Here is a 127,108-nt window from a genome sequence, read left to right as displayed (position 1 = left end):
TCTCAGATTAGGTTTAAGACTTCTTAATTATTTTTATTACATGCTTTCCAATTGCATTAAAGTGACTTGGACACGATTTTAGATCAAAATTTCATGTTCGATTTTTTATGTAAAAAATCATTAACTTGCACATTTTGAATGATTGACCAAAATTTGAATGTTAGAAGTCAAGTTTGAAAAGAGATACAAGGGTAAGAATTCATTATTATGTAAACAAAGCTCGAGTCTTATATTTGTTTACAAATAATGTAAAGTATGAAATTACCACTTTTTTTGCAAAATGACTCATAGAAAAAAAGGTAAACTGCTTCAATGGGATCATACATTGTAAATAATATCAACAGAAAAAGCAACATTTGAATGAAACCTACACTAATAAAACAAATATGTAAACATAAACAAGGCTCGAGCTTTGTTTACAAAACAAAGAATATTTCACTCTTTATCTTGCTTTTAACTCAATACCTGACTTTCAAATTTTGACAAAGCATTAAAAATACCCATATTAACCATTCTTAACATTGACAATGGAATTAATTTTTTGCATTTTAAGGCTCAAATCGTGTCTAAGTGCCTTTTACATGAAGCTGCTTAATGATAGCACATTCCGATCATTCCTTTAAATAGAAAAAAAAAATATTCCGCCCTGGATAGTGGTTAACTGCAGAACGGAAAACGGGATACATTGTATCAAGATATTCACTACATATGTACTAGACTCTGACCCGTGCGTGCACGGGTTGATATTGCATATGATATCGGACATTTATGAAATAGATACGTCGACACACCGTATTGTTGACATTTATATAATCAAGCTTTAAGACTACAATAATGTGATTAATTTCACTACACTCTGTTAAGTTAGAATAATCTAACCGTGTTTCGGGACAGACCTTCACCCAAATAAAATGCCTCCCATATACCCGTAATGTGGCAAAAAATGTATCTTCGCTCCGAAACGATATTGGAGGAAATTAATGGGGCTGCATTGAAAATAACAGTCAAAAAAAAAACTTAATTCATATTAATGAAGAATTCAATACTTCTTCACCAACGTTTTTACACGCATTGAATTTACACATCATGTTGAAATTCGGAACTCTCGGGATAGTTCATATTAAATGCACTGCGATAGAGTTATATCCCGTATTCCTTTAATAAACAGAATATAAGACAAAATTCAATAAAAATTTACACGTATTTGTAATATCGTTTCTGAATATATCCATGCAAATGTGATTTTGCGGAAACATAAACTAAAGAGCCTCCCGTGATTTACCATTAATGTAATGTGCATGTGCAAGATTGTAAAATCCAAAAGATCCAGATGATTTCCGGAATTTTTAAAGGAGTCTTCGTTGATTATTATTTGGCAAAGCTTGATTGAGAAGAATAAAAAAACTGGTTATCTTCAAATACCAATGGTTTTAAAAATATATAAAACAAAAGACAGTACTCTTCTGATTTTTCGGTATTAAAGCCCAAACATTGGAGTCTTTTATTTAATATAGTAGTATAGATATAAACGTAAGATTTAAAACAGGTCAGAAATAATACAGTTTGTATTAATTGTTAATTTCAAAATTGAAAGATTGTCATCATCAAATCATTTTCTTAAATGCATATCTGCAAGCGATGATTATTAATATGATTGAATGGAAGGGGAAAAACAAGATGTACAAGGCAACTATCAACGGTGAACCGTCGATCCGATCAAATGATGTCTTTTTCATGAAATTTAAAATAAAACGGTCATGGAACTAAATACATTCTTAATTTTCTTTCATATTCTTTAGAGTGGAATGCAGATACATTTATGACGTCAAAAAATATAATTATAAGATCGGGAAAAAGATTCTGTTAAATGGAATTTGATAATATATAAAAAGAAAAAATTAGATGTGTCATTTTATTTGGATGTAAACATTTATTTCTATTTTATTTGGATACTTGTATATCTTGTGTTTCTATATTTGCATGTGATAGAGGCAACTTTTCTAAACATATGGGTGGTCCTTAAAAGGACCAGGGTTTATTTTTTTAAAAGATTTATTCCTCTGTCTACTAATTACGCTCGTCCTTGGAATTGGGCTCTTCTTCAGCCAAGGGGGCCGTCGGTAATGCATGTATGCCCTCCCTTTTGAAAATACCGGACCCTTGTCAAATTGGACAGGAACACTGGAGTAGAGCTCCTTGGCTAAGGACTGGATACTGGAGACTCTGGGACTACTACCTTGCTGCTGGTGGTAAGGGTGGCTGCGGTGGAGGAGTTATCGGCGCGGGGTAAACGCTGTTGCTGGCGTAGGAGACGGCGGAGGCATTTGGGTCATTAAAGGGGCATGGTCACAATTTTGTTCAGATTCTATTTTTCTGTTTTTATTATTATACCCCCGCTCCGAAGGAGAGGGGGTATACTGTTTTACCCTTGTGTGTCTGTCCGTCCGTCTGTCTGTCCGTCCGTAACAAAAATTTCTGTCGCATTTATCTCAGCAACTATTTATTGCAGATGCTTGAAATTTTAACACAGTGTTTGTTAAGGCATGCCATATTGTGGGATATATTTTTGTACCAATCAGACGTCAACTTCCTGTTAAATGACGACTTTGTTTATTTTTAGCAAAACTTTTCAAACAAATTTCTGTCACAGAATTCTCAGCAACTGTTTATCGCAGATGCTTGAAATTTTTACACAGTATTTGTATAGGCAGTCTATATCGTGGGATATATTTTTGTACCAATCAGACGTCAACTTTCTGTTAAATGACTACTTTGTTTATTTTTTGCCCAAAATTTTCAAACAAATTTCCGTCAAAGAATTCTCAGCAACTATGTATCGCAGATGCTTGAAATTTTAACACACTATTTGTTTAGGCGTGCCATATTGTGGGATATATTTTTGTATCAATCGGACGTCAACTTCCTGTTAAATGACGACTTTGCTTATTTTTTAACCAAAATTTTCAAACAAATTTTTGTCAAAGATTTCTCAGCAACTGTTTATTGCAGATGCTTGAAATTTTTACACACTATTTTTATAGGCATGCCATATCGTGCGATATATTTTTGTACCAATCAGACGTCAACTTCCTGTTAAATGACGACTTTGTTTATTTTTAGCAAAACTTTTCAAACAAATTTCTGTCACAGAATTCTCAGCAACTGTTTATCGCAGATGCTTGAAATTTTTATTTGAAACAGTATTTGTATAGGCAGTCTATATCGTAGGATATATTTTTGTACCAATCGGGTGTCAACTTCCTGTTAAAATGATGACTTTGTTTATTTTTAGCCAAAATTTTCAAAAAAAATTTCCTCAAAGATTTCTCAGCAGCTATTTATCGCAGATGCTTGAAATTTTAACACACTATTTGTTTTGGCATGCCATATTGTGGGATATATTTTTGTATCAATCGGACGTCAACTTCCTATTAGATAATGACTTTGTTTTATTTTTGCCAAAATTTTCAAACAAATTTTGGCAAAGATTTCTCAGCAGCTATTTATCGGAGATGCTTGAATTTTTTACACAGTGTTTGTTTAGGCATGCCATATTGTGGGATATATTTTTGTACCAATTGGACGTCATCTTCCTGTTAAATGAGTATTTTATTTATTTTAGCCAAAATTTTCAAACAAATTTTCCTCAAAGATTTCTCAGCAGCTATTTATTGCAGATGCTTGAAATTTTTACACACTATTTGTTTAGGCATGCCATATTGTGGGATATATTTCTGTACCAATCGGATGCCAGTTTTCTGTTAAATGTCTACTTTGCTTATTTTGCATATTCACATCAGAGCAGGGGTATCACTAGTGACCATTGGCTCACAAATATCTTGTTTATTATGCTTTAGGAATGCATTTCTAGCTATCAAGTGAAATTTGAGGGCCATGTGTAGAGTTATAAGCAAGATACAGGGCTCACAATTCCTTGTCACCTTAAGAAGGCTCGTACCATGTTTTTGATTTCATAGGATCAATATACCAGTAAAAAACCTTTTTAAGTTGATTTGTCTGTCTACTAATCCTTTTTGAGCATAACTAAACAGTTCCTAACGTTTAACACATTCATTTTAGGTCTTAAACTGGAGCTTTCACTTCAACATTCAAAATGTAAACACAATCTTTGTTTAAATAGCAAAGAAATTCAAGCTCTGTAACTCGCTTATAACTCATAGAATGGCACTCAAATTTTAAATGAACATTAAAAATGCCTTAGTGAAGCATAATAAACATTAAGATCGGGAAAATAATTTTGACCAGAATCGTGGCCATGCCCCTTTAACAGGAAAATCTACGACATGCACATTGAATACTATTTTGAAAAAAAAAAATACATGAAAACTATGTCATTGGTGATGTTATGAGAAGCATGTCAGAATTACCCGAGAATCAAATATCTTGACTGAAGTTTAATTTTGAGTTAGGAGAATCAAGGTTCATTTAACCTAGCGGCCCTTTTCTCCTTTTCTTCGCATATTGCAGGGTTTTAATGTGTTAATAAACCAATTTAAAATCTAAATATCAATAGGTTTTTTAAAAAAAAAACAAACATTCTTTGTCTTGGCAAAATGTGAATGTACTGAAAAATGTACATGTATGTGCTAATAGTCGGCATTATCTTATTAATAAACAACTAACGATTATTAATATATACAACCAATGCATTGATTACAATAACAAACAGCAATCAAACTCACCATAAGAAATAAACTGTACAATTGGACTTTACGTATACTTTAGAATGCAGATCATTAATACAAAAACTATAGTAAGCAAGTGCTGAAGCCTACAAACTACATCAATGTGACCATGTATCAAATACTATAAAGCTTTGAACTAATGACAGCACGCTCTTCCCTGCCATTCGTAGTTTAGCACGACTGACACAATCTCACCTCTTCCACTAACCAATGGCTCTTCCGTTCCTCGAAATTGCCAAGCTAAACCTTTTCTAAGCTTGTGTTTTTGGTCAGATATATGGCTTGGGGAACAAAATACAGTAGTCTTATACAAACCAACAATGTTTAACGACTTATTCGAAACTCACATTATCGTAGAGTAGCGAAAGATGAAAAAAAATGAAAAAAAAAAAAATGAAATTATAATTTTATGAGTTATAATGAAACCCTAGTTACATGATTTATGTAGTTAATCAAAAAAAACTCCCAAGCCTCAAATTACAGCGTCGTTTCATATTGTGTGAAATAATCTGCTCTGCCATCTTCCATAATATTTTTACAATATATTGATTTTTTTACCTTTTTAGATTGATTTGCATTCAATATCTTAAACAAACAAGTTTACTTTTATAGGAAAAAACCCCCAACAAAAACATGTACATATCAGGCATCATAGTCTTTAAGTAACTCTAAAATATCTCTAACTGTATTTTGTCATTTACTGTTCAGAATGTATATTTGAAATAAGTTTCAATGGTATTTATGAAATTAATCGGTGTCTTTTTTATTTCGCACATCTATATTGGTTTATAAGTAAGAAGAAAGTAAGAAGCAAAATCCTTTTAATAGTTTTTTTTTTTTTACGTCTGATCAAAAATTCCTAAATCATTATAATGGGCTATAAAACTCTGATGAAAGGCTTTGATAACAGTTTGCGTAAATTGGCCCCAGACCAACTGTCTTTGTGTTTATGTTGTTTCAAAAAATGATTCATTTATCCATGAAATAGATTTGTGAAATTATAAATACCTCGTTTCAAAAAAAAAATATTTAACAGGAACTAATCCTAAGGCTTGTTTTCACATATATGCGTTTCTCTTTTATGGCATAAAGGAAACAACATAACTTTGTTTTAACTCGCATTGAACATCTGAGCGACCATCTCAAAAATGCATGCGTCAGTAGTGTCGGTGAACATATTTTGTTTTTCGGTGTTTTTTGTTATTTCAAATTCAAAGTTCTGTTCAAGGTAAGACATCGTAAATGTTTATCATTTTGACAGTGAACTATCAAATGTAATCTCATAAAAAAATGATGATTTAAGTTCATTTTAAAAGATGTTCATGAATTGCAATGTTATTTAGTATATAAGGAATAAGGAATCATTCTTTGAGTAATATGAGGTGATAATTTCGGTCGGGGTGTGATCAAATCCAATAAAGCCCGAAGGGCTTTATGATAGATTTTATCACACCCCTACCGAAATTATCATCTCATAATATTCAAAGAATGATTCCTTATTACTTATATTTATATAATTTTAAGCCATCGTACGATTATATATTTAAATATAAAATAAGCTCGATTTGGCGTCATTTGTATTATGAGTTATATAGTACAAAATCGATACGTAGTGTTATCACAGGCAAAGACACTGGAAAATGTAAATATATACATATATATTTCAGACCTGGAGGTGTCGTAGATTGTTGCGAAGGATATGTGTGGAACAAAATAGAGAATAGATGCATACTAGGTTAGTACAGTATAATTTTAATTCAAATATTCAAATTTATCACTCCTTGTTACCAATTTCTGCAAACATGCTATATTTATGCATTAAATTCTTATGTTTGTATATCGTTGGTCCTATAACACACCAGGCTGTGCAAACAAATTAAATATCCTGCGTTTACAAACAGTTGTTCATTTTTATGAGAAATACCGCTGAATTCATGTCGCATGCTTTTATGTACGAAGTATGGAAAAAATACAGCTAAAAATCTTGATATTTGACTCTCATGTTTTCCAAAACACATGTAAGCAGTATATTTTTTGTATCCTTGATTTAAAAATTTTGATTTAAACTAAGTTTTCAATGTGTGTATCAATTTTCTTGAATTGAGTGAACATCACAGTTTTGCACTTTAAGTCGACATCGTTTCTATTTGTTTACACTAACATAACGATTGCACTTTAAATCAAAGTACTGAAGAACTAGCGGGAGTTGATTTTGTCGATGTTTATTTATTTTAAAATCAATGATGTGTTATTTTGCATGACAAGTACATGTATACGTAGTTTCTAATTTGAATTACGCATATTTTTATGATATGAATTTTTGAACTTTTTCAACTAGAATGTCGAGAAACCTCCATATTAATCATGTTAAATAATATTTAAAGATAAAATTAATTCAATCAAACTATGTATCAGTGGTAGAACTATTTCTCGAAAATTGTATGGATCCAAGCAATATTGAACTCTAGTCTCGTTCAACCAAACGCTCGGCTGACACCGTAAATCTCCGACAAGGGTTTACGGAGACAGCCGAGCGTCGAGTTGAACGAGACTATATTGAACTCTGGCGTAGGAATACATACGACTACAAACATATTTAAATTGTTCGTACCATTTAAAATCTGACTATTTTTAATGTATTTGTAAATAAGTTTCCTTGAGAAACAATGCTTTAGCATACATTACATAGAATTCATCAATTATTTTCAAGAACTAACTTAAAGTCTTGTCAGGAGCAATGATTTGTGCTGAGGTCCAAACACTGTTTCACTTTCGGTTTGTCCGAGTGATTGCATAGGAGAGTTGATAAAAAATCAACTCCCAAAAATGTGTTTTTTAAATCCAAAATTTTTTTGAAGATTTAATTCAAATATACATTTGATCTTGAAAAGCAAGTGATTATCTGGGAGTTTATAGGTGAAAGTATACAACTTTTTGGAAAAATTTGTTAATATGTGTGAAAATAAAAATTTAAGGTAAAAATATAAGGTAAAACTGTATAAGTTCTTAAAACAAATCTGCTTTCATAATGCAGTAGCAATTCTATAACTTTGAAAAAAAAGCTTCTAAAATATCTGAATTTTAAAAAATAAAGCGATAAACTGAAATGAATAACACTTAACAAAGAACGTGTAATAGCCATTAAATATAAATGTGTTTATTTTATGGTCAATGGTGTTTTACTCAGTGCAGTGATTATTTTTGCTCTTAAACATTTATAACATAAAGAGTCTGGGTTTTTTCCTTAGAGATTGTGAAAGAAAACCTGAACATGTTTCGATCTGTCTGTCTGTCAGTCGGTCAGTTAATTTGTTTTATCGATCAGCGCATTTTTTCCAAAACCATGGAAAAGGATTTCAGGAAACGTTATAGGTTATATTACAAAATCCAATTCCTTTCGATCTTTGAATGTTTGCCCTTTTGAATATAAGAGTTTGTCCATTAATCTTAAATGTAATAGTATATACTAGTGGTGTGTCAACACAACTCCTCTTAAAATACTGTACACAATTTTGTGAAACTTTGTAGGTAAGAAGGATGCAACACAGTTGGACATCTACAATTAGTGACTTGAATTGTTAATTAAAAAACGAGTTTATTGCATTTTTCTTCTTGCGTTTTGTTACAAGTCTGGCTTAATAAGCGAGCACAATGTCATCTCAAGAAATTTTGCTGTTTGAAAATACCAATTTATAAGTGTAACAGATAAAATGACTGAATAGATAATCTCAATGTATGTTTGTGCATTTATATAACTATTCACGACACAAATTGTCCCAACAATATGTTTAGATCATCAACATTTTTATGACTGCCGGACTCGGACATAAACACTCGGACATACATTCTTTACTGGGCGTATTCATACATATACACGGTTACTTTCCCCTATCTTTTCTCCTCATATAACGTGAAGAAACGATAAAGGACTGAGAGCTACTGGACATGATTCTAATTTAATGGACTTATGTAACTCAATTTCAATGGACGAGGTAACGTATGCGATAGGTTTTTATAAGTTAAGATTTGAATCCGGTTGTTAATAAATGTTAAATGAATGGGTTTTCTTCCTTTTATGAACATTGTACATGCACGTGCCTGTCATAATATACCAAATGTTATTTTTATTTCAAAAGACAAGGGAAATACGAAAAAGGAAGTATATGGCAAGAAAGCGTGATTGCATTAATATTGTGAATTTTGACCATTGCAATGTATACGACCGTGCTATAGTGAATTTGAACCGGAAACTTTCTTTAAGTATGATGTTTAGAAAAATAGATTGATTTATAATATCTGAAAACGTTTCACTTCTTGCTTACAAGGAAAGAATAAAATTTAATTATTTGTTTCCGAGTTATCACATGTTATGTTAATTGACCTTGTCTTGTTCATGACGTTATAGGTATACTTTGGTTAATGGCTACTTTAGTTTTGTCAGTTTAAATATCAAATAAATTAAAACATGATTATAAATATGTGATGTTGTTCAAGTTGAAGATTCCACCATTATTATACCATGTCAAAGGTAATGATCATGAACAATAAAGAGATAAGCCACACTGAAATGATCAATTCAATTTAATTCAATACGATATATTTAAGGTCCATAAAGGAATACCGATCTTTTTGTCAAAAACCAAAAAAATATTTAAACCCTGAAAACATACATGTGTATAGAAAAAGGCCTGAATTTCTTGGTGATAAGCAATTGTACTATATTCGACTGGGTTTTGGAGAAACCTGTCCCAAACGTTAATTGATATCTTTCAACATTCGTTAGCTTGCTAGTACAGTGGTAGCAACGTTATTGTTGACAAACAACACGCACGATTCTGATACACGAACGATCACGCACGATACACGAACGATCACTCACGATACACGGACGATCACTAACTTACTGAATCTTCACGATACACTAACAAAAACGATTGAACACGCAATCGAACGATTCTACACCATTAAACACGCAAAATCAAAATTAATTTTTAAGATTCGAATTAAGAAAACGTATTACTTTAATTTGTATTGCTTTATGTTTGTGTGTTATTGAAAAGCGGCATGTACTTTAGTCATGCACTGTTTTGTATTTTACGAGTTAACACTTTTACACATCCATACACAAATATAAAGGATTCACACACAAATTATTCTGTTGTCTCTATAACGAATACTAACTTCTATCATAAGTTAAAGAAAATAACGTGTAATAGAAATGAAGATAATGCATAAACTACACAATTTTTTACGAACGAGTTGACTGTTTATGTAAATAATTCTCTTACGTACGATTTAATTATGCGGGATACAGGTAAATTTGTTACCTTGTTCCATAGAATTTCTATTTTTCACATCCAATATTTACATAATTTACAGTACATAATTGATTTATTTCTATTTATTCTAAATTTTAAAGCGTCTTAATAAATTTTATTTCAAACAAATGTGTATACAATCTATTAGATAATAATGCGTATCGTATTCTCATTTGAAAGAAAAACGTTGGGAGTAATCGTTTAGTTTAAAACGGGGAATGGGTAAGCCTGGCCGCTTTCATTCAACGTGTCGCTTTTGCTAATATGATTGAAATTATTTGTCAAGACACATTTGATGCTTGATATAGGCTGATTATAAAATTAAGCAAAACTAACTCGACCGAACAAAGGATTGAATGAGGTATGGAAATACAAAAATGTATTTAACGACGAAAGAGAGAATGAATGTTAACAACTGTCAATGTTCTTATATAAAAAAAAAGTTTGATTAAATTCACATTGTTTTACAAAAACCACTTGTCTTTGTTTTGAGAATAAATCCTGGCATTCCGTAAAAAAAGTTACAAAACGAAAAAACCGCACGATCACGCACGAACACGCACGATAACAAACGCAAGCCAATTTTCCTGATACACGCACGATCCCGCACGTTACACGAACGATCACCCACGTTACACGAACTATTTAACACGATTGGCTTGTCAACAATAACGTTGTTACCACTGTACTTGTATCTCGAAAAAAGAAGAATCAAGACGCAATAATCTTGAAAAAAGATGAATGATCTTTCTTCTTGTCGAGTCTGAGCCATATTTTTTGTCATTTAAATACAATATGTACAAACTGAATTTCAAAGACTTGTTTTGTACATAAATGCAAAATACTATATTCCAATGTATTCAAAATCAGTTCTAAAAAGATTTATTATATTTATAAATATGTAACTTTTTGTCATGTGCAAGATGTTTAATAATTGCTTAGGATAGTTCGATTTTATTTATAATGAATTATTTGTGAGAGATCTTAGAAACATTTTATTACTAATGTAAATAACGAAAATTAAAAAAGAAAATTACCCCCCCCCCCCCCAAAAAAAAACGGGGTTTCTTTACAGTGACTTTATGGATTCCATTCTTTTATATCACGCTTTAATAATTGATAAATAAAAAAAAAATGAAGTGAATGCAAGCATTTACATATAAAATATCATGGAGATTAAAACATATGAAACACTCATCTGAAACGTTACAATTGGATGGAAAAGGAAGTAATCCGTATATATTTCTGGGGTGTGCTTAATAAAAATCTGCAGTTATACGAGTATGAATCAGTTTACTATGGTAATAAAAATTAAGCTTTTTTTTATCATTGTATTTTGTTTATACTTATTCAGATATCTGCCCAAGGTAAGGGACTTGATTTTATTTATCTTTTCATTTTAATAATTAAGTTTAAGAGCTCGCAACAATATACCAAAACAATACTTATTTTTTAAAATGCATCAAATATGCATTAGTATATACACTGTAATAAAATGTCTCTGAATGGCATATACAATGTAATAATAAATGAATAGTTAGTGTCTTTTTTAACTATATCACAGTGCTAACTTTTCACTCGAGTGTTGTCCGGGATATGTATGGAACACCACAGAAAATAGATGCATAGGTTCGTATTCTTAGATGGATCATTCATTTTTGGTAGTAAGAATTGCAAGTATGTTATATTTAAGAGTTTGTTAAGTAGAGGATATATTTATATTTATATACCTGAACATTCCTCATTTGCCATATATCTGTTTACAGATGAAATATGTAATCGTCATAATAACGATCAGACATCGCGCATGACATGCTAATGCATGTAAATAATGATAACCGAGTGGTGCATCATTCGTAATTCGATAAAATACACTTTCCTTAAATGACAACAAATATTAGGATATATATTCCCTTTACTAATTATTTCTGTCTTTATTCTAATTCTTTTATGTTATATCAATGTTTCTATAAATCATTACAATATTAAGATCAAAAGAAGTTCAAATATCAACTATCGCTCAACATTTCAAAATCTAAAATCCTAAGAATTAAAAAAGAACTTGTAAATTAATATAATAGCTCGAAATTTCAAGCGTTAAAATCCTAAAAATTAAAAAAAAATAATTGTAAATTAATATGATAGATGATACATGTTTATTACCTTTACCCTTACTGCAAAATAACAGAATGTAATGCTGGTAGAATTGGACCTCATTGTGACAAAGTTTGTCCGTACCCAGGGTTTGGAATAAGATGTCTCTCAAAATGTAATTGCAGTTTGGATCAATGCAATACCGCTGACGGGTGCCTTGGTATACTGATCTTGGATATTTTTTTTATATAGCTTTAGGATATGTCGTTTTTCTTATAATAAGTATCAAGAAGTTCAAATATCAACTATCGCTCAAAATTTCAAAATCTAAAATCCTAAAAATTAAAAAAGAGGTTGTAAATTAATATAATAGCTCGAAATTTTAAGCGTTAAAATCCTAAAAATTAAAAAAAATAATTGTAAATTAATATGATAGATGATACATGTTTATTACCTTTACCCTTACTGCAAAATTACAGAATGTAATGCTGGTAGAATTGGACCTCATTGTGACAAAGTTTGTCCGTACCCAGGGTTTGGAATAAGATGTCTCTCAAAATGTAATTGCAGTTTGGATCAATGCGATCCCGCTGACGGGTGCCTTGGTATACTGATCTTGGATATATTTTTTTTATATAGCTTTAGGATATGTCGTTTTTCTTATAATAAGTATATATATATATATATATATATATATATATATATATATATATATATATATATATATATATATATATATATATATATATATATATATATATATATATATATATATATATATAAAGAATATATTTATTCTTTATTTATTTGATTATTGTAGAGTGGACCAGTGGGCCAACAACACAATCACTAATATTTCAGATAGAAAGGTTTACTACTTCATCGCAAAGAAAAAGACCGAAACGTGATTTTTTTTGTTTTACTTTCAATACTCAATAAAAGAATTGTACAATCACATAGGTACTTTAAAGCAGCAGCTACGTTTCATGTCTAAAAGATTACCATATCTAAATTACCACAGAAAACTGATAGCATGCTTAGAACATGATATTTTGATAGGATCTTGCCTTGAAATTGTTAAGCTTTTTTCTAAGACCACTGGAACTTTTGTGTTGTCTGTTGTCATAACATATTTTTACATCAGTTATTTGCAGCTGATATTTAAAAAAAAAAATACAAGGCATATATATATCACAATCATTATATGGGGAAGCAGATTAATGTGTACATTTCTGCACACTCTATTTTATTCTTCATACTAGACGTTTTATGTACGTTTAATTTTTTTTTAAATTGGGAAATTTATTCCTTATACCTGCCATGTGACAGAAAGATAGATCTAGATAAGATAATCTAGAAAAGATTTTAGATGGTATTATAGTCTTATCTTTAAATCACACAAACTACTAGACTAAGCTTTTGGTCGTTGCAGCTCCATTAGTCATCATATATGCAGGATTGGTATTATATTATACGATTTCCTAAGTCCAGCAACTTCAAGTCAGGATTAAGGCAAATGTAAGTGTAATTTTAGATTGTAATTTTTACGCAAATCCACGTATATCTTTTTGACTTTTTTAAAAACAAATTGTAATATATTGTTTTAATTAATAAAAAACTACTTTCCAGCATATCTTTAACAATTGTATATTATGAACTGTGATTACATTGCATTGGTTTGGAAGAAAATAATAAAATGTTTATTAGCACTGCATACAAATGTTTTGATATTTAACAAATGTTCTCTGTTTATACCAAAATCTTCAGAAAACACTTTGAATAAGCTTACTTCACCAATAAATCTTCAGTTTTAATATTTTGCAATAATGAATGATTCAAATCATCTTTATGAACGAGATTATAATTTTATACAATAAATACAATTTTATAATGTGAGAAACTTTTGTTTCGATGAAGTCTTTGGTAATAATTATATACATGTAGTAATATACCTATATCACTCTATCATTTTTAATGTGACAATTCACTAGTACCGATTTTTTAAAAATCAATATCCAGGGCTCTTTTTGTTTTGTTTACTTATATTATGTTACATATATATTGACTCATTGACTGTTTTCAGGGGTTTGATAGAAGGAAAATTTTGTGTGGAAAAAGTCTACTGAAAGGAAGAGATTTGACCTGTTTGAAAAGGACATCTGGCATGTGTATATGTTGTTACATTTCGAAAAGTTTGCAGCCATATAGAATAACTGTCTTATTTTTACTAAATTATGTTTTGAATTTTTTTCAATCACGTTTAGATTTCAAACGTTTTAAAAAAAATATCCATATGTAACGATTTAATAATATTTGTCAAAAGCCTTAAAGAAAAAAAATATATATGTATATATAATTTGTGAGGTTTGCATAGTTTGATCAATGAAAAACGATGTTAGGGTTATGAGTGCTTTTATTATGTTATTATCCATATAAAAGTATTATTTGACCCTGTCAAAACATTTATCAAGAGTAAATATTCGACATAGAATTATAGAACTTTGATGTTCATTTTCTCATTCAATCATGATATCGGAATTGAAGGTATAATAAATCAATTAATAGAGAACTAAGTAAATTGTAGGTCTAAATAAGTCTCAATAAGAATATAAATATATCAAATGAATGTATAAATGTAGTAAAGAAATTGCAGTTATTTAGGAAACATTCAATGAAATCAAAAGACATATTCAAACATTGACCAGCCTATATATAAAGCAATTACTTGTGATGACTCTTCTGAAAATAAGGCCCATTAGTGAATTCATACATAAAGACTAAACCAGCAAGTCATTTAGATACATGCCGTCCGAAAATTTATTTTAAAGAAATAAAGATAGTATACTTATATGTACAAACATTATAATACTAATAAAACTATATATTTTTAATCATAAAATATAAGACTGCTACATGTACATAGTTTTCAAGCCTATCAATGCGTTTCCTTCCTCAAAGGGGAGTTGAACAAGTTGCCTGTCTAATATTATATCAGTTATTTTTATAAATTAATATAGATACAAAACACAAATGGTGTAAAGTCGTGACAGGCTTAATTCGAATCACTTTTAGTTTTAATTAATTATTTTTTTAGCGGGATAAGTGCAATGCATTTCAATCATTACTGCTTAATGATTTTAGTGAATACATGGTTTAGTGTTCTTCACTTTCATTTTGATCCAATGATAATATATTTGATAGTTGTTTTACATGTATTGACCAGTTAGATTTTATTTAATCTGAATTTGAAATTAATGAATTTGTAAAATCATCAGAAAGGTACCATTCAACTTTCTTTGATATATTTCTTTGATTCATAGTTTCTTTGTTCAGGATTATCGAATAAACTTGTGTAACAAAGCAATAGTTTCTTGTCCTTTAAATTGATGACAAAGAGTTTTTGAAATATCTAACACAATTCTTTGGCGACTCTCTATTTTATTATTTAATTTCTTGTAATGTAAAACATTATTTTCGTTTTTTTGTTTTTTTTTGTTCAGTATGTTTTTGTAATATGAGTTTTGTCCTCATGATATCTGGTGACAGTAACATCATATAAGCTAGCATTCAAGCGATTAAGAAAGTGCGAAGCCAAACTTTTTTTGGTGAAAAATAAATGTAAAAGGAAAATCTTTTTAACAAAACGCAAAATAAAAGTGAATGAAAAAAAACTAAAATATCATGATCATTTCTTTTAGGCATTTTTTTTATTGCTATTACGACTTAGGACACACATTGTTTATTAATACATTAATTTAATATCATTCTAATAGCAGCAAAAAACTTCGTAAAGTGCAGATGAATTCTTATTTTTGTAGTAAGGGTTATTGTGGAGTTTAAACAATAAAACGCATTCATTGGTGTTTCGGGTTTGAAGTTAACTTATAAGCATGTCAGGAAAAATACACAACCCACTGACGCGTTTCGTTTATTTTTATTTAAAAACGCTTTATGTAGCTACTTTTACTGCCCGTATGAAACACCAAAGAAAGTATTATAGTGTTAAAATCTTAATTTTTTATGAGTCATCTTATTTAAATAATTATCCATAAAAAGTTAATGAAAAAAGTAAATCATCAACATTGTCAACCTGAACCACAAGAGGAACAGTCAATTGTCCATACATGTAAATATTACAAAGATAACTACAACTACTCGGATGTCTGGGGTTTGCCCGGGCAACTATAAATAAAGCCTTGAGGTTTGATCAATAAAGAAAGTCATGCCGTGCACGAAAAGTCAACACTAAAGCTAGAAAAGGACACCAATTTACGATGTGAACATTATTTATAATAACTTCTTGAATTAAAATTTGATATATAAGTAGCAAATGTAAAAAATGCATTTTAACACAGTTAAAATTTGTATGAATGTGTGGGCATCGTTTTAATCGATTACACATATTTGGCGTGCAAGTTTAGAATTGTAAAATTACAATACATTTTTATAAAATGTAGAGGAAAAATACTCCGTGGGTGTAAAAATAATTATATGTATCCTAATCATTGATTGTTGGTATTGAATAACTTTCATATTGCTTAACCATTAACACACCCCCCCCCCCCCAAAAAAAAAATATGAAAATTTCCTATATAAGAGGAACTAAATAACCCGCACAGTCAATTGTGTTACAGTTATTTGTGATCAAAGGAATTACAGTTATTTGTAATCACGGGAAAAATGTAGATGATATGTGAGGAGCGCCTAGTGAGTGCGTTGATGTGATCAAAACTTCCGTTTGAAAAATGAATACCTGGATAATTTTAATGAAAATTTTCTGTTTATCCACGTATGTCGTTATTTTAGCTGCAAAACTCTGCACACTGTAAGTAGTCACTTGTTAGACTGTCAATCTTAGATTGTTATCATAATCAGTTTTAAAAATAAGTTCATTAAAGAAACTACATGAACTGTAATGTTGCAAAAAAGTTATATGATATTGTTGTATATGCCTGGAAAATATTTCAGACCCGGAGGAGTCTTGATGTGCTGCCCAGGCTTTGTTTGGAACAGAATAGAAAATAGATGCCTAAGTATGATTTTTAATCAATAAAAATAACTGTATGCTTTACTCTTTTAAAAAGAAATCATATATTGTTTTTTAAAAGGTACATGTAAGCCTTTACGGTGTTAATTCTAAACATCCTATGAAAGGGATAGTCATATATGTATAGTTAGTAAGTCCTTATAGTGCTTTGTACTATATGATTTGAAACATTCTTTCCACACGAATAAAATTAAGCAATTCTATTCAGGGAATTGAATGTATAGTGAAAGGTCCTGAAAAGTGACTATATGACGAAGCCATGTCATTCAGTCAACATTCAGTTACATGCCATATTTAGTTTGATTTTAGTCGACTAAATAGTCCAGAATTTTATTCATTGACAGATAAGAGAATAGCTGCTTTTGTGGCAGCAAACCGGGTTTCTTTTGTGTGAACAGTATCTAAAATCCATTTGTCAACCCTGAATTTATAAAAATAGAGAAATGGGGAACTTCAACATTTTGCCAAATAATTACTTCAAGTTCATATCTGGTATTTTTTCATAAATGATCAAAAATGAAAATCAAATAATATTCACATCTCTGATCTTTGTACAATTGATCTTTGAAACAACAACCTATTTACAAAAATGAAGAACGAATTTTACGTACAATAGGGGTACCATATTTGCAATTTATGCAAAAAATAACTACTAATGACTAAATACAACAACTTGCATTTTTGAAATTTATTATCAAAGTTCAAAATCCAAATAATAACACCAACTTCCTATCTGGTAAGCCTGTTGGCAGCCGTCCGCCAGTTATTTTCACCATTTCAATAACCAAATTTTTTCTTTGGAAAACCAAGTTAAGAATTATGTTTTACGTTGATGTAACGGAATGTGAGGTATTACATGATAATAACACGACATAATTTTTTTCAAAGGAATTATAGATTTTATGTATTACATTTGAAAGGTAATGTTTACTCACTTACACCAAAATTGTTTTTATTTGGCGGCTATTGCATTCAACTTTCACGCTTTTGTAATTTTCGTAGAATGGAAAGGTAATGCTTTAATGCCTTCGGGTGATTCTCCAACCCTAAGGGAACAATCGACTTTTCCAAAGAGTATAAATGGTAAGACTTTGTGCTTCAATGTTTTAAGATATAGACATATATGTGTAAACCCTTTTAAATTCCATAGGAATGTGTAGTGCTCTACATGTTTGTATAAGGAGATGTACAAGTCATTTTCGTATAATTAGCACCCTACAGTTTAACAAGAAGTTAGATTTTAACGAGAATGTTGTTTCGGTTTTTTTTCATTTCATGTAATTTTTTTCATGTAGCCGTAACATAGAAATATAATGAATGTAAATGTCATATGAATGGAAGTACATTGGCTTTAAAGGCATATTCTATATTTAGCTATAATTATCAAACTAATAATTATATCATTATATATAATTGCATACTTTTTGAAAACTAGGAAGTGTTTTGTGGAAGTTTCCCTAATTACCAAGATGACGTCATGACTCGGACTAAAATCATATAATTAACAAACTGCCTTTAAATTTATCTTTTGCATTAATGTGCTTAACCTATACTATCAAACTCTGCTATTTCGTGAATTATTTACTTTTGTTTTTAATTCTCTAATACTCAACTAGTTTTCTTGATCAGTTGCATACTTTGCACCAATCATGAACAATAGTAACTAACTTTTTCAGGCATTCTGACGACAGTGTCTTTAGATTTACCTGACGATTTCACGGTCACCAGTAGTTATTTTTCGTACAAATGGATTTCTGTCACAATAGTACTACTCTGTTTTATCATTGTGATCATCAGTGGCACAGTTATTTTTAAACAGCTTAGACGCAGTCAAGAAACAGTGAGTACAGACGATGCAAATTATACACCCATGCAACAAGATGATATAGCTCATGATTACAATTTAATCGACGAAAATCTTCATCCCAATATCGAAAGTAGAAGAAACGGATCAAATCAAGTGGACAAGTTCCCATCTTATACCTAAGAAGACAGTTATAGTACTGTTTTGAACGAAAATGACGTTGAATGTTGTATAACTGTTCATCTGCTTAATGTTGCAAATGTATTTCTTTATTCTTGGACCTAGTTGTTACAAGTTTTTTTTCAGAAAGTGAAAGACTTTATATTAAATACATTAGCAAAATAATTGCATGTTATATTGATATCAACATGCTGGGTAATCATATTATTAAAACATGTTATATTAACTTATTTCTGATTTGATATTTGCTTTTTACTTCCATAAAAAAACATGCGTTTAACTGCAAATGTTATGAGAATTTAAGACAAACAACATGGCGTTATGGGATGGTGCAAAATGTACTAAGGTCCGCCTATTGTATATAGATTGAAAGGACAGGCTCACAGCCGAGAACTAATTTCATTGTTAAATTATTTGCAATTGCTCTATAAAAGCAACAATAATAGTATTTAAGCATTAACGCTAACACACATTTATTGAAGTGGAATTATTTTATTTTCCATCATTGGCTGAATATTTGACACCTAATGTTGTTTAGCGATTTCCGCTTATTATTCCCAAGATGTTTTGCATCGGGTCTTGTTATTAGTCACATCATAAAACGTCACCTCAGTTTTTCCAAAAATAAAATTCAGAACCTTGCCTGCAGCGAAAAGCTGTCGATAGGTTGGAGCGAAAACGGGTTTTCACACCAGCAGTGCCCCCCCCCCTCCGTGTTACTCCGTTTGACACAATACAGCTTAAGACATTGATTAAGTAATTAGAATTGCCATCTATTAAATAATATAATAAATGACAAAGTTCAAAATAAAACACAAGATGCCACAATGTAAACTACCAAAAACACAATACTGTTAATCAAAGGAAAAATTCTGTATATATAAAAGATAGATAAATAACACTGTATTGTTAGTAAAATAAACAGAGAATATAAGACAATAAAACATGGCAATTTCTATATGCAAAAAAGTATGATAGATGGGGTATCTTTCGCCACATATTAAAGCTGCAGAATTCTGCAGTTTTGATATCCCCAATCCACCAAGCCAGAGCATGGGATTCATTAACTCGCTGAAATATTATGAATATAAAGCACACGTCACATCTGTATCAAACATTTGGAGCATTGTTGACCAATAGGGTCTGTAAGTCTCGTTTGGTTTCACTTTCGTTTTACAACTTCCGGGTACATCAGCGTTCGTAGTAACACAATGGTATACTGCTTCGCGATAGGGTGCACTCATCGCACCGGCTCTAAACAGACTTTCCAAGATGGAAACAAGGAGTTGGGCCCTACTGTTTTTTCATACAGCAAGATTGTAGGTCATTTCCCAGAGATACTAACAACAAAAAGGTAGTTAAAAATCAAGTTTGTTAAAACCATCTCAATACAGTTTATGAAATGAATTAAATTGGTTTATCATTTTGTACGTTGAGACATATCTAAATTTTAAGATATTTGACACAACCAAAATAGTTTAAATTATATATATGTACTTGTAACATACTTTCAGGAAACGGTTAAGCAGTTCTTTAAACCCCCCTGAAACAACTACATGTACTCCCCTTGATCCAGTTCTAGATCACAGCTATTGTGACACAAGTGCTGACTGCCAAGCACACTCCAAGGATCAGTCTAAAGAAGGTAGTCAACATAAGTGTTTATCTTGTGACATTGTTTACATCATCTGTTACCAATTGAAATTGTTTTATAACATTATGGCTCAGTGTTTGTGGATTTCCTTTAACTACAAATATCTTCCTTAAAATAATGAGATTAAGTTTTTATACAATATACTGAATGCATTGAAATCCCACAAAAACACAAAAAAGTAATTAATACATAAAAACTGTTCTACATGAATTAATGACTTCACAGAACTTAGCCTTTAATACAATTTATCTTTAATACAATGAAATTTATTTAACATGTTCACATTCGATAATGAAACAACCGACAACACATGATTACAATTATATGTAGAAATTAAAATTACAGTATCAGTCTTGGAGAAGCAGATTGCTAAGCTACAAGAAGAAGTTACACGATTAAAGCTACAGAAGCCAAAAATGTCGATTAGCGACATAATAGATGATACTGAAAAGGTGAGTTACATAAATGTGGATATAGACTTTACAACATGTTCAATTAGTGGGCTGATAATGAAACATGTTATTATGCTTAATTAACACAATATCTCCTTGTACATAAATATTTGAACCTGAAGGGATACCAATACATTTAATCTTTGTTTTATATTAAATATAAAGATTTACAAATAAAGAAAGATAAAAACTCATATTTAGTGTTTTGTTTTTTGTCACATTTGTGGTGGAAATGACTGAACTAGTTTAATAACAATAGGTTTATCTTCTATATTGATCACAGTTTCCTACTAAGTACCAATTTATGTATTAACACACTGGTCAAATGGAATGGTCAAGAAGTGTCTGGAATGTTTTTCTGCTTTGACATATGTAACAGGAAATGAAAGCGAACACACCGAACATTTTCCTATGTGCTTTAATTCATTTGTAGATGTTGCTCTACACCTCCTTCCAAGCTGATGTTTTCAATGTCATTGTCGGTATGCTCAGTAGAATGGCGCCGTTTAATTATTATGCTGGTTGGGCCGTGACCTGCTTTTCTATTGAGGACCAGCTCCTGATAACACTTATGAAGCTGAGGCTGAATCACCGTGACATGGATTTGGCAGTGAGGTTTGGGACAAGCCGTGCTACTGTTTCAAACATTATAAACACATATTTGTCAGTACTTCATGAAATTTCTTTGACGGTGTTCTCAAAGAAGTAGGAATGCCTAGTCAGCTTAAATGTAAGGGGTCTTTGCCGAAGTCTTTTGAGGAGTTTGCTTCTGCCCGCATTGCTATGGATGCAACAGAGGTAATCCAGGACGTTCCCTCAGACATGAATTGCCAGTCGCTTTCATACAGCAGCTATAAGAAAAGACACACTGTGAAGGCTGTTACATGCGTGGCTCCAAATGGTGCTCTAGTGTTTTCCTCCGAGTTGTATCCAGGCTCAACATCTGACTCTGCTATTGTGGACCACTGTGGTGTGTTGAACCAGCTTCATGCAGGTGATTTGATATTAGCAGACAAAGGTTTTAATATCTTTGACAAGCTGCCGTCTGGTGTCTCCTTGAACATACCCCCATTCTTATCAAACAAGGCACATTTCACGAAGGAGGAGGCAAAGCTGTGCTACAAAATTGGAAAAGCAAGGATCCATGTAGAGAGGGCTAATGAGCGAATTAAAAACTATGACATACTAAATCACATTCCAGCTCAGTATAGACACTTGTCAACAAAATTTTTTCAGCTGTGTTGTTGTCTTATTAACCTTCAAGCACTTTTACTTAAAGAAATTGCAGATAAATATGAAATTTAAACTAATACATGTTAATAAAATCAACAGAAATTTTATTATTTACAGCAACTTTTACTTTGGAAAATGGATAAACAGAGAATGGAACTAAATAGTACCGGTAATTAATCTGACTCACTTTAGGGATTCTAGAAACTTTGTAAAGTAAAAGTCCAGCATGGTTGCAATGTTGCTGATCCAAGTCTTGTCCTTAAGGATTCTCATGATCTGAAGGTCCTTGGTGGTCCATACCACAAGATCACAGCACTCAGTTCCGGTGAGGAAAAGTTGACCCTGTATTTGGTGCCAGTAGTCATGTGTCATCTTTAAGGACAATCCTCCGACATCTTTTACTGAAAAATAATACCTAAGGGTTACACATCGGAGTTTCCACATGATATATTTCTTAATTTTAAAAAGTTATTAATTTTATTTCACATGCAAATAATGGCCTTTACAAGTTAATGCAAAAATATAAATTTGTTTGTCATATCTCTCTGAATTTACCATACCTAAGTAAAAGTCCTTAATAGATGAACAAGCCTCGGCAATTGTCAAGTCTTTTGCTGTGAAAGGACATTTCACCTCAATGATGGCTGGAAGTGTCGGGGGTTGATCCTTCTGCTGATGATGAACAATGGGAGATTTTAAAAAATCTCCCTGCACAAAACCATCAGGAGATGCTCCTAAGACACCAGATTCATGGAGCCATATACCTAATAATAGTAATAATATGTTTATAGATATACAGAAAACTTGATATAATAGCAATGATTTTTCTACACTTTCATATCGAACTATAAAAAGTAATAAGTATATAAATAACCAAAAGAAAGATCTATTTCTATATCACAAAAGTTATTTTCCAGTGTCATTAAGTGTTTAAAATAAGAAAGTTAACACATCAATGTAAATTTGATATACATGAACCTACATGTATTTGAATGTAGTACAAAAAATGCAAATAATACTGCCAAAAATAGCACCACTTGCCTGTTGGCAACACTGTTACTCCACCTGCTTTACAGTATTCACTCACACCAACTCTCTCATGTGTAATGCCCCATTGTATCGGCGCTCTTCTCTCTAAATTGTAGGTACTCAAAATTCTCTTCTTCAAAGACTCTGTCAATCTACAGAAATATTAAATTTATATAGTTTTATATGTAAAGATTGGATGTAATACTTTAATAGCACTGCATATTAAAAATTCCTGAAAAATTAAGTAAATGTCATTAAAAATTACAGAAAATTACTTTTTAGCCAGGTAAAAAGTCTTTGAATTTTTTCAGGTTTTTTTTTTAACAAGAAAGATGAAATTTTATATCTTAGTTAACACTTGAAATAATTTATTCAATATTTGGATATGGAAATACCTATTGCGTTTTGCAGCTCCAATAATCTGCCCAAAGTTGGATGCTGTAAACCTAAGTTTTCTAATGGCAGCCCACAAAGCATTTTCCCTCTGTCCAGAAGAGATAAACGCAGCTTCCAGTATCATTTCTGGAGAAAGAATGAGGTTCTTCCGCAGCCATGTGTTTGGGTCTTCACTTGAGATGTACTCTGTACTCATGAGCAAGTCCTCAATCAGAGGCACTGGACTAGTCTGTGCTTTCGGTTCTTCAGAGAGAATCCAATGTAAAGCTGTAATCAATAATAAATACATAATATATAGGGTCTCTCATGATTTGCGATGGTATATGATTTTCATCTAAAAAGTTGTGTGTTCTCTATCCCCGAGCCTTGGTGTGGGGATAGAAAACACACAAGTTGGATAAAAATCATATATTGAAGATAACAAATAACCAATTCATTTTCAAACATATTTTTATCAAATCATGAAAAATAATAAAACAGCACAAAATGCTTTACAATTACAACACCACACTTTTTAACTAAATTATATTTGTACTTTTTCATTCTACATCCATCAACAGCCTAAAACTAGGTAATGTTTAATTATGTTGTAATGTTGAATAACAATACACAGTGTAATATCAAAATTCTATTACATGAGTGATAATGACATCCACCGCATATTGAATTAACATGTGATCAATAACAAGAATGTTTGTTAACAACACTAATATTAATTATAAAATTTCTTAAGTAAATACTCTTGAACATGTAACAAGAAATGTTCAAATATAAACAACAACAATAATGCTCGGATCTAAGGGGGGGGGGGGTCTGGATCACCCCTGAAAATTAAAGCATTAGTTAAATTCATGAAATAGGCCTTGTACCACCCACCCCCCATCCTCCCACAGAAGACACAATTATGCGTCAGACACCAACCCCCTTAAAATATTTCTGGATCCTTGCATGACAACAAGATCAACATCTTGAATTTTGAAATTTAGAACATCAACAAAGAATCAGAGTTCAATCTCCAACAATATAATGCATATTGCAAACAACGCAGAACTGTTAAAAATAAACTCCACAGAAGAGCAACCTGTGAAGCGTCCTAATTGTCCCAGCTGGTTATATAAAAATGCACTGTCATCATCTGTTACTTTCCTTGTGAGTGCTCTAAACATGTTTATTCACTTTATATTATTAAAAAAAACCTACTGTCTACAGTAAAGAAATTTTCATCGAAATATAATGATGGGATGTCACTTTGAGAGACATACCTGTACGCCTGCTGTTTAGGAGGATAAAGATCAGACATTGTTACAGTTGATTTGGGGGGTGCTGACTTGGGGTGTTTCAGCCAAGAGCATTTGACATCCGTTTTACTTGCACGTTTGTACCTAGAATAAAACAATATACATGTTCGAGTTCATGTTTGTTGATTAATGTAGACAATAAGTATTATAATTTCTCAAACGACAAGTTTTTTTTCTTTACCCAAACAACAATGCTGCAGCCATATGGTGGCATCTAAACTGTCCCATAGGGCACTGACATGTGAAATCTTTCACAATGCCGTTGTCTTCAGCGTCAAAAAATATCTACAATAGTTACATCAAACAATGATACAAGCACTTGATAAAAATTTATTCCACAATCTTACCTCCAAGGGAAATAAACAAAATTCATATAAACAATCTTCACATCACATCCGAGAGGCATGTGTATACAACAATATGTACCTGTACTTTGTACGATGTATCTTTCATTGATGCCTGTACACACGCTGTTATGACACGTAATTCGTCCATAACAAACCGAAGCACTCGTCCGCTTTCTACCGCTGCCTCGCTTTTTCTAGTTAACTTCGTGTGTCCCTCCACAAACTTCGCCCAGTATACAATCGATAACGCCATTGTGAAGCGATGTACCCGGAAGTCGATTTTCACGCAATATCTCGGCAGTCACGTGACGAGACTTACAGACCCTATTAGGCTTTAATGGTCCTTACAACATTAAAATACAAATTGCTTATGATCAGTACGTCAATTTAGGCAAATTATTTCTGATCAGCTCAGACGATGCTCAATCATTGACAGTTAGTTATGAAACTGTCATGGTGTATCAACAGTCTAAGGCAATAACAGTAACTTCTATTCAAATGTAAGTAGATGTGTTTTTAATCTTTGTAAAGATTAAGAAACTGCCAACCAATTTTCCGCCGCCATTTTGAAGTTTATGTGCACTGTTCGCTTGGTGGCATCAGGGTCAACTAATTTTAAATAAGTTGATATAAGTGTTTTTAGCATCGAAGTACAGGATCGAATTAAGATTAACTGCCTCATCGTTGGGCAACATCCCCGCTCACCAAAAAAGGACCTTTTTATGGATAACTGATAAGGTGGTTATTTATTTAGTTATGACACTGTCTTGAAGTATCAACAGTCTAAGGCAATAAAAGTATCTTCTATTCAAATGTAAGTATATGCCTTTTTAATCTTCGCAAATAATAAAGAAACTACCTACCAAGAATTTGCCGCCGCCGTTTTGAAGTATATGTGCACTGTTCGCTTGGCGGAATCCATGTCAAACAATTTTAAGTGAGTTCATAAAGTATTTTTAACATCAAAGTACCCCAATTTGAAAAACAAATGAAACTTCCATCCGCTTCCCGGTTTTCAATACGTCACATGGAGGGGGTATCGAAAACCAGGGAGCGGATGTTGATCTAGTTTTAACTAAAATCCAAAGTACATGATTAAACAATAAGATAATTATAACGTGCTAATCAAATCGATTTATGTATTAAGTAATCTTGATCTCCAGGCTTTTTTATTTTCTAATTGATCTTAAAACAGATTCGTCTTAATCAGTGTAGTTATAATAAAAAAAGAGACTTTACACTGTTAAGTTAAGGTATGAACAAGTAACTTGTTAAAAAAACTAAGACATTTATAACAAGGATTTCAAAAGAACACACCACATATATATTTTATTTTATTGATACTTGTTTGGTCTGTACCATAAAAATATATGACATTGAGCTTAGCATTAGGGGGGGGGGGGTGTTTTGAACAATCAAAATAAAAATCACTGAAACAAATATTTAGAAAAGCAGGGTAAAAAACGAAAAAATGTTCGCAAAACATCATCTTCAACTGTACGTTCTATACAAGTTTGGCTTTATTTTCACATGCATGAATTAATCGATTCACCATTATATGATTGGCATTAACGTGCGTTGTTCGTCTTTTTTACCTTTGAGGGTAGTAAAAATATGTTACAATAATTCAAATTTTCTTTTTCACTCTTCATCAAACAAAAAAAATAAGTTGTTTTAGAAAATAGAATCTTCTCCAATACTTTGTCATGATATAATTTGGCATTCACCAATGTCCTGGTTTGTCAAACTTTGTGTGAGCTTTTAACTTTGCGAATTTTCAATCAGATTGAACTTGATAGAAAACATACAGGGAAGGAAGTAAATCGGTGACGTTTGTTAAAACGAGCTCAACATTATTTGTTTTAGAAATTATCAGTCATGATGATGAAAATAATACTGGTCTTATCATTATATGTTGTTATTCTAGATTCAAAACTATGTAAAAGGTAAGATTATAAGATTGTTTACACTCAATATATATTTTTGATATTTTGTTTGATATGCTAGACAAAATTAACAGAATCGAAATTCTCATGTTTCGAAAAATCTCTAATCATGGTGAACCGAGTTTTTCCCTGTTTATGGCAATATTTATATAAACAATCATAATAATTTTAAATATGTTATACAGTTCAAATGGAGTCCTTATTTGCTGTCAAGGTTATTTGTGGAACAAAACAGAAAACAGATGTACTAGTATTCGTAGGTATTTATTTAACTTACTGTATTTTTTTTTTTTAATTTATTATAAAGTTAATCAATATTCAACCTTATCCGTTTTATTTTTTAGTTTAGCATCTCAATAGCAGTGCTACTATTTTTGACATATTAAATGAAAAAGATCCTATTTTTATCTAGAGTGATATCTATTTCCTATATTAAAAAAACTTTGCATTGGTATCAAATGATTATTTTCGATCTACAATGTACAATTCCAAGAGAAATAAACATTGTCTGTACTAAGGAAATCTATTGAATATATACCCGCCTTAATATATACATGTAAATAGGTTATGTGGAGCATTTCCAAAGGGTAATTAGTAGGTTATATGATAAATACTTTTAGAGACAAAAGCTGTCTTTTGAATACGATTTGTTATCAATGGTTAACGTTTGATATGGTAATGTGGGTTGTTGTCATTTTAGAACAAGGTTTTAATCCGTCAACTCTATGGTGGACCATTTACAGTGGCTATTCGTCAACTTCTGTTGTTCACACCGAAAGATTAAATGGTAAATAGGATGAACTTTGTAATTTGTAATGTTAACCATGACTTCATGCTCCAGTTTAAATTATATTTTAATTGTATGCGTTAAACTATATAAATAGTGCTTACAAAATTAATTTAATAGTCAATCGAAGTTTGAATGTATTTAAGTAGTTTAATGCATATACAGAGGCCGCAATTCTTTAAAGAGTGCTACATTTCGTAATTTATAACCGCCTTAGTTTTTGTTTTTCAATGTAGAAGTAGATAATTAAATTTAACATTTTTTAAAAATGGAAAAAACCCCACTTAAAGTGCTTTACTGTGTCTTTAATTAACAAAAGATATATGACTTTATTAGATCTGAAAAAAACGTTCAAGCATATGTTATACAATAATGTACATGTTAATGTAAACAGAACCTTGTTGTAACATGAAAAAACAATTGTGAGGTAGTGTTACATGTAGGTATTTGACCCTGAATATACATGTCACTAGACAATTATCACTATTCTTTCTACAAAAAGTTAATAGTTTTTAAAAATAAATTGAAATAATAATGTGTGATAACAGTGGCAATGTCTTAAAGTACCATTTTGTATTAGTTACAGAAAGTACAGGACGGACAAACATCATCACAAGCGAACGTAATGCAAAGAAAAAGCATAATACTTCAACATATTTCAAGTTTATAATAAGTATTTTTGTTGTTGCAGCAGTATTATTTGTCATATTCATAGTAGTGATTATTCGCTACGCATAGCAATACAAATCAAAGATTTGTGAGGATGTATGCATACTTATTTTATTAAATTCAATCTTTCTTATGCTTACGTCCTTTCAATAACTTTATTCAAATCCAACAAAAATAAAATGGCAAAAGTGCTATAACTTTATGTTATATTTATTTTTGTTCTTTATTTTATTCTAAAATAGTTTTACATCTTTATCTATGATTGACTAAGTCATTTGTTTTTTTGACAAACCTGAGAACATTGCCACAACAAAATCGATTACCATTTTACAGGAAAGTTACAATTCTTTATAATTGAAATCCATTTGTATTAAATAGTATAGGTTCCTTATGTACTTGTGTTTTCCCCTCAATTTTATGATGATTATTGAGTGTATACGCTAATTTTGGTTTGATATGAACATGTGTTCTCTTTTTTTTTTATCTTAAGTTGATGTTTTATTGTTTTGAGTGTTCCTATACTGTTTTGTACTGATTCCCACAGTCGTACGTGTATCCTGTGTGACCACTGGATGAGGCATTTGTTTATATTAATATGTTTCTATGTATCTATCAATCGGTAACATAAAGTAGGTAGCTGTACATCAATTAATGTTTTTTATTAGAACTGAACTAAGAAAAATTTGTCAATTATTTCGAATATGGCAACTACTAAGTAAACATTCGCTGTAATTGCACGTTAGAAACGCCAATATTTTAAATTAACACATGTATCATTATGTGAACAAAAATATTGTCATCCAATGTCCTGAAAACTTCTATGGATTAGCTTTGATGTGAAATGTAGGTTAATTAAAATTGCTTTTATTTACCGTGTATCTAATATTGTAGGTTCAGTTTAAATATAATTAAACATAGCCCGAGAATATCTTTCAGGCCTAATCAAAAAAATGTCTATAATTAATTTTGTGATGGAAAACTGCTCATCTATTCTTCCTGGAAATTATCAGGAAAATCAAAAAAATAATCATACCATTAAAAGGGTAAATGATAAATATAGGAAAACTCTGCAGTATAATTAAATGGAACTTTAACTTCAAAATATTTTTTAACAAGCAGTGAAATTGTGTTCATCACCATTAAAAGTTTGGCTATATTATTCATGTAAAGATAAACATCAATCAATTGTTGTGCATTATTCGTTGAAGTTTTTCACATTCAATTATCTATTTTTTTTCTCTAATCATAACACCGAAAAAATACATTTTCAAGCATTTTAAAAAATGATTTTAACCAATTTAATGATAGGGACATTAATCGATTCTATTGACTTTTGTAAAATGTTGAGTCAACAAGGATGAAGAAAAAATATTAAATATATAGATGCACTTTTATAATGATACGTGAATAGTACATGAAACCATGCACTTCAAATGCACTCTCATTTATTCAATTTTTAATTTTACATCAGAGACTGTTTGCGTATTTATAAAACGTTGAATTAAATCATACTTTCTTTCTTTTAAAAGAATTTTTCTTCTAAGGGATAACATTGTCATAACTATCCAATTAATAATTTTATTCTATGAACATGTGTATAACCAAACATCGACAATATGTTCCGGAAGTATAAAGTAGAACTGAAAATATATTTTAAAGAGTTTTGTTTAATAAACTGAGAATTTTTTTTACTTTCATGTATACATGTAGTATATTGTAAATTGTCGTTTGTGTTTATATATACAATAATTTATAAATCTGGTGTAAATGTTAAGCTCGATTAAACTTACTTAATGTTCCGTGGTTTTAAGTTAAAGTTTAAAGAGGACTTCATATTTTTACTATATACCTGTGCTAGGTACCAGCTGGATAAACGTTCAAATGTCTATGTAATTTCTACTTTGTTGATAAATAAGTGTCAAAGTACACAAAACGAGGACATAGTTTTTCAAGCAACAATGTTCTTCAATTCAACAATAATAAGACACATTTTCACGTAGAACTACTGAAAATCAAGGTTAAAAAACACATATCAAGAACATTATGAGAGAATAAATTCTATTAAGTACGCTTATTTTTCAGTCAACTAATCGCATGTTATTATGATCTAACATCTTCCATGCATATAGACAATTTGTCTGTACAAACAAATATCAACAATACTGAACAGCTCTCTTTTACAATGATGCCATTTATTGTATACTAAATAGCATTGCTTATACATATGAGGGGGCTATAGTATATATTATACAGTCATTAAACATATAATTGCTAAGTAATTAAAAAATTAACCTACATGTTTAAAATAGCGTATATTCCCTTTAAACTTCATCCCTTTTAGATAGGTTTTCGATAAATATTTACAAATGTTATAAAAAAAGAACACAGCTCTGCAAAGAAAGGTAAGAACACCAATAACGTCACAGTACAATATCAGATATATCATATTGCTAATTCGTTACATGTTATGCTACAGGGAAATATCGAATCTGATTAATTGCATTATGGTGACTTCAAACGTCTGTCCCTTCCGTTTGGCCATTGATGTGCGCTGTAACATACGATAAGAATGATGTTACCATGCCATGAATTTCTTCATTTGAAGGGCCAGGTGTGGAATACCCAATATTGTGTCTAATCCTGCACAATTCTGTGATGGTTTCCATGACGACACATCCATTTTCTTGGTCTTGGATGTTTTGGAGAAATTGAATGACGTCTCCGCCTAACCAGTCTGCAAATTTCCTGGTTTTTTTCCTATCTAATTCAAATGCCTCATTTGGGTTTTCCAGGTCAATCCTTAACAAATTGGATTTAACAAACCTATTAAAAAGAAAAAATCGTTCCCTCACTCTATGAACATGTACATAAATTGGGTAGATGATAACTGAGAATTTCGAAATTTCCTTAAAAGCACAATTTGTCCGCTAATATTGAACGTTCTCGATTTATACTTTGACATCTGCTCTCAAATCATTATCTTTTTTAAGTTTATTGTGCCCCGCTTATCAAAAGAGTTGTATCAAGAATTTCTTGAGAAGCATATCAGACAATGTGTTTGAGTTATGGTACTTTTAATGTTACTTTTTTTGCACTTTTGCTCAATTTACATTTGTTTCCAGGATTTTTTATCAGCAAAAAATGAAACAAAAACATCAATAATCGTTTCAGATTATGTACAAGTATCCGATTAGACATGGAGATTTACATGTAAACAGTGCATGTCATATTTCAATGACCTTGTTTCACCAAAATCTGGATCATCTTTAAATCACACAAATGGTTTAAAATAAACATTTTTATCTTTTCTTGCGTATACTAGATGTGTCTTCAAAATTAAAATGGGTGTAAGGGATAGAATAAAAGGGATGTCAATTTTTCAACAAGAGGCCCACAGGCATTGACGGTCATCTGAGTACCGTAACTAATGCAAACTTTGTAACGGACAATGGACGACCAACGGCAGTAGGTAACCCGTGTGACTTGAAACAGACATGTTCACTATATGGCCATATTTTCCTACCCCCATCCCCCCACTTCCACAAAAGGCCCAAGCTTGTAAATTCCACAGTTTAAGAAGAGAACATAATAACAGACTCATACTAATATCTTTCTTTATGGCAATAATCCTCAAATGAAGGGGCAAATCGCAAATTATAATTCCTCACAGTTCCCCTAAGCTCATTAGCATACATGCAAATGAGTACAACAACGGAACGTTTTACAGTAAAATCGCCAAAGTACATAATGATAAATTTAAAGTTGAACATTTAATTGGTGCATTGGTGAAGATTTTGTATCAATTGGTTTGAATCTTTGATCCAGGTTTCATGAATTTTACAATTTACGCAATATTTTTTTTTTCATTTACTGGGTTACGGATTAAAAATTAAATACTTTGGTCAGTAGGCCGCAAAGAAATAAAAATGCTGTAAAAATGAAGGAACTCTGCAACTACCTCTATAAATAAATTTATCCCAACAGATACGTACACCTGACAGCATTAATACCCCTGACTAGTGACAATGATTTTGTCCTAATACGGAGATATACATGACATTTGAATTTATAAAAAAAAATATGAGTTGTTTGTTTTACATAGTACTCGTAAAAAATTATTTGATATGACATCAATTATTCAGGTATTAACTATGACCTTTTGAATAATTCATATTCAAAAGCTATTAATTCTTTTTCTGATATTTTATGTGTTATCTAAAACAATATCACAAATCTGTAAAACATATTTAGTGCATCGGCGCGCCCATCGCATCTCTTTTTTTCGGAGTAAAATCTTAGTAAAACACTCAAATTACGATTTTTTACCGTCCTTCTTGGAAGTTGAAATAATTTACGGTCTCAGGATTGTGCACTTCCTCTCCTTTATAATTAATAGATGATACATGATTTGAAAATTTACATTTATTTCATTGCTAGAATTTCTATTCGGCGCAAGGGATATTATTTTCTGATGATCGTTTTCACGTAAGATTTAAAAAATTTCTTAGATTTGAAATCTTAAAAGATGAAAAAACAAAAGAACAATAAAAATGGCTATAAATAAAATGAAGGCTTTAATTTCACAGTACAACTAGTTGAAAACAATATTCAATAATATCAATTGAAATATTTTTTTTCTTTTTTTTTTGTTTGTTTTGTTTTGATAAAGCAAATACAAAAGATGTGAAAATTGGATACGGTATGGCTAATATCGGTTAACAAGTTTGTATATTAGACACGGTAAAACTAATATCAGTAAAACAGAGTGATTCTATAAGCAGTTGTATTAACTTCGATTTTATTAAAATGATACAACCCTTCTGAAGATCTTGTTTTACGTACTAAAGCACGTGGTCCTTTTTGAAAGATTTTAGGGGTCGGATAGTCAGTACAGTATTTATTTATTTTTTTACTCCAGACTTAATTAAAACTTAATTCAAATGCATATATGAGATTCCTCGGGAGGTCTGTGTAAGGGCTATGATACTCAGGTGACTGTTAGGGCCTGTTTGCCTCTTGTTACATGTACTACTAGTATATGGCCATATTGACCCCGTCAACTGGCTTAAACTTGGATTCCTGACCCAAGGGCCATTGATTTCACTATTTTGGTAGAAGGGTGCATTGACATTGTAAACATGCATTTATTTTTCTCCTACATGTATACAGGAGAAGAGGAGAAGAACTTTGTAAACATTTTTTTATATACATGTATTTGGCCCCGTCTTTGCGGTTCAAAGATTGGTAAGGTAAACAATTTCTAAATTTTGATTTTTCATATCCCAGAGAAACTTCAAGCAAGAAATGATGACATTTGGACTTTTAATTTTTCATCAGAAGATAAAAATGTAAAATTAATTCACGATGATGGACAAAGACAAATTGCAACAGGTATCCTGAAACCTTCCTTGATAATGGATTTTCAATGAATTATCTTTGAATGTTGTGCAATAATTCTAATTTAAAAAGATATTTTTTTTATAATTGTCAACCTAGTTATTATATGCACAGAGACGACTGTTATACCTTATCAGGTTGTATCATGTATAAAATACTGCAGAAGTTATAAAATGCCCAAACAGTGTCTTCCAAAAAATACATGTAGCCCTTGTAGGATCGATGTTTCATACGTGTACCTGTTTTTTGTGTGTGGATTTTACCTATACTGATGTCAGGTTATGGTTAAACTTTGTTATGACCTCGCACAACTTGTTGCGAGGTGGATATAGCATCGCTGCTGTGCGTGTGTGTGTATGTATGTGTGTATGTATGTGTTCATTGTCAGCTCTTTTGCGAAATTCCAAGAAAACCCTCTCATAAATATTCATTAAACTTTGTACACTTCTTTGGCATGGTAAAAGGAAAAACCCTATCGATTCCCAAGTCAAGTGATTCAATATTTCTAAGTTATCGTAAAAAGCGAAGTTAAAACAGGAATTTTATGTTCGACTTGACAACAGACGTTTCCGGTAACTTTATGTTCGACTTGAAGTAAATCGCTACCGTATGCAGTTCAAATCAACAACTTGGCATTTTCGGGGATTAAATCTAGTAAAGGTAAAACAACAAACGTTTTGTGGTATTAGAGGGTTACAAGATTGCCCATAGTTAAAAGTTGAAGCGGGCAAGAGATTACAGTCATCCGACTTACATCGAAAGAATCGATCGACTTTCGGGAAACTTTTCCCGTATTACTTACAATAGAACTAGTCCAAAATATCGCACATTTATCAAACGAAAATTAGTTCATATTAATAATTGCATATCTACTACTATGGGTTGACATACGACAAACAACTAGAATTGTCCATCAGAGCAGATTACAGATTACTAGATCTTCAGCTATGTTTCATAATGTATACAGATCGTTTATGTATGCTTATATAAAAATGAATGTCACTAAAAGAATCTAAATTTTTAAACTTTAAAGCATATGTGTTCAGTTTCTGCTAGAAATAGGAAAATTGTGGAACCACATCAATGTAACCCCCCTCCCCCAATTTATACACCACAAAGCTTGGGGATTGGAATAAAAAAGACATTATGAATTTAAAGTGGATTTAAGAAATACTTATCATATTATTTTTATTACATGTATTTACTAAATAATGCATTTCCCCCTACAACAAGTCATGTCGCGAGGGGATGCTCCGTTTTGTATTTGATTTGTATTCCTAACGTAAGTACAATATAATTTACTTTACACTTCTGTTCACAAACACATCGGTATCGGAAATTCTTACCAACTCCTGGAATTCGGTCGAAGAGCTCCAAAAAAGTAGCAGAAGACATCGAATATAGTTAAAGCAATAAGGAAGGTCATCCACCACCAGATAATAACCATAATCTGCTCCAGATACGGATTAAAAGGGAGTATGCACTGTACGTTTTGTTTTTGAATACTTTGTACAGACACTTTGGCATAGGTACATATTATTTCTCTTGGGAATGCAGGTGAATTTTGGAAAAAATATGCATCACTCTCTCGGATGTTTTCAAGCACTTGTAATCCAAAACTGATATGATTTTCTTTTTTAAAGAAATGATCTAATAGTCCAAAATGAGTTGCAACACTCGCTAAATAAAGAAGTTTAATAAAGCAATGGAAAATTGTAAACGACCCAATGGATAAAATGTTTACGCTTCTGGCCTCGATCCATTGCATCAAGTGGACTGCAAGTCTTATTCCGACCGATTTACCATTGTCACCATATTTTCCGGACGTCACATCAAAATGTATGCCTAGTTTTCTCTCTCCAAATTTCCACAGGAAACACGGAATACGTAAGAACATTGCTTGTAATATCAGAATTAAAGGAACGTATTGATACAGGGTTCGTATGTAAGTTTTGTCTTCCTCAAAATCGCTAGAAACCGTCGGAATTGTAGAAAAAGCTTTAAATGAGCTTTCGCCAAGATAGGTTGCCGTAAAACATCTAAAATTGCCATACTTGACATCCGATTCTGAAAAATGTCCTGGGAAATTGCATGCAACTGGACCAATATAGATCTGTCCTATCATGGTAAAAATACCCAAGACAAGAAAAAGAACGGGTGTCCATCTACTGTTTAATTCGTCTACCCAACTCTCTGATGACAGAGCCATTTCACTGCAATTAAAAATAAACCAATCCAAAAATAGCTGAAAAAATAGAATGTAGTGATTTTGTATTAGCGTTTTTATTGTGTTTATTTCTAAGGAAAAGTGTAAAAATATGTGCCGTGCTGAGATTAATGTGTAACTAAAAAAAAAAGAAGAAGAAAAAAAACCCAAAACAAAACCAAAAAACCTGGCTTAATATTTGTTGATATCTGTTTCGTATAAATTGATGTTCACAGTACATTGTACATGTATTACGTAGTGATCATATATAGGAAAGATTCTATGTTAATATGATCCCTCACTATTGGCATTAATGGCTAAAAACTAAGCAAGAAATATTTTGTAATCACGTGATGCATTATTTATTTAAATAGTTCCCAAAGACACCGACACTTGATATGCAACAAAAGATGAAAGATACAGCGAGTGATTTTTAACTGGGTTTTCCAACGGAAAAATCCTGTTATTAAAATGGTGAAAATGGCGGGCGGGTGGGGGGCGGGCAGACGGCTGACAAAAGGGAACTCTCATTGTACAGAGAACTCTTCCTACAGTTTTTATGATAGGAAATTGTTCTTTGGAGATCAATTGTACATTTATCAGAGGTGTGCATATTATTAGGATTTTGAATTCCGATAATTTATGAAAGAAATACCAGCTTTTGAACTTGGTCATTTTTTGGCAAAATATTGCATATAGGGTACCCTCACTGTACGGATAACTCCTCCTACAGTTTTCAAGATAAGAAGCAGATTAATTGTACATATATCAGAGGTGTGTATATGGCTAGGATTTTGATTTCTGATTATTTATTAAAATACCAGCTTTTGAACTTAGTCTTTTTTGACAAAATACTGCATATAGGGTACTTCATTTCACTGGATACGGGTTGACATGGATTATGGATACAGTTCACATAAAAGAACACCCGGTTTGCTGTCACATTGACAGCTTTTCACTTGTTTTCCTGATAAAAAAGCTTATAATGTACTTGAAAAAAATGTCAAACTGCAACTGTGATTGTTCCAAGTGACCTTTGCACAAATATTTATGAGAAGTAAGATGGGGGGGGGGGGGGGGGTCTCACAGAATTGTAAAAATAAAAATACCCAATTGTCAAAACATATAGTTCATTTGTTAGAATTGTAGAACAATGTTTTTCCCACTATAAGACAATAAAAGCATGCGAACAATTGGCATGGTTAGTTTCAATTGAAATTGTGAAATGCATTGCACGTGTAGATAATGTTTTGATAATCGGGGTATTTACTATTAAAAGCAGAACTGTTAAAATGCTTTAAACGTTTTGCACTTTGTTTCTGTATAAAAATACCTGATATCTGATATAGACAAAATGTAAGCATTCTCCCCTATCAGCACAGGTAATTTCAAATGCTAAATACATGTAGGTCGGGAGAAAGAGTCGGTGAAATTTGTATCTAGGTTACCCCAGTGTTATTCATGGAATAGTCCTATTTTTATCTAGATTTCGAGGAATTCTTACACCACTCGGTAAAGAATATTTTAAAAAAGTTCTGCTGATAAAATGTATTAAAAGAGGATAATGTACACGGGTTTTTACCGTCTTATACGACTACAATTGGAACACTGACTGATCGTAACAATACGAGTGACATTTAAAAAAGCAACACCTTATGACAAAAAGCACATGAAACGGGAGTTAAACTACAACGTCAATCTGCAGATCATCAGTATGAAGTTACACAGCAAGTTTTAAATCAATTCAATAAACCATAACGAAAACAAAAACCATGGCTATAAAAACAAAGTATGAAAAGAGTGACTGATAGATCGCGTGAAGACAATAATCCCTATTCGATTTCACAAGTAGCGGACTAAAAAGAAAAACATTGCCTTGCGGGCTTATTAAGATTTTGTGAAATTAATCGGCGGATATTTATTTTTCTTATATATTTGCATTTCAAAGCAACAATTTCTATACAAAAGCGGGTAAACTTTTACGATAATAACCCAGAAATTCTTTCTGACTACACTAAAACTTTATTAGATTTTCATGATTTGCGTTTGAATTATTTAAAAACAAATTAGTTTTAACTTGGAATCAATTAGGATTTAAGTAGTTCCCCCTTTTAAACCACATTGTACATATTAATGCTTCATTTGTACACAGTACATATTAATGTTTCATTTTTATACAACCACTTACTTTATTAATGACTTATTGTGTTTTTTGCAGTATTATTTTTTTACCTTAAAAACTTCTTACAGTTCAAATATTAAAAAAAATTGAAAGCAATATTTTAACAGCACAAGTTTCATTTGATTATGTTTATCAAATCAATTTAATTTTAGATTATTTTAATAACAAATCTAAGAGCAGTTTTATTTTTACCCGTATTGGGCTGAATTCTAAACATCTACAAAAACATATAACAAGAAGACATTGTATAAAAAATCGCTTTTTACATACCAAATCACTGTGCCCTGTGCGGTCAACCAATTTTGAAACTTTTCAGAAATTATCCTTAATAAGAGAGCACCAACTTTGTAAACGAGAACTTCTCTTACTTTCGAATGGTTTTCCCGATTGTTCCGACAAGTCAAAAGCGGAAGTATTATTTTGAGGAAAAGTCCCAGATAAATCTTGTATTTTCCAGGTATACGATTTAAAAACTGCAGGTAAATATCAGTGTCTCTAATTTCACAGCTACCTTGCATTACAAAAGAACACGCATAATAAATATTGCGTTTAAGTTTTTTTTCCAGGAAAAACTGTCTTTATATATGATTTAATCTCTAAAATAGAAATGTCTTTCTCATGTATAACTAAACTCTTAAGATGAGTGCCTAAAACTACTGAGGAAATTAAACACCAACAAAACACAGATTCATCATGTATCATATCTACCTAATTTATTTTAATTGTTACAAACAAAGAAATTAAATATTCTTTGTTTGCGGAGCATAACTTTTTAAAGTGTTATATTGTTGTTGAACACTGTCAGCAAGACAGAACCATTTCTAATTTTTCGAAATCAAACCAAAGAAGGTATCTTCTTACTAGCCATTTGTCACTTTTTATTTCATATTTAAAACCGTTTTTAAATGTGTATATTTTTAGAAATTTTAGAAATTTACATTTATTGCTAGCATTTAAAGTTGTGTGCCCTACGAGATAACCTTGAACATATACATGTAGCACCAATTCTTTGGTCAAACAAAGTACATTGTTTGTGTGTTATTCTTAAGACTTACGTGGTTAAACATGAAAACATCAAAACCGATAACAGGTTAAAATCTAAGAAGAAATATAGGAATACGAAACTTAAAAAAACTGCAATGTTTGACTTTCCATTGATGTATTGTGTGTTTGTTTATGATAAGTTTTAAACACTCGTTGAAGAAAATGTGTTGCAAAATACGAAATTTTATCAAGAAAAGGATGTTGACTTTTGAAATTAAGGCACGGGCTCACATTGATAAAGTATCTAACTTATAATAAAAAAAAATAGGAAGCTTACGCTATTGGCTCTAAAGAATCACAAAAAGTTAAGGGACTAAACTTTTGTAACATTCTTCACTTATTTTCTATTCGTTACTTTCCTGGTTGCTATTCTATACGAAATAATATTCTAATATATATACCAACATAGTAAAACAAAAACATGGGCTCTATTTAAAATCATTGTTTACAACATGAAAAAAGCTTTATCAAAAATTATCTACATTTACGTATAATTGCCAATGTCCACATAATGGAGGGCGAAGTATAGTTTATGATAATAGTCAAGGGCCTAAATAATCAAATGATTTTGAATGACAATGTCAAATGATTACGTCAACGTCAACTTTGTAAATTCAAGCTGCTGATGCAAACTGAGAGGGAAAAGTTAGTGGGAAAAGACACAGAGCGAACATTGACAGCCATTATCATTTATTTTAAGAAGTTTGTTTTACATGCCATGGTTATTCTAAATATAGCAGACTGTGGTGAAAATTTTTCACATTGTGTTGGCGACCATTTTGCTTATCAAAACACATCTGAGTTTTCTAACCAGCGAGTATGATTGAAAAGTATCTGTGTAGTATGATTCTCAACTAATAACATTATACCAATTGATTTCATTAAGTCTAAGTATGATATAGTTGATTTACGTTGCAATAACTCCAATAATTATATGTCACTGTCAATTACCTTGAATTTCTATAATATCCATGCAAAGAGAGACGACTCAGATTGTATAATACGCAAAAAATGACGCGATTTTGCGAAAACGTTTGTCTGCATTATATAATGATATTACGGTACCAATTATGGGCATAATTGCACGTTAGATTGTTCCTGCAATAAAGATCGTCTCAATCCCGCTAACAGTTGTAGAGGTTGATAGCATGTTACAAAAGTATGTTGAATCCATTATTTACTATAATTTTGAAAACCGGTAATTCGACGGTGATACAATGTACAATTAGTTGACTTCTCTATGCAATGGTGTTTGGTAATTTTGACTGGAAGAATGCATGATGCAACAACATAGTTATTCAAGAATATTCACTTTCAAACATTTTCTTTCATCACAAAAAGCAATAAGAAATCGTTCTTCAATCGACCTAAAATACTTTTATTTCAAATCGCTGGCATAGCAATGTAACTTATGAATTAGGAAAGTAAAGTAGGTACCTAATTAACCTGGTCATTATCAAATTTAGTCATAACAAGAGGCCAATTGGCCTTAACGGTCACCTGGGTAGCATATAACCCATACACAAACTTGTCGAGGAGTCTCATATATGTATTTAATTAGGTTTCATTCTGGATTGAAAAAATTATAAATTTGTAATGACGACCACCTCCCTGCTTTAAATCTTTCAAAAGAATCGTGAAACCTATAATAAACAACAGATGTTTGTGATGCCCCCTCTCTTGGGAACATCCACAAAGAAAATGAACGTACACTCAAAATTTTTGGAAATTTTCTAAGACTAAGGAGCATAACTCTTTCGAAAATTGCTCTATCATACCCAATATTGAACTTGACCTAGATATTATTTAGATAAACCTGTATACCAAATTTCATTTAAATATGTTTATCCTCTGCAATGAAAATGAGCGGAAACTGCAAATAACTGGAATTTTTCTACGTCCGAGGGCCATAACTCTGTTTAAAATTGCTCGATGGAACCCAATATCGAACTTGACCTAAATATTTTCATGATAAACCAGTAAACTAAATTTCATTCCAATATGTTCATCCTCTGCAAAGAAAATGAGCGGAAACTGCAAATAACTGGGATTTTTCTACGTCCAAGGGCCATAACTCTGTCGAAAATTGCTCGATCGTACCCAATATCAAACTTGACCTATATATTATCATGATAAAACTGTAAACCAAATTTCATTCCAATATGTTCATCCTCTGTAAAGAAAATGAGCGGAAACTGCAAATAACTGGAATTTTTCTACGTCCAAGGGCCATAACTCTGTCGAACATTGCTCGATCCTACATGTACCTAATATCAAACTTGACCTAGATATTATTATGATAAAGCTGTATACCAATTTTCATTTCAATATGTTCATCCTCTGCGAAGAAAATGAACAGAAACTGTTGGTAGACCGACCGGCCGACCGACAGACAGCAGCAAAGCAATATGCCTATCCTTCTTCGAAAGGGGGGGGGGATAAATATATAAAAACTTAAAGATCTGGTCTACAAAATCATGAATTAAGTTTTCCTTTCAGGTGTGTGGGAGTAAAAAAGATAATTTTGTTTAACATTATATGCATTGACACCTATACATCCATTTTGGCCCTACCCTAGAGTTAAAACCCATACTCCAAGGGGCATGGAAACTAAAATGTTATAGCCATATTGCCCCCCCCCCCCCCTCTACCCAGGGGTCATGAGTTTCACAATTTAGGTAGATGAGTTAGTGGACATCATAGCCATGCATTCAGTTTTTTGGATAGCAATAGGTCACCTGAGTTTTGTTCTCTCAGGTGATCTAAAAAAAAATTAGAATCACATTGTTTTTTATGGCAAGTTTCCTGCGAAAGCAGCATGCTTTTTATTGCACACAGATAGAAATTGTCGTTTAAAACATTTTTTTTTAATAATAAACAGTTCTATATGAAGGCTTATTATTATTTACAGTTTTTGATATTGAATTTATTCTGTTGAAATTTTTATTTAATGAAGATGCATCACAATTGTTCTATAATGTTTTGAAGAAAATACATTGTTCGTTTAAAAAACTAATATTTCAATACGATTACAGTTATATGGAGATAATTTGTAATGCTTTATTAATAGAATGTTCCTATTTGTATTTTATTCATGAAAACATTTTGATTCAAATGCGTATTGTTAAATATATTGTGGAATCTTTTGATTTCGTGGTGGCTCAATATTTGTGACAGCCCTTCCCCACAATTATATACTCGACGAAAACAAACAAATTGTTATTCAGTTTTCTTACTAACACTACAAACCGACGCATCCATGAAATAAAATCCCAAGGAATAACTAAGAACCCACAATCCACGAAAATTGGTCCCCACGAATTTAAATAATCCCACAGTATGTCACAAACCAACACTACTTTGAGACTGGTAATCGTGTGCATGTTTGTGATCAAAAGAAACTTTAATTTAATGAATGTTATACAGTATAGAAAAATATGTATTTCGTGCAATGTTTATTGACTGGACGTACACCACCTGACATTTGTCATTTTTAGAATAAAGAAAACAAATGATTATTATGTAATGTACTACAATGTCTGACAATATGTTATGCTTTAAGTTATCACACTGACTGTTATTTTATTAATCTTAAAATTACATAAATACCCTTTAAAAGGCAAAAACAATAGTCTATTCATATATTTATTACAACACTACTTTATATACGAAACTACAAAACACATATTTAGATTAGTTGGTGTTACTCATTAATATCAAGTATATTATCCGAGTTTTATTATACATGTACATATAACCTAGAATGTATTATTTTATCCAATACTTAGAAAATCAAATAAACTTTGGATTGCATTTCTCAAAACAACGAATATATATTTCTAAAAGACAGTACTTTCATATTAAAGTTTTCATTATATCAGTTTTAACGATCATATTATAGGAGTTGCGTTTGTATAAAATCTGCCGTTAAAACATTTCTCTAAGGATCAAATATTGCTTTCTTTAACTAAAATTTGTTAGTTAAGGCATTTTTATTATTAATTAGATCTAGAATATATGAATTTTTGAATTTTAAAACAAAATGTCAAGGACAGAAAAGGAATCGGAATTTCCTGTAAATATGTACTCTTACACTGCACTTAAACAAAATATTATTTGAACCATGGGAGTTGCGGAAAAACACTTTTTCATAACTTTATTATACCCTTGCTCCAAAGGAGAAGTGGTCTACTGTTTTACCCTTATGTGCATGTCTGTGTATTTGCTCGTACTTCTGTCTGTCTGTCCGTACCAAATTTTGTCCAATTTTTCTCAGCAACTGTTTATTGCAGGTGCTTGGAATTTAAACTCACTGGTTGTTTAAGCATGTCATATATTGGGATTTATATAGTACTATTTAACGTCAACTTTCCGTTATATAATTTTCAAACTAACTTCATCAAAGATTTCTCAACAACTGTTCATCACAGGTGCTTCAAATTTAAACACACTCTTTGTTTAAGCATGGCGTATGTTGGGATCTATTTTTGTACCATTAAACGTCAACTTCCCGTTAAATAACGACAGTCACTTTGTTTATTATAAACATATATATATATATATATATATATATATATATATATATATATATATATATATATATATATATATATATATATATATATATATATATATATGCAAGGTATACATATACATTTATAAATTTTGTTAAAGATTTTTCAACAACTATTCATTGCAGATGCTCGAAATTTTTACACACTCTTTATTTAGGCATGTAATACATTTGATGTATTGTGTACTTATTGGACGTCAACTTCCTGTTAAATTTCGATTTTATTTATTCTTTATATTCACATCAGAGCAGATTTAATCCTAGTGAGCATTGCCTCACATATATCTTTTTTGTAACTATTCAACTTGTACATGTAAGTTCAAGTATAAAACACTGACCAAAATGTATTAGAAAAAAATAACGGAATCAAAATTATGCTCACCTACAATGAGTTTTAATACAGGAGGATTTGCGCTGACGAACCGTTAACCACTAATACCAAGAATTATAGAACTATTATCAGAAAGTTCCAGAAAAATTGTGAAATCAGACTTCCCTGCATATCTCCCCTTAATTAATATCCGTATAACCTTCGATGTTAAAAGACGGTACATGTAACTGTATTGATTTAAGGAGAATTGCAAAAAAGTAGAATTGACTGACCATCCGACTAACTGGCTGACTAACCGATGGTTGTTTCAAAAACGTATTATCCCTTGCAACTTGTTGCATATTTATCAACAAAGTTAAACAAGTATTGTTGCAGCTGACATGAGACATCTAACTATATGCATCTCTATCCTGCATAAAACTAATCTTAAATGAAAGTTTTTTTATTTGTTTTTCCATTGACTTATAGCAATGCGCATTGACAATGCAATTGACAATGCACTTGCTTGTCACCGCTGCGACCCAAGTTCGATCCACGTAATCGAAAGTGCCTGTATGTTATAAGGTATGGCGATCGCCCGCTTCGACACGTGGGTTTTCTTCGGGTACTCCAGCTTCTTCCCAAACCAATGACCCCCTCGCGCTAACATCCATGCCAACGTGAGATATTAATATAAGTTGTAGAACTTGCTTATCAATTGTTGTAAAATAAATAAAGTTCAATTAAAAAAAATACTTATAGCAAGAGAAATTTGGGTTGCCGTGGTTCATTTTTCCACTGTTTTAACTATGATATCTCACTTGAAGCATTTACCTGTTTCTATCTAGTACAAGGTAAATTTTCAGAGAAAAGAATCTAAACAGACGGATATAATCCTTCTTTTTAAATATTTAAAGGGGGCTTTACTTGGACAAAAAATTCTTTTCACTACATTTTTCATTTCGCATCCTCGCTAGCCCTCGCTAGGATAGGATGCATAGTTTATAGAAAGATAAACTTTGAATTCCCATACATGTTTGATTCCCAAGTTGACTATTGAAAGACACATCTGAAAAAAGCTATGAAACATGTATATGATTTGAATGCATTTATCATCCTTGTCAAATATCTCTATATCTTTGTCTAACATCACGTTGTCCTAGATTTAAATACGACCTTTTAATTAGAAAAGGAAGTAATAGGTAATTTTTTTATTCTAAAAATACTTCATAAAAAGTTATTGTTAACTTTTAATTTGTTGCAGTAGGATTACTTGTTTCACTCTTGTCATAGACAAAACTATGATTTTATCGGCTTTAGTACTCAGAGTAATTCATTTCCTTTACCTATGTATTGGTACTTTACATGCAGATTTTTGCCGAAGGTAAGATAGTATATGTTTTAAATTTTAACAAATATTATTAAGACATTACCAACAGAAAATGGTCATAAATAATTTTAAAAAAACCCCCAGCAACATGGTAATAGTACCGAATATAATGCATACAAAAAATGCTTAAACAATTATAATTTGTCAACGATATTTTTTGCTCTTTTACATGTGCATGTAACAGTTATGATGGAAGTCTTAAGTGTTGCCCTGGATATTACTGGAATAGAATAGAGAATAGATGTACAAGTACGTTTTTAAAAATTGCAGGTTTTACTACTTATTGTGGTTAAAATGAATAACTTACATGCATATTTCTTCTTGTGAATTCCAATTCTTTGCATTTTAGAATGTTCCTGCAGCAAAGATGACTGTAAACCCGCTGAAGGTTGTCCCGGTAAGTAAAATTAGCTACACAAGTTTGTTGATGACTTCAAAAACAGTTTTAATACCTTACATGTAGTGGTTATATAGTATAAAATCAGTGACGACTACATTTTGCATGAAATATTGATTGATTACTTTAGACTCGACCAGTAAATCGGCATCTTCTTCAGTAATGACCAGCACATTTATGTCATCAGTAAATAAACATGATGGTAAGCATTTATTTACCCCTTTTTGTCATTTCAAAATAAACTTCCTAAATTGCTTTGATTGCGCTATTGCTATTTCGATTTAGAATTATAATAATACTTTCCAATCCAATCAAAATTATATTCATATGAAACCAAAAAACCCTGACAATGTGACATTACTTTTTACATAATTATCAAGTCTCCTGTCAATTCAGTCGTACAATGTATTGCATACAAATAAATATTGGTCGGTCATAACAAAAACGATAACATAAGCAAACGAATTACTTGATTTTTAATTTTAATTTTTTTTTAAATCTTGATATTGAATTCTTTAATGGCAATTTAAATTGTATGCTGTAACATAATAAACCATCCAAATTTCTTTAAAAAATACTACCTTGTTAATGGAAAACACTTGTAATTAAAAGTAATGTTTTTCACTAATTTCCTCGTTAGTTATATGTGAACTTTTATCCAATGTCCTGTTAACAGTATATAACTACATGTCTCTATAATTTCCTTAAAGATTTTGATTCTATCACAAAGGATGCACCTACTTCTAACCCTAACCATATTGACGACACTTGTCGAGTGGAGGAAACCAAGGAGCATGTGGACTCTCCGCTTTCGCGGACCATGCGCGACGCGATTGTCAGTCTATTCTTTCTTGCAGTCTTCATGTTGATTATATACGTAGTATTAGTTCGTTACAAAACAAAGTACACAATTAGTGGTCCTTTATCAACAAATAACACTTATTGTATTACAGTTTGATTGTAGTCATTCTAAAGTTTTTTTTTTCAATTTGACACTGTTTATGATAATTAATTATATAAAATATATATATATGATTATGACTGTTATTTTTGTGTAATGTTAAGGTTTATACCACAAATTTGTCTTAAGGCAATAAACCTTTAAAACTAGCATTTAGCAGTCCTTCTGTATCAAGGAAAACATGTGCATTAAAAAGGAATGATGAGCTAACCCATTGTATGTTTTAAAAATAAATAAAAACACGGAAACGCATCGTAGATATTTTTTTGAATTATTTCCTGTTTGTGGATAACATTTACATGTTATTACATCATATCTACATGTAAATTATGAAGATAAAGAAAGAATAATCCATTTTTTTTTTGCTACACACGATGATTCTGTTATACTCAGTATTGTTTTCTTTTTGCGTTGTTCCAGCATATTCTAGATTATGCTCAGGGTAAGAAAGTTTTGATACGAATTATAACATTTGTATACTTTTTTGATATTATTCAGTTTGAGCAGATTTCATATTATACAACAATGAGTGGCATCTCTAGATTAGAACATATCTAATGAAACACGTACATGTAAACATATACATGCACAAATGTAATTTCATAGTAGAGGATTTAGCTTATGATATACTTTAAAGATATATCTAAATTAATGTTGGCCTTTTTTCAAGGTTGTTGATTATTTAAAAGGAGTGTTTGATAGTATATGTAATGAAATCGGCGCGGGAGCATGCATATACAAAGTATAAATGACGTTGTCTCCACGTTTATATATATATATATATATATATATATATATATATATATATATATATATATATATATATATATATATATATATATATATGTGATCAATCAAAGGCTTTCACCAATATCTCTGAAACAATCCAAATTATTAATGATAAAAACCCACTTTAATTGCCATTCATTAACAGAAAGCCGTTGTAAAAATTAATATTTTTATATTTAGACAAGACAAAACAACAACGTGTTGTCTGGGATATGTTTGGAATGAGACTCTTGGAAAATGTTCAGGTATTACATGTAACAAGTTTTTTTCAACCTTTGATGTAATCAACATTTTTCAAATTAAAGTTTTAGATAATGAGAATTTATTCTCCGTTTTATAAGCCTGCAATGCTGGTTATATAGGAAAACACTGTAGTACAAAGTGTCCTGAAATGTACTATGGTCAAGGATGTCTACTTAAATGCGATTGTACCCGAGATCAATGCAATCATATAGCTGGATGTTCAAAGTCTTCATCAGAAGGTATAGTTGTTATTCATTGTGTTTACCTTTTTATATTGGTACAAATAATATTTGATTTCTGTATTGGTAAAAACATATTGTCTTAACTGAACAGCTGTAGCGATTTAAATTGTTGGTACATCTTAAATATTCTCTTAAATATTAAAAAACTCGATGATTTTAACTGAGATTAGGATTTTTGGTGGGTTTAACAGTAACTGTTTTATTGGTTAAATTCCTTTTGTTTTGAAGTTTTTATGTTTTAGGCATGATGAGTGTACCTATTTCACCATCGAAAACGATTCGAGTTTTAACCATCAACTCGTCAACATCTAAAGTAATTGGTAAATATTGCTACAGGTTTTTGGTCTTAAGAAAAAAAAACCCTTCAAAGCTATAAATTAAATTGAATAATACAAATATAATCTTAAGTATATTATTTCAGGAATCAGTACGAAAGAAGATTAACGAGTTTTCTTTATATTTTACAGATAATACATCCAACGCTGTTTCCACAGAAAACAAATCAAAACAACTTGGTAATTCCTCATCACTACTTGCCATGTATTATGCTATTGTTAGTCTTGTGTTTGTTGCAGCTTTTCTTCTCGCATTGTACATAGTTTTGTTTTTATATTCTAAATGTAAAGATTAAACGTACATATGATTACATGTGTACATTGATTATTTTTACATGAAAATTAAAATTATAATTGTAATCAACTTTTGGTGGAAAACGAGATACTTCATTTTGTAAGTTTTAGACATAAGTATATTACATTTTTTTATATATAATTAACATGTTACACGTTACATACTTACATGTACTCAAAAAGTAATCATGATGCAAAAAAGGGAAAATCTTCCCTTTTATGTGAATTCTGCATGGTTTTAAAAATGCTTTAATATAAAGAAATACAATCTAACAAAATCTTCACAAACATTTTATTTTAATTTAATTTTTAGAAGAAAATGTTCATAATTTTACCACACGCTTCTCGGGGTAATAAGTCAAGACGATATCATAACGACAGCAGTACTATTCCATATACATGTAGATCCTCGAGATCTCTGTTCCACCATGCCCACTCCTGGCGGGTGCCCTAGCCAAAGTGTTTCCATAATGTCTCCTCTACATGGGGAGTAGCCCGTGTCCCAGTCTGTATAAAAGAATGAGGCAGAAAGACAGCTTCCGAATGACTACACTTTCATTTAGATATAACAATTTAATATGACATTTTAACAATAAATATCAATATTAATTACAATGACATTTATCAACATTAATATTTATTACAAAAAGCTCAGAAAATAAAGTTTTATTTGAACCCTTTAGATCTATTAAACTTACTTTTAAGAATGTGCGCAAGCGTTATAATTTATCTTACCCGTATAAAAAGAGGAGGCAGGAAGATAGCTTCCAGATGACTATCGGAGAGCTGTGTTTCCCGCACCCCAATTTTATGCGCACGGACACTGCGCTACAACATTTTCCTCCTAACTAGTAAATGCGATCAAGGGCATACTAATGATCTGACGCACCTTGGTCAGTAGTAGCATTTTACCTATACTTCTGACCCGGCGTCGACAGGCTCATCACTGGATTTAATAACACATTTCTCCATGAACATAAACACACGCTATCTACGAATATAACGCATGTATTTTAATCATTTTCTATAGAATTTCCGTTATGATACTGACCGAGACTTTCGTAATCAATGCCTCTACAGAAACGCACAGCTACTTTTTTTAACCGACCGCCATCTAGAGGCCGGTAATGAGCAAAATCAACAACCAGCTTTCATCTGTTTCCAAATTTTAAGCAAACCGCTGATATGTTTGACGAGCACACTGTAATTAGGAGCGATTAATTTGGTTAAATTTTATTGAAATACAAATATTTTACTTTACAATTAATCGCTTCCGAGCCGATATTTTTTATGGATTTTACGAACCTAGGCTCAGATGTTACACATTTTGTGCAAATATAAAATGTGACACTAGCATTATAAAACATCTCTTGTATACATTGTTTTAAGTTTGTTTTTCTTTTTTATTTCGAACAAGACACTTTGTGTTAAGCTGTCTTTTTTGAATTTATTCAAATTTGCCACATTGAGTCGACAGTCGATTACATGCATATCTGTTGCGATTAATGTCGAAATCACACTCATATAATTAGTATGTTTGAAATGTTTTACGTTTAGTTAGACCATGTAGAAAAGAAAGAACTTTGATCTACTAAACGACAGTAGAAAAACGATTTTACGAAATTTCGGAATTTTGCAGAGAAAAAGAAGTTAACTCCTTGTCACTTTCTTCGCTTTCCATATATAGTTTTAATGTGTGCTTAAGTTCCTGACTACTCTGATCAAGTTCTGCTTCAAACATGTCTGCTGTTACTTTACTTAACATGGTATGCTATTACTGCTCAGCAATATTCCTATTTGCTCAACTTTCATTCTGGTATACAACAGGAAAAAACGATTTTACCCACAAAAACAAATGGTTAGAAAACTTTTACAAAATGCAATATGTTTTGTTTTTCGTTATACAATGTAACTTCAAATTATGTAATATATCATATAAATGTTCAAGGTTTCAAATCGATTCGTTTAAATAAAGCGCTGGTTTCCTTCTAATGCGCTGAAGCGTTATGGAAATTTATTCAATTAATTGGAAAGGAATGGGAAGTATGCAACAACTTTGGGGAACTTAAAATGTACTTGTAATGGATAGGATCGTTTACTAATAAAACACTTTTCAGATTGAGTGATTTTGATCGACTCTGGCGTCAGTAATTTACATAATTTATTCCCCCAAATATGCTGTAAGCTGATTTCGGTATACAACTCAATATGTTCAAGAAATCGTATCATTGACATCTACTTTGACGATCTATGTAGAAAAGGAAGTGAACAGGACGTATGAACAACTTTGAAATAAATTATAGAAAGTTACTCACTTGATAATATGTTGCAGGGAATGAACTTATTTTATCTTGTCTTGAACGAAACTATGAAGTCGTCTGCATTGGTAGTGAAAGTAGCGCAGCTGGTACATTTGGACCACGTTGTGATATGTCATGTCCGTATCCACAATACGGACACAACTGCTCGTCAAAATGTTCCTGCAGGGATGATCATTGTGATCCCGCTGACGGTTGTCCCGGTAAGTCACGTGTATGATAAGTATAATGAGTATGTCAATGACTTTTTGAAATTTTAATAATATTACCCAGAATCATAAAACAGTATTAAACCAGCAAACTATAAATGAAATACTGCTCTATTATTTTTTAGATTTGACTAATAAGTCAACAACGTTTCCACAGAGCACACGCACTTTCATTCCATCTGTGAAGATGAAAGATGGTATGCAATTTTTGTAGTAAATAATAAAATTAACAGAAACATATGTCTTTTAAATTTAACATTATGAAGTTTGATTCATGATTCGTTTTGATTAAGTTTATATTTTAAACTAAAAATGATAAACATCCTTGTTTCTACATAAAATATATTCACCTACAGGAAGGCACCTGTGATCAACAGCAAAACATTTCCAGTTATTACATGTGTACAAATATCAAGTGTTTAGTTATCAGTGAAAATTGTATTCCTTTTTTTAATTCGTATCATAACCTATCACTGTGGTTTTTTTTTAAATTTCATTCAATTAATCGAAATATGATCCGCTTTTAAATATTGAATTTCCTGGGTAAATATAGCATGTATCATTTGAAATTGTTCATTTATTTTCTTATAGATCTTGATTCAATTACAAAAGATGTATCGACTCAATTCGTCCACCTTAATGACACTCACACTTGTCAAGGGATCAAAACACAGAAGCATTGGGGCACTCCTCTTTTCCGGAATATGCTAACGGCGATTGTCAGTCTCTTTTTTGTGGCTGTATTCATGCTTATTTTATACACAGGATAAGTTCGTTACAAATCACACACTTAATGGCCCATTATCAAAAAACATCATTTGTTATAATTCAGTATGATTGTAGTCATTGTTGATTAATCAATATTGATAAGATTGAAATTGTCTATATTTAATTTGTATATCCAATTTGAAGCTTTATGCCTCAAATAAACATTAGTACATGGATATCTTTTGTTCAAGAAAGCGGCGTTAATCAAATGAATTTGTGAAGTGAGAATAAGATATTTTTTTTCCTATTTTGTTTACACATGTTGTATGTGAATTTTTGTATCACATGCTTCTCTGAACATCATAAACACAGGAATAACTATACATGTACATGCACACAAGAACCATAAATATCGCTAAATTATCATATATACAGATTTTTTGAGAATGCAGTAAGATAATATAATAATGATTGCATAATCTTTTGAATATCCTAAAAATGTATAATCGCCTGCGCGCATTAAAACAGTCATGTATATTTGTACGCTCCTTCCGATTTAAATAATAAAATTGTTTTTAAACGATTTTAAACGTTTTTCATGTACGCTTAGCATTTGAACAACATGTGTTCATCGACATGATTTGTCTTGATATAAACTTTCATAACATTTTCATACATTTGGACCAAAATAAATTGATTGACTTGACAATTGACTTAAGTAAACATTACAAAAAATATAATTTTAAAGAGGATTAATTTTTATATTTACATTTTCTAGTGCCTTTGCCTTTGATAACACTTTGTATTGATTTTGTACTACATGTATTTTACCCAAAACTTCAATTGACGCCAAATTTAGGCGCCAGCCAAGTTTTTTTAATTCATGTTTAAATAGTTAATCGTACGATGGCTTAAAATTATCCAAATATAAGAAATGAGAAATTACTCTTTAAATATAATGAGGTGATAATTTCGGTCGGGGCGTGATCGCATCTATCATAGACCCCTTCGGGCTTTATTGGATTTGATCATGCCCCGACCAAAAATATCGCCTCATGTTACTATCTCAACGTTTGCCCTGTTGTGTTCATAGTGTACAACATTCGCTAATTTTCACAGCATTTTGAATAATTTTAGCTGTTTGTAGACAGTGTATACTGTACTTTTTTCGTGAAGTTCAAAGATTAGTGAACAATCATGTAATGCTTTAATAATAATGCTTATTTTGAAGAATAAAAGCAACCAACGCAATTGGTATGTTTAAGCGTAAGTTGTCAACTTTAGCTAAAACAAATGTCGACAGTGCATTAGTATTCCTTTGAAGATTTCAAAATTCAACAAAAAATATTTTCTCTAAAAAAAAAAATTATAACAAATCACGGAATACGTGAGGTATATAATTACACGGAAGTGAAAAAAAAAGCTTTTTATATATGTTGTAGATCAATTATGTTTTGAGTAGAGCAATTGTTGGGAATTATTAATTTTTAAAAAGTGTTGTTTTGTTGATATTTCGTGGATACGCTTGTACACATAATAACAACGGTGTGGTGTAGACTATACATTACAATGTTGCAATTGTTTTTTTGTTTTTTTTTGTGGTTTTTTTTTGTTTTGTTTTTTTTTTTTTTTTTTGGGGGGGGGGGGGGGGTTATTTCATGGATAATATGGGGCGCCCACGAAAACCCTTCAAATGTATGTAAGCCATTCATTAGCAATAAATGATTAAAAATCCCCTTGATTTGGAATTTTAAAAATCCCAAAAATAAGTAAAAAATTACCGTAAAACAATGTACTACTTTTGAGATAAAATACGATAAATTATTTACATAATTCATCGATTCAATTTCCTTACAAGTCATTATTTCCTAAATTTTTGTTTTTCTAAAAATTAAGTGAAAAACGATGGAAAATATCTTGTATTTCTGAAATTAATAGCCTTAAGTGTTTCCAGTTTGAACGTGCCATATACATGGTAGTGCACTAAATTTGAAATGTTACAATAAGGAAAGAATAAAACATTCTGAGTCAATTTTTGCAAACAATGATTCTGTTTTGTTCAATAATCTTTTTTTATTTTGGTGTTTCATCTTGTTCGGAGATATGTAAAGGGTAAGTAAGTTTTGATGTTAACTTTAATAACATTTCATACGTATGTGTAAAGACATATGATAACAATAATCGACCTAAGTAAGTTTAAACGCACAGTATTGATCAGACCCAACCTAACACCAGAGTAAACCCCAATTAAACTCCAGGTTTACTTTCAGGGTTTACTTGGGGTTCACTTTATGAAAATTTAAGTCCAGTTAGGGTCAACCTCGGGTTTGGTTCTACTCGCAGTTTGCTTTTGGGGTCCTCATTCAACATTGAAATGTGAAGTAGACCCGTCTTTTATCTAATTGTCTTACTGTGTGGCATTCCTATCCCTTTTATATTCCGTGCACATGTAGCGTCTACTTCAGGTGTTTACTTTTGATCGGGGTTTACTCTCTGGGTTTACTTGGGGTTTACTCTGGGTCCACTCTAGTAAATCCAGAGTAAAACCCGAAAGTGAACCCAAGGTTTGGTCTGAGTTTACTCAATATCTGTTAGGTTTGGTCTGTCCGGTACTGTAAAATTAGATACAATTTTAATATGACACAATTTTTCATCCCAACGGTTAAGGCTTGTTATTTATTTAATATTTGCAATACGGTGTACTTTATTCGTCATTTCTGAATTTTGCACTATTCGTGTAAGTACATGTTTAATTGATTGTGTACTTTCTATAACATGTAGTTCATATATTACTGACCACGTGGATGTAATGCCAATGAGAATCGTTGAACAGACTAAAAACAACCAACACAATTGGTATTCTTATGTCTTCAAATACAGCACAACATTACAACGAGATAATACTAAAATCCGAATTAATCCATTGATGAAGATTTCAAATATCAACAAAAAGTGATGCCCTTAAACTAGGCAATTGCATGAGAATCACGGAACAACATATGGCTATACGTACACGGAAGATTAGTTACTCTTCATTTATACCGTAGGAATTTTGTGCTGGATGATTTTTTATAAATTGTTAATTCTAAAATGGGCTGTTGGGATGTCATTTTGTAAAATCGCCACATATACGAAACACGGGGTCTTGAAAAATATACAATACAATGTTGCAATTTTCAGTGGAAATGTTATTTCGTAGACAATATATGACACCCAAGAAAATCCTTTAAATATCTGTAAAACATTCCACATAAAAGAAATGATAAAATTCACTAACATTTTTATTTTATTTTTAAAATTGTTACTTTATAGTAAAAGCATAATCTTATGATCGTGTTTAAGGATTACTTTTATAGTAAGACATTATCCCTAAAAAAATATATTTAGCATTCCCCATGTATGTAAATTTAAATTATAATTTTAATCAGTAGACTTCAACATTTATTGGGGATATTATATCGTAAATACTATAAGGAAATCCAATCCAATACTCCATCAAATCTCTGTTCGACGTTTCCAACCATATATGATACATTAAAACAGATTTTCATTTAATGAACATTTAATATAAACATTTAATATAAACAAATATTCTAAATTTAGACATGGCGAAACAACAAAATGTTGCCTGGGATATGTTTGGAATGAGACTCTTGGAGAATGCTTAGGTACTTACAAGCTTTCTGTTTACTTTTGACATAATTAACATTTTCATTTTTTTTTTAAAAACGAGCGTTTAATTCATTTTGTTTTAGCCTGCAAAGATGGTTATATTGGGGAAAACTGTAGTGCAACGTGTCCTGAACTGTACTATGGCCGGGAATGTCGGTTTAAATGCAATTGTACCAAAGATCAATGCAATCATATAGCTGGGTGTTCAAAGTCTGTATCAAAAGGTATATTTTATTTTATCAAAGCTGAACTTTATTATTTTGTTAGGAATGACATTAAATATAATATAGTAATAGTAAAAAAAGATAGACGACATAAAGGCTGAAATTGTATCGCAATCCGATTTTTTTCTTTTTGCAATCAGTTTTACATGTATATTGCTTTCAATAAAAACACTAATAGTATGACGGGTAGTATGTGATTTAAAAACGTTGTTAAATTGAATATAATATTCGGTGTTTTTGTATGTGTAGTATTACGCGATATATTTTTTCCCTTAAAAACTCGGTTTCTAGAGTAAAAAATCTTTATCAAACAGCTGGAGGGATAAAAACACTTTACATAACTTTTAAATTTTCACAACTTGTTGTATTTTAAGTTTCGGGTTTCTTTTATTGCTATTCTGTATAACTCATTTCGTTTTTTGGGTTATTATTTTATGTAGGGACGATGAGCAATGTCACTTCACCATCGAAAACAAGTCGAACTTTCAACATCAAATCATCAATATTTAAAGTGACAGGTAATATATCTACCACCATTTCCACAGAATTTAACCGTTGGACAGGAAAGAAAACTAAAGAACTTGGTTATTCATCACTATTACATGATATGTACTATGTTGTTATAAGTCTTGTGAGTGTTGCAGCTGTTTTTGTCGTGTTATATATAGCTTTGTTCTATTTAGCTAAACGTTGAAGTTAACTGTGCTGAAGTTTTTACATTGATCAATCAAAACCCAAGTTCTCAATTCAATCAAGAACTCCTCCCGGACAACGGATCCCATCTCTATCTTTTTAGAGGTCCGGATTTGCTCTGCCATAAATTTCTATTTTGCTATATAGATTTTTGAGACGGTTCACAGTTTGTTATTGTCATTTTTCATTGTAATAAATCATTTTTTTAAAAAGCAAGATACTCTTTTGCAATTGTTATTTAATAATCAATATAATTAATATCAGAATTGTTGCATTCAAATTTACACTAAGCAAGAGGTCAAAAGGTCACTTCATTTCAATTAAATCAGGGATTCTAAAGGTTTCAATAATAAAATGACGGTTTGTGTTTTAAATGACATTATTTAAAAATCAAAGTCAGACCCGCACATTTTGATAGCCAAATGACATCTGCGTTTCTATGATTTTAAAAAGTAAGTTTTATGAAACAACAAATATATTCAAACAACAAGTAAATGGACATACCGCTAACTACAAATTAAATCAGCCTTAAATAGTAGGTTTTCTACTGAATAAAGGTGTCTTAAAATACAAATGCATGCAAGTGCCAGTCTTTCGTAATATTCTGTGTACCTGAACGTGCAGATGTATCTACGACATCCATGGAAGCTACATACAGTACCGATTGGTGCCCTGTTTCGGCCGTGATAAAACGAAAATGGGTTCGGTGCATACTTTAAACTGAGAGTGAAGGAACAGTATTAGTAATGTACATGTAAGCTAGTAGAAAACTACAACATAGTGAGAAGTTATATGCAGTGAATTGTTAATCAGTAGTACATGTATTGGAAAACATAATTATTACTGTAGATTCCTAATTAAAAGCGAGGAATTAATTTCCGCGTAAAATCGAGAGTAGCAACTCTTACAGATTTTAAAAGTTCGCTTTCATTTTTCAGACAGTTTTGAACTATAGGAAATTATAACAAAAATGCTGATCGCGATTTCATATTCTCACGGTTTGATACAAAACACCGGAATTGCGGAATTAGGTGCTTGCGTAATATAAGGAATTTGCAGTATATTCCATCGGCACTTGCATGGAGGAATATTAAGCCTCAAGAGAGACTATCAACCCTCAGCTTTATGGACAAATACAAGGGAACAACGAGAACGATACGACAGATTCAATTAAATTTCAGTGGACAAGCTAAGGTTTGTAGTTAGTCATTTTATAAACAGGTTAAGAAAATCATAGTTTTGTAAGAATGTTGGTATAACTGTAGTTTTATCAAGTGATTGCAGAACATTAAGGACATTTTGTAATTTTAAAAGTCATATTGTATAATAATTATATACTTCTAATTTTAGGTGTGTAACATTCACTTGCATACCAATACCAGGCTAGAGTCGTGGTCCTTTTATTCTTTTGTATGGTCATCCATAATGCTTTCAATTGTACAGTCAATTGGAACACTTCCTGTGTCGGCTACTGTGTGCCGAGATCCCTTTTCGTCCGTCGTCGTGCGTTTCCCTTTGAACATTTTCAGCTACATCTATGATATTGCTATGTATATCTTTAAAAAATTGTGTAGAGCATCTGTAAAGAAAATGATATATGAAATGTGACATTCATTAACCCCACCTCCCTAGAGCCACACATTTTGAGTAAAAACTGTAAAACGTTATGCAAGTTTAACAACAAATCTTCTCTACCATTTGAAATGCAGCAGAAAAACTAAGCACATGGTAATCCGAAATGTGAAATCCATGGCCCCTTGGCCATGCATTTAGGTCCTAGGCATAGGCGCCGGAACCGGATGGGGTGGCTAGCGGGCTAAGTTTATTTTTGCATAGTTAGACACAACTATAACAAAAACCTTTTTCGTTTTGATTGTCAATATTTCTGATAGGTCTAACCCCCCCCCCCCCCCCCGCACCTTCTTTCATTTTTAACGCTACTGCTAGAGCGGGGAAAAATTATAGCCATATAATGAAAATGTATTCATTCGTAGAGATTCGTCTCCTCTCAATCCATGACCTTTTGAAAACAAAACTTATTGCATGATTATCATATCCAGGAAACACCTGCCGACATTGTAAAATGCATGGTCCCTTATGGAACGCCATGGCTGCCTTATAGCATTAGACTATAGGTACATTATGTCAAATTACCATTACATTATGTCAAAGTCCATTACGTGGTGTGAATATATCTTTACATTTGGTCAAATCGTTATTACGTGATGTCAAAAGCACGTTAGGTGAAGTAAACATGTCTTTACATTATGTCAACTTTTTACGTTGTGATGTAAAATCATCCATACGTTATGCCAACATTGTACAACCAAAGGTCAATACATCATGACATTATTTCGACACTGTATTACATGGGGCGAATGTATCCTTACATTATGTCAACATTTTATTACATGATATCAATATATCCTTACATTATATCAACACCGCAGTACGTATCGCGATTATTTAAAAGGTAACACTGGCATTATCAAACATCTCTTTGATACATATTTTCAGCTAATTTTTTTTTATTTCGAACAACACAATTTGTTTTAAGCTGTTTTTATTGATTTAATTTGAATTTGCCACATTGAGTCGACAGCGATTACATGTATATCTGCTTGAATTAATGTCGAAGTCACACAAATATAATCATTACGTTTGAAATGTTTTACGTTTAGTTGGACTATGTAGAAAAAAAATAACGTTGATCTACTAAACGACAGTAGAACAACCTACGACTTAACGAAATTTCGGAATTTTGCAGATAATACATTATTAGTTAATTCCTTGGGCACTTTCTTCACTTATCATATCTTGTTATATGTATGCTTAAGTTCCTGATTACTCTGATCGAGTTCGGCTTCAAACATGTCTGCTGTTACTTTACTTAACATGGTATGCTATTATTGCTCAGCAATTTTCCTATTTGCTTAACTTTCATTCTGGTATACAACAGAAAAAGACGATTTTACTCACAAAAAACCAAATGGTTAGAAAACTCTTACAAAATGAAATATGTTTTGTTTTCGTTATACAATGTAACTTGAAATTATGTGATATCCCATATAAATGTTCAAGGTTTCAAATTGATCTGGTTAAATAAAGCGCTGGTTTCTTTCTAAGGCACTAAGGTGTTATGGAAGTTTCTTTAATTGATTGGAACGGTTTGGGAAGTATGCAAAAAATGTGGCGAACTTGAAATGTACCCGTAATTGATAGAAGCGTTAACAAATATAACTTTTTTCAGATCGAGGGATTTTGATCGACTCTGGCGCCTGTAATTTGCATAATGTACCCCCCCCCCCAAAAAAAAAAATATGCTTGTCTTATTACATAGGCACTTGTCAGTTGATTCTGGTATACAACTCAATATGTTCAGGAAATCGTACCATTGACATCAACTTTGACGATCTATGTAGAAAAGGAAGTGAACAGCGCGTATTAAAAACTTGAAAATAAATTATTGAAAGTTATTCAATTGATATGTTGCAGGAAATTAACTTATTTTATCTTGTCTTGAACGAAACTATGAAGTCGTCTGCATTGATAGTGAAAGTAGTGCAGTTTATTTTCTTGTGTATTGATACCTTACATGCGAATGTCTGCAGAAGGTGAGATATATATTTTTGAAATTTCAAATTGTAATTTAAACAACTGTTGCTGAATATATGCATGCCTGTACATATATGAAAAGATATGCCAACACTTTTTTTTCATTTTTTTTTATATCAGTACGGGAGGAATTGTTGAGTGTTGTCCTGGATATTTCTGGAATAAAATAGAAAATAGATGCATTGGTCAGTTTTATGTAATATATTGAACATAGCTTTTAAAACCAAATTCCAAATGTTGTTTTTAAACAAATGCACAAAAAGTCATGAATCTTTCCTATTGCAAATATCAATCTTAATATTCAGGATGCCGTGCTGGTACATCTGGACCACGTTGTGATATGCCATGTCCGTACCCACAATACGGACACAACTGCTTATCAAACTGTTCCTGCACGGAGGATCATTGTGATCCCGCTGACGGTTGTCCCGGTAAGTCAGGTGTATGATAAATATAATGAGTATGTCAATGACGTTTTGAAATTTTTAATAATTTTACCTAGAATCATAAAACAGTATTAAACCAGCACGCTCTAATTGAAATACTGCTCTATTATTTTTAGATTGGACTAATAAGTCAACAACGTTTCCACAGAGCACAAACATTTTCATTTCATCTGTGAAGATGAAAAATGGTATGCATTATTTTTGTAGTTGTTGTTATTTTGAAATATTCATCACAGAAATATAATTTAAAGAGAGTAACGACACTATCAAACAATAAATTAAAACGAATATATTGCACATTGTTGAAATACTCAGTACCTCGCCATTGCAACAATACTTCTAAATTATCGTTTACACTGTACATAGATTTTGACGGTCATAACACGGTAATAAAAGTAACAGAAACATTTGTTTTGAATTTAACTTTATGAAGTTTGATTCATTTTAATATTGTAAGCTAAAAATTTATAAACATCCTTGTTTCTAGATAAAATATACCCACCTATAGCTAATGGGAGGCACTTGTGATCAACAGCAAAACATTCCATGATTTTTCTGTTATTACATGAATTGTGTATATATATCAAGTGTTTGGCTAACAGTGGAAATTGTATTCCTTTTTTATTCGTATAGAAACCTATCACTGGTTTTTTTAAAGAATGTTCATTCAAATCAAAATATGATCGCTTGTAAATATTGAGTTTCCTTGTGTAAATCTTACAAGTATCATTTAAAAATGTACATTTATTTTCTTATAGATCTTGATTCAATTACAAAAGATGTATCGACTCAATTCATCCACCGTAATGACACTCACACTTGTCAAGGAATCAAAACACAGAAGCATGGGGGCGCTCCTCTTTTCCGGAACATGCTAACGGCGATTGTAACTCTCTTTTCTCTGGCTGTCTTCATGCTTATATTATACACAGGATTAGTTCGTTACAAATCAAAGAACACACTTCATGGCCCTTTATCAAAAAACATTATGTGTTATAATTCAGTATAATTGTAGCCATTGTTGATTAATCACTTGTGTTAAGATCAAAATTCACTTTATTTGATTTGTACATCCAATTTGAATCTATGTGCCTCAAAGTAACATTAGTCTAAAACCAGTCACAAGACATTGATATCATGGAAAAACATTCTAAGTGGATATATTTTTCGTTCAAGAAAACTTCGTTCATCAAATAAATTTGAAGGTGTGAATACTATTTTATTTCACGTTATGTGTTTACATGTAAGTTACATGTAATATTTGTGTATAGTATAATTGTTACAGGCATAACCGCTTATCATGAACCATAATTACAGGGTACAATTACGGTTTCTTACAACTCATTAAGCACATATGTCTTTTATTGCTAGATTTCTCACAATCCTCAAATATTAATAATTATATAAATCTTAAGTACATGTATAGAACAAATGGAAAAAAGGATCCATCATATAGTAGTAGTAAATTTTGAAGTAAATAGATATAAATGATTTGAACATTTTGATGCACAATATAGCCTACAAAGGTACTTTGCGTAACAACTCACATTTTACTGCGTATTCACTTAACTTTAATTATTAATTTAAGTAGTAAATGATTTTTTTTTTTACATTTCTGTCTTCCTTTTGATTTTGTTAGCAGAAATCAAACTAAATACAAACAAAATATACCATGAAGGACACAATTGTACTATTGAGGAAACTAAAAATTATAAATATTTCCTATTTTGTTTACACACGCTCTATGTGAAAATTTGTATCATGTGCTTCGCAGCTTTTCTAAATATCATAAACACAGTACAAACTCTACATTTATATGCACTAACAAACCATAAAAATTGCCAATTTATCATATAGAGAGATTTTTTTAAGAATACAATCAGTTTATATAAAAATAATTGCTCAATTTTTGGAATGTACTTATAAATGTATGTTCGTCTGTGCGCAATCATGTAAATTTGTACGATTCCTTCCGATTAAAAATGATAAAATTATTTTTAAACGCTTTTCAAAGATACATGTCAGCTTAGTATTGGAACAGCATGTGTCCAACTCCATGATTTGTATTGATGTAAACTTCAATAACATTTTCATAATTTTGGACAACAATACACAGATACAACGATTGACTTGATTAAACATTACAAAAAATACATTTTTGGAGAGGCTTTATTTTTTTTTAACTAAAGGTCATGGTCTGGATATTTAAACATTTGCTCTATTGTGTTAATAGTGTACTTCATTAGCAATTTTTTAAAGCATTTTAAATATAATTATTAGTTGTTTGTATACAGCGTATACTTTACTTCATTTTTTGGTGAAGTTCATATTAGATTAGTGAACATGTAATTCTTTTATGCTTATTTTGGAGAATAAAAGCAATCAACGCAATTGGTATGTATACGCGTAGGTCGTTTAATTAAGCGAAAATATGTCGAGAGTTAGTTAGTATTTCTTTGAAGAAGATTTCAAAAATAATTTTAAAAAATTCTAAACTAGAAGAGTTCTTAACAAAACAAAGGACAGCAGATGGATATAATTACACGTAAGTAAAAAAAAAAGCTTTTGGTTCATGTTATAGAGCAATAAAATTTGTGTAGGCAAATCGTTATGAATAATTAATTTTTGAAGAAAATAAATTGTAGGGATGATATTTCGCGGATTCGCCACACATAATAAAAACGGGTTCGTGTAAAATATACATGACAATGTTGCAACTTGTTAAGGACTACCATTTCGTGTTTAATATGAGCCACCCACGATAACCCTTCAAATACATTTATCTGTAATCCAGCTGTTCATGTTCTCAATATATTATAAAAATCCACTAGAATTGGAATTAACAACAATAAGTAACAACGTGAAAATTAATGAGATATAATACATAAAATGTTTACATAATATATTTATTAATTTCCGTACAAGTCAATATTCCCTAATCATTCGTGTTTTCAACAACAAAAAAAGTGAAAACGAGGAAACGTATCACGTCTTTCCAACATATACAGCTTTAGTGACAGTTCCGGTGTGAACGTATCATAAACATGTTAGTGTACTATATGTAAAATATAATAATAAGGAAATAATTTAATAATATTTCCAAAGAATTGAAAGTGCAACGCTGCAAACGATGATTCTGTTATGTTCATTGTTGTTTTCTTATTGTGGTGTATCAACTTGTATTCAGATATGTAAAGGGTATGATTGTCTTGATGTATACTTAAATAACATGTTCATACGTTCGTTAAAAAAATACTTGATTATAGCAATCGACTTGTGTGAGTTTAATCCTAAAATAAGAAATAATTTTGATAAGCAACATTGTTTTTTCATCTCAACGGTCTAGGCTTGTCACTCATTTTTTTGCAATACAGTGTACTTCATTACCTTAATCTTACTTTTACAGCATTTTTGTCAGTACATGTATGTTAAGTTGACTACAGACTTCCTTTACCATGCAGTTTATATATCATTGACCACGTAAATGTAATGCTAATTAGGATCGTTTAATAGATAAAAAGCAACCAATGCAATTGTAATTCTTTAGTCATCAAATTCAACACAAAAGTATAAAGCGATGATAATAATATTCGTATTTAGCTGTTATTCAGATTTCAAATATCAACAAAAAGTGATCTTTTAAAGCTGGGCAATTCCATTAAAAAAAACGCGGAACAACAGGCGATTTTCAGTACAGGAAAGTCAAATTAAGCTTTCCATTGACATCGTACGCACACGTATATATAAGTTTGTTGGGCTATTTTTTGTAAAGTGTCAATTTTAAATGGGCTGTTGGAATGACACACACAAACACACATACACACACACTAAAAACGGAGCCTTGTAAAATATATGACAATGTTGCAACATTTAGTAAAAGAGGTACCCACGAAAAGCCTTCAAATATCTTAAGACATTCAAGAAAATGTACTGCAATTAAAATTTTACTTTTAAAAGTGTTACTTCTACATAAAAATATGATTATCTTGTCTTTCGGGGTTACTTATCCAAACTATTTTAGCATTCATTATATATGTAAATTTTATATATTACTGTGATAAGAAGGCTTCGACATTTATTAGGGTGTATTATATCGTGAATACTATAAGAAATTCAACAAATGCCGCCATCAAATCTCTGTACGGTATTCCATATCATAAATGATTAAGTCCACTTTAATGGACATTGATTTATTGAAAGCTTTTTTTATATAAAAAAATATTTCTAAATTTAGACAAGACGAAAAAACAAAATGTTGCCTGGGATATGTTTGGAATGAGACTCTTAGAAATTGCTCAGGTACTTAAAAGTTTTCTTTCAATTTCTGACGTTAGGTCATTTTCTTAATAATGACCGATTATTTTCATTTTTATAAGCCTGCAATGATGGTTATATAGGGGAAAACTGTAGAACAACTTGTCCTGAACTGTACTATGGTCGGGAATGTCGACTTAAATGCAACTGTAACAAAGATCAATGCAATCATATAGCAGGATGTTCAAAGTTTTGCATCAGAAGGTATTCTTTTTTAAGTATTGTGTAAGTTTATTTTTTTTGGCATGAATGATAAAATACATGTATATAGTATGTGTAATTGTTAGGACATATTGACGACGTAATCAGGTAACTCATACTGCGATTTATTTTTATTATTTTTTTGTCATTTTTTTTTGGTTTGACAAAAGTACACAGACTGAATGCCGACATATGTGTGTGTGTTTCGGATACTTTGTTAAAGTACATAAAATAGCTTATTTCATTTTTATGTCGCAGCTGTCGCTATGATTTGAATCACATTGAAACCCTTATTAATATGTACGTATTATGTACATATTGTTTGCACAGATGTACCGATCATAGTTGCTGGCATGACTTTTAAAAATTAAACAACTCGAAGTTGCATTATGAGTTGAATAGGACTTGAATCACCTTGAAACCCTTATTAACATGTACATGTACGTATTACATGTATGTACGTACATGTATTGTTTGCACATAGTTGTTGGCATGACTTTTAAATATTAAACAACTTGATGTTGCATTAGTATGTGCCTGACATAGATAAATAGTTTTGCTGATTTTACTTTTTATTACTTTAATTTGTTTTGATTGGGATTTTTATTTGATTTAAGGAAATTTGCGCATTTTAATTCCAACGTCGAAAACTATTCGAGTTTCAACTATTAAATTATCAACACCCAAAGTCATTGCTAAATATTCCAAAGTTTGGTATAAGAAAAATATTTAAAGTTATTTTATACCTATAATACAACTACTATCCAACTAATATTTTTTCGGAGCCAATATGCAAGCAGATGAGCGAGTTTTCTAAATACTTTCTTTTACAGATAATACATCCACTACCCTTTTGGCAGAACAAAACCCTTGTACAAGGAAGAAAGCAGAAGCACTTGGCATGTACTATGCTGTTGTTAGTCTTGTGATTTTTTCAGCTGTTATGATCGTATTATATATAGCTTTGTTTCTATTCGCTAAACGTTGAAAGTCAACATTGATAATTTTCACACGAAAATTCAATTTTTTGGAATAAACAATGTTGGAAAGGAGATTCTTTCTATTAATTTTTTAAACATCAGTATGAGTTTATATGCATTTATATTTTCACCTTCAGAATTGATGCATTGTTTTTTAAACAAAGAAAAATGCCCAGGAGCCACTTCCGTCATTTGATTAACAATAGTCATAACTCCAATCAAATAAACTTTTTAGTATCACAAACTATTTTCTCAATTAAGTACAGTACATGTATATCATATTTAGTTTGATCTCATTTTTTAATATTTGTATGTTAACATTATTTAAAAATTATATGTAAGCTGCTTGCCACATCCTACTACTCCCAAAGTTGATGTTTTAACAAACCTGAATCCACTTTTTCCTAACGATGATTCCACAAAAGTAATAGCTTTTGTGGCCATATTGATTTTGAAAAAAAAAACGTACTAAAGATATTGTACCAATGTTTTCCTATGTTAAGGAAATATATCTTCCTATGTTAAGATTCCCCTATCGGGACCACACTCTTACCAAGTAATTTGAATAAGCTCAGTTCCTGAGAATGCTCTCACACTTCATGGTCAAATAGTTTTTGAATAAAATATCTTTAAAAAAATTATCTCAAATTTAATGTTGAAACTTTTACACCCCCACCATTGTGGCCCATCTGCCTCTGAGGATTTTAATCATTATTTGAACAAAATTACATATTCATACTATCTGAGGAGGTTCCACATATTTTTTAGTTTATCTGCCCCAATGGTGTGTGAAAATTTTTCAATATTAATAATTTTTGATAATTTGATAATAATTAAAAAAATTACCAAAAGTTTACCACATACCTACCCTCAATAATAATGATTTGAACTTATATCTACATGACCAGAACTAAATGCTTCCAACCAGTTTAACAAGATTAAAACATTCGGACCTAATGGCTTTAAAAAAGAAGATTATTTAAAATGCTAATAGATTTTTGATAGCTATAATCATCTCTCTTTGACCAATAGTGACTATTCAATTTTACAAACTTGAATTGTCTTCAAAAAATGCTTTCTGCCAAGTATCGTAAAAGTTAACCCATTGGCTTTGGACGAAGGGCAAACGTTTGAAGCGATCCAAATATACTAGTACCCCTCCAGCAGAGGATACATGTATAAAAGTGTGATATTGTAAAATGATAGTATGTGTTCAAAATGCCGATGCCGAAGATCAAGATCAAAGAAATGATAACTCAGAGCATTTACTGGTAATTCAAAGCCGATCTGTGTCTCTCTAAAAGTTGGTTTTATAAAACAACAAATATGTTTTAACAACGTGTAAAGGAACATAACGCTAAAAACAAATTTCTCAACCCAAAATAGTGGGTTTCTTCTTTAAAAAGGTGTCTTAATTTCAAATGCATGCAGTTGCCGGTCTTCTGTATTGATTATGTGTATCTGAAGGTATCTACGACGTTCATCAAAGATGCATACAATACCGGTGTAGCTCTTGTTTAAAACGGTTGTGGAATTGGTGCATACTTTAACCTGAGAGTGCAGAAAATTACCAGCAATGTATGCTAGTAGAAAACTAAAACTCAAAAAGAAATGTTATGCTTGGATATGAACAAATGTCTGTCAGAAGTATTTGGTATACTTATATTACATCTGTACTTGCATGAAGATGATTTAATTTTCGAGACAGACTACATGTGTATCTACCTTCACTTTACTAGACAAATACAAAGGAACAACAAGAACGATGCGGCAAACTCAATCATATATCAGTTTACCAGCTAATTTTTGTTGTTAGTCCTTTTGTAAATTAGAATTATACAGTTTTGTACGGGTGCTGGCACATGTGTTTTATGTACTTATACGAACTGATTGCAGATTTAAAAAAAAAATGTCTTACTCTTAGAGACAAGTACACTTCAAATATGATTTGTTTGCCAATCACTTGTAAACTTGTACCAGGCTTGAGTTGTGGTCTTTTAAGTTTTGGGAGTTCATTTTAATCAACTCTCAATTTGCGTTAACTTTTAAGAATTTTGGCTTCTTCTCTGAAACTGCAAGGGATACCTTTACAATATTTGGTGTGTAGAATCTGCAGAAAAATGTAATTTATGTAATACTTTCTGATCTGACTAGGAGCTTAAAAGATGAGACAACAACATGTATTGCGAATTTAGTCATTTTATTAAATTACTAGAAGTTAACCAATATAAGGGGAGATTATTTGAAATCTACTTGCATAAAATTTACGACAAAAATCTTTACACTTCAGCTGATAATCTCCCCTGTTAATACTGAATATGATATACCAGTTTAATACAATAATACAAATAAAAATTTGGCGTCATATTAAACAAAAAATGCCAACAAATAATAATTCTGACGATAAATTCTGTTCGTTTACACTGAACACTAAAGTCCGCCAAATTGACGCTGAAACTTGTCATGCGTACTGACCCACAAATTTGATTGGTCAACAAGCATTGCGGGTAACCCCTGATGCTGAACCCCAAAAGGCACTATACATACTAATAAATCACATTAAAAGAAATCTCATTTAGTTTACATAAATGTTATTATTTAACAATAATACTGTATAATATGAATTTTGAAATTCATGACCCCAACCTCCGAAAGACCATAAATCATAGGAAAAAATGTAAACAATGATGCAAGTTTCAAAATATATTCCCTACCATTGGACATGCAGCAAAGACACTAAGTTTATGGTAAGCAGGGAAACTGAAATTTTTTTTTTGAAAAATATGAGAAAAAAGCGTTCTACCAAAATTGTGTGTACATGGTCCCTTTGTCAGGGGATCAGGTGCAAGGGCTGGGTCAATATACACGTATCAATACAGCGCATTTTTTATTTAATTGAATATTAGAAAATGGTCTTTTCTACGTCTACAGCAAGGGGGATATAATGAATTAATGGCTATGATGTCCACGAAGCGTTTTGCCAAAATTGTGAAATCCATGGCTCCCTGGGTCAGAAATTCAAGCCTTTGGGTAGGGACAATATGACTTCAGAATAATATTGCATACAAAGTTAGAATTTTCACAGTCAATGGAAAATACCTATTTTTATTGCAGATTACATTTTTTGCTTAAATTGTGAAATCCAATGCGCAAAGTGTGGATTTAGACATTTTGGGGGTGGGGGAACAGATAAGGCCATATATCTGGTGGACTTTTATTTTTAAGTTGAGTTACTCTGATAACATCTTTTGTTATACTTTCATGTTAAATACTGAAATCTGATTGGTTAAGACGCAGTTAATAATATTTGCTATTACCCTCAGCGTTAGCAACGCACTTAGCAACGGGTAACATTAAAAAATGTTACATGCGCGAAAATTATGCGCGTACGGTTCGCTGTAGAATTCACGTTATTCCTATATAAAAGCAGTAAAATTTTCTTAAAAATTAAGACATTCAGTATAATAAAATAAATAGTGCCTGTTTGGGAGGATAACAGTTGAAATTGACACCCCTCGAAAACCATTGTCAACCTATGCTTTGCGTCGGTTGACAATGGCTTTCTCGGGGTGTCAATTTCAACTGTTACCCTCCCAAACAGGCACTATTTATATAATGTTGGTTTAAAGTTTCGTCCGTTCAAGATTTGTTTTATCTTCGTTTTGAAAATACAAGGTTAGTTATCACCTGGCAATATTAAATCAATAAATGTGTTCTGTTTTTAGGAAATATTCTTTAAAATTCGGTGCATCGTATGCTTGTAACAATAATATGTATGCATAGTGTGAGCATTATAGATAAAATTGTGGCCTTGTTTTAAAGGATTGACCATTATCCTTTTTACCAAAAGTTTACAATCTACATATTTATAATTTAGAGAGGGTATTAAACATTTACGACCCTTGCCCCTCTCCCCATCATGAATTGATGTTTACAAACATCAAACAGTAACATGCAGGAATGACAGCCAGAGGAGTCTCGGAAAAGGTTTAAGACCCCGCAATGAAGCAGAAAAACGATTACCGCACGGGCCCACACCCGGACGACCGCCAAGACCTGAGGGACTTTAAGGTTTTTTTTCCAAATTATTCATTATATGTATTATCCTACATTTAAAACATCGTATACAGTAGTGCATGTAAAGATAAAAATATGGGCCGGGATTCATAAAGATTTTAAGATTTTTTTTTACACCGCACATTAATTAGTGCTAAATAAATGCTTAGTTATGGAAGGAGTGTTCTTTTTACGGACTTACTTCTTATAATAAGAAATTTATGAAATGTTGACACAGTTCAACCGATCAAATAACCAAACGATTTAATCAGTTTAATAAAATTTGATTGTCTTAATTTCGCATCAAGGTCAGGTCAAAGTCACTACTTTTTTTCTGAACTTAAAGGATGATAAAAATAAATATAGTTAATTGCAGTCATGTAGACATCTGTTTAAGATTTTAGATTTCTATTATTCAATGAAATGATGTAATATCAGAATGTTTATCGGCTAATACTACTAAATTGGAAAAAAATATTTAAACTAAAATCAGTATTGCTTAGCCTGCATTACCTGTATTTTTTATTAAAGTTTTAGATTTTTTTTTATTATTTTATATGCTTCCAATATCAAAATATTCCTGATTTTTACATATTATGAAGACCTTATATAAAGATATAAATTCGCAGAAACAGTGCTGTATTGACCATTTAATAAGAGAAAAAATCCGATTCTGAATTGCAAAAACATGTAATTTTTCTTACGCCAATGTTCCGCCAAAAACAAAGCCCTTTTTAGATTCTATCCTTTGATTACCAATTCTATGTCAAGTTGTATGAATCAGATAGTAAGAAAAATGATATTTTATTTTTTCTTGATTTTATGATGTAAACAAATTTACGTTTGACAAGTCGTAAACCAGAAAAGATTCCTTACATAAGGAAAGAAACAAATTCATAAAAATACTCAGCATCGTTCTTAACTTCATATTGATATTAAGTTCGGCGTCATAGTAACAAAGAGCGCTCTTTTGGAAAGGATGTCAATTTTGTTGTGTTACGTACATGTAACACTGCAGACGGGTGTAAACAAAGTCGTTTGGCAGTGTCAAAGTGAAAGGGAAACAGACAAGTTTTCCTTTTAAATGAATTATTGGCATGTAATATTGTATCATTGGTCAGCTCTGTTAATGTAATGCAAAACATTATTTATGGTAAATGCAATAAACATGATACAAAAGCTATATTGCACAGTTTTGTTGATTTCTGAAATTTAGCGAGGCATGGATACACTTTTAGTAGGCGAATGGCGTTTCCAAGTAATATTTCCATGCATGTACAGTCAGTTCAAGCATATCTTTTACAACATACAACAAAGCATAACATGGCATTGAAATCTTATACCATAGCATTGGAATCTCATACCATAGCATACAATCTCACAAAATCTCATTCGTAATAGCATAGCATTCAACATGATTTTTGAATTGGTTTTAAATGTTTTTATTTGAAATAATATATGTTCACAGTGCATATTAGTAATAAACTTATCATTTTACTTCGAAATATGTGGAACTATTATGTGTATGGAGGCGTTTTTGATTAAATTTATTATATAAGCATACCACAGCATAGCATAGCATACCATATCATTAGGCCCTTCATTTCAATTTCTCATAGCAAAGCATAGAAATCTCATAGTATTGCATTAAAATGACTGTAACTGAATAAATGTTTACTCTCAAGTCAATCGCATTGGAATAACGTTTTGGGTGATCTACATGAAATTAAAGGTCATTCCATAGTGAATAAGGTAGTACAAGGCACAATGCGTGGGCAAGTAGTAATATTTGCCGGAAGCCTCATATGGACACAACTGTGATCGGCCGTAGCCGATCACAAAAAAGGGAGCCAAACTGGAACGGACGAATTTCTTGCATAAGCATTGCTTGTCGATGATTATAAACATATTATACTGGGAAAATTTAGTAATGCGCTAACGTCGATATAAAGACTAACGCATGGAGTGAGGTAGCACAGAAGTTGGGCCCGAGGGGAGTAGGGCCCAGCAGGTCACCCGCTGAAGTAAAGCAAAAATGGCCCTTTTCAAACCTCAGAAGCGAAATATCGAACTTTTCGAGGACAGTTTCTGGCACAGGTCAGTTGGTCATTGTTCTCAACAGTGCTATAAATTTGATCGGTTATATAAAGCTTACAGTAGATTTAACGTACGTTCCAAACTATTTTACTAAGCCTTAAATTTGTTAGAATGACAATTGATCACAAATATATTCCAAATTGCTTAATTTTCATTCCAAACAGAGCAAACGTTCCTATAAATCTAAGTGGTAGTTGTATCTCATTCAACTTTCAAGATCAAGGTTAGTCTCCCTATGGCTCTTCTGCCACATAGACATTTTCATAATGGTCATATAGTGTTAATGTATTCAATGTTTAAAAATCGCTTTCAGTTCTTTACTTTTGCTGATACTGAATATAAACTGACTGCATGAAAAAAAGTAAAAGCCGTCTATCATAATTCACATTTCATGTCTCCCAATACAAGGATTTGAAGCCGGGGCAGGGTCAAAACACTCATATAGTGCTTAGGGCAGGGTGTGCCCAAAATGGTCATTTAGTGTTAGTGTATATAATGTTTAAAAATCAGAATAAAAACTGACTGTATATTTAGAAAATAACATTAAGCAATCATCTTTGATAATTTTTCATATCATCTTCATGTAAAGCAATGGTTATGGCTTGGATTGGGGTATATATTTGTCTTATTATTTTTTTCTGCTCAGGAATTTCAATGAAATAAATGTGTAAATGCACATGCACATATATAGAAAAGAGAGAGAATGAAGCGGTTTCTCAACGTTAATATATCGTGAAAGCACAAAAAGTCCAAAGGGGAGGGGACGGGGGGGGGGTAACAGTTAATAGAGTTATCATCCCGTGTTTCTTCATAATGAAGTTATCGTCATTTGCTTGGTCATATTTAGTAACTAATGAATATAATGTACTAATGTAAGATGTATCATAAAAAGAGTTATGCAAGTTTCTTTTTTTCATTTGAAACAAAACCAGTTCTTGAACTTTCTAAATAAACAAATAGATTTGTAAATAATAAAGTAACAATTAGATAACCCAAATCACTGATACATTGTAAGCAGGACCTGTAGAAAGGTTTTGTAAAAATGCCAGATGGTGAATTCAAATTCTGGAAAAGGAGAAGTAAGTAACTAATGATGGTTTTTAAGCTGTTTTTGTTTGTTAGTTTATTTTTTTTTTTGGCTTTAATGCCCACAGGTAGAGTTACTGTCCGCCCTGGGGAAATAGGAGGTTGTTATAAATAGCCCACGCATCTCAGCCACCTTGTATTAGTTTATCTATGAAAACATATACACATTAAATCTATCTTGAAAGTTAACAAATATGAGAACATTATTTTCTATCAGAGTATTGCACATTTTCAATATCAGGTTATGCACTGTATAATGATCTTTAAGTTTTTCGCTAAAAGTATAGGTTTTCTAGTCCTCTCTTAAACGATTTCAGGCAGGGGGTGGTCGTCATTATAATATTATGATTTTTCTACTCCGTAATTGAACTTAATTCAATGCGTATATGAGACTCCTTGACAAGTTTGTGTATAGGCTTTCCATGGTACTCAGGTGACCGTTAAGACCCCTCTTGTTACTTCAATGGTATTATTCAAAGAAACATACATGTAAGTAGAGATAGTTTTTTTGTGAGTAGGTTGATAAAATCATGACAAGACAATGATCTCGAAATTACCTTATTTTATCCGTTATAAATATATATGGCGAACCTTTTCAACTTAAAATACATTGGATTGAAAGCACACATGTTGTCATATACTTGTATCTGTTTTTTAAGCCATCCACTAGTCTGGTCAGTTCCGACTGGTAAAAATCGTCCATCCATATAGGAATTAATTTTTGTTTCTCTTTTATTTCTCTCTAAATATTTTTTTTCAATCCAGCTTAACGGATTTTCGGATATGCTCTTATTGGTATATGTGATTCCTGTTTTATGATACATGTCCATGTTATTTTTATTGGAGATAATACATACAGTGGTACCTCTTGATAGAGTAGCTGAATAGAAATATGATAGAATCGCTTTATTTACATCGTAATAAAGCCCTGCCGGTCTCTGGTAAGTTGACTGAATGACAGAAATTATTACTGTGTACGGTTATTTATTGATAACATTTGATCAATGAATTTTGGTGGAACTGGAAATATCGAGTTGTTGAGTTATGATACGTGCTAGTAACTGTTGGTTAAATTGATTAAACTGTTGATTTAAAGTGTTTTCATGATTTATAAATGTGTAGTCTTTGAAATAAAAAAAGTGTTCAATAACAAAGCGATATAGAAATAATGACGTGCTAAATGAACTTCATTGTCATGTTCCTCTTCACCGGAAAGAGACAATTAATATTTTTTCACGAGAAAAAGTCAGTGTAATATGTCTATCAGACGGGAAGTAGACTCTACAAGCTAAATAAATTACTTTAAATATAACTCGTGATGAAAATTTTATTTAATACATTTGATAAGAATTCTCAAAATGTATAGAGAAAGTATGGACATAACCATGATTATATTCATTTTTTACCTTGGATTTTCCAATTCAAAGTTTTGTGAAAGGTAGTATTATATTATTATCATCTTGTTTTCTGTCTGACTATATGTCTGTGAAAAACAGTTATATAATTTAATATAAAAAATACACGTACGCAAATTCCATTTAACCGAATTAGCATTAATGTGTTTTTTGTTTTTTTTTATGCAAATCTCACTTGTATTTCGTGAAATGCATTTGATATGTAATATACATAATCACAACTGTTTATCTAAACGATCAATATATTACGTTTGGTTTTATACGTTGTCGAGTTTTCTAACATATAAATATAAAGTGAAAAATAATTTCATTAAGATCCGGAGTTCTGGAATGCTGTCTTGGATATATTTGGAACAAGATAGAGAACAGATGTATTCGTAAGTTTAAAATCAAAAGGACTTTGGCCGTTCATTAATTATTTGTATGTATTTTTGCCGGTGCTCATCGTTATTTGTTTTAATGGACAGCATGTGGCAAAGGCTATATTGGTCAAAACTGTAGTATTCCCTGCCCTTCTCCGCATTATGGTCAGGAATGTATGTCACTGTGCAACTGTGCTGATAACCAGTATTGTAACCACGTTCATGGATGTATAAAACCACAAGGTAAATGTCTCGAAATAATATGTTTCCTCCTTTTTTACATACTATAATTGTTTCACTAATTTTGGTGGAGATTCATTTTCGTGCAAAAAATTAAAATCAGTTTTAAGAATCACAGTTTTAAAGAGGCTTAGTCGATAATTTCAACAATGCATATTTTATTAGAAATTGCACTTCAAAATTCACTGACATTTCATTCCGTGGATCAATTCAAAAACGAAATCCACGAAAGTTGTATTTTACAAATATTGATGAAAACACAGTATTAGAAATAGTACATGTATACACTTCGTAATTTCAACATTGCGTCCGTCATTCACTAAAACATTTTGCACTGCGTAATTCATTGTCGTTCTGTAACTTTTAAATAATAACTTTTTTTTCCTAATTGACATAATAAAAAAACAGTTCAAAAATATTCATCTTGCAGGGGATGCCTGTCAAAATCCAATGCTAAAGCCAGAGGAACACATGAATACCACGTCTCTTATGTGGACTGTTATAGTTTGTCTGTTTGTCATATCTATAACTTTTTTCAGTACATATGTGTACCTCAAACTCAGAAAGAAACCAAACGTAAATGTGCCAGAGACTTTGTAAAGCTAATAAAAGTATTTTATTTACAGTTATGATTAATGGTGTATTGTTCATTAATTTTATCTATATATTTGCAAATAAAAGCAATAACTGTGGTCAAAGAAAAAAGAAACATCTCAGATTTTAAATATCATCAACATACGTTTTCCGCATTATTTGACAGCAAGTTTTCCGTTATTGTTTTATTGGGAAACGGTTATTTCCTCCTTTCTATTAAAGTTAAGAGAGTATGTTTGTTATTTCAGTGATAGATCTTGACATGTTGCAAGTCATAGCAGATGTTCGTCCATTGCTGGGGCTTAGATTGTGTTTATCATTTAAACTGTTTTCTTAAGTAAAAGCAATAGATATATATCATGTTTAGTAAACTCATAAAGTAAATATTTTGAGCAAATGATCATATTTAAGTCAAATAGCGATGACTGATCAAATGTCAGCACTATGTAATACCTACATCTGGTATATACAATGTATCTCCGATTCAAACAACGCATAAGCTTTTCTGCTATTAAAGAAATTAATAAATTGTTTTTATGATACATTAAAGTATAAAATTATATACATTATACGATTTAATTATCCCCAGGATATTATTCGAACCATTGGCTGATGTTTTACGTCTACTTTAGGAGTTCCAGTATATGCCCGAATGGATAGCATAAGAATTTTGTATATTTTCCAGTATTATTTGGTTAATGGGCAAGTTCCATATTTTAACAATCAGAGTCACTTGGCCCTGTCGTCAACAACATTGACATTAAAAAACTCAATTCAAATGTCAACTCAAATTCTTTAAAAATAAAAAAGGAAGAAAAAAATGTCCGTTAAGGAAAGTTGGTGACGGCGGAGTGTTTCTTTTCTATCTATTAAAACTTCAAAAGTATTGTACCCTATATGCATGTACATGCAGTTATAATTTTCTTAAATCAATAGTATAAAACCAAGGGACCGCACAGCTCACCTGAGTAGCATTTGCCATAAAATTATCAACTGGCAAGCAAAGCAGATAAATCTAATCAAAACCGATTTATGAACTCAAATATAGATATTTAAGACAGTTTTGTTCCATTTGTTGTTTTGTCAAGAATCAAGAAAGCTGGATCCTTTTAAATAATCATTTAAAAAATTGTATCAATGCAATTCTAAATAAGAATATTTTTTCTAAAATTTTTACTGACAAATTCGTATATACTGACTTATAAACCTCTCCTTATACCCATTACAACTTTGGAGGGGGTGGTGATTTAAAACAAATTCTAAATTACATTTCTATAGCTATAAAATTGGTTTTTCCAACGGTTTCTCGACTGAAAAACATTAAGCGCATGCTTGTTCAAATACCATTTTTAACTAGGATGTGTATAATTATATGTGAATTAACAAAATGTTGTCCTAATAACGTCTAATAATTGTTAATGGCAACCCATCGTTTAAAAGATCGAACTGTAAAAAAGTTATTCATTCCTGGTATTTAGTGGGCTGTGTATCAGCCAAAAAACAGAAAACAAGTCACCGGCATATTAAGCGATAAACTGTATCGTTAATACCAGCAAAAAATAAAACGATCGAAATGAAGGAAGATTGTTACATTAAGTATATACGTAGCTGTACAGTTTTTCTTAAAATATCGTCAATATAAGGATAAACGAACTTTGTAACCTTACTGATTAGGGAAATTATTGTTCTATGATAATGATGCAATGACTGGCATAATAAACATGATCATATAAAACAAATTTGTGATAATAACATTCAATATCAATAGAAGTTAATAAATAAAGCACTTGACTAAATTAAACAACCTAAAATGAATATCAAAGAAAATATTATATTGAAGGTTTTACTTTTAAAAATGATTCAGTAGCGCACATTGGGGTACAGTGGTTACCAGTGCTCTGCATATTGGCGTACAGTCGGATACAGTGGAAGTCAGTAGTGGGGTACAGTGCTGTTCAGTAGAATTGTACAAAAGGGTACAGCGGGGTACAGTGGAAGTAAATAACATGTACAGTGAGGTACAGACAATGTACAGAATATGTCAGCCAAGGTACAAAAGATGTCAGCCAATGTCAGTCAATTTTTTTGAGTATCAGTAAATTTGAATTCAGTAGTAATTACTAGATACAAATATATTTTATTAATAAGTAGATTTAGTTCATGACATAAAAGATCACTATTATAAAAATATTTCTGGTAGATATATAGAATAGAAATAAGAACAATATTGAAAAAGCAATAAGTGTCCAATGCGACACCCTAAATTTTATAGCAATTCTTGTATAATATGCTAAATATGTATGAAAATATCGGAGATAGATTTTGTTTAATGGACAATTCCAACTAATTTAAAACACATTCTGCATTAAATGTGTGTTCGCTTCGATTCTTTTGGGTAGATTGACGCACCGCTGTAGCACTATTTCGATCATGCATATAGGAAAATTGTGTAAATTACTTTAAATCCTGTTGAAAAAATATAACGAAAGTCAAACTGGATAAGTGATAATTACTATGTTTAAAGCATTGGTACATTGGGATCTGCACAATAAGGTCCGGACTTCTTTTTTCATTGGACTACTTGAGTGCAGAGCTAGTACGAGTGTAAATAAGAGTCACATTTAAGGTTAATGTGTGAATACCTGTTAATCAAAAGTAGATTAAGTTAAACTTTATATGCACGACCGGCATCATTATTAAGTTGGACATTTCTGAAATTAATTTGTCAAACCATAACGAAAAATGATTGACGTATTGTTAAAGGAGTATAAACCCACCAACCAATCCTCCTCATCTCCGGTTTCACGGTTAGATTAAAAAAAATTATTGTGTCAGTAAATATGTTTTAAAATTTCAATGATTTATAAATATATCAACATTTTATACCAGGTGAAGAGACGCATGTTACCGCCACAAAATCTCCCAGTTTCACCAGATACATCTTCATCATTAAAGATATCAAGTAAGATTGCAACTGCTGCAACTATTTGCGAGAAAGGATCAGTAATATTTATTATAATTATATTTGGGTTTTTTTCACGTGACCTAACAACTATTACCATTTTCACAGATAGTCACATTTGAACTGGGAAAAAAAGAAACATGAACATTCTTCATATTGGTTTGACAAGTATGATAGTGTTGTTAAAGTAATTATTGCTGTTCTGATTGTCTCATAATTGGTTTTAACTATTTCTAGTAAAAAAAAACTTTTTGTCCCATGAAGTTTGTGAACCAATACGCTGATCTATGAAAATACATACTGTAAAAGAATTAAATAAAGTTCATTATTTCAATGCCAAAATATTATAATTTTTCTCTTTAACATTTTTGACAAGTTTAATCATTGTAAACAAAATTCTTCAAAATATGTGTGTTGCCAATATAAATGAGTTTTCTCTCAAATAATTATAAACATTCCTGATTGCTTTAGGCGCAGATTTTATTATTTAACTTAATACACATCCCCTCTTATTAGCAATCACCTTTTTACCATGTTTGCATATATGCAGATTTTGGAGAAAAATATTTAAAGGATGAAGTTTGTTAAAGGAATTGTCACGTTCATGATAGAAGTAGAATATGAATGAAATATATAAATGATATGGGATTTAGAAGAAGGGAAAAAGTCAAATGTTTTAAAAGGAATGTTGGTCTCCTTTATGCGTGTAAACAAAAGCTTTCTTTTCAAATCGATGGAACAATATTTTTTTTTCAATAAACTACACATACGGATAAACTAGTATATACGATTCGTATAACGTGCTCCAAGAAATTGATGCAAGCATCAAAAGAACGACCGCAAACCGTTTGGTTTTCTAAAGAAAAAATATTGGGAATTCAAAATATCACGTTGTTTTGCATTACACGGAAATCCAATCACAGCAAGACACTTTCTTAAATTACATGATTACTTACTCAATACTTAATGGAAAAAAATCTTCATATATATATATATATATATATATATATATATATATATATATATATATATATATATATATATATATATATATATATATATATATATATATATATATATATATATATATATATATATTCTGGTTTAAAAATGCTTAAATGTACAGAAACACTATACTTTCACTAAACAGTTTTATTTTCTATTATTGTTTTAAATAAAATGTTCATAGTTTAACCACACGCTCTCTCTGAGCAAGGCTGAATTGCCTAAACAGAGCGTCAAACTGACCTAAACTTTCGTAATCAATTCCTTATTAATTTGGTTAAATTTTATGGGAATACAAATATTTTACTTTACGTTAAATCGCCGCCAGGCTTACATATTCTTATGGAGTTTACGAACCTAGGCGTAGATGTGACACATTTTGTGCAGCTTTAAAATGTAACACTGGTATTATCAAAAATCTCTTTGATACATATTTTCAGTTAGTTTTTTTATTTCGAACAACACAATTTGTTTTAAGCTGTTTTTATTGATTTAATTTGAATTTGCCACATTGAGTCGACAGCGATTACATGTATATCTGCTTGAATTAATGTCGAAGTCACACAAATATAATCATTACGTTTGAAATGTTTTACGTTTAGTTGGACTATGTAGAAAAAAATAACGTTGATCTACTAAACGACAGTAGAACAACTTACGACTTAACGAAATTTCGGAATTTTGCAGATAATACATTATTAGTTAAATCCTTGGGCACTTTCTTCACTTATCATATCTTGTTATATTTATGCTTAAGTTCCTGATTACTCTGATCGAGTTCGGCTTCAAACATTTCTGCTGTTACTTTACCTAACATGGTATGCTATTATTGCTCAGCAATTTTCCTATTTGCTTAACTTTCATTCTGGTATACAACAGAAAAAGACGATTTTACTCACAAAAAACCAAATGGTTAGAAAACTCTTACAAAATGAAATATGTTTTGTTTTCGTTATACAATGTAACTTGAAATTATGTGATATCCCATATAAATGTTTAAGGTTTCAAATTGATCTGGTTAAATAAAGCGCTGGTTTCTTTCTAATGCACTAAGGTGATTGATTGGAACGGAATGGGAAGTATGCAAAAAATGTGGCGAACTTGAAATGTACCCGTAATTGATATAAGCGTTAACAAATATAACTTTTTTCAGATCGAGGGATTTTGATCGACTCTGGCGCCTGTAATTTGCATAATTTACCCCCCCCCCCCCCCCAAATATGCTTGTCTTATTACATAGGCACTTGTCAGCTGATTCTGGTATACAACTCAATATGTTCAGGAAATCGTACCATTGACATCAACTTTGACGATCTATGTAGAAAAGGAAGTGAACAGCGCGTATTAAAAACTTGAAAATAAATTATTGAAAGTTATTCACTTGATATGTTGCAAGAAATTAGCTTATTTTATCTTGTCTTGAACGAAACTATGAAGTCGTCTGTACTGGTAATGAAAGTAGTGCAGTTTATTTTCTTGTGTATTGATACCTTACATGCGAATGTCTGAGATATATATTTTTGAAATTTCAAATTGTAATTTAAACAACTGTTACTGAATATATGCATGCATGTACATATATGAAAAGATATGCCAACACTTTTTTTTCATTTTTTTTTATATCAGTACGGGAGGAATTGTTGAGTGTTGTCCTGGACATTTCTGGAATAAAATAGAAAATAGATGCATTGGTCAGTTTTATGTAATATATTGAACATAGCTTTTAAAACCAAATTCCAAATGTTGTTTTTAAACAAATGCAAAAAAAGTCATGAATCTTTCCTATTGTAAATATCAATCTTAATATTCAGAATGCCGTGCTGGTACATCTGGACCACGTTGTGATATGCCATGTCCGTACCCACAATACGGACACAACTGCTTATCAAAATGTTCCTGCACGGAGGATCATTGTGATCCCGCTGACGGTTGTCCCGGTAAGTCACGTGTATGATAAGTATAATGAGCATGTCAATGACGTTTTGAAATTTTTAATAATTTTACCTAGAATCATAAAACAGTATTAAACCAGCACGCTCTATACTCTGTCCCAAGATTATTTTGGATTCACGTTTGGACGATTTTTAATAAAAATACACTTACCTGTGAAAGAAGTGCAATTGAAATAGTTGAAAGGGATATTTTCCAAGATAATTTCATTGACACATTATCATCTTTCACTCGGAAAAAATCACAGGAACGAAAACAGATTCCTTACGGAGATTTATAATGGGGAATGTTTACATCTTTTCTCCATTCGGAATACACTCGGAATACATCGCGCAATATTTCAACGTTATCATCCGGGCTTACTGCAATGCAAAATCTCCGTAGACATCACATTTTTTAGCATTGTATTGAAACCTGATAAACTAACAGGGGCGTTTTGACTGAGAAATCTTGGAAATTTTTCATACTTTTGAATGAACATCGTTTGGATCCTGAGGTATTTATAAATATTAAACAATTAAGCCAAACGTGAATCCAAAATATCTTGGGACAGAGTATAATTGAAATACTGCTCTATTATTTTTAGATTGGACTAATAAGTCATCAACGTTTCCACAGAGCACAAACATTTTCATTTCATCTGTGAAGATGAAAAATGGTATGCATTATTTTTGTAGTTGTTGTTATTTTGAAATATTCGTCACAGAAATATAATTTAAAGAGAGTAACGACACTATCAAATAATAAATTAAAACGAATATATTGCACATTGTTGAAATACTCAGTACCTCGCCATTGCAACAATACTTCTAAATTATCGTTTACACTGTACATAGATTTTGACGGTCATAACACGGTAATAAAAGTAACAGAAACATTTGTTTTGAATTTAACTTTTTGAAGTTTGATTCATTTTAATATTGTAAGCTAAAAATTTATAAACATCCTTGTTTCTAGATAAAATATACCCACCTATAGCTAAGAGGAGGCACTTGTGATCAACAGCAAAACATTCCATGATTTTTATGTTATTACATGAATTGTTTATATATATCAAGTGTTTGGCTAACAGTGAAAATTGTATTCCTTTTTTATTCGTATAGAAACCTATCACTGGTTTTTTAAAAGAATTTTCATTCAAATGAAAATATGATCGCTTGTAAATATTGAGTTCCCTTGTGTAAATCTTACAAGTATCATTTAAAAATGTACATTTATTTTCTTATAGATCTTGATTCAATTACAAAAGATGTATCGACTCAATTCATCCACCGTAATGACACTCACACTTGTCAAGGAATCAAAACACAGAAGCATGGGGGCGCTCCTCTTTTCCGGAACATGCTAACGGCGAATGTAACTCTCTTTTCTCTGGCTGTCTTCATGCTTATATTATACACAGGATTAGTTCGTTACAAATCAAAGAACACACTTCATGGCCCTTTATCAAAAAACATTATGTGTTATAATTCAGTATAATTGTAGCCATTGTTGATTAATCACTTGTGTTAAGATCAAAATTCACTTTATTTGATTTGTACATCCAATTTGAAGCTATGTGCCTCAAAGTAACATTAGTCTAAAACCAGTCACAATACTTTGATATCATGGAAAAACATTCTAAGTGGATATATGTTTCGTTCAAGAAAACTTCGTTCATCAAATAAATTTGAAGGTGTGAATACTATTTTATTTCACGTTATGTGTTTACATGTAAGTTACATGTAATATTTGTGTATAGTATAATTGTTACAGGCATAACCGCTTATCATGAACCATAATTACAGGGTACAATTACGGTTTCTTACAACTCATTAAGCACTTATGTCTTTTATTGCTAGATTTCTCACAATCCTCAAATATTAATAATTATATAAATCTTAAGTACATGTATAGAACAAATGGAAAAAAGGATCTATCATATACTAGTAGTAAATTTTGAAGTAAATAGATATAAATGATTTGAACATTTTGATGCACAATATAGCCTACAAAGGTACTTTGCGTAACAACTCACATTTTACTGCGTATTCACTTAACTTTAATTATTAATTTAAGTAGTAAATGATATTTTTTTTTACATTTCTGTCTTCCTTTTGATTTTGTTAGCAGAAATCAAACTAAATACAAACAAAATATACCATGAAGGACACAATTGTGCTATTGAGGAAACTAAAAATTATAAATATTTCCTATTTTGTTTACACACGCTCTATGTGAAAATGTGTATCATGTGCTTCGCAGCTTTTCTAAATATCATAAACACAGTACAAACTCTACATTTATATGCACTAACAAACCATAAAGATTGCCAATTTATCATATAGAAAGATTTTTTTAAGAATACAATCAGTTTATATAAAAATAATTGCTCAATTTTTGGAATGTACTTAAAAATGTATGTTCGTCTCTGCGCAATCATGTAAATTTGTACGATTCCTTCCGATTAAAAATGATAAAATTATTTTTAAACGCTTTTCAAAGATACATGTCAGCTTAGTATTGGAACAACATGTGTCCAACTACATGATTTGTCTTGATGTAAACTTCAATAACATTTTCATACTTTTGGACAACAATACACAGATACAACGATTGACTTGATTAAACATTACAAAAAATACATTTTTGGAGAGGCTTTATTTTTTTTTAACTAAAGGTCATGGTCTTGATATTTAAACATTTGCTCTATTGTGTTAATAGTGTACTTCATTAGCAATTTTTAAAGCATTTTAAATATAATTATTAGTTGTTTGTATACAGCGTATACTTTACTTCATTTTTTGGTGAAGTTCATATTAGATTAGTGAACATGTAATTCTTTTATGCTTATTTTGGAGAATAAAAGCAATCAACGCAATTGGTATGTATACGCGTAGGTCGTTTAATTAAGCGAAAATATGTCGAGAGTTAGTTAGTATTTCTTTGAAGAAGATTTCAAAAATAATTTTAAAAAATTCTAAACTAGAAGAGTTCTTAACAAAACAAAGGACAGCAGATGGATATAATTACACGTAAGTAAAAAAAAAAAAACCCTTTGGTTCATGTTATAGAGCAATAAAATTTGTGTTGGCAAATCGTTATGAATAATTAATTTTTGAAGAAAATAAATTGTAGGGATGATATTTCGCGGATTCGCCACACATAATAAAAACGGGTTCGTGTAAAATATACATGACAATGTTGCAACTTGTTAAGGACTACCATTTCGTGTTTAATATGAGCCACCCACGATAACCCTTCAAATACATTTATCTGTAATCCAGCTGTTCATGTTCTCAATATATTATAAAAATCCACTAGAATTGGAATTAACAACAATAAGTAACAACGTAAAAATTAATGAGATATAATACATAAAATGTTTACATAATATATTTATTAATTTCCGTACAAGTCAATATTCCCTAATCATTCGTTTTTTTTAACCAAAAAAAAGTGAAAACGAGGAAACGTATCACGTCTTTCCAAAATATACAGCTTTAGTGACATTTCCAGTGTGAACGTGTCATAAACATGTTAGTGTACTATATGTAAAATATAATAATAAGGAAATAATTTAATAATATTTCCAAATAATTGAAAGGGCAACGCTGCAAACGATGATTCTGTTATGTTCATTGTTGTTTTCTTATTGTGGTGTCTCAACTTGTATTCAGATATGTAAAGGGTAGGTTTGTTTTGATGTATACTTAAATAACATTGTCATACTTTCGTTAAAAAAATACTTGATTATAGCAATCGACATGTGTGAGTTTAATCCTAAAATAAGAAATAATTTTAATAAGCCACATTTTTGTCATCTAAACGGTTTAGGCTTGTCACTCATTTATTTGCAATACAGTGTACTTCATTACCTTAATCTTAATTTTACAGCATTTTTGTCAGTACATGTATGTTATGTTGACTACATACTTCCTTTAGTTCCTGCAGTTTATATATTATTGACCACGTAAATGTAATGCTAATTAGGATCGTTTAATAGATAAAAAAAGACAAATCCATTTGCAATTGTAATTCTTTAGTCATCAAATTCAACACAAAAGTATAAAGCGATGATAATAATATTCGTATTTATCCGTTATTCAGATTTCAAATATCAACAAAAAGTGAACTTTTAAAGCTGGGCAATTCCATTAAAACAAAAGCGGAACAACAGGCGATTTTCAGTACAGGAAAGTCAAATTAAGCTTTCCATTGACATTGTACGCACACGTATATATAAGTTTGTTGGGCTATTTTTTGTAAAGTGTCAATTTTAAATGGGCTGTTGGAATGACACACACAAACACACACACACACACACACACACACACACACACACACACACACACACACACACATACTGGTTTATATTACATAAAGAGGTATAGATTTCCATAAAAACATTCAGAGGTATATGCTTTATTCTTCCATTTTAGTAAAATGGCATAGCAGTTTATGTTGACTTCACACTTAAGATTCCATTCATCATCCATTTTTTACAGGTTTCTTTATAGGTGCCTCGCAATACCAATATAATTTTTGTTCACTATCCGAGGTATTCCTTTTAAGGTTATATCCAAATATGGTATATACCTCAGTATGTAGTAATCTTACTTGCGAATTGTAAATTGTTACTGTGTTTCACATGTTAATACAATGGTTAAGACATCCGAGGAAAATAATATAAGGAACTGGACAACTCGCCCAAGCAAAGACAAATATAGCTCTCATAATTTTGATATGAGCATTTTAAGGAGAAAAAGGATTCATGTGTAACAGGAGAGTACAAAGTACAGCGCAACAGCCCGGGATTCCAAACTTTGGAAAATGCAATAACTTTGTTTAGCTGAATATGCTAAACGAGCAAACGTATTTGCAGAATATGTGTTGATTACCCGCAAATTAGCAATTTAACACACAGTTCATAAATGAAGATGTTAAGAAGTAAGAATGAAATATATAGCCAAAAATCTTTGTTATGTAAACAATGTTTGCGATTACAAAAAATACGAATTTGGGAAATATCTGTGTTTAATCAATAATTCTCATCACAAACTAGATAAATTATTCGTATTATGCATAAAAAGCGGAACAAACCACTTTTTTACTGTAAATTCATTAATTTACCAAAATGGCAACAAACAATAAAATGACTCAAGTCTTTGTTTATATTACTAAGAGTTCTAGACACTATCTACCTTGTAACTTAACAGTTGACTTGGAAATTGTGGTCAGTCATTAGAAATGCATATATAAACCATTCTGGACATCAACTTTGAAATAATAATTTTTAGTTGAAATCACGTCTAAGCCCCTATAACCTAAACTTAACCATAATCGTTTAACACTTTTAAGAAAAATGTTATCTACTCGTAGAGCGAGTTGCTTAGTTCTTTATACACTCCTAGTTTGGGGAGCATTATTTGTTCACGAAAGTGCATCAAAGAACCATAAATTATTGTTTCAATATACGTAAAACGAGGATTATTTACTGATATCTTATGAATTATGCAAATAGCTATTTTTCAATACTTGTTGATGATTTTTGTATACATGTTAAAAATAAAACATAGATTCTTTCAAATCAGTAAAAATGCCGTCTTATTTTCCAATACACTTATTAACACGCCGCATTCAATAAAACTAGGGAGAAATTTCTGTGACACGTACATTATATCTTGAGTATATTTTAGCATTGAATAATTATTTTTTGAAAGATGTGGTCACATAACTGCAACGGTGTGTGCATACAAATTGAAAAACGCGCGTTAGGATTATTTTTTTTTTGTACACACCGTTGCAATTATAAGACTACATCTTTCAAAAAATAATGATTCAATGCTTATATTTAAGTTTTTAAACATTTATTCTCTTTCCGAAAAAATGAGTTATTTTTTTAAAATCAACTAGTAATGTGCAATTTATGGAAGAGCCACTGGAACAGCCGAATCATGGTGACAGAAATTTGATAACTTATAAAAGAATTTTATTTTTCATTCACTAATTTGATGAATTTACTTTTGGTATACTATGAAATTAATCAATTGAATTCATTTTACTGTTAAAAAATGTTTACATCAAGAAATATTAATCAGCGTAAGTATAATATCAAGTCGTGATTTGGCTTGAAGTCGCGAGGAGAGTCAGTCATGTTCTTCGAGAAATACTAAAGGAAGACTGTATTCATACGCACCAGATTTGATGATTTTGACTTCTGTGTTATGCGTAAATATCATTCAAATAAATCAATGCAATTTGATAGGGGGAAAGAAGGTAAATGTAAATATTAATCAAATAAATATAATTTCGGACAACGTATTTTGTTAACTGCTGCAAAATGAAGATGCCCTTCCCTAATATAATTGCAAAAAGAAAAGGACCAGACCAGCATCAACAAAACTAAGTACATGTAAAATGAAGGACAGCAAGTGTAATTAAAGAAAACTTTGCTTTCATTTAAGATTAATTTATTACGTGAATATGTCAACTCAAAAAACAAAGTACAGCAGTTTTTCTTATCACTCTTAAGAACCAAAATGCAACTAAATGTACTAGTATATACTTTCTCTACTGACAAAAAGAAATAAACAATGACCAGTTCAAAAAGAGATTCTAGAAAATAATGTTCGAGAGAATCAAATTCATTTAAAAAACATAGGTAATCACAAATTACAAAGCTCACCGAGACGAGGCATCACCTTCATGAGACCACCTTTATCATGTTATGTGAAAATCAAACTTTATGATCTTGGATATTCATGGAAACTGTTTTGACACAATATCGTATATCATCTGTTAAAATATTGTATGATATGATCATATGTTCATTTCATGCGGTATTATAAGATACAATGTTTATCAATACAATAATATAAAATACAATATTGCTTCCTATCATACTTACAATATATATCATATAATTCAATAAAATACCGTATTAAACAATGATGAGATATGATATTGTAACATGCGATATAATATTGTATTGTATTGTGTTATACATTATTGTATTTGATCACATAATACAATATCATAATATATAATACAATATAGTATAATATTATATTATACAATATCAAATACTACAAATTCAAGTGAAAACTATGGCTCAGATTCAGCATTCAAGCCTGTCAGGTGCATCAGTATCTTAAGACGCATCATCCATGCTAGTTTGGTAAAGATAGGACCAGTAATAACTAAGATTTATTTTTTAGCATCCTTGGAAATGGAGATCAAGCTTTGCATCTGAGGCTATCTCTGGGATTCATTCATATTTTAGTTTAATCAACTATACAAGTTTGAAATAGTACTATTATCTATTAATCATAAGACCTGTTCCAAAAACCTAACCTTATCCAGCATCTGAAACCTATAGTTCAAGCCTGTCAGGTGCATAAGTATCATAAGATGCACCATCCATTTAAGTTTGGTGAAGTTAGGACAAGTAATAATTAAGATATCATCATGAGAGGGCACCTTTTTAAAAACCTAAACCAGCTCTTAAAACCTTAACCTCCTCCAGCATCTGAAACCTATGGCTCAGGTTAGGCATTCAAACCTGTCAGGTGCATCAGTATCATAAGACACACCATCCATGCAAGTTTGGTGAAGTACAGACCAGCAGTAACTTAGATATTGCTATCAAAGAGCACCTGAAACAAAATCCTTAACCTGCTCTAAAAACCTTAACCACCCCCAGCATCTGAAATTCAGGACCCAGATTCAGCATCCAAGTCTTTCAACTCCATAAGTAGGTCCAGATGCATAATCCATGCAAGTTTGGTGAAGATAGGATAAGTAATATCTTAGATACAGGACCTGCAACAAAAACTTTAACCAGGTCCGAACGCCGGTATAGCATAAGCTCCCCCCAACTTCGTCTCGGTGAGCTAAAAAAAAAAAAGAAAGATCTATGTATATGCCCAATTTACTGGTACACATGCAACTGTAAGCATAAACAAATAAGGTACATAAAATAAGATGGTCCCTTTATCAAGCAAACATATGTATCATCAGATCAGTCTACAGATCATCTAACTAAAGAACAAGACACACATTGTGAAACGTCTTTCTGACACCTAAAATTAAACTGACTGTATTTTGAAGTACAGATAACTGTTGAATACACAAAAATAACAAACCTCTGTTTTACAAAATTAAACAACAAAAAACCATGTATTTTCAATTTTCCATCTCATAAAATACACTTTCTCAACATAATATTATGCTCAAATTGCTTTTTAGAACTACTGTAGAGTTTTACCTCCTTAACGGTACAGTTAATTTATCCCCAAGACTTTTTGTTTGGTGCAATCTAAATCAAAAACTAGCAATCTAGCTATTAAATGGTTTTAAGAGAATCCTGGTAAATGAAAACAGAAAGTAAATTTAAGTATTATTAATGTAAAGTCAGTGAACTTTTAATTTGACCCCTTTATATTTATTCAAGATTCTGCAGTAAATGAAATGCACTATTTTGCAAAATATGCTACAGAAAATGCAAATGAAATGCAATATTTTGCTAATATGTAAAAGAATTTGCAGACAAAAATGTACCGGTAATTTTAAAATTTCAAAAAAATCAATACAAATATGAGTCATTAATAATCATAATTATTTAGGACAATTGGTACAGTATTTACTGACTAAAATGTTGACATTCTTTCAAAAAGTTTTTACATGTAATACATGTAAAAGACAGGAAAATAAGAGTCATTACAGATGATACCAAAAAAATAATGCCTGGGTTGAATTATTTTCCTTTTCAAATTGTTTAAATAATGAATTTATATTCAATTTGTTATCTTTTTGATATCTGAAAGTTTGTTCTCATCATTTGTTCCCAATTCAAGTAATTCCATTTTACATTAAAAAAAACAAAAAAACAAATGAGTATATCCACACAACAGGGAAATCTCAATCAGTTAATTCTGCATCTGAATGCTAGATTTTCCACTCCTTGCTTGCATTTTCTTAATTTTTTTTTTCTCCAGTGTAATGAAATTGTGCACAGTGTTTTTAATTTTTTTCCAGCTTAATCTTCTCAACTCTTTATATTCATCCATTGCTTTCTCACATTCTCTTTTCCGTAGCTCTTTGTGTTGTAAAATATTAATTTTGAAAATCTTTCTTATAATGTTGACTTCTTCCTCCTTTAGTCGGCACAAATCTTTTCCTACAAAAAAATGCAACAAAATTACCGGTACATAAATTCATATTTAGTTTTTTCCTATATGCGCTAATAGGAATTCCTATCTACAAACACAACTATATGTTGATATCAAATATAAATGAACCTCATCATGCATTTTTAGATTACTATATTATCACAAATGATTTTCAATAAACATGGTAAAAGATTTTAATATACACACATACTTTACTTTGCACTAATAAGCATGGTTTCCTATTTGTACCATGTGTTTCCTATAAGACAGCATGTACCTCACTTTGCACAGTTAGAGTTCCCAAGATTAATGAATACCTCACTATGCACAGTCACATATATAAACATAGATGAACCTCACTATGCACTGTCAGTGTTTCTTCATATACTCTCATGTACCTCACTATGCATAGAAAGTGTTTCCTACATATAAACACATAATTGACTACATCTACCTCATTATGTACAGTAACTGTGTACTATACACACATTACATACCTCACTATGCAGTCAGTGCTCCCTATATAAATACATATACCTCATTATGCACTACTTGTGTTCCCTATATATAACACTCACACCTCACTTCGCACTGTTAGATATTCCCATTTAAAAATTATTTTACTGTCACAGGATGAATGACCATCTTTAAGTCCTCCTTAAAGATAGCTTATAGGTGTTTAAAGGTAGCTTAAAGACGATCTTTAAGCCACCTTTAAGCTACCTTTAAGCTATATGTATTGCTTAAAGGTGGCTTAAAGAAAGCGTAAAGATGGCTTAAAGGCAGCTTAAAGACTATCTTTAAGCCACCTTTAAGCCACCTTTAAGGACAACTTATAGGTCCTTAATGTCCAAACTTCTTTAAGCCACCTTTAAGCCACCTTTAAGCTACCTTTAAGCCACCTTTAAGCCATTAAAAAAAAATAATTCAATATTGTGCTTAATTTCCAACAAAATGTATTAATTTTATGAAAGAAAAGGTATTAAATCGGTTTTTGTTCTAGAAAGAAAAAAAAAAAAAAAAAACACAAAAAAAACGGCCGCGGTGAGAATTGAACCCGGGACCCTTAGTTTACTAGCATCACCACACATCCTCTGCGCCACGGCAACTTACATATTTATAAGCGTTTTTATATCCTATATATCAGTGGATATTGAATCACTGTATTGAATGTGTTTACTTGAAAAGATTTTGACAAACCATTCAGTTTGTAACAATCAATTATATCTAATTTATAAATTACATGTATTTAGAATGAAATACGGAACTTGGTCCTCAGTGAACAAAAATATATTATACCTAAATGGAAACCGTTAGGTTCACTATAGTAGGCTTTCTTAGTTAATAAATTTAAACCGAGTAGATTTACGTAATTCATCTAATTTATAGCTATAAAAATGTAAGAAAGAAAATGAAATCATTTCTTTTATTAAATGCATTGATACTATTAGGGTATTTGTTCAATTTCCCGCAATTTCCCGGTTTTCATGATCGCGGCGCCGTTCCAATATGTTTAAATATTTACATGTAATTGTATGTACATGATTTTTAAACTATCAATTCTATAACAAACAAAATTACCAATTACCGGTGACGTATTTACTGCATGTGGCAATTGCAAATGACTTGTACATACAATTGTATGATGTGCCAGGCCGGGTATATTTGACATATTTACCCTTATACATATATTTAAATAATCAACCCCTATTTATGATCGCCGGTACATTAATTAATTAGCCTCAAGATTTTACTCTTACATACATGTATCGTTAATTTGTAGACGTAACATATTTGAAACCCAGAGCTAGGAAATAATACTTTGAAAATGAATTACAAATGTAAATTAACTTTTATTCACTAGACTTATCGTATACTCGTACATACTAAGATTCAACGCCTTTAGAAACCCTGACGTGCAGCTGGGCACACGACACACCTGTTGTGTATATCTTGTATATTCTGTGTTAGTTCCAGGGGTTTTCTTAAGTTGGACAAACAATAGACTTTAATTAGATATACACAAACATGCACCTGGGCACACGACACAACTGTTGTGTATATCTTGTATATTCTGTGTTAGTTCCAGGGGTTTTCTTAAGTTGGACAAACAATAGACTCTAATTAGATATACACAAACGAACAAAACTATGTCTAGACAAATAAAGCAGTAATATCCTGCCTGATATAACAAAGGCAGTTGAGAGTCTTTTCATCTTTAACATGTATCTAGCAGATCTAGAGTTAGAAATAATGAAAATTAAAAAAAAATACAAACCTTAAACCGATTAACAAATTAAATCATGCATTTTTGGTTCACTATCTTTATTTTGTTTAATAACCAGATGAACTGAGAGAGAGAAAGAGAGAGAGAGAGAGAGAGATTTTTTTCACCGATTAATTTATAATAGGAAACAAACTTACTTTAATTAGTTTTATGCACATATTAAGATACGGAGACTGCGCTCATCCCTACAATAATTTTGAAACCCCCAAAAAATTATAAAGAATTTAATAACGGCAATCTGTGTCAATCGGAGCGGTGCTGATGATAGCGATCTGTGTTTAATGGAGCGACGATTAAAACCGCCTGGAACCCCCCCCCCCCCCTTCCTTGGAAATTATATTATCACTCGGATGACCCCCTCCCATCTCTATAAAAGAGCTTTTGCATTTAATATATGTTTTTATTGTTCAGCTTGATCAATATTGACTTAAAGGCCACTTAAAGACAGTGTAAAGGCAGTGTAAAGAGAGCGTAAATGCCACTTAAAGATGCTTAAAGGTGGCTTAAAGGTGGCTTAAAGGTAGCTTAAAGAAGTTTGGACATTAAGGACCTATAAGCACTTGCTTAAAGGTGACTTAAAGGCGGCTTAAAGGTTGTATAGCCTTTAAGCTCCTTTAAGTCACCTTTAAGCCACCTTTAAGGACTTGCTTAAAGATGGTTTTTCGCCCTGTGTGTGCACTTGAACTGCTAGTGTGTTTTTATACACTTAAATAAACATGTACCTCACTTTGCACAGTTTGAAATTACTATATTTAACAACACTTGTACCTCACCATGCATTTTTCTTTTTATATATCAATTTTTAAATTTTATCTTCATTTCTTCAATATATTTTCTTAGCAAAATCTGTTCAGTAGATTTTATAGATATTAATAACAGAACTATCCTTCCAATACAAGTATCCTTCCAATACAAGAAATACTCCCCATAAATCTAATGTTTCTATGATTTTTATATAACATTTTGTAGATATTAAATTATTTAATTCAAATATGTTTAAAAATTGAATTAAGCCTGTTAAAAATATTTTATAGCTGAAAGTTCTGACCATACTCTTCTCAAGTGTTATTTACAGATGTGAAAAATCTCTTTTGTGAGATATCAAAAAACTACATGGTGTGACTATTTTATTATATAAGGAAACTAAGTCAGAGTGTCTTAAATCTCAAAAGAAAAAGAAGTCAGCATATAGAGGTATAGAAAGTACAAACATTCATGGTACTTAAATATTATCAAATGCTAATATATTTTTACCTCTTGGGTGTTTAGCTTTTGGTTCCATTTCATTTTGTCTGACTGCTTCATATTCATCTGGATTTTCATCATCAATTTCAACCTCATCATCTTCAACTTCCTCATCCTCACCCAAGTTTATTTCTACAATGCACAGCAATACATTGCCATATAATCTGCACATATTTTTTCATGTCTATACCATACATGTAAAATAATTACCTTCTTTGAGATGTGCCTTCACAACTAAATTTACAAACATTTCTTATTGTACTCCTTATTATAGTCTCTGTTTCAAATTACTTTTTTCCCCTTTACACATAATAAAAAAAAATACCTTCACAGGCAATTTCATCCAGAGACTTCCCACTATACTTTGAAATGTCACCATTGTCAAATGCTGTTAAAATTGTTCCCATTCTTGCTATCTGCAGAGTGTCACTTGGAAGTCGGTAAAATGAATTGTGAATCCTTATGTCATGCCCAAGAAAGCCTGCCATGATTTCCAGATCATTTTTTTCCAAATTGAGGATTTGGGAAACTGTCGCTACATGCTTTCTTAGTTTAGTACTTGTTATATTTGTAGCTTTTGTAACGCTGCATTCTACTGCAAATTTTCTAAGGCAATCCGAACTTCGAATAGGATTCAGAGAATCAAAGCTTGATCTTGCAAAGACATATGGATTTTGGGGATTCACGCCAGCCAGTTTTCTTGTTTCAATAAGCAAATTAATGCTTTTTTCAAGTGCTGGAGTTAGCAGGATAGGAACAGTGCGGCCTCGTTTCCCCCGTATTTCAACTCGGGAGAAAGTTTTACACAAAAGTTTTTCCACTGGTTTTAGAGAATCTTCAATTTCTTTAAGCGAGTCATTTTTAGATCTCTTTTCACAAAAAGCTTGAACAGTTATTCTTTCTGCTTCACCTCCTCTCCTTCTATTAAACATTACAAGTCTTGCTAATGTCGTTTGATTCAATTCATCCCAGATGGATTTTTTAACAGATTTCTGTAACAAAACAACTAGTTTTTCGTTTTTTTCCTTTAACAGGCTTTGAAGCTTTTTGATGTCTTCTGTTAAAGGAAGTCCTTGACCTTTGTTCATTTTGTTTGCCGTTAAAGTTTGTAAAGCACTGCTTGAAATGGAATCACTCCATTCATTTTCACAAAGAGTATAAAATGCATCTGCATTTGTTCTCATATCTTCACTTCCTTCAATCAGAGCGATAGATGTTTTTATTTTGGCACATTTCTTCAAAGAATGACCCAACTTTAGAGCCAATGATGGGTTTGCATATGAATTTGTATTGTCATTGAATCCACACAATGTTCTTGTGCATTTCACTACAGCTGGGAATTTCTGAGGTAGAATAGCATCTTCAAGTGAATGAATGTCTTCATCGAGTTCTCTCAGTGAAATGATAAGCCTTCCTAATTCTCTCATTTTTTGGCTAACATGTGTGTATAAGTGAGTCAAGTGTCCATGCTTTTGATACAATTTTTCTCCAAATTTCACAATTATTGTATCATTTCTAGCTGCAATGCTAATTTCATCTGCAGACATTCTTTTCAAAACATTTTCTCGCAGCCCATTACTAACCTCTGTTTTCGTTGGAAGAAGAAGTGAGGCTTGGGATGAAACCTTTCTATATTTCGGTTTTCTTTCATCAGGGGCAAAAGGACAATTTTTAATGTGCCTCCACAGACAAGATTTCAGAAAAAACCCCAAGCAATACTGACAAGGCAAGAACTTCTCAGCAGATGCATCATTCCAGTTTCTCGTATACGTTATAAGAGTTCCATGTCCTGATTTTAAAACACTGCAATTGTGCTGATAATCTCCAGAGTTTTTTAGTTTCAGAAGAGCATGTTTTCGGTCCTTTGATTTCAATGGATACGACTCGATATGTTGTACTTCTTTTTCTTTTGCATGCACTCCTAAATAATGTTTTGTAATGTTAGTATATTCTTTCTGGCAGTAAAAACAATAGTGTACTTTGTCCCAGATACGGATCCCCCTTTTGTTACTTGAGTGCTGAACATCTACTTCTTCATCAACGCTGCTTGAAATAATTTCAGTTTTTGAGTCCTCAACTTTTCGCTTTTGTTGTTTAGTTGCTGAATTTGAGTCAGATGTTGAACTAACTTTGTCATCCTGGTTTATGATTTGAAAAGATGCTGTATAAGGGATAATATCAGATTCTGAATCTGAAACACATTCATATTCTTCCTCCTGTCTTTTCTCACTACACTCTTCAGATGTCATACTGCCTGCATCACTGTCCATCTCATAATCGGGATCTTCAGGGTCTGACCACTCCATTGATTCCTCTGAATTTTCTGAACTCTCTGAATCATCTGAACCCTCTGAATCTTCTGAATAATTCTCAAGTCCTAAAAATAATGAAGAGGATGTAGTAAGCAATTGGTGGCTTTTAATAATTAAATATCAAATACAAAACAAACATAAACTTGCGAAATATATAAAATACAGTCAAACCTCGTTATCACGAACTAGATGGGACTGGTTAAAAACTTCAAGATATCCTAGTATTCGAGATATCAAGTACAAAATACTTAAAGTTTAAGTGTTTGGGACCTAAAAATCACTTTGCATATCCATTGTATTCGAGATATCGGTGTTCGAGATACCGAAGTTCAACTGTTTATATGCATAACAAACATGTTAACATATTTTGATCACATATTGGAAGCTTTAGAACCTTAAATATCAATTATATCATACTGCGTAAGTCTCACTATGTACACAAGGTCATGGCACATTTCTTAAGCTTGTTAAAGCTGAACACACTTGGTATCTGCCATATTAAATTGCAATTTCTTTATCTGGGGGCCCCTATATATAGTAAGTCACTTAGTCCCTTTTCAGTGTTACCAGTCTGTCTACACAACAGCATATGCTATACAACTCTTGGTAGTGAAAAAATGACTTTACATTAAATGCAGGAAAGTAAGCTACCAACTGAAAGAAACTTACAATAATCTCACAGGTCTATGCAGTAAACCTGAAACTTATGATTGCAAATTTCAAGGGTACAAGAATTTCCCAGTGCAAATATCCTAGCTTGTACATGTATTATCAAAAATATCGTACATGCCTATTTAAGAGTTCAGTTTTACATTAACATGACCTCTTTTAAGAATTTTGGTTCAAAGGTCAAAATTGTGTAAGATAGTGTAATTGAAGATGACACAATGAAAATCAAGATAATCTGTGACATTGAGTGGCCAGACCCCTTCTCATTTCCTTGATTCTTACATAGAATTAGTCTTAATACTCATCAGACTGTTCAAGTGATTCATGCTCCTATTCTCTGTAGTTGCCAAGTCATATGCTGTTTACTGTTCAGATTTCATATATGATTATTTAAATTTAACTATAGAATATAAATCAATAAAGTGAGCATGAATCTGGGGATATTTAAATACATGATAGTTGGACAATATCATTTGTGTCTTGGTGACTTAAAATTGAGATATATTTACAAACAGTTTTACATTTGGACATCATTATGCACTGAAAGACATTACCATATTTATACACATGTACTTCACTATGCACAGTCAGTGCTTAATTCCTATACAAACAATGTATCTCACTATACACTGACAGCGTTTCCTAAATAAACACTCATTTAGAACCTCAGTTTCATTATACTGCGAGTTTATAATTACCCATTAAGTACTAACTACTTTTAGAAAAGCCATATTGTACAAAATCCATTTTTAATACTTTCTTCATGATTTCATAGTGATTATCATATATTGAAAAGAATGAAAATAGCAATGCACTCACTTTTTTCATAATTAAACAGAAATTTTCTGCCACCAATCATCAGCATATCTCCATCATTCAATTCTTGGCCAATTTCAACTGGTTTTCCATTGAGAACAACAGGAAAGCTTTTGCTATAATTTGTTAAGTGAGCCTGAAAAATTGCAAAAGTTGATACTTAAAAAAAAAGAATAATTAGATCAGATAAAGAATTTGAGACACGTTCAGGGTGAGGAATTTGTAGATCACATTATTTCTTTAAGAAGTGAAATTATAGAAAAAATCAACTTAGGGCAAAACTTACTGCTCAAAATATTATGAAAAAAAACATGTATGTCAAATAAGATAACTTAGAAATATGCATGCAATGATAAACTGACATGTATTAGTATATATTACCTTTGATCTTCCAACTGCATGAATCTTGTCAACATTTTTGAGGGACACTTCAATATCGCATTCTCTTCCACTGCAAACCAATAAAGATTATTAAAACTACAATTAAGTTAAACTTTAATTATTATCATGAACATGGTGTCTCATTTACCATGGATTATCCAAATGAAGTTTAAAGTCCCAATCACTTTTTAGATTTTTTTCAATATATAACACTTCATTGGTCCAGTGAGGTTTGAGATAACAAGATTGGACTATATTGAAAAAAAATTAAAATAAAGAGACACTACAGACCAATTTACCATATTTTTGTCAATCATTTTTGAATGTACAGATTGATAAGCATATAGAAAATTTTAATGTAATGAAGGTTAGAACCATCAAATGTTAATGATAAGCCCATAATTATGTGTTAGGTGTCCGGAATTATGTTTGTTTACGTTATGAGTAGCCAATCATATCAAGGTGAACGACAAGGTTTTTAAATAGATGACAAGCCTGTGCTTAATGGGTACAAGTCATCCTGAAATATTTACATAGGATCCGGATGTGTTGACATATGTTGCAATATTTACATGCCAGACTGTCTTTATTATTGAATTAAACAATGAAATGGGAATCTTTAACTTTGAAAATATGGTAATTCCGCAAAGTTTATAATTTCAATATTGCAACAAAATTAGTAAACATTTTGAGGAAATTATTTTAAAATGACTTTTGGCAACCTGACCTGTAGTGCCACTTTAAACTGCTTTAAGTCAGTATTTCTATGCACTAAAATGTAAAGTACATATTACTCAAATCACTGACAGCATACAAATAAATTTAAGTATAGCATTATAGTACTTAATCCAACACATTTTCTTTCCATTTATTGTTGGCTTGGAAAAAATTCTACTGTAACCAATGTTTGCCATTTTAAATATGTTTTAAATTGCTGAACAGTCAAATCAACATATTCTATACCTTCCAATGACACATTCTTCATCATCCCCCAAAGAACAAGTTGCTCCTAAATTGTTATCCTTCTTAATCACAGTAATTTTTCCAATATCTATCAACCAAAAATCAAAAAATCAAAATAGATCTCCATGTATATTCACAAATATTGTAGTATTCAGTGATCACTGTAAAAAGAAAATCAAAGGCCGGAATGGACACAAAAAAAAATTCATTATATTTCCTTATAAAATAGGTAGTGATGCGTTTAAAAATCAATAACTCATAATGATTACAAAAATCAAAAACAATTCAAAGTTAACAAATAAATGATTTTCTTTCTGCTTTATATTCCTGAACAATTTTAAAAGGTTCATAATTTGAATACCTTAACAGTGTATCCCTAATTAAAATAATAAAACATACTTTTATTAATTTCAATTCCCGATTGAAACAAGATTACCTATGGTATGGTTGTTTACAAATAAATCCACAACACCTGCTATCTAAAATACTTCATAATCGTGTTTATTTATTGCAACAAAATCACAATATACGTTTATCGCTTATTTATTTTGGAGACCATGCCTGGTAACAAATAAATTTACATATCAAATTTTATTTTTATCGGGCACGGTCTCCAATTCAAATGTAAGCGATAAACGAAAATAATATTTAGTGAATAAACGTTTACACCTCATTGTATTCATCTGCCATTTATTGATTAAGCAAATTTATGCTTATGCAATGAGTTGTCAATAACCAGAGACTCTGAGGCAAAGTTGGGTTTTTGTACACAATGTAGCTGAATAAATGAAATAAACATCCTGTAATACGTTTAATACTTTGAGGAACTTTTTTCTTATGCGTATTTAAAAGGCGGTGCGGAGCATGAATTTTTGGACCATTGCCAATCCAGACGACTGCTAGAAGGCTGCCGAGCATTAGCTCGACGCCTGAAAAACTGGACTTGCCATGGATTGACGATTGAATAAAAAAAAAGATTGAATAATAGAGCTAAGAGAAAGATTATCAGTTTTATTATCAGTTTTTATTATGTGCACACACGCATGTACATTACAATGCATTGTTAACTTTTACTATATACACACACATGTACCTCAGTGTGCATTATCAGCTTTTGATGTGCAAACTTGATTGAGCCAAAGTAAGTGTACATCAGTGTACACCGGTGTAAAAAGTTGTAATAATATAATCAAGTGGATTTTGTGGTGTAGTTTAGATTAAACAATGCAGTTTTCAGGAAGAATTTGCTTTTTTGTTCAATATTCCTCTGTATATTTTTTGGTTATCAAACACATGCATTTAATAAAACCATGTAAATAAATAATATAGAAATCTGACCAAATGCTGACGGCAAGTTTGTAGCTATAAAATTATGAGGTATGCTTGATTCTTTTTTATGTCTTTACTTTATAAAAATCTCATTCTTGTCGTTCTGATACAGATTTTATTTCAAAAATGAGAAAAATTTTAAAGAACAAGAAATTACTTGTCAAAAACTATCTTTAAAAACATAATTTTATCAAACATCATTGCTCTGATACAGAAATCAACTTTAAATGATAAAATGCATTTTCATATTCATTATATTACATAAATTCATCTGTCAAATTTCTAATCACATCATCTTTCTGCCATATTGGAAACAGTGTTACACCGTTCAATACATGCACTAAATTTGGTGTAAGGAAAGTGTACACTGGGTGTACACCGAAAGTCTACACCCATGCACTTGATTAAGAAAGAAGTACACAGTGTAAGCGGTGTAAGTAAATAAAGTTTGCCCGATATTACAGCAATTAAAAATACTTACTTCTATATACCCTTCTTTCTACCTTCCAATTGTATTTTGCTATGTTGGAACAATTTCTACTGTGTTCTGAATAACTGGAGAGATTCTAATAAGAAAAGAAAATAAATTTAATGACAACAAGATGTAATTATAATCAGAGCGATTATAAAGTCTCCCGAACAAAGCAAGGCAGACCTATTATAAAGTCTCCAAACAAAGCATGGCAATCAGAAGAATAAGACTAAATTCATTATGTCTAGATATTTAGGCACTTCCTGTGTCAGGTGAGACGGAACCACCTTGCATGGTGTTAATCAATAAATCATTTGATATGCCCTTATACACAAGGAACATGAATACATATGGTTTGTGGGCATGGATCTAAACGGTTTTAGAGATATTAGGGCACTTCCTGTTTCAAGTAGGACGGAACCACCCCAGCAGGTCATGACCTACCGGTATATACCATTTGATGCTCCATTGCAAAGGAAACAAGAATACATAAAGTGGAGGGGAAGGGATGTCAACAGTATTAAGTATTTTACCATTCCTTGGGGGTGGGGATAACCCTAGGAGCCAGACCTAATGTACCCCACATATTGTCTAAAACACTCAATATAAGCATCTGAAGACTCCATGTCAATATCTTTATTGGTTTTCAAGCTATAGTCATTTACAATATAGTGTATAAATTTTCCCATAGGATTCAATGTTAGACCCAACCCTCTTTGACCCCCCAAAGATTGGTTGACCAACCCAGAAGAAGAAGAAAAAGAAGAAGAACACTACAAAAACAATACGTGTCCAAACTTTGTTTGGGAGACATAATAAAAGTTTCCATTCTATCATTATCAAAGCATATTTGACACACAAACACACATCACAATTAAGATTTAAAACAAACAAATTGATGTTGTCTATTGTGCTGACCTTAGATTCAAGGTCTGACACAACTTCCTCAACACTGTCAACAATTTCTGGGGACACTTCTTCTACCCTACTAAACCAAAAATTAAATATACAATGTTTTATGCTTCACAGTTACAAGTATTAAAGTAATTCTTTTTTTCCAAGTTTTTTTTTTTTTGCTGAAAATCAATTAGAACTATCTTCTTAGGATATAAATAAATCAAAATTCTGTTTGTAATTTTAAAAGAGTTGATCCAATTTTTGGCAATCAAACATTGTTTAAAACAAAGAATTTACCTTTGAGTAGCATTATTTTCTTCAGATACACAGTCAGCATCTATCAACTTTAAAAAATCTTCAACATTAATTTCTGCAGGTGATGTATCCAGACCTATTAATCAAAGTAGAAAGAAATGCAGTAAAATACTATATTCTTAATCTGCTTTTATTATTTTATCAGTCTCCATAAGATTGCATGCACATACATTTACCTGACTATGCATTCTCAAGATTTCCCCAAGTACAAACAAATGTGTACCTCTCAATTGGTAATCAGATTAAACTATGTACAAATAGCTACATGTACTTCATAATGACAATGATCAGATTACACCATGTACTATGCATTCACACATGTACCTCACTATGTATTATCATCTTGTACTATGTGCACACATATATACATGTACCTCACTATGTATTATCATCTTGTACTACGTACACACATATATACATGTACCTCACCATGTATTATCATCTTGTACTATGTACACACATATATACATGTACCTCACTATGTATTATCATCTTGTACTATGTGCACACATATATACATGTACCTCACTATGTATAATCAATTTTTACTATCGTCTATGTATACACACATGTACCTTACTATGTATCATCAGTTTTACTATGTATACACACATTTACCTCACTATATATCATCAGTTTACTTTGTAAACACACATGTACCTCACTATGTATTATCATCTTGTACTATGTACACACATATATACATGTACCTCACTATGTATTATCATCTTGTACTATGTGCACACATATAAACATGTACCTCACTATGTATTATCATCTTGTACTATGTGCACACATATATACATGTACCTCACTATGTATTATCATCTTGTACTATGTGCACACATATATACATGTACCTCACTATGTATTATCATCTTGTACTATGTACACACATGTATACATGTACCACCAATCCATTATCTATACAAGTGTATCTCACTATGCATTCTTAGCTTTTATAATGTACACACACATGTATTCACTATGCATTATCAGTTTTTAATATGTACACTAAGTAAAAATACTTACCAGTACTTCCATGTTCACCTCTCTCTGCCTTCTCCTTGTCTTTTGCTGTGTTTGAACAATTTCTACTGTGCTCTGAATAACCAGAGAGATTCTAACAATAAAATCAATTTAATGCGATTAAAGTTTCCATTCTATCATCTGTATAGCATTTGACACACAATCACACATAACAAAGATTTAAAACACAACAAATGATGTTGTCTATTGTGCTGACCTTAGATCCGTCGTCTGACACAACTTCCTCAACACTGTCAACAATTTCTGGGGACACTTCTTCTACCCTACTAAACCAAAAATTAAATATACAATGTTTAATGCTACAATTATGATCCAATTTTTGGCAATCAAACATTGTTTAAAACAAAGAATTTACCTTTGAGTAGCATTATTTTCTTCAGATACACAGTCAGCATCTATCAACTTTAAAAAATCTTCAACATTAATTTCTGCAGGTGATGTATCCAGACCTATTAATCAAAGTAGAAAGAATTGCAGTAAAATACTATATTCTTAATCTGCTTTTATTTATTTATCAGTCTCCATAAGATTGCATGCACATACATTTACCTGACTATGCATTCTCAAGATTTACCCAAGTACAAACAAATGTGTACCTCTCAATTGGTAATCAGATTAAAATATGTACAAATAGCTACATGTACTTCATTATGACTATGATCAGATTACACCATATACCTATAAATACTTCCTACTATGTCTAATAGGACTGTACTATGTACAAGTGCACATGTTCCTCGATCACTATGTATTATGAGTTTTAATATATATACACATGTACCTCACTTTGTATAATCAATTTTTACTATTGTCTATGTATAAACACATGTACCTCACTATGTATCATCAGTTTTACTATGTATACACACATGTACCTCACTATGTATTATCAATTTGTACTATGTATTCACACATGTACCTCACTATGTATTATCATCTTGTACTATGTACACACATATATACATGTACCTCCAATCCATTATCTATACAAGTGTATCTCACTATGCATTCTTAGCTTTTACAATGTACACACACATGTATTCACTATGCATTAACAGTTTTAATATGTACACTAAGTAAAAATACTTACCAGTACTTCCATGTTCACCTCTCTCTGCCTTCTCCTTGTCTTTTGCTGTGTTTGAACAATTTCTACTGTGCTCTGAATAACCAGAGAGGTTCTAACAAGAAAATCAATTTAATGCGATTAAAGTTTCCATTCTATTGTCTGTATAGCATTTGACACACAAACACACATTACAAAGATTTAAAACAAACAAATGATGTTGTCTATTGTGCTGACCTTTGATCCGTCGTCTGACACAACTTCCTCAACACTGTCAACAATTTCTGGGGACACTTCTTCTACCCTACTAAACCAAAAATTAAATATACAATGTTTTATGCTTCACAGTTACAAGTATTAAAGTAATTTTTTTTTCCAATTTTTTTTTTTTGGCTGAAAATTAATTAGAACTGTCTTCTTAGGATATTAAATCAATATTCTGTTTGTAATTTTAAAAGAGTTGATCAAATTTTTGGGAATCAAACATTGTTTAAAACAAAGAATTTAATACCTTCGAGTAGTATAATTTTCTTCAGACACACAGTCAGCATCTATCAACTTTAAAGCATCAACAACACTAATTTTTGCAGGTGATGTATCCAGACCTATCAATCAAAATAGAAAGCAAAGTAGTAAACAAAACTGTACATTCTAAATCTGCATTATCAGTCTCCAAAGGAATGCACATACTATTACTGTTTTGTATTGATTTGGCTTGCTTAAGGTCCTGCAAATACTTCTCTTTTAAGTGTCTTGGACTTCTTAGTTTTTCTGAAATGATTAAGACATATTGTAATGATTTTTTTTTGCATGTGCATAGGGACATATACAGAGGAAAAGTAAATTGTTTTAGTTTGAGTGTACATGTATATAGTGAACAAAGATTACTAAAATCAAGCTTGAAGAAACAAAAGTGAACAATGTGTTTTCGTTTCATGCATTAAAAATTTCTTTTAAATTAATCTTTAAAAAAATCAGTTCTAAACAATTCGCACTTTCTTTAAACTCGATCAGTCATATCATTAATTTACATGTATCATTCTTTAGGAAGATCAATTTCACAGTTCTTTACCACATTCCCATAAGAACAGCATAGGACTTGATGGTTCTAATTCTAATGAAAATTTCACTTACAAATTAATTTATGTTGCTTTACAGTTTTACAACTTGAATATCGAATATATGAGCTGATTCAGACAATAATTAAGTTCGCTGTTACACTTCAGTTGAATTTTTCTTGATCATTGTCCTACCTTGCCTTCTTTTCAAAGCATGCATTAGTAGAAAAAAAAAACAACAACAAAACAGTGTATGGGGTTATATAATACCAACATTCAAATAACGACGTATCTCTTAATACATGTTAAAGTTTACTCAAGAATGGTATATACTGTAAAGCATTATCAGCAATATGGAATAAATATCTGCGAGCAACCCCTGCTTAAATATTTTACTTGTCATGAGCTAGTTGTTCATTAATCATGTTATTATAGATAAACAGTTTATCAGCTGACCTGTTAACCCTCCTGCGTTTCGCAAAACTCTACCCATAAATTGTTAAAATTGAACAAATATTCTGCATAGAGCCATATCCCATTCGAGAGACAAAAATCTCCTGCATTCAGCAAGTGAGTGATTTTTACAGAGCTAAAGTTGATCATGTTAAGCATTGTTGACACACCATTCCTATGCGGGTTAGGCTAATAGCAGGAAATATGAGGTTACACTAATATCATTAAAATCATCCTGGTACACTGGCAGAAAATCAGATGGCAAACTATTATTTTATTATATTAGACAGCAAATAATTTTTTTTTAAGAAAAATAATATATTGATAAATCTAAATAGATATGATGTGACTAATTTTATATTTTTACTAAATTAATGCCAATTTTTTTTTAATACAAATCGGATAAATAAGTTATAATTAGGTTTCTAAGCAATAATCCTGGAATAAAAAGGTAATACCTGGTAATTGGTTTACAGTATGTACCACTCTTGATATAAAGAAATGAAATTGTACCCCATAGCCTATACATATTTCTTTTTTCTTTTTTCAATTACAATTTATATTAACTTCAATGTTTTAGTTTAGTTGAACATTGAAGTTAATTTAATTTGTAATTGGAAAATGAAAATGAATATTGTTTAATTTATGTCCGGTTGTCGCGATGAACTGTCATAATTGCCAGGCTATTGAGAAAACTGAAACTTAAGTATAACTGTAAAAACTCTTCTAAAACTTAGATCCCTTCAAGGCAATTAAAGAAGAGTTTTGTTGGATTATTTTGGTAATTACAGTATTTATCACTATTAAGGGTGGTATGGGACACTAGGTAATGCTTATGTGAATAAAGGTACATTATAATTTAATTACATTCCTTGGTTTAAAATTTTCAAAATTTACATTTGTTGACCAAAATAATACATCTAAAATTTCATTTTAAAATTATATCAAAAATCCAAGCGGGGATTCGAACTCATGACTTCCAGTTCCGCAGCTTACACGCTAACTGATTGCACTATGCCGTTAGGTATATGTAATTGGAAAGAAAAAATATATAATTTAGTAACAAATAATTTTATTGTTTATTTTGTTAGGAAAAACATCACAAATACTTTGGAAGTGTCCCATACTCCCTTAAATAATTATTTAAGAAAATCCATCTCTTGGACTTGTTTCAAATTAAAATGTTTTGAACAAAAACAACCTTAATATAATCCAAAGATATTTACTCAAGCTTGAAGCGATTAAATTTGAATTGCTTTGAAACTCTCGAAGATTCAGCTTGCCATTACAAGTAATCCTAGAGACATGGAAAACAAAATATTTATAAAGTAATTCCGCCTTGATCCATTGTGCCATGTTTTTGTTAACATATTTTGATATACCAATCATACCTTCTTTTAAGCAGAATTTATTTATCTACTAATTTGTTTCAACATAAATGTACATTTTTTTGCATTTTTGACCATTAATTGCTTTTAAGTTAAAATCAGGTTATTCATACAAATCCTCGTTTACATCACAAAGACTTCAAAGTGTGTATCTTGCATATAACTTAACTTCTGACTCTTGAAATTAGGTTGAGAAATTAAAATACCCTGTTCCTGCATTCAAAAATTTTGATGAAAATTGTGACAATGCTCCTTTAATATGCAGAAAATTTTTGACAGTCTATATTTTCCTTGGTGCATTGGATTATGAATTTCTACGCATATAATTGTCTGAAATAATTTTTTTTATTTTAGAAATATCAGATAACAAAACCCAATTTTAACGTATATTTTTAATAATAATAAAAAAAGAGATGTATATATATTGCTTTAAAAAAAGAAAATCTTACATTTCATCTTCTTCCCAGAAGGAAATTTTATATACATCTTCCCCCAAAACCTCTTCTACAAAACCAGGCCACCAGATTCCATGTTTCCATTTGCAAAAAACAATCTGACCTGGAAACAAACCCAACTCTCAAGTAACATCAAAGACAGTAGAGATACAAAATAGGTGGCAAGATTAAACAGTGACACACAAAAACGACTGTTTCGGAACCATGCACCAATTTTAACATAAACTGAGAGACCAAAAACTCTAATTATTATAATTAAGTAATCAGACGGGATCGAGCCTTAATTAATTCACTGCATATTAATAAAGGCCCATGGTGGCACCGAAGCAGTATATAGGGATCAATTTTACAGTACTTTAAAAGAAAATCTAATTTCCAGACTTTAAAAAATTATTGAGATTAATTCGGCCATGTTTATAGTAATCTACACTTTACTTACCTTTAACATAAGTAACCAACTTATGTAACTCAGTCTTTCTGCTCTCTACCTCTACAAACATTTATAAATACATCATGATACATCTTTATAAAGATCTCATTTATTTTTTGCCATGTTTATGTATCAAAGTAATTAAATGTGATATTTCCTATGTACTAGATTAAATCTTCATTTTATAAATAACTAAAATGCCCGAACAGCTGAAACAAGCCCGGATCCAAATTTTTTCCTGTGTCTTTCAAAAAAAAAAATCGAACCTGTGACATAATATACAGTCATGAGTAATTGTTTTTAGTCCCCTACCGGTTTTCACTGGAGGGAACTATAGCTTTCCTCTGCATCCGTCAGTCCATCTGTCCGTCCGTCTGTCTGCATGTCCCACTTCAGTTTTCCACACTTTTTTTCTTTAGGCGTTTGAGGAATAATATGAAATTTGCTGAACAGCTTCAAAATGTCCAACTACAGATCAAGTTTACACTTTGGTAGCGTCTGGTTGACATATTTTCGAGAAAATAATTTTTTATTCCAATTTTTTAATGTTCGGGTTCGATATTCTGCATAACAGAGCATTGTTTTCACAATTTCCACAAACCAGTACAGGGCTCTACATTAACTTTTTTCCTACTTGTCCATTCGAACAAGTGCCCAAGATATTTACTTGTTCGAACTTCAACTTCACTTGTCCAAAAAATTTTCAATATTAAAGATCAAATATTGTCAACTTGTCAACTACAGTTCTGTATTACTAAAATAAAGTCATTTATTGATTATTCTTGCCATAATTAATAACCTGACTTCTTAAATGGAAACTTAAAGTGTCTTTCCTAAATGTATTGGTTCCATATATAACATTAATAAAAACATGATTTGTCAGCTGTAGCTTTGTCATGGCAAATTACAAGACATTTTAAATTTAGCATCAGGTTTTAAAATACCGGGTACATGTAACTCTTATATTGATTTCTCAGCTGTTTTTTAAACTAAACATGGAAAGTCATCATAGTCTATCAATAATGAATGAAACCTAATATAAATTACATTTTTTTCCAAAATCCTTAAGTTTATCCTTGCTACCTGTTCTTCCTTTCTTTTTGATAATGTGTGTTTGGTACTTTTTAAGAACTAAGATCCACACCTTTACAGTTCAATATTGAAAGTTGTTTGTAATAAGTGAACTTCAATCCTGATCAAGAGTAACTCAATTGCATTTCAATTTGAAGTTGGGATCCAAATTCAAAATAACTAATCGATAAACTTATAACGGGACTACGGATAAACTTATCACAAAACTTTCTTTACTTTCTAAAATGTTGGAGACTTCTTTACATAAAAATGCACTTGTCGAGTCCGACAAGTGGCAAGCACTATTCACTTGTCCGTATATTATTTTAACTGGTACCGGACAAGCGTTAATGTTGAGCCCTGCAGTAGGGGACGTGTATTGCTCATGCAATACTCTCAGAATGCTTGTTATTTTTGCAAATTAATGGGGGGTCCAGACCCCCCCTCCCCTTTCAAGATCCACGTAATTGAAATCTTACAAACACAATTTTAATAAGCTTACTAATCGATGACATCGGCAGCTAGTACGTACTACAACATGCTATGCATACCTTTTCTCTTCCTTCTTGTTTCCATTATCAAACTCAATTTCTAAAAAGATAAAAATTTTAAAAATAATTACATTTAAATCACTCCTTGTAATACCAACTACATAATAACATGTGTTTACTGCAAGTTCAGTTCAAATGTACCCAGCAGGCAGTCCAAATTTCAAATACAGTTTTTTTGCACATAAAATATTTTTTCTTTCCGTCATTAACCTAGCTGCAAATTATGTTTTTTAGATGACTTTTTTACAATAAATTCATGTCTACAATGAGAGGTAAAAAATATATTTCTTCTAAAGAGAAATCGATTTAAATTATTCTTCATATTACCGATATGATTTCACAAAATTAATCTTGAGACACCCACAATCAGCACAGTGAGACTGAGGACTTGCCAAAATTTCCACACATGCAAAACAAATTTTGGCATGTGCTCTCTAGCAATCAGTCTGCTGAACACACCTTTCAAGTTATACCTTTCCATTAGGCACAGTGCAGCTTCATAACATATTTACAAACACTGCATTCAAATTTCTTCTCCGGATAAATTCAATGACATGCAAAGCATCTTCCAATGAGAACAAATGAATTCTAAAAACCCCATAATATTCGTGATCATCGCATTCTGGCATAAAATCAATTCTCTTTTGACAACAAAAGGCAATAAGTTCATCATATATACAATATCGTTTTGTCAATACAAATCCAACAGACTTGGAAATGGGAAAGGCTTTTAAAGACATCCTTATAATCCTTGGCACAAAATAAATTTTTTAAAAAATCAAACACACGAAGAAGCACATGGTTGATTCCTGTCAAAACATGTAATAATTTCTATTTAAAAAGTTAATTAACTGCATATATGTAGTACCTTAATTACATTACACTGTATATGCTATAATTACCTATAAAACTAAGTATCCAACGTCAATCTTTTTAATAGAAGGAAAACTCAAAAGACCGAGAGCAGGCTCATGTCATCCATTAAAGTTATCTTCCGTTACAAGAAATCTCATTGGATAAAAAATTCACACGAGTCGATACCCGGATGAAAAAGCCCCCCCCCCCACCCCCCCCCCCATTCATGTCTATCACAAAATCATATCAGGATGAATTTTTTTTATATATGCAAACAAACATGATATCCAGACATAATTGGTGGTGAGTTATTTCTACCTCTGGCCTTTTCGGTCGATGTCATTTGGACTTTTGTGATTTTCTAAAATCAATTAATGACAGGCACGGATCCAAAAAAAAAAAAAATCCGGAGTGAAGGTGGGGTGGCTCGCGCCATTTATTTAAAAATCGAACCCGTGATATAATGTAAAGTATTTTTTTTTTTTTGCAAATTTCAGAGGGGGCCCGGACCCCCACCCTTCTCTAGATCCGCGCATGGATGATGAGCCGAAGACAAAATTTTACCATTACATGTAACAGTATGCAATTTATACAACAAAATATCATTTAATCCATTGAATTTCTATGGGATTTTTTTTACCTGACCCACGATTTTTGTCAACTAAAAGAAATTTGGAATAAAATGCAAATGAGTAAATATTATATCCAATAAAATTTAGATTACACTGGCGTCGGAAGCAAATTGAAAGTTTGGGGGGGGGGGGGGCAGACCAATCCTCAGAAATATTGGGGAAAAATCCTTATTTCCAAAATCATGAAAATCCTAATCCGTGGAAGGAGGGGGGAGGGGGGTATACCTATACTTCCGAAAATAAATTTCCCTACCCAAATCCCCCCCCCCCCCCCCCCAAAAAAAAAAAAAATTCCTAATCGTGTGTGTGTGTGTGGGGGGGGGGGGGGGGGGGGGGGGCTAGTATGCCTATTACTCAAACTTCTTACTCTTTCAAGGTAAATTTAGGAACAATTACAAATTACATTTCCGGCGAGAAAAAGTGGGGGAGGGGGGGGGGGGGGCTAAACCCTTTATGATGCTATGTGCCTAATGGTTAAGTCTAACTTTGCAAAAAAAGCAAGCCAGAAGAACATTTAAAACTCATCATGATCCCCCTGGCAGTAGATATTAAAACTGCTTTTTTTTCAAACACAGAAACACATGCCTCATGGCTGCTAGCAAGCATCGTACTGTGATATATACTTGTAATATCAAAGAAATTGAGGGGTAAATAACTTGGTAAGCATTTCTCCTCAACACGTCAAATACAATGTATAGTAAATTACAACTGCATAATAAAAACAATGCAGTCCATCTCTTGACACAGTATATTATAGGAGAAAGATACAAATGACGTAACTATATGCATTTGGAAACATAAGCTTGATTAGTAACATAATTTGTCTAGATACACATAATCAGGTTGAAATTAAAAAAAGAAACCACATTCCATTTTGTCAAATTATAAATGCATATTATACATAAAAATAGTGTTTTTGATAGATTTTTATGAAACATTGGAGGGCGCATATAATATCCTTATGTGTACCATACATCAACAATAACATGTCAAAAATGAAGATATTTTAACCCACCTTTCAGATTCCTACAGCTTCAATCAAAATTTACAAATACTGCAGTAAAATTTCTACTCTTAATAAAATCAATAATTTTCATAGCATCCTCTAATGAAAACAAATATATTCTGAAAACTTCATCATAAACATCAAAGACTGGCACATAATCAATCCTTTTGTGTAGGCTAAATACATTCACTTCATCGTACACGCAATATTTTTTGGTCAAAATATAGCCAACAGACTTGGCAAACTTTGTAGAAGCCATCATCTATACATATCTGATCATTTTTAGTGGATTATTTTGATCAAATTAATCTTCAATGCAAAGCACATGGTTAATGGCTGCCTTGCCTGCAAACTTCCTGTTTTAAAATTAAATAAAGTTCACGGGTAATAAATAGTTTAACACATACCATTACCAATCAGATTGTTCCCTATTGCAAATCACGATTCCAAGATAAAAACAAAGCAGTCCACCTTCTAGATACTGTAAATAATAGGAGAAAAACACCGATTAAAGTTCCAAATGAAAGACAAAGAACAGAAAATATGAGTATCAGAAACAGTACAATATCCTCCATTATGAAAATCCCATTGGATAAAAATAAATCACATGACTCAATACCTCACAATTTATAACTCATACCATCATCAGACTATGTCAACTTTGGTTCACTTCAAACCGGTCTCCAAAAATATATACATCCAACAAACGATAATGAATTCTATTTAGTATCTTTAACATATTCAATCATTTTAATAATATCTATCTATCCAATATCAGACATATTCTTAAAAACCCGCAATCAATATTACCTATAAATAACTACCTAAAATCTAGAAAACGTAATTTGACCTAATTTTGACGGTAAAATAGACGGTAAAATAGATATGCCTGTTGGTTGCCAATCATTTTCATTTCATTAATATAAGCATTTACGGCCTACATGTTATACATTGAATATCTTTCTGTTTGAAAAAAACCTTTAGTTTAGGTATTCTACTGATACTTACCTGCTAAATGTCATTTATGCCACCATGTCATCAAATCAAAATGGCCGAGACTATCGAGTAAAGCGAGATAGTTTCCGAATAATGTTGAACAACCAATCAAAATTTCAGCCAATCAGAGGCTTCGATTGAGAAAGTGTGTGCTTGAGGAAAAAATGACAAATTATGATTCGAAATTTGTAGAACACACACCTGCCAACCATCTGACGTCTTAAAGAGGTATATGCTAAATTTAAACCACGCAATCTTCACAAGCTGAGCACGTAAAAAATGAGGTATACATTCCGAGGTTACGGAAAAAGTACCTCGCTAATCAACACATACCTCAGTCTGTTGGTGTGTAAACAGAGATAATACCTCAGAAGTGTATATAGACGAACACACACACACACACACACACACACACACACACACACACACACACACACACACACACACACACACACACACACTAAAAACGGGGCCTTGTAAAATATATGACAATGTTGCAACATTTAGTAAAAGAGGTACCCACAAAAAGCCTTCAAATATCTTAAGACATTCAAGAAAATGTACTCGAATTAAAATTTTACTTTTAAAAGTGTTACTTCTACATAAAAATATGATGATCTTGTCTTTCGGGGTTACTTATCCAAACTATTTTAGCATTCATTATATATGTAAATTTTATATATTACTGTAATAAGAAGGCTTCGACATTTATTAGCCGGGTGTATTATATCGTGAATACAATAAGAAATTCAACAAATGCCGCCATCAAATCTCTGTACGGTATTCCATATCAAAAATGATTAAGTCCATCTTAACGGACATTGATTTATTGAAAGCTTTATTTATATAAACAAATATTTCTAAATTTAGACATGACGAAAAAACAAAATGTTGCTTGGGATATGTTTGGAATGAGACTCTTAGAAGTTGTTCAGGTACTTAAAAGTTTTCTTTCAATTTCTGACGTTAGGACATTTTCTTAATAATGACCGATTATTTTCATTTTTATAAGCCTGCAATGATGGTTATATAGGGGAAAACTGTAGAACAACTTGTCCTGAACTGTACTATGGTCGGGAATGTCGACTTAAATGCAACTGTACCAAAGATCAATGCAATCATATAGCAGGATGTTCAAAGTTTGCATCAGAAGGTATTCTTTTTTAAGTATTGTGTAAGTTTATTTTTTTTTTGGCATGAATGATAAAATACATGTATATGGTATGTGTAATTGTTAAGACATATTGACGACGTAATCAGGTAACTCATACTGCGATTTATTTTTATTATTATCTTATCATTTTTTTGGTTTGACAAAAGCACACAAACCGAATGCCGACATATGTGTGTGTGTGTGTGTTTCGGATACTTTGTTAACGTACATAAAATAGCTTATTTCATTTTTATGTCGCAGCTGTCGCTATGATTTGAATCACATTGAAACCCTTATTAATATGTACGTATTATGTACATATTGTTTGCACAGATGTACCGATCATAGTTGCTGGCATGACTTTTAAATATTAAACAACTCGAAGTTGCATTATGAGTTGAATAGGACTTGAATCACCTTGAAACCCTTATTAATATGTACATGTACGTATTACATGTATGTACGTACATGTATTGTTTGCACATAGTTGTTGGCATGACTTTTAAATATTAAACAACTTGATGTTGCATTAGTATGTGCCTGACATAGATAAATAGTTTTGCTGGTTTTACTTTTTATTACTTTAATTTGTTTTGATTGGGATTTTTATTTGATTTAAGGAAATTTTCGCATTTTAATTCCAACGTCGAAAACTATTCGAGTTTCAACTATTAAATTATCTACACCCAAAGTCATTGCTAAATATTCCAAAGTTTGGTATAAGAAAAATATTTAAAGTTATTTTATACCTATAATACAACTACTATCCAACTAATATTTTTCGGAGCCAATATGCAAGCAGATGAGCGAGTTTTCTGAATACTTTCTTTTACAGATAATACATCCACTACCCTTTTGGCAGAACAAAACCCTTGCACAAGGAAGAAAGCAGAAGCACTTGGTAATCCATCGTTACTACTTGGCATGTACTATGCTGTTGTTAGTCTTGTGATTTTTTCAGCTGTTATGATCGTATTATATATAGCTTTGTTTCTATTCGCTAAACGTTGAAAGTCAACATTGATTATTTTCACACGAAAATTCAATTTTTTGGAATAAACAATGTTGGAAAGGAGATTCTTTCTATTAATTTTTTAAACATCAGTTTGAGTTTATATGCATTTATATTTTCACCTTCAGAATTGATGCATTGTTTTTTAAACAAAAAAATCCCCAGGAGCCACTTCCGTCATTTGATTAACAATAGTCATAACTCCAATCAAATAAACTTTTAGTATCACAAACTATTTTCTCAATTAAGTACAGTACATGTATATCATATTTAGTTTGATCTCATTTTTTAATATTTGTATGTTAACATTATTTAAAAATTATATGTAAGCTGCTTGCCACATCCTACTACTCCCAAAGTTGATGTTTTAACAAACCTGAATCCACTTTTTCCTAACGATGATTCCACAAAAGTAATAGCTTTTGTGGCCATATTGATTTTGAAAAAAAAAACGTACTAAAGATATTGTACTAATGTTTTCCTATGTTAAGGAAATATATCTTCCTATGTTAAGATTCCTCTATCGGGACCACACTCTTACCAAGTAATTTGAATAAGCTCAGTTCCTGAGAATGCTCTCACACTTCCTGGTCAAATAGTTTTTGAATAAAATATCTATAAAAAAAATTATCTCAAATTTAATGTTGAAACTTTTACACCCCCACCATTGTGGCCCATGTGCCTCTGAGGATTTTAATCATAATTTGAACAAAATTACATATTCATACTATCTGAGGAGGTTCCACATTTTTTTTAATTTATCTGCCCCAATGGTGTGTGAAAATTTTTCAATATTAATAATTTTTGATAATTTGATAATAATTAAAAAAATTACCAAAAGTTTAGCACATACCTACCCTCAATAATAATGATTTGAACTTATATCTACATGACCAGAACTAAATGCTTCCAACCAGTTTAACAAGATTAAAACATTCGGACCTAATGACTTTAAAAAAGAAGATTATTTAAAATGCTAATAGATTTTTGATAGTTATAATCATCCCTCTTTGACAAATAGTGACTATTCAATTTTACAAACTTGAATTGTCTTCAAAAAATGCTTTCTGCCAAGTATCGTGAAAGTTAACCCATTGGCTTTGGACGAAGGGCAAACGTTTGACGCGATCCAAATATACTAGTACCCCTCCAGCAGAGGATACATGTATAAAAGTGTGATATTGTAAAATGACAGTATGTGTTCAAAATGCCGATGCCGAAGATCAAGATCAAAGAAATGATAACTCAGAGCATTTACTGGTAATTCAAAGCCGATCTGTGTCTCTCTAAAAGTTGGTTTTATATAACAACAAATATGTTTTAACAACGTGTAAAGGAACATAACGCTAAAAACAAATTTCTCAACCCAAAATAGTGGGTTTCTTCTTTAAAAAGGTGTCTTAATTTCAAATGCATGCAGTTGCCGGTCTTCTGTATTGATTATGTGTATCTGAAGTAATCTACGACGTTCATCAAAGATGCATACAATACCGGTGTAGCTCTTGTTTAAAACGGTTGTGGAATTGGTGCATACTTTAACCTGAGAGTGCAGAAAATTACCAGCAATGTATGCTAGTAGAAAACTAAAACTCAAAGAGAAATGTTATGCTTGGATATGAACAAATGTCTGTCAGAAGTATTTGGTATACTTATATTTCATCTGTACTTGCATGAAGATGATTTAATTTTCGAGACAGACTATCTACCTTCACTTTACTAGACAAATACAAAGGAACAACAAGAACGATGCGGCAAACTCAATCATATGTCAGTTTACCAGCTAATTTTTGTTGTTAGTCCTTTTGTAAATTAGAATTATACAGTTTTGTACGGGTGCTGGCACATGTGTTTTATGTACTTATACGAACTGATTGCAGATTTTAAAAAAAAATGTCTTACTCTTAGAGACAAGTACACTTCAAATATGATGTGTTTGCCAATCACTTGTAAACTTGTACCAGGCTTGAGTTGTGGTCTTTTAAGTTTTGGGAGTTCATTTTAATCAACTCTCATCTTGCGTTAACTTTTAAGAATTTTGGCTTCTTCTCTGAAACTGCAAGGGATATCTTTACAATATTTGGTGTGTAGAATCTGCAGAAAAATGTAATTTATGTAATACTTTCTGATCTGACTAGGAGCTTAAAAGATGAGACAACACATGTATTGCGAATTTAGTCATTTTATTAAATTACTAGAAGTTAACCAATATAAGGGGAGATTATTTGAAATCTACTTGCATAAAATTTACGACAAAAATCTTTACACTTCAGCTGATAATCTCCCCTGTTAAAACTGAATGATATACCAGTTTAATACAATAATACAAATAAAAATTTGGCGTCATATTAAACAAAAAATGCCAACAAATAATAATTCTGACGATAAATTCTGTTCGTTTACACTGAACACTAAAGTCCGCCAAATTGACGCTGAAACTTGTCACGCGTACTGACCCACAAATTTGATTGGTCAACAAGCATTGCGGGTAACCCCTGATGCTGAACCCAAAAAGGCACTATACATACTAATAAATCACATTAAAAGAAATCTCATAAAGTTTACATAAATGTTATTATTTAACAATAATACTGTATAATATGAATTTTGAAATTCATGACCCCAACCTCCGAAAGACCATAAATCATAGGAAAAAATGTAAACAATGATGCAAGTTTCAAAATATATTCCCTACCATTGGACATGCAGCAAAGACACTAAGTTTATGGTAAGCAGGGAAACTGAAAAAAAAAATTGAAAAATATGAGAAAAAAGCGTTCTACCAAAATTGTGTGTGTACATGGTCCCTTTGTCAGGGGATCAGGTGCAAGGGCTGGGTCAATATACACGTATCAATACAGCGCATTTCATTTAAAAATTAAATATTAGAAAATGGTCTTTTCTACTTTTACAGCAAGGGGGGTATAATGAATTACATGTAATGGCTATGATGTCCACGAAGCGTTCTGCCAAACTTGTGAAATTCATGGCTCCCTGGGTCAGAAATTCAGGCCTTTGGGTAGGGACAATATGACTTCAGAATGATATAGCATGCAAAGTTAGAATTTTCACAGTCAATGGAAATTACCTATTTTTATTGCGGATTATATTTTTCTTAAATTGTGGAATTCAATGTGCAAAGTGTGGATTTAGACATTTTGGGGGTGGGGGAACAGATAAGGCCATTTAATTTGTGGACATATATTTTTAAGTTGAGTTACTCTGATACATGTAACATATTATGTTGGTTTAAAGTTTCGTCCGTTTAAGATTTGTTTTATCTTCGTTTTTAAAAATACAAGGTAAGTTATCACCTGGCAATATTAAATTAATAAATGTGTTCTGTTTTTAGGAAATATTCTTTCAAATTCGGTGCATTGTTTGCTTGTAACAATAATATGTATGCATAGTGTGAGCATTGTAGATAAAATTGTGACTTTGTTTTAAAGGATTGACCATTATCCTTTTTACCAAAAGTTTACAATCTACATAGTTATAATTTAAAGAGGGTATTTAACATTTACGACCCTTGTTCCTCTCCCCATCATGAATTGATGTTTACAGACGTCAAACAATAACCTGCAGGAGTAACAGACAGAGGAGTCTCGGAAAAGGGTTTAGATCCCACTATGAAGCAGAAAAACGATTACCGCACAGGCCCACACCCGGACTATGTTCCTTTAGTGACCGCCAAGACTTGAGGGACTTTTAGGTGGTTTTTTTCCAAATTATTCACGGCGTAATATCCTACATTTAAAACATCGGCTGATACAGTAGTGCATGTATAGATATAAATGTGGGCCGCGATTCACAAAGATTTTATGATTTTTTTTACACTGCACATTATTTAGTGCTAAATAAATTTTCAGTTAAGGAAGGAGTGCTCTTTTTAAGGGACCTACTTCTTATAATAAGAAATTTATGAAATTTTGACACCGTTCAACCGATTATAAAACCAAACGATTTAATCAGTTTAATAAAATTTGATTATCTTAATTTCGCATCAAGGTCAGGTCAAGGACACTTCTTTTTTCTGAAAAATAATTATAGTTAATTGCAGTCATGTAGACATCTGTTTAAGATATTAGATTTCTATTATTCAATGAAATGATGTAATATCAGAGTGTCTATCGGCTAATACTACTAAGTTGGAAAAAATATTTAAACTAAAATCAGTATTGCTTAGCCCGCATTACCTGTATTTTTTCTTAAAGTTTATAGATTTTTTTAAATTATTGTTATGCTTCCAATATCAAAATATTCCTGATTTTTTTCATATTATGAAGACCTTATATAAAGATATAAATTCGCAAAAACGGTACTGTATTGACTATTTAATAAGAGAAAAATTCCGATTCTGAATTGCAAAAACGTGTAATTTTTCTTACGCCAATGTTCCGCCAAAAACAGTACTTTTTAGATTCTATATTTTGATTACCATTTCTATGTCAAGTTGTATGAATCAGATAGTAAAAATATTTTATTTTCTTTTTATCTTGATTTTATGATGTAAACAAATTTACGTTTGACAAGTCGTAAATCAGAAAAGACTCCTTACATAAGGAAAGGAACAAATTCATAAAAATACTCAGCTGAACTTCTTAACTTCATATTGATATTAAGTTCGGCGTCATAGTAACAAAGAGCGCTCTTTTGGAAAGGAGGTCAATTTTGTTGTGTTACGTAACACTGCAGACGGGTGTAAACAAAGTCGTTTGGCAGTGTCAAAGTGGAAGGAAAACAGACAAGTATTCCTTTTAAAGGAATTATTGGCATGTAATATTGTATCATAGGTCAGCTTTGTTAATGTAATGCAAAACATTATTTATGGTAAATGCAATAAGTTTTGTTGATTTTCTGAATTTTAGCGAGGCATGGATACACTTTGAGTAGGCGAATGGTGTTTCCAAGTAATATTTCTACGCATGTACAGTCAGTTCAAGCATATATTTTACAACATACAACAAAGCATACTGTAGCATAGCATTGAAATCTCATACCATAGCATTGGAATCTCATACCATAGCATAAAATCTCACAGAATCTCATTCCTAATAGCATAGCATTCAACATGATTTTTAAATTGGTTTTAAATGTTTTTATTTGAAATAATAAATGTTCACAGTGCTTATTAGTAATAAACTTATTATTTTACTTCGAAATGTGTGGAACTCTTATGTGTATGGGGGCGTTTTTGATTAAATTTCATATTAGCATATCATAGCATAGCATACCATATCATTAGGCCCTTCATTTCAATTTCTCATAGCAAAGCATACAAATCTCATTGTATTGCATTGAAATGACTGTAACTGAATAAATGTCACTGGCGTCGGAAGCAAATTGAAAGTTGGGGGGCTAGACTAATCCTTCGAAATATTGAGAAAAAAGGAATTTCTAAAATCACGGAAATCCTAATCCGGGGGGGGGGGGGAGTATACCAAAAGAAAAAAAATTACTTACCCAATTTTTTTCCCCCAGAATCATGAAATTCCTAATCCGTGGGGGGGGGGGGGGGGGGGGGGGGGGGGAAGATAGTATGCTTCTGAATCCAACTTCTCAATCTTTCAAGGTCAATTTAGGAACAATAATCTTTCCTGCGAGAAAAAGTGGGGGGGGGGGGGCTTAACCCTCCATCATGCTATGTTTCTAATGGTTAGGTATATCTTTGCAAAAAAAGTGGGGGGGCTAAGCCCCCCCTAGCCCCCCCCCCCCCCCCCCCCCCCCCCCGGTTCCGACGCCTATGAATGTTTACTCTCAAGTCAATCGCATTGGAATAACGTTTTAAGTAATCTACATGCAATTAAAGGTTTACATGAAGCTGTCATTCCATAGTAAATAAAGTAGTACAAGGCACAATGCGTGCGCAAGTAGTAATATTTGCCGGAAGCCTCATATGGACACAACTGTGATCGGCCGTAGCCAATCACAAAAAGGAGCCAAACTGGAACGGACAAATGTTTTGCATAAGCGTTGCTTGTTGATGATTATAAACATATTATACTGGGAAAATTTAGTCATGCGCTAACGTCGATATAAAGACTAACGCATGGAGTGAGGTAGCACAGAAGTTGAGCACGAGGGGAGTAGGTACCAGCAGGTCACCCGCTGAAGTAAAACAAAATTGGCCCAACATCTTTTCAAACCTCGGAAGCGAAATATCGAACTTTTGGAGGACAGTTTCTGGCACAGGTCAGTTGGTCATTGTTCTATAAATTTGATCGGTTATATTCCTATATATCCATTGGGCCTTTGCCAATTATTGTAATTGTGTTTGTGCCAATAAAATATTTGTATATTTGTATTTGTATAAAGCTTACAGTAGATTTAACATACGTTCCAAACTATTTTACTAAGCCTTACATTTGTTAGAATGACAAATGATCACAAATATATTCCAAATTGCTTAATTTTCATTACAAACAGAGCAAACGTTCTTATAAATCTAAGTGGCAGTTGTATCTCATTCAACTTTCAAGATCAAGGTAAATCTCCCTATGGCTCTTCTGCCATATGTACATTTTCATTATGGTCATATACTGTTAATGCATTCAATGTTTAAAAATCTCCTCCTTTACTTTCTCTGATACTGAACATAAACTAATTGCATATAAAAAAAAAAGCAAAAGCCGTCTATCATAATTTCACATTTCTTGTCTCCCAATACAATTTGAATTCGGGGCGGGGTCAAAACACTCATATAGTGCTTAGGGCAGGGTGTGGCCAAAATGTTCATTTAGTGTTAGTGTATATAATGTTTAAAAATCAGAATAAAAACTGACTGCATATTTAGAAAAAAATATAAAGCCATCATCTTTGATAATTTTTCATATCACCTTCATGTAAAGCAAGGGTTATGGCTTGGAAGGGGGTATATATTTGTCTTATTATTTTTTTCTGCTCAGGAATTTCAATGAAATAAATGAGTAAATGCACATGCACATATTTAGAAAAGAGAGAGAGAATGGAGCGGTTTCTCAAAGTTAATATATCGTGAATGCACAAAAAGTCCAAAGGGGAGGGGATGAGGGGGGGGGGGGGGGAGTAACAGTTAACAGAGTTATCTTCCCGTGTTTCTTCATTATGAAGTTATCGTCATTTGCTTGGTCATATTTAGTAACTAATGAATATAATGTACTAATGTAAGATGTATCATAAAAAGAGTTATGCAAGTTTCTTTTTTTCATTTGAAACAAAACCAGTTCTTGAACTTTCTAAATAAACAAATAGATATGTTAATAATAAAGTAAAAAATGTTTTGTTTGCTTTAATGCCCACAGGTAGAGTTACTGTCCGCCTTGGGGGGATAGGAGGTTGATGTAAATAGCACACGCATACCAGCCACCTTGTATTAGTTTATCTATGAAAACATATACACATTAAATCTATCTTGAAAGTTAACAAATATGGGAACATTATTTTCTATCAGAATATTGCAACTTTTCAATATCAGGTTATGCACTGTATAATGATCTTTAAGTTTTTCGCTAAAAGTATGGGTTTCCTAGTCCTCTCTTAAACAATTTCAGGCAGGGGACGGTCGTCATTATAATATGATTTTTCGGTGAAAATCTACTCCGTAATTGAACTTAATTCAATGCGTATATGAGACTCCTTGACAAGTTTGTGTATAGGCTTTCCATGGTACTCAGGTGACCGTTAAGACCGAATGGCCTCATGTTACTTCAATGGTATTATTCAAAGAAACATACATGTAAGTAGAGATAGTTTTTTTGTAAGTAGGTTAATAAAATCATGACAAGCCAATGATCTCGAAATAACCTTCTTATATCCGTTATAAATATGGCGGAACCTTTTTCAACTGAAAATACATTGGATTGAGAGCATGCATGTTGTCATATACTTGTATCTGTTTTTAAGCCATCCACTAGTCTGGTCAGTTCCGACTGGTAAAAATCGTCCATTCATATAGGAATTATTTTTTGTTTCTCTCTAAATATTTTTTCAATCCTGCTTAACTTTGTTGTTGCTGGTTTTATCTTGAGATTTTCGGATATGCTCTTATTGATATGTGTGATTCCTGTTTTATGATACATGTCCATGTTATTTTTATTGGAGATTAGACATACAGTGGTACCTCTTGATAGAGTAGCTGAATAGAAATGTGATAGAATCATTCGCTTCATGTACATCGAAATAAAGCCCTGCCGGTCTCTGGAAAGTTGACTGAATGACAGAGATTATTTCTGTGTACGGTTATTTATTGATAACATTTGATCAATGATTCTGGTGGCACTGAAAATACCGAGTTCTTGAGTTATGATACGTTCTGGTAGGTGTTGGTTTAACTGATTTAACTGTTGATTTAAAGTTGTTTTTTCATGATTTATGAATGTGTAGTCTTTGAAAAAAAAGTGTTCAATAACAAAGCAGTATAGACATAATGACGTGCTAAATTAACCTAATTGTCGTGTTCTGCTCCGACGGAAAGAGACACAATATTTTTTCACGAGAAAAAGTCAGTGCAATGTGTCTATCAGACGGGAAGTAGACTCTACAAGCTTAATTACTTTAAATATAACTCTTGATGAAAATTTTATTTAATACACAAGAATTCTCAAAATGTATAGAGAAAATATGGACATTACCATGATCATATTCATTTTTTACCTTGGATTTTCCAATTCAAAGTTTTGTGAAAGGTAGTATTATTTTATTATCATTTAGTTTTCTGTCTGGCTATATGTCTGTGAAAAACAGTTATATAATTTAATAAAAAAAATACGCACATTTCATTTAACCGAATCAATGTATCTTTTATTTTTATACAAACCTCACTTGTTTTTCATTACATTATGGACGCTTTTGACATGCAATGTACATAATAATAACTGTTTTTTTTAACGATTGATATAAAACGTTTGGTTTTATACGCTGTCGAGTATCTTAACATATAAATATATAGTGAAAAATAATTTCATTAAGATCTGGAGTTTTGGAATGCTGTCTTGGATATATTTGGAGCAATATAGATAACAAATGTATTCGTAAGTTTAAACTCGAACAGACTCTGAATATTCATTATTTATTTGCATGCATATTCACTGTCGCTCATATCTATGTGTTTTAATGTACAGCATGTGACAAAGGATATATTGGACACAACTGTAGTGACCCTTGTCCTCCTCCATATTATGGTCAGGAGTGTGCGTCAACGTGCAACTGTACTGATAACCAGTATTGTAATCACGTACATGGATGCACACAATCACAAGGTAATTGTCACGAAATGATGACCCTTCCCCTTTTCCTACATACTATAATGATTTAACTTGTATTCGTGGACATTAATTTTTGTGGATAAATTGAGAATCACAGTACCTGTATTAAAGATACTTTGCCCATAATTCCAGCAATACATGTACACATTTTATCATGCCCCCATCCAAGAAGGGAGGGCGTATTGCTTTGTTGCTGTCCGTCTGACTGTCGGTATGTCGGTCCACCAATGGTTTCCGTTCACTTTCTTCGTAGAAGTATAGAAATTTATTATACACATTTATTATAATAATAATATCTAGGTCAAGTTTGATTTTAGGTAAGATCGAGCAATTTTCAATAGAGTTAATTGCCCCTTGGACTTAGCAAAATTCCACTTATTTGCAGTTACCGTTCATTTTCTTTGCAGAGGTTGTACGTATTGAAATGACATTTGGTATACAGATTTTTCATGATACATATAATTTAAGAAATGAATTTAATATTTTATGCGCATGGATAAAGTTTTCGGGTCAATTTTTCCTATGAAACGTCGATCAATATAAAAATCATTAAATTCATTTTTTATCATTTAATAAAACATTTTTCAAATTATAAAATTTGAAGTGTCATTGATCAAAAATGTAAATAATTTAAACGAAGCGGCGCGTATGAATATAAAACAACGACATCAACAATATTCAAAACGGATTCGCCTTCAGCTGATGCAGAGCTATTGAGTTGAATTTAATGGATTAAACACAAGCAGAGAGTTAAAATCTGAACCGACTGAATTGAAAACGAAAGGGAAATGCGATGGCGTGTGATGTTATTCACTGTGCAGCAAGATTACTATAGTTAAAACTGGTTTTAATGCGAGTTTGATCGATAGAATATGCACCTGGGCATAACAATGCAAGGAGACGCGATCATGGACGTAAAAAGTTGGATATGTCGACAGATAATAGTATGTATGAGCGACTTTTTGGAATAGCCAGCCTCTCCATAAATGTTGATCGTTGATACCAAGCAGAGCAGACGAAATCGTAGAAAGACGCTTAATTTTCTATTTAGTGAATTAAATAATGTGTGTTGTTTATTTTTGAATGTAAAACTTTCAATTTTTTATATTCATAAAGTTGTATTTAGTTTGCTGACAATTAAACAGACACAACTTTACATTTTGTTGCCAGTGTTTATCTTGTAAATTCCAGTTCTTTAAATAGCGTTAAATCAGAACAGATGAGAAAAGTAGATCCGGCAAAATTGTATATATTGATGCAGGTATCAAAGAAATCAGAAACGCCAATATCGTATCAAACTAATAAATATTAAATGATATCTATGTCAAATTCAATTTGGGATACGATCAAGCAATATTTCACAAATACTTATCAAAAATTAACTA

The 127,108-nt window shown here is 31.5% G+C and overlaps 8 protein-coding genes and 1 long non-coding RNA gene across 10 annotated transcripts; 5 read left to right on the top strand and 4 right to left on the bottom strand.

Moving 5' to 3' along the window:
- The first annotated feature begins 6,372 nt into the window (after positions 1–6,372).
- LOC128183236 (uncharacterized) lies at positions 6,373–15,472 on the top strand. Its single transcript, XR_008243561.1, has 7 exons — positions 6,373–6,441; positions 11,379–11,391; positions 11,589–11,653; positions 12,213–12,723; positions 12,939–13,022; positions 13,551–13,636; positions 14,202–15,472. It is a non-coding gene; the product is annotated as an uncharacterized LOC128183236 (long non-coding RNA).
- Positions 15,473–16,863: 1,391 nt separating this feature from the next.
- LOC128183235 (uncharacterized) lies at positions 16,864–19,152 on the top strand. The gene is made up of 4 exons (XM_052852183.1): positions 16,864–16,943; positions 17,087–17,151; positions 18,168–18,248; positions 18,842–19,152. The coding sequence occupies exons 1-4, from the start codon at positions 16,864–16,866 to the stop codon at positions 19,150–19,152; spliced, it is 537 nt and encodes a 178-aa protein (XP_052708143.1).
- Positions 19,153–22,202: 3,050 nt separating this feature from the next.
- On the bottom strand, positions 22,203–25,866 carry LOC128183234 (uncharacterized). Its single transcript, XM_052852182.1, has 8 exons — positions 25,638–25,866; positions 25,393–25,496; positions 25,114–25,295; positions 23,913–24,180; positions 23,530–23,669; positions 23,049–23,252; positions 22,676–22,889; positions 22,203–22,373 (listed from the first exon to the last, which is right to left on the bottom strand). Exons 1-8 carry the CDS (start codon positions 25,809–25,811, stop codon positions 22,349–22,351), a joined length of 1,311 nt encoding a protein of 436 aa, XP_052708142.1. The 5' UTR covers positions 25,812–25,866; the 3' UTR covers positions 22,203–22,348.
- A 2,758-nt stretch (positions 25,867–28,624) lies between these two features.
- Positions 28,625–39,133, bottom strand: LOC128183233 (innexin-11-like). The gene is made up of 3 exons (XM_052852181.1): positions 39,016–39,133; positions 35,704–36,570; positions 28,625–31,783 (listed from the first exon to the last, which is right to left on the bottom strand). Exons 2-3 carry the CDS (start codon positions 36,564–36,566, stop codon positions 31,474–31,476), a joined length of 1,173 nt encoding a protein of 390 aa, XP_052708141.1. The 5' UTR covers positions 36,567–36,570; positions 39,016–39,133; the 3' UTR covers positions 28,625–31,473.
- Positions 39,134–47,717: 8,584 nt separating this feature from the next.
- On the top strand, positions 47,718–49,569 carry LOC128183232 (multiple epidermal growth factor-like domains protein 10). Its single transcript, XM_052852180.1, has 5 exons — positions 47,718–47,862; positions 48,390–48,454; positions 48,551–48,691; positions 48,937–49,014; positions 49,162–49,569. The coding sequence occupies exons 1-5, from the start codon at positions 47,795–47,797 to the stop codon at positions 49,323–49,325; spliced, it is 516 nt and encodes a 171-aa protein (XP_052708140.1). The 5' UTR covers positions 47,718–47,794; the 3' UTR covers positions 49,326–49,569.
- An 11,088-nt stretch (positions 49,570–60,657) lies between these two features.
- Positions 60,658–65,703, top strand: LOC128183230 (platelet endothelial aggregation receptor 1-like). 2 transcript variants are annotated; one of them, XM_052852177.1, is made up of 6 exons: positions 60,658–60,761; positions 60,883–60,947; positions 61,068–61,193; positions 61,325–61,396; positions 65,443–65,507; positions 65,585–65,703. In XM_052852177.1, exons 1-6 carry the CDS (start codon positions 60,679–60,681, stop codon positions 65,603–65,605), a joined length of 432 nt encoding a protein of 143 aa, XP_052708137.1. In that variant the 5' UTR covers positions 60,658–60,678; the 3' UTR covers positions 65,606–65,703. The 2 variants fall into 2 exon arrangements, with proteins under 2 accessions (XP_052708137.1, XP_052708136.1); XM_052852176.1 differs by lacking the exons at positions 65,443–65,507; positions 65,585–65,703 and adding an exon at positions 61,967–62,449.
- Positions 65,704–75,246: 9,543 nt separating this feature from the next.
- LOC128183231 (multiple epidermal growth factor-like domains protein 10) lies at positions 75,247–76,571 on the top strand. Its single transcript, XM_052852178.1, has 4 exons — positions 75,247–75,380; positions 75,673–75,734; positions 75,825–75,962; positions 76,390–76,571. Exons 1-4 carry the CDS (start codon positions 75,301–75,303, stop codon positions 76,557–76,559), a joined length of 450 nt encoding a protein of 149 aa, XP_052708138.1. The 5' UTR covers positions 75,247–75,300; the 3' UTR covers positions 76,560–76,571.
- A 12,300-nt stretch (positions 76,572–88,871) lies between these two features.
- Positions 88,872–99,345, bottom strand: LOC128183229 (uncharacterized). Its single transcript, XM_052852175.1, has 5 exons — positions 99,333–99,345; positions 98,955–99,087; positions 95,480–97,531; positions 95,164–95,286; positions 88,872–91,630 (listed from the first exon to the last, which is right to left on the bottom strand). Exons 2-5 carry the CDS (start codon positions 98,998–99,000, stop codon positions 91,380–91,382), a joined length of 2,472 nt encoding a protein of 823 aa, XP_052708135.1. The 5' UTR covers positions 99,001–99,087; positions 99,333–99,345; the 3' UTR covers positions 88,872–91,379.
- LOC128185374 (uncharacterized) lies at positions 99,078–111,848 on the bottom strand. Its single transcript, XM_052854982.1, has 18 exons — positions 111,733–111,848; positions 110,831–110,870; positions 109,218–109,268; positions 108,773–108,881; positions 108,162–108,232; positions 106,115–106,195; positions 105,936–106,029; positions 105,662–105,728; positions 105,449–105,539; positions 104,714–104,807; positions 104,555–104,621; positions 104,341–104,431; positions 103,291–103,384; positions 103,015–103,084; positions 102,106–102,190; positions 100,296–100,383; positions 99,333–99,402; positions 99,078–99,110 (listed from the first exon to the last, which is right to left on the bottom strand). Exons 2-18 carry the CDS (start codon positions 110,853–110,855, stop codon positions 99,078–99,080), a joined length of 1,281 nt encoding a protein of 426 aa, XP_052710942.1. The 5' UTR covers positions 110,856–110,870; positions 111,733–111,848.
- Between the last annotated feature and the right edge of the window lie 15,260 nt (positions 111,849–127,108).

The sequence above is a fragment of the Crassostrea angulata genome, chromosome 5, assembly GCF_025612915.1.
Source record: "Crassostrea angulata isolate pt1a10 chromosome 5, ASM2561291v2, whole genome shotgun sequence".
In the NCBI taxonomy this organism is placed as follows: Eukaryota; Metazoa; Mollusca; class Bivalvia; order Ostreida; family Ostreidae; genus Magallana; species Magallana angulata.
Note: the sequence above shows the minus strand (reverse complement) of the source record. Positions and strands in the feature narration are given on the sequence as shown.

What these genes read in the sequence shown, in the direction of transcription:
- LOC128183231 (XM_052852178.1), top strand. Translation starts at nt 75,301, where the DNA reads ATGTATAGAGAAAGTATGGACATAACCATGATTATATTCATTTTTTAC. An exon ending in GATAGAGAACAGATGTATTC is followed by an intron (nt 75,735 to 75,824) that starts GTAAGTTTAAAA and finishes TTTAATGGACAG; the next exon opens with CATGTGGCAAAGGCTATATT. An exon ending in TGGATGTATAAAACCACAAG is followed by an intron (nt 75,963 to 76,389) that starts GTAAATGTCTCG and finishes TTCATCTTGCAG; the next exon opens with GGGATGCCTGTCAAAATCCA.
- LOC128183235 (XM_052852183.1), top strand. Translation starts at nt 16,864, where the DNA reads ATGAATACCTGGATAATTTTAATGAAAATTTTCTGTTTATCCACGTAT. An exon ending in AATAGAAAATAGATGCCTAA is followed by an intron (nt 17,152 to 18,167) that starts GTATGATTTTTA and finishes TAATTTTCGTAG; the next exon opens with AATGGAAAGGTAATGCTTTA. An exon ending in TTTTCCAAAGAGTATAAATG is followed by an intron (nt 18,249 to 18,841) that starts GTAAGACTTTGT and finishes TAACTTTTTCAG; the next exon opens with GCATTCTGACGACAGTGTCT.
- LOC128185374 (XM_052854982.1), bottom strand. Translation starts at nt 110,855, where the DNA reads ATGGAAACAAGAAGGAAGAGAAAAG. An exon ending in AACAAGAAGGAAGAGAAAAG is followed by an intron (nt 109,269 to 110,830) that starts GTATGCATAGCA and finishes AAATGTTTGTAG; the next exon opens with AGGTAGAGAGCAGAAAGACT. An exon ending in GAAAATAATGCTACTCAAAG is followed by an intron (nt 103,085 to 103,290) that starts GTAAATTCTTTG and finishes TTTTTGGTTTAG; the next exon opens with TAGGGTAGAAGAAGTGTCCC.
- LOC128183234 (XM_052852182.1), bottom strand. Translation starts at nt 25,811, where the DNA reads ATGGCGTTATCGATTGTATACTGGGCGAAGTTTGTGGAGGGACACACG. An exon ending in ATACATCGTACAAAGTACAG is followed by an intron (nt 25,497 to 25,637) that starts GTACATATTGTT and finishes TAACTATTGTAG; the next exon opens with ATATTTTTTGACGCTGAAGA. An exon ending in TATTAAGGACTTTTACTTAG is followed by an intron (nt 22,890 to 23,048) that starts GTATGGTAAATT and finishes ATTATTTTTCAG; the next exon opens with TAAAAGATGTCGGAGGATTG.
- LOC128183232 (XM_052852180.1), top strand. Translation starts at nt 47,795, where the DNA reads ATGATTCTGTTATACTCAGTATTGTTTTCTTTTTGCGTTGTTCCAGCA. An exon ending in GACTCTTGGAAAATGTTCAG is followed by an intron (nt 48,455 to 48,550) that starts GTATTACATGTA and finishes CCGTTTTATAAG; the next exon opens with CCTGCAATGCTGGTTATATA. An exon ending in GTCAACATCTAAAGTAATTG is followed by an intron (nt 49,015 to 49,161) that starts GTAAATATTGCT and finishes TATATTTTACAG; the next exon opens with ATAATACATCCAACGCTGTT.
- LOC128183230 (XM_052852176.1), top strand. Translation starts at nt 60,679, where the DNA reads ATGAAGTCGTCTGCATTGATAGTGAAAGTAGTGCAGTTTATTTTCTTG. An exon ending in TCCCGCTGACGGTTGTCCCG is followed by an intron (nt 61,194 to 61,324) that starts GTAAGTCAGGTG and finishes TATTATTTTTAG; the next exon opens with ATTGGACTAATAAGTCAACA. An exon ending in ATCTGTGAAGATGAAAAATG is followed by an intron (nt 61,397 to 61,966) that starts GTATGCATTATT and finishes ATTTTCTTATAG; the next exon opens with ATCTTGATTCAATTACAAAA.
- LOC128183229 (XM_052852175.1), bottom strand. Translation starts at nt 99,000, where the DNA reads ATGCTGATGATTGGTGGCAGAAAATTTCTGTTTAATTATGAAAAAA. An exon ending in TCTGTTTAATTATGAAAAAA is followed by an intron (nt 97,532 to 98,954) that starts GTGAGTGCATTG and finishes CATTATTTTTAG; the next exon opens with GACTTGAGAATTATTCAGAA. An exon ending in GGATGAAATTGCCTGTGAAG is followed by an intron (nt 95,287 to 95,479) that starts GTATTTTTTTTT and finishes TGTGCATTGTAG; the next exon opens with AAATAAACTTGGGTGAGGAT.
- LOC128183233 (XM_052852181.1), bottom strand. Translation starts at nt 36,566, where the DNA reads ATGGCTCTGTCATCAGAGAGTTGGGTAGACGAATTAAACAGTAGATGG. An exon ending in CGACCGAATTCCAGGAGTTG is followed by an intron (nt 31,784 to 35,703) that starts GTAAGAATTTCC and finishes TCTTTTTAATAG; the next exon opens with GTTTGTTAAATCCAATTTGT.